The 144179-nt window shown below is 44.3% G+C and overlaps 1 protein-coding gene across 1 annotated transcript; it reads left to right on the forward strand.

Moving 5' to 3' along the window:
- The first annotated feature begins 617 nt into the window (after positions 1–617).
- Positions 618–97315, forward strand: DCT (dopachrome tautomerase). Its single transcript, XM_077297169.1, has 8 exons — positions 618–1272; positions 5905–6204; positions 8368–8468; positions 57312–57478; positions 77745–77924; positions 92204–92339; positions 95605–95806; positions 97018–97315. Exons 1-8 carry the CDS (start codon positions 978–980, stop codon positions 97197–97199), a joined length of 1563 nt encoding a protein of 520 aa, XP_077153284.1. The 5' UTR covers positions 618–977; the 3' UTR covers positions 97200–97315.
- The last annotated feature ends 46864 nt before the right edge of the window (positions 97316–144179 follow it).

The following is a 144179-nucleotide window of genomic DNA, read 5'->3' on the forward strand; positions in this document are numbered from 1 at the left end:
TGTATTTTCACTGTGCAATCAGTGTTTTACAGTTCCAGCAAAGTGGACAAGAGTCTCATGCCCACTGTGCTTTTTCTTTACTAAGCATGCATTGACCTGTTATGTGGTTTTTTAAATCTGCAACACATCAATTTCTTTTGCAGGTTTTATGTGCGGATTTCCCCCATAGAATTGCATTAGATGCAAAAATCTAAAAATAAAAAAATATATACATTTTTAGTGTGTTTCTGCTGTGGAAAATGCCAAATGACTATATAAAGTTTTGCCAAAACCCAAGTACCAGGGAGTATCAAAAGTAAAGCAGGTTTAAAACGTGACATTCCAAAAAGACAAAAACCGCAGCATCAAAACACAATAAAAATGTATGTAAAAAAAACACACAAAAACACAATGGAAAAAAAAATTTAAAATAATCTAATTTACCAAATAGATGCAGAAATATACCCCAAACTCCCCAAATACACATGGTGTGTAAAAGAGCCTCCATCACATTTGGTAACTAAAACTGCATGAGCATCAGCTAAAATCACATGTGCATTCCTTGCCTATAGGTCTGTCATATGCCCTGCACATGAACGCTGCTTGTAGCTATAATCCCCCCTCCCCATATGGAGAGCAATAGAAAATCTGGGGCAGCTGAGGCTTTCTTGTGAATGAACAAAGGCTTGGGAAAGTGTTCTCCATCACTGTATAAAAGCCTGCCTGGCCAATTCCTCAGGATCACGTGGAGAAGGATTAGAGGCTGTGCGTGAATAGTTCTGACACATGAAGAAAGTTCTTAAGTGAGCTGTGTGTCATGGGCAGGCTGGTGTGATCATCATTAATAGTGCTATTAGTAGATACACAGGCAGTAAATAGCTGGGCCATTAATTAGAGGCGTTAACAAAGACGTCCTCCCAGCAGATGACAACTCCTGAGATCTGCTTAGTATATGTGTAGTGGGGATTGCTGCCTCCAGTACTACTACCCCGGCCAACATGGCTCACTCTAGTACATGTCTGTGGGCTCTGCTGCTTCCAGTGTCCTGCATACTGGTGGTTCATGCTCAGTTCCCCAGGGCTTGTACCACTGTAGAGGCTATAGTCAGTAAACGCTGCTGCCCTTTGCTGGGTTCGGATCCAGGCAATGTGTGTGGGGTTCTGCAGGGTCGGGGTCGCTGCGCACCTGTAGTCGTAGACGAGCATCCGTGGAGTGGTCCATACGTATTACGCAATGTGGATGATCGGGAGCGCTGGCCGCTAAAGTTCTACAACGCCACGTGCCAGTGTACAGGTAAGTGCCACCGATCATCTGTGTATAGTGTGCTGTGAACTCTTGAGAAGGACGTGTGGATGTTTATTGCAGTCACCATGACCTACCAAAGTGGGGTGGTGTAAAGCTTCCAGATTGCATTGTAAAAACGGTTATTCATGTTCTTGTCACTGTAAAGATCTGGTAGTATATCAATTAATCTCATTGTTTACAGTACACGCCTCCCACATAAGTTATCTTATGGATCCATGGTAAAATCCTTTTAGTTTCAGTAAAACTGGGCTGTTAGAAAAGCAATATACTGATGGCTAAAAGTGTGCGTCTTGTAATATTGTAGGGGTGTTGCATACATCATAGTGAATTTAAGAGAAAATAAAAACAAGTGTCTAAAAAGGTGCTGTGGATATAGTGATTTTAAAAATCCACAATTCTAATTATTCGTCCAAATGAAGCCTACGTAGAGTTTCCGTATTTGCTAGCAAGATGCTCCAAATCTGTTCCAGTGAGCCGCTGTTATAAACTTGTCACTTCTGCAGATAGCCCGGACTAGGTTTACACTGTAACTACCGGGGCACAGTCAGATGGCCATGTAAACTAACCCAAAAGCCTCGTAGGCAAATATAAAGCTGTTGAGTAACCTGTGGCCAGTCTATGGAATCCCAGTCCATGCTCTGGTCATGATACATGAATGTCTGAGTTCAGCCTTGTACATCATTAGTATATTTGGACCATTGGCTTTATTTTCATTATTATGTGAGTGTTGGATGGGATAACTGATCACCATGTCATGATAAAACAAATGATTTAGGATGTCCAGTGTACTGCAATTTGCTGTTCCCGCAATTTGGATGGTCCTCATATGCTGTCTAAGGGCTCATTTCCACTTGCGAGAAACACGTCCGTGTCTCGCATGTGGAAACCAATCTCTGGCGCCGGCACTCCAGAGCGGAGCATGCGGCTGCATAGGAACACATGGAGCTGCACAGCTCCGCTCCAGAGTGCCAGCACCAGAGCTTGGTTTCCACATGCGAGACACGGACGTGTTTCTCGCAAGTGGAAATGAGCCCTAAGAAAGGTAATAGCCCCCTATGGCTAAGATTAGCCATAAGGCTATGTGCACACTTTGAGGATTTTGCTGCGGATCTGCAGCTGCAGGTCCACAGCAGCTTTCCATGCGTTTACAGTACAATGTAAACCTATGGAAACTGTAATCCGCAGTGCCCATGCGGCAGAAAAAACCGCGCAGAAACGCTGCGGGTTACATTCCGCAGCATGTCAATTCTTTGTGCGGATTCTCCAGCGGTTTACACCTGCTCCCACAATAGGAATCCGCAGGTGTAATCCACACAAATTCCGCATAAAAACCGCGGTAAATCCGCAGGTAAAACGCAGTGCCTTTTACCTGCGGATTTGTGAAATCCACTGCGGAAAAATCCGCAGCCCTCAAAAAATACGTGTGCACATACCCTAAAGGATTAGCCCCCTATGTTTTACCTTTTTACGGGTATCTTGAATATTCCTTTATTTAAAAGATTATTCTTAAAATGTATTAGATTTTTTTTTTTTTCTCTCATTCTGTAAATGAGGAATGCCTTGAGACTGCTGGGACCACAGCCATCTCAAAATCGGGTCTTTGAAGCTCTGTTCCTTAATGCAGCAGAGGTGCACATGCTTAGCCTCTGCTCCATTAACTTAGCACAATGACTAGGGGATTTTTTTTTTCTTTTCTGTGAATAACCCTTTGAAGCTGTAAATGATGGTATGGCAGGATTAGAATTAGTGATGACTGACAGGGTTGCCCAGAACAGAGATAGATAGATAGATAGATAGATAACAAAAAGCAGCACCAAAAGAAAACAAAGGGTGCAAAAAATCCTTCCAGGTATATACCAAACCTCATGCTATAATCCAGAAAAATGAAGGCAGCACTCCAATAGAAAAAATAAAGGTGGTTTATTGGCCCATGTGCGACGTTTCAGTCCAGGATGTGGACCTTTCTCAAGCTGCCTTCATTTTTCTGGATTATAGATAGCTAGATAGATCTGAAGAAACTTATACAAATTATGACTTTATCATATTTTTAGTGACTGTAGATGTCTTCGTATCAGATTTATGGGCTGTACACATGGATCACTTAGTCATAATTTAACATTAACATGATTAACATCCCTTCGAGCATTGAGGCGGTGTCCACCTCACGTTTGGGTAATACAGGCTGCAAACTTATTGTAATATTTCTGTGGGAAGTATGAGCCAGAAGTGTATTTCACAGGATTAAATGTGTGCATATGTATACTGATTTGTAATTCTAAACCCTTACAAACTGCAATCAAGTATGATAATAATATTTGAATGGAGAACGGAATACGTCTTTACTGTATTCAGACAGCAGAACTCTACTTCAGTATTTAGAAGTTAACATGCAGAAAAGCTGCAATGGTTTCATGATACTTTTTGCTGTTTGCTCAGCTCCTTGTGCTGGCTTACATATGCTGACCCAAACTATGGATCAAAATGCCATAGGACAGTTCTGTATAGCCATTACTACAGATGGACTGTAGCTGCTTTCTTGCGTAGTTTGGCAATGGCTGCATTAGTGGCCACTTATTGCATTGTTTTGCCTTCATGTTCATAAAGTTGTCACAAATCCACCACAGAACCGCTGCAGATGGACTCGCCCTGAAAAATAACGTTTTGCAGGGTCTCTCTGCATGTAGATGCCAATGTAAAAACTCCATACCTAATACATGCTGCCTTAAAGCATTAGTTGTAGTGGGTTTTATTTCACCATACACCTTCATGTAATCGGGCTGTAGCCTGGCATGAAATAGCATGAACCCATGTATTAAATCGGTCTAAAATGTCTTAGTACTGGTAAAATATCCCGCCTTGTGAGCCTTCAGTCATTGTACAGAGGGGATGTTGTAAATCAATCTAATGGGTGATTTTAAAGGGCAATGCTACACTAGTTAGTCTGTACCATAAAGAATTATAATTTGATGTCACGTTAGCCAGAAAAATCAATGTACCATAAATACTTTTATGCCCCCCAAAAACAATTGGCCAATAAAGATAATGCTCGTAGAAGAGATTTGTCTTTTTGGGTGTAAAAGTATTTGCATATACATGGGACTGAATTTTTCCACAACAAGTGCATTTCATGTGGGCTGAATTCAGATATGTATAGATCTTGGTCTGAGTATGGACTGTGACTTCACGTCTGACTGCGTTTCTTCTGACCCCAACCGATCCTCATAGGCATAGACGAGACTGTTATTGTAGCTTGGGAGATCCATCATGGCTCCTGCTACGGATGTTTGTACATGGACCATGAAATATGGCTGTCTGAATTCAACCTTCGTTCACTAATGGTACTAAATATGCAACAAGCTATTTTACCCCCATTGTATTTCTACATTTAGGTGGCTCCAAAAAATGCATTAGTTAGGGAATCTAACATTGTGGAGGTGTCTTGCTACATACCTTTATTCCCATATGTCTGTATGAGATGTATTGCCTTTTGACCATGTGGAGGGAATTGGCCAAGGTTAATTAACAACTTGACTCCATAGTAAAAAAATATTGAAATGCATTTTAGTAGTCACTTGTATTTTCCTCCCAGCCTCAGCAGCGATGTACATTGGACGGATGGCACAATGTGCTACCACAAACTGTTCTCAACAGATGCCTCATTAATGAAATACTCCCTGGTCATGTCCTTATTGCCAGTGCGGTCTTCAGTTGTCGTTAGTCATGACTGAGTTTAACAAAGCATTGAAGTCTTTACATTGAGGCTCACAGATATGTACACGAGCATGAAATATATTAAAGGGAACCTGTCAGATTAGTAATGCTGTGGTCAGTATGTTGGAGTAGGAGACGCTGGAGAACTTGATGAATCTTTTCCCACAGACGCATTTCTCAGAACTAGTTCTGTATCCATTGAAATCCCTGCTCATTCTGGGTTTAGCAGTTCTCTGGGTAGTCCTCATGAGTGACATGTCTCTCAGAATGCATATTTATAAAGGGATGTCTGTCAGTCAGATAGACCTGCCTCCTGAACTGCTAAGCCCAGAATAAACAGGGATTTCAGGTAACTACAACCAATTTTTTGCATGAGGCAGAGCTTTGTGTTGGTGGTATTGGTCATGTTGTACATCTTGCATGATATCGGTGCTCGGCACTGCCAGTACTTATGTCATTTGCTTTGCTTCTATACTTGCAACTCCTGTTCTTGCTTCTTTGTACATATGTAGAACATGTTTCTGGTAGATCACTTTGTGCTTAATGTATCCGGTTCCGTCTTAAGGACCTGCTTCCATAGATGTAATACTTAATTGCAGTGAATTTTGTTTTGTATCTATTTTTTTTTTTTTTCTCCATTGAAGGGTAACTCAAAGTATAAAATTTTTTGTGTCCTACATTTACCCTAGCAGCTTTGAGGAATTCATGAGTTTTACACCACTGTGTAATGTAACACTAATGTATTGGTGACTATATAGTATATTTGTTAGGAGGTGACTAAATTATTGGGCTATTCTCTCTTGACTCCTCCATAAACATGCAGCTGCAGAGTACAGTTTTGCAACCTATTATGCTAATGAAATTGTGTTTTTCTTGATTAAAATAACTTTAATTTTGTTCCATTATTAGGAAACTTTGCAGGATACCATTGTGGAGAATGTCAATTTGGCTGGATAGGACCCAACTGTGATCAAAAGAAGCCACCAGTTGTTCGGAAAAATATTCATTCCCTAACGCCTCAGGAAAGAGCCCAGTTCCTAGATGCTCTAGATCGTGCCAAGAATGCCATTCATCCGGACTACGTAATTGCTACCCAGCATTGGCTTGGACTTCTTGGCCCAAATGGAACTGACCCACAAGTGGTTAACACCAGCATCTACAATTTCTTTGTCTGGTTACATTACTATTCTGTCAGAGACACACTGCTAGGTTTGTTAATCTCATTTTATGTCTTTGTTCAAATTAGAATAAACTCAGTCAACTTCATTCCATCACTTCAGCTTCACTGTATTACGTTACCGTCTGCAGGGCACAGATGGTCATACATATTAGTTGGGTTGCTTAACTACTTCTGGACTGTCCAAAGACTTTAAATGTCTGTGCAGTCCATACTTCAGTCCTGATGTTCCAAATGTCAATGCAGAGTGAGCATCTTGCAAGGGGTTGGGGGAGCTGACTATCAGACACAGCCAGACTCCTCTGAGAAGGTGGGCTCAACTTATCATGCCTGGCATCTTAAAGGAAATGCTTATCAATATGTGGCATATAGCATTCGTTTCCAATGGCCTATCTTATTGGACCACTTTGGTAGAATGGATACATCTCTGTTGTGACCTTTAGAAGATTTGACAAACACTTAATCAAAGCTGGCATTTTGTGCCCTAGTTTTACAGAAGAGTCTACTGTGATGAGATGCACCCAACGCATTACAAAGCACGTGCCTATTAACAAATTTGGTGCATCTTTTAGTTGCATGTCACTACCTCATGATGTATACTAAATCTTCCCATTTTAAAGGGGTTGTCCACTACCTGAACAAAACCTTTTTGAAATGGAGGTAGTACCCCTTGTTAAATTACAATAATTTCTCCTGGGGCTTGCATGACATTGGCTTCATGGTTCATGTGAAATTTCTATGTGCACGAAGTGAGTGTTATTTTGATATTACAAGGGGGAAATGTTTATTTTAAAGATGGTTGTGAAGTTAATGTACAACCCACTTAATGTGCGCCATTAATGTGGGAAAAATTATGATGATTTGTTAGGTCGTGGTTAGCTATGCCCCTTCCACTAAGCTCCACATGCTTGGTGGTAAAATGCCTAAAAGCTACATTTTTGCACAACTAAGCTTTCCATTTAAAACAGTTTTATGCTAAATTTCTGACAAACTGGCCCCATAGTTCTCCTTTTGTTGTAAATCTGGGAAGAATTGAGAATAGTTATTCTAATTTTAAGCTTAATAATCACATTTTCATAATGCAGAGATGTCACTTATGGCTTACTTGCATGAATTTACTGTATTCTGTAAGTATATATTGATTTTAATAACCACTTATAGTTTTTTGGAATTACAAAAAAATGCACTTTTTTTTTCTTCTGATTTTTGGCATTTGTTTGCCAGATTCAAGCAGCGCTGATGAAATGAGGCGCTGAGGCTAGATCATGACTATGCCCACCACATCAATTTAATTAAAATTGACAACATTTCTTGCACCAAAAAATGCTATTTCCGTCCCTGACTGGAGTAGCACTACTGGTGGGGCGCACGCCACAGTGAAGATGCACGGAATTCATTAAGTTGCATGCATCTTTAATGAATTTAGCATATCATTCTCCAGTGAGCCCATTATTAAGGCCATGTGCACACGTTCAGGATTTTTAGCGTTTTTTTCGCTATAAAAACGCGAAAAAAACGCTAACATATGCCTCCTATTATTTACAGTGTATTCCGCATTTTTTGTGCAAATGTTGCGATTTTTTCCGCGAAAAAATCGCATCGCAGAAAAAAAAGCAACATGTTCATTAGACTGGTTTCTGCAATGTCAGTCTTGATCATAATCTACCATGTTTTCTACATTTCATATGATAAATGGCTATTGTATTGGAGTCCCCTATAACAGAGGCAAGTTCTCCATGGTTTCCCACTTAGTGTATGGTTCATGTGTGATACTACAATTATCATAATTAAATTTTTGATAAATACTGTTGCCTAATTTACCATGGTCTTATATATTTAATTTTATGAATCCTTTTCATAGTTTCGTACATCTTCCAAACATAATGCACCTAAAGATCAATATCTTATTCTGTTCAACAATCTATGGGCCATTAAAATGCAGCAGACCTAGAACTGAACCCTGCGGCATCATTAGTCTGCTTTACTAGGCTAATCATAAGCGGTTCTATCAAATTACTAAACTGACATCTAATTAATCAATTGATTGTCCCAAAGAAAACGTGTCTCCATACTCATTTATCCTTGTACAAAACCTCTGGTGCTGCGATACAATTACTCAGTATTGTATGCTTTATATTTTCCAACTTAAGTTTGGTTTTAAAATTGTATTCTGTATTTTTTATTTTGTCCTTCAGGGCCAGGACGTCCATTTAAAGCTATTGACTTATCTCATAAAGGACCTGCCTTTGTCACATGGCACCGATACCACCTGCTGTTACTGGAGAGAGATTTACAGGTAACTTCACTGAGTGCATAAAGTATTAACCCATTGTGACAGCCAAATGTGACCTTAATTAAGAAGAACCATTTACCCTCCCCTCTCCTCCCCACAAAGCTGATATGTCCGTTTGTCGTAATATCCTCTTTAAAGCATTCGTGTTCTTGCACCAAATTTTTCATGTTGAACTATACATGCAAGCACTGTAATGGTGGCTGCAGAGATGAATACTTTTTGCCTTTTTTTTATTTGAAGTGGGTGACTCGTCAGGTGCCAAATGGCTTGATTGTTAATTAGTGATGAGCGAGTAGTAAGGCTATGTGCACACGTTGCGGATTTACTGCGGATCCGCAGTGTTTTTTTCCACTCAAACGCTGCAGATCCGCAAAGTGATTTACAGTACAATGTAAATCAATAGGAAAAAAAATGCTGTGCTAATAGTGCGGAAAACGCAGCGGATTGAAAAAAGGAGCATGTCAATTCTTTTGTGCAGATCTCCAGCATTTCTGCACCCATTCCATTATAGAAATCCGCAGGGGTAAAAACGCATGAAATCTGCACTGAATCTGCAGGAAAAACACAAAATCTGCAAGAAAAATGCATCAAATCTGCACCTGAGTTATCTGCCAGAAGATGCAGATTTTGTGCAGAAAATTCTGCACCCAAATCTGCAACGTGTGCACATACCCTAAGCTGCTCGAGTACTCAGTACTCGAATCAAGCAGAATGGACACTCTGACCTGCTCAACTCGAGTTCCAAGTAGAGATGGGCGGATCCAGACAGTAAAGTTCAGCGTCTACTGTTTGGGCATGGACATTGAACACTGACTTCACCAGGAGGTCCTTGTTAATGTTTGTTGCACTATCATGTGCATGACAGCATGGCAAATGCTGCTTATGATCGGCAGTAAAATCATCACCACCAGTCAGACAGATGTGGTTCCCATGCTTTCAAAAAACAGCGTGAGTGGGCAGCTGTGATTGGAGGTATAGATTTTATCTCCAGTCACTGGCGTCGGCTGATGGGAGTATTCATCAGCCTGCACTGTAAATAAATAATTAAAAAAACAAAACAAAAAAAACTGCGTGATTTCCCTCATATTTTTCACAACCAGCAAGGCAAAATTCACAGCTGGGTGCTGCAAGCCAGAGGTCAGCTTAAGCAAGGCTGGTTATCAAGAATAGAGGGGTCCCCAATTCGAGATGGGGATATATATATAAATTTGGAGTGGGGTCCCTTCCCATTTTTGACCAGCCAATCTAAACTATGCAGCTGGGGGCTGGTATTTTCAGGCTGGTAAGAGGCCATGGATATTGGAGGGGCCACCCAGCCTAAAAATAGCAGCCCGGCAAAGGCACATCTATTAGATGCGCAAATTCTTGCGCTTTGCCCAGCTCTTCTCACTGTAGTAGTGGGCAAGTGGAGTTCATATTTGTTGGGTTGCTGTCACCTTTTGTATTGTCCATCGATTGCAAGCCCATGGATTAGTAATGGAGAATCGTCTATAAGACACCTATCCATTATTAATCCTATAGTTGTATGGTAAATAAAGACACAGCCAGAATAAAGTCCTTTATTTGAAATCAAATTAAAACATACTTTTCCATTTGTATTTAAAAACAACAAAACGCCCATTCCAACGAAGCCCTTGTCTTCTGAAACAAATATAGAAAACAATATCCCTCACCTGTCCGTCATTCTGTCCCACGCCATAAACCATGTCTGGGGGATAAAGTTTTCAAACTGGATGGTGCCAAGATGCGACCGTCCAGGCTGAGAACCACTGGAGAATAAGCTGCTGCGATCTCAGCCTCAGTAACTACCAGTGATGTCATTGAGGTTACTGCAGATCACTGAGGCTGCAGTGACCTGAGAACACTGCTAGCACCTTGAGAAAAAAATCTCACATTGCAGCGGCGATTTCAGAGAAATTCTCCCAGCCAAATGCCAAAATTGGCACATCTAATAGATGGGCTGGTGGAGGCCAATATCCATGGCCCCTTATCAGCCCCCTGCTGTCTGCTTTACCAAGGCTGGTTATCAAAAATTGGAGTGGAGACCCCTCTATCCTTGATAACCAACCTTGCTGAGGGCTTTTTAATCTTATTTACAGCGTGGGTGCCGGCTGATGACTATTCCCATCAGCCACTCCTGCTCTCACTCTTATTAGCGGCAGCAGGCAATGGCGGAAGGGAGCAGTAGTCGCATCAGCTAATACCATTGATCGGATGTAAACTTTATACCTCCGATCACAGCTGCCTGCTCAGGCTGTCATGACAACGTGGGAACCGCTGCTGTCTGACTGGTGGTAAAATCACCAATCAGATGCTGTGTTTGCTGCGCTGTCATGTACATGATAATGTGGCAGGCAGTGGATGTTTGGGCCTCACATTCAAGTGAATGAGGTCTGGGTATTGTTCTGGTACCCAATCCTTTTGTAACTGTTCTGCCGGACCCAAACATCTAGTACTGAGCATAATGCAAGTCAATGAAGGACTCGAGCGTTTTTCCATGAGACCTGCACTCAATGGCTGGGTAGGTGGACGATGAGAGAGATCTTAGTCTAGAGCGAGCTCATTTCATTCGAATCAGCTGAGCTGCGCTGATGCTGCCCTGCTGGGAGAGCAAGGACTCCTCTGTCAGCTGGGCTCTTTGTGCGTTGAAGAGCTCTGGCGGTGAGGTCTCTGTGCCGATCTGTCAGAAGAAGCTCATGTGAAACATCTGAGCCGCACTGAAGCTATGAATATCTCTATCTTGCATTTTACAAAATTCTCTCCCCCCCCCCCCCCCTTCAAAGTATTTAATGAAACCTGTTAACACTTAAGGCACTTCATTAATTAATGCAAAGTGGATTGAAAAATTGAAAATTTTTTGCCACCCTAAATATATTAATTTATCCCCAAATTTGTCAACTTTACAAGGGGTAGTAGGATAAAACTTTGCTCAACTTTTCCTGAACGTGGGAATATCCTGTATATGGGCAAAAACACAGGGATCAGAAGGGAAGAAGTGCTGTTTGATTTTTTTGGAGTGCAAATTTGGTTGGAATAGATTGCAGTTGCCATGTCATGTTTTCAGAGTGCCAAAGAAGATTAAACCGTGTCTGAACATGCACGTATTCACTGCTGTCTGTAGCCTGAGGATGCGGATGGCGATGTCATCTAGAAGCAGATGGGCGAGAGCATGGTGCCAGGACTGGTATAGCCGGAGGGCTGCATGTGGCCTGCGGGTTGCATTGTGCCCAGGACTGCCTTAAGCTATTAATTCAAGGTGTTTGGTTATTTATTTAGTTTTTTTAAACCGTTCCAGAACTTTATAACATTGGGACATGAAAACTACTTTATTTTTTCCAGTAAAATTTTGTTTTGGCCCTAATTTTCTTATTTTCACAAGTGGTAATAGAAGAATGGAACCCCAAAACTTATTATCCAATTTCTAATTAATACAGCAATACCCCATGTGTGGTTGTACAGTACTGTTAGAGCACACTACAAGGAAGGAGCACAATTATTCTCCCTCTGGAGCCAGATCAGCATTTATTGCACTCATTCCGGCTCACAAGTGCTCCTATTTTGGAAACTAACAAACTTTAGGAGTGAAGAGTCTTTAAAGAATTTAATAACACTGGGCTGTGAAAATAAAAATAAATTTTTCGTTTCTAAAATGTCTTTTTCACTTTCACAAGGGCACAGAAACCTGAAGTAATAGGTTTTTGACAATTTTGAGAGACAATTGCCTCTCCCGACTGGTTCAGTACCCAACAAGAAGGGGGACACTGCTAGACCTAATATTAACCAACAGGCCAGACCGCATATCAAATATAAGGGTTGGGGGTCACTTGGGTAATAGTGATCACAAAATAAGTTTTAACCCCTTCACCCCCGGAGCTTTTTCCGTTTTCGTTTTTCGCTCCCCTCCTTCCCAGAGCCATAACTTTTTTATTTTTCCGTCAATTTGGCCGTGTGAGGGCTTATTTTTTGCGGGACGAGTTGTACTTTTGAACGACATCATTGGTTTTAGCATGTCGTGTACTAGAAAACGGGAAAAAAATTCCAAGTGCAGTGAAATTGCAAAAAAAGTGCAATCCCACACTTGTTTTTTGCTTGGCTTTTTTGCTAGGTTCACTAAATGCTAAAACTGACCTGCCATTATGATTCTCCAGGTCACTACAAGTTCATAGACACCTAACATGACTAGGTTATTTTTCACCTAAGTGGTGAAAAAAAATTCCAAACTTTGCAAAAAACAAAACAAAATTGCGCCATTTTCCGATACTCGTAGCGTCTCCATTTTTCGTGATCTGGGGTCAGGTGAGGGCTTATTTTTTGCGTGCCGAGCTGGCGTTTTTAATGATAGCATTTTGGTGTAGATACGTTCTTTTGATCGCCCGTTATTGCATTGTAATGCAATGTCGTGGCGACCAAAAAAACGTAAATCTGGCGTTTCGAATTTTTTTCTCATTACGCCATTTAGCGATCAGGTTAATGCTTTTTTTTTATTGATCGGGCGATTCTGAACGCGGCGATACCAAATATGTGTAGGTTGGGGGTTTTTTTTATTGATTTATTTTGATTGGGGCGAAAGGGGGGTGATTTAAACTTTTATATTTTTTTTATTTTTTTCACATTTTTAAAACTTTTTTTTTTTACTTTTGCCATGCTTCTATAGCCTCCATGGGAGGCTAGAAGCAGGCACAGCCCGATCGGCTCTGCTATGCAGCAGTGATCATAAGATCGCTGCTACACAGCAGATTTGCAGGTGTGCTGTGAGCGCCGACCACAGGGGGGCGCTCACAGCCACCGGCAATCAGTAACCATAGAGGTCTCAAGGACCTCTATGGTTACCTTCCTGACTCATCGCCGACCCCCGATCATGTGACGGGGGTCGGCGATGCGCTCATATCCGGCCGCACGGCCGGATGCGGTAGTTAAATGCCGCTGTCTGCGTTTGACAGCGGCATTTAACTAGTTAATAGCGGCGGGTGATCGCGATTTCACCCGCCGCTATTGCGCGCACATGTCAGCTGTAAAAAACAGCTGACATGTCGCGACTTTGATGTGCGCTCACCGCCGGAGCACACATCAAAGCGGGGGTCCCGACATGTGACGTACTATACCGTCACATGTCGGGAAGGGGTTAATGTATCCTTTAAGTTGTGTAGTAGAGGGGTTACAAGGACACTAAACTTCAGGAAGGCAAATTTCCAACGGAGTGGAGAGGATCTTAGTGCAATAAACTGGGACGATATCCTGAGGCATAAAAATACACACAGAAAATGGGAGACGTTTATTAGCATCCTGGATAGGACCTGTGCACAGTATATACCGTATGGGAATAAACATACTAGAAATAGGAAGAAACCAATATGGCTAAATAGAGCTGTAAGGGGCGCAATAAGTGACAAAAAGAAAGCATTTAGAGAATTAAAGGAAGTAGGTAGTGAGGAGGCATTAAATAAATACAAAAAATTAAATTAAATTCTTTAAAAAGCAAATCAAGGCAGCAAAGATTGAGACAGAGAGACTCATTGCCAGAGAGAGTAAAAATAATCAAAAAATATTCTTTAACTACATAAATAGTAAGAAACTAAAAAATGATAGTGTTGGCCCCCTTAAAAATTGTCTGGGTGAAATGGTAGATGAGGAGAAGGCCAATATGCTAAATTACTTTTTTTTTTTTTTTTAACAGTATTTACAAAACAAAATCCCATGGCAGACAATATGATCAGTGATGAAAAAATCCCCATTAAATGTCACCTGCTTAACCCAGCAGGAAGTACGTCGGCGTCTAAAAATCACAAAAATTGACAAATCTCCGGGCCCGGATGGGATACACCCCCTGAGTACTACAGGAATTAAGTACAGTCCTTGATAGACCATTATTTTTAATCTTTAAAGACTCCATAATAACAGGGTCTGTACCACAGGACTGGCGTATAGCAAATGTGGTGCCAATATTCAAAAAGGGGACAAAAACTGAACTCGGAAATTATAGGCCAGTAAGCTTAACCTCTACTGTGGGTAAAATCCTGGAGGGCATTCTAACGGATGCTATACTGGAGTATCTGAAGAGGAATAACCTCATGACCCAATATCAGCATGGGTTTACTAGGGACCATTCCTGTCAGACTAATCTGATCAGTTTAACCCCTTTCCGACCTGTGACCCCACGTAGGCGTCATGAAAGTCGGTGCCAATCCAACCTGTGACGCCTATGTGGCGTCATGGAGGGATCGCGTCCTGCAGATCGAGTGAAAGGGTTAACTCCAATTTCACCCGATCTGCAGGGACAGGGGGAGTGGCTTCACCCCCTCGAGGCTACGATCGCTCTGATTGGCTGTTTCACTTTCAACAGCCAATCAGAGCGATTTGTAATATTTCACCTATGAAAATGGTGAAATATTACAATCCAGCCATGGCCGATGCTGCAATATCATCGGCCATGGCTGGAAACCCTGATCTGCCCCCTCCCCACCGCCATCGATCGCCTCCCCAGTCCTCCGTCCTGTGCTCCGCTCCCCTCCGTCCGCCTGTCCGCTCCCCTCCATACGCCTGTCCGCTCCCCCATCCTCCTGTCCACTCCCCCCGTGCTCCGATTCCCCCCTCATACTTACCGAGCCTCCCAGTGTCCGTCCGTCTGCTCCATGGGCGCCGCCATCTTCCAAAATGGCGGGCGCATGCGCAGTGCGCCCTCCGAATCGGCCAGCAGATTCGTTCTAGGTACATTTTGATCACTGTAATAGGTTTTATCACAGCGATCAAAATAAAAAAAAATAGTAAGTGGACACTCCCATAGGTAGGGACAATAAAGAAAATATATTTACTTTTATTTTTACACTAGGGTTAGGGTTAGAACTAGGGTTAGGGCTAGAATTAGGGTTAGAATTAGGGTATGTGCACACGCTGCGGATTTCACTGCGGAACCGCAGCGTTTCCACAGCTGCGGGTCCGCAGCGGTTTCCCATACACTGTGTTCCAAATTATTATGCAAATTTGTTTTAAGTGTGATAAAGATTTAATTGCTTTGTTTTTCAAATAAACTCGTGGATGGTATTGTGTCTCAGGGCTCAATGGATCACTGAAATCTATCTTAAACACATGGGATAATTAGTTTTCCAGGTGATCCTAATTAAAGGAAAACTACTTAAAAATTATGTTCCACATTATTAAGCAGGTCACAGTTTTCAAGTAACATGGGAAAGAAAAAGGATCTCTTGCTGCTGAAAAGCATCAAATAGTGCAATGCCTTGGTGAAGGGATGAAAACATTAGAAATTTCCCGAAAACTTAAGCGTGATCATCGTACTGTTAAGAGATTTGTGGCTGCATCTGAGCACAAATGTTTGTGCTGATAAAGGCATAATGAGGAAGATTTCTGCCAGGCAAGTTCATCGGATTAAGAGAGCAGCTGCTAAAAAGCCATTACAAAGCAGCAAACAGATATTTGAAGCTGCTGGTGCCTCTGGAGTCCCTCGAACCTCAAGGTGTAGGCTCCTTCAAAGGCTTGCTGTGGTGCATAAACCTACTATTCAGCCACCCTTAAACGGTGTTCACAAGCAGAAATGGTTGCATTGGGCCCACACATATATGAAGACTAATTTCCAAACATTCTTGTTTACTGATAAGTGTTGAGCAACCCTGGATGGTCCAAATAGATGGAGTAGTGGATGGTTGGTGTATGGCCACCATGTCCCAACAAGGCTGCAACAACAGCAAGGAGGTGGAGGAGTCATGTTTTGGTCCAAAATCATGGAGAAACAGCTGGTAGGGCCCTTTAAGGTTCCTGAAGGTGTGAAAATGACCTCTGCAAAGTTTATAGAGTTTCTGACTGACCACTTTCCTCCATGGTATAAAAAGCAGAAATGTGCCTTCAGGAGCAAAATCATCTTCATGCTGACAATGCACCATCTCATGCTGCAAAGAAAACCTCTCAGTCATTGGCTGCTATGGGCATAAAAGGAGATAAACTCATGGTGTGACCACCATCTTCCTCTGACCTCAACCCTATAGATAACCTTTGGAGTATCATCAAGCAAAAGATCTATGAGGGTGGGAGGCAGTTCACATCAAAGCAGCAGCTCTGGGAGGCTATTCTGACTTCATGCAAAGAAATACAAGCAGAAACTCAATGGATGCAGGAATTGTGAAGGTGATATCAAAGAAGGGTTCCTATGTTAACATGTAACTTGGCCTGTTAGGATGTTTTGGAGTTAAATAGCTTTTTTGTTCAGTGAATGTGACCTCCTAATATTGCAAATTCCACAAATGAGCATTTTCAGTTCTTTAAAACATATCAAATATTTAGAAATTCTACTGTGCCTAATAATTTGGAACACTGCATTTTAAGTTTTTATTCATTTTGGAGATTACACTGTTATCATTGGGAGGTTTCTTCAATAAAATTCGATGTATTCTCTAACGGGTGATGACTTTATTAGACTGACTGTCATTTGCACCGACCACTTAGGAAAATCAGAGAAAAATGTCATTTGCATAATAATTTGGAACATAGTGTAAGTTTACAGTACAATGTAAACCTATGGGAGATGAAATCCGCAGTGCACATGCTGCGGAAAAAACCTGCGCGGAAACGCAGCGGTTTATATTCCACAGCATGTCAATTCTTTGTGCGGATTCCACTGCGGGTTTACACCTGCTCCAATAGAAAACTGCAGGTGTAAACCGCACTAGAAACCACGATAAATCCACAGTAAACCGCAGCGGTCTTGCACTGCGGATTTATCAATTCTGCTGCGGAAAATTCCGCAATGGAATCCGCAGCGTGGGCACATACCCTAAGGCTATGTGCACACGGTACAGATTTGGCTGCGGATCCGCGGCGGATTGGCTACTGCAGATTCGTAGCAGTTTTCCATCAGGTTTACAGCACCATGTAAACCTATGGAAAACCAAATCCGCTGTGCCCATGGTGCGGAAAATACAGCGTGGAAACGCTGCATTGTGTTTTCCGCAGCATGTCAATTCTTTGTGCGGATTCTGCAGCGTTTTACACCTGTTCCTCAACAGGAATCCACAGGTGAAATCCGCACAAAAAAAGCTGGAAATCCGCAGGTAAAATGCACTGCATTTTACCTGTGGATTTTGCAAAAATGGTGCAGAAAAATCTCACACGAATCCGCAACGTGGGCACATAGCCTTAGGGTTAGGGTTGGAATTAGAGTTAGGGTTGGAAATAGGGTTAAGATTAGGCTTGTGGTTAGGGTTATGGTTTGGGTTAGGGGTTGTGGTTAGGGGTGTGTTGGGGTTAGAGTTGTGATTAGGGTTATGGCTAGAGTTGGGATTAGGGTTAGGGGTGTGTTGGAGTTAGAGTTGAGGGGTTTCCATTGTTTAGGCACATCAGGGGTCTCCAAACGCAACACGCACCACCATTGATTCCAGCCAATCTTTCGTTCAAAAAGTCAAATGGTGCTCCCTCCCTTCCGAGCCCTGATGTGCGCCCATGCAGTAGTTTACCCCCAGCTATGGGGTACCAGCATACTCAGGACAAACTAGGCAACAACTATTGGGGTCCAATTTCTCCTGTTACCCTTGCGAAAATAAAAAATTACTTGCTAAAACATAATTTTTGAGGAAAGAAAAATGATGATTTATTTTCACGGCTCTGCGTTATAAACGTCTGTGAAGCACTTGGGGGTTCAAAGTGCTCACCGCACATCTAGATTAGTTCCTTGGGAGGTCTAGTTTCCAAAATGGGGTCACTTGTGGGGGAGCTCCAATGTTTAGGCACACAGGGGCTCTCCAAACGCGACATGGTGTCCGCTAATGATTGGAGCCAATTTTTCATTGAAAAAGTCAAATGGCGCTCCTTCCCTTCCGAGCCCTGTTGTGCGCCCAAACAGTGGTTCCCCCCCATATGGGGTATTGGCGTACTCAGGACATATTGTACAATAACTTTTGCATTCCAGTTTCTCTTTTTACCCTTGGGAAAATAAAAAAATTGTTGCTAAAAGATCATTTTTGTTACTAAAAAGTTAAATGTTCATTTTTTTTTCCTTCCATGTTGCTTCTGCTGCTGTGAAGCACCTGAAGGGTTAATAAACTTTTTCAATGTGGTTTTGAGTACCTTGAGGGGTGCAATTTTTTAGAATGGTGTCACTTTTGGGTATTTTCAGCCATATAGACCCTTCAAACTGACTTCAAATGTGAGGTGGTCCCTAAAAAAAAAAAAAAAAAAAAAAAAAAAAAAAATGGTGTTGTAAAAATGAGAAATCGCTGGTCAAATTTTAACTCTTATAACCTCCTAGCAAAAAAAATTGTTTCCAAAATTGTGCTGATGTAAAGTAGACATGTGGGTAATGTTATTTATTAACTATTTTGTCACATAACTCTCTCGTTTAACAGAATAAAAATTAAAAATTTGAAAATTGCGAAATTTTCACATTTTTCGCGAAATTTCCATTTTTTTTTTCACAAATAAATGCAAAAATGATCGACCTAAATTTACCATGAACATGAAGCCCAATATGTCATGAAAAAACAATCTCAGAACCGCTAGGATCCGATGAAGCGTTCCTGAGTTACCTCATAAAGGGACACTGGTCAGAATTGCAAAAAACGGCCAGGTCATTAAGGTCAAAATAGGCTGGGTCATGAAGGGGTTAAATTAAGAGGTAAGTTTCAGACTGGACCAAGGGAACACAGTGGACCTAGTGTATATGGACTTTTCAAAAGCTTTTGATACAGTGCCACACAAAAGGTTGATACATAAAATGAGAATAATGGGGATAAGGGAAAATATGTGAAAGTAGGTTAAGAACTGGCTCAGGGATAGGAAACAAAGGGTGGTTATTAATGGAGCGCACTCGGACTGGGTCAAAGTTAACAATGGGGTACCACAGGGGTCAGTATTAGGCCTCCTTCTATTTAACATATTTATTAATGACCTTGTAGGGGGCATTCAGAGTAGAATTTCAATATTTGCAGATGACACTGAACTCTGCAGGGTAATCAATACAGGGGAGGACAATTTTATATTACATGATTTATGTAAACTAGAAGCTTGGGCTGATAAATGGCAAATGAGCTTTAATGGGGATAAATGTAAGGTCATGCACTTGGGAAGAAGAAATAAGATGTACAATTATGTGCTTAATTGTAAAACACTGGGCAAACAGTCAATGAAAAAGAACTGGGTGGATGACAAACTCGCATTTAGTGGCCAGTGTCAGGAAGCTGCTGCAAAGGCAAATAAAATAATGGGATGCATTAAGAGGCATAGATGCTCATGAGGAGAACATAATCTTACCTTTATTCAAGTCACTAGTGCAACCACACTTAGAATACTGTGTACAGTTCTGGTCTCCGGTGTACAAGAAATACATAGCTGAACTAGAGCGGGTGCAGAGAAGAACAACCAAGGTTATTAGAGGACTGGAGGGGTCTGCAATACGAAGACAGGTTATTACACTTGGGGTAATTTAGTTTGTAATAAGAACCCCTTAGGCTTTGTTTTTTTCCAATGTATAAATACATGAGGACAGTACAAAGACTAGTGATGAGCGAACGTGCTCGCCACTACACGGTACTCGCCCGAGTATCACAATGCACAGTGTACTCAGCGACCACCAGGTATTTCCGGGATTATTTGGCGGGAGCTTGGGTCTCCTCCTTTTTTTTTAATTTTGGTGCTTTTTGAGCACCAATCAACATGCAGGAATTTTCCGCCATGCACTGTAATACCGCAGCCATCTTTGTTGTGGTATTACAGTGATTGGCTGGCTGCACAGTGTCATCAGGTCTGTAAGAGACCTGGCGCCGCCCGGCTCGCCACATTCTGCTCCGGACTTGGCTAGTGTAGGGAGAGCTGCTGCTGAGAGAGGGTCAGAATCTTACTTTTATTAGTTGGTGTGGGTCTACTAGTGTTCAATCCGCAAATCCTGGTAAACTAACAGTCCTTTTTAGGGCTAATTCTGGGGTACATAGATTTCAGCGCTAGGTAGGCAGGGGAGTCTATGTGCGTATATCCACATCAGTGCAAGGCCTGCAGGCACTGTATGTGAGTATATAGATCTCACTGCATACCTCGAAAAGCTCCATTATTGTCTGCTGCTGCGTACTATCTATATATCTATATATATCTCAAAGAAGCTTTATTGGCAGGACCAAATAAGCATCAGTTTTGCCAAAGCACAAGTACAGTAGGGACTGTGGGGATAATGGGTAGGGACTGCGGGGACGATGGATGGGGACTGTGGGAATGATGGATGGGGTGCAGGGTGGGGGTAAGGAAGTCCATGGCATATCATGGCTGTCTCTCGCAGTCTATGGCACGTGCTTACATACTGCGCTGCTATCTCCACCGCACTCTCTTCTTTCCCCAGCAGGATATATGTTTTCTCTTCCTCCTTCATGGTGCTGAAATCCGGGAAGAGATCGGAGTCTCCTGAAGTGAGTGTCCCTCACTGCTGAGTATTTGGGGCAGTGTAGCAGGAAGTGGTTCTCATCCTCCAGGGCCTCGAGGTCACAGTGTACGCACAGTCTGTCCTCCCTGGGCTTGTAGCTCTGTCTGTGCCGGCCGACATCGATGACCAGACTGTGGGCACTGAGTCTATACCGGCTCAGGATCTGGCGGTCTCTGGGGTCCGAGAGTTTCTCAAGATATGGAGCCAGTCTGTAGTCTCTCTGTAGACTCTGGTATGTAGCATGGCTTTATGGTGATGGAAGCTTGGGTTGCTACTCTGTAGGTGAGAAAAATAGCAAAGGGACAGATCGCCCCAAAATCTCTCTTGTTCAAATGGCCAATAGCATAGAGAAAACAAAAATATAAAAGATAACTTTTATTATAACCTTTTAAAAACTACCTCATAAAATCTAGTCCAAGTGCAAAATTCCCTAACACTTGGCCATATCTGTCCATATGGACCAAACAACATAGGAATCCTGAAACCACAAGATCCTATTTGGTATATTTGTGACAAGTTCCAATTTCAAATCACATTAAGATTAGATGTCAAAATCATGTGTTTTTGTTAGACTGTGTAGAAAGAAGAATCCTTTTTGTCATGTACGACATACAGGTTACACAATCACAGTCTCTATGTGGACTAGCTTATTTGGGTAGGTCCACATATACCCATAATATTTTGCAAAGCAAATAAGTTGGAAAGATCTCACCCATTAGTAGCTCTGGTGCTGATCATTCATTCTTCCCCTCCAAATAATCGCTCTGCAAGCTGGGAGAGATGAGGTCCTCTTACCCTATTTTGCCCTGTATAGGCTATTGCGGCCCTGACCCCAAATTGCTCCCGCCCTTACAAGGGCAGTCCACAGCTGACCCTTTTAAACAAAAGCCCTAACCATCCCTGTACGTCCCGACGCGTTTCGTCAGTGTATAGACTCTTCAGGGGACCTCACACTACGTTAGGCTGCATAACTAACTACCAGAAAAAACAGCGGTCTTTCCTCTTTAGTTCATGGGCTTAGCGTGGTCATAGCACGCCGCCCACCCCGTTCACTTAAATAACGGTCTCATCCTAATTGGTCAGACAATCAATAATGATGAAACCTCCAATCATAATGACTTACCCATTAGTCATTCCGCCGCTTCCACACGCCATGAGTGCTCCTCCACGTGTGACAACAAGATAGCCGCTATACTTCCGGTTCACAACCTGTACGCTGCCATACTAGCGTTACTGACTCACCATGGTTACCATTCTGCCGCTTACAAACGCGCCTCTGTGTGGCAGAAGCATGATAGTGTTTCCGGTACACACCCCGGAAACTCTCATACTGCCATCGCAGAATCCCCATGGTTACCATTCTCCGTAAGCATATAACTCAAATACCGCTACCACATCTTCTGGTTTCAATTCCGGATGTTCGTTCTGGAACGCAACTTGCGCTCCGCACTAATATCTATCACGGCCATTAAAAATGACATCACATTGCCGATTCTTTATCTACGGGGATCATTCAAATGGCGGGGAATTACGTATACAGGAAAAAAGGTTATCTAAGAGGTATAACTGTACCAGAACTGAGATGATGGCGATTCGTGAGCAGGACAGCCACATTGTGATTAAACCCTCGGATAAGGGTGGCAATGTGGTTGTCCTGGATACAGTGGATTATCAAAAGATGTATGAGGCTCTGCTGAGTGATCGAAACAGTTATGAAATTATGAGTAATAACCCAACCACTGAGTATATTGCTGAATTGAAATGTATTTTGGATGAAGGAATGGTTAATGGAGTTATTAACAAGGTGGAATATGATTTTTTGATGCCTAAGAATACAGTTATGGCTACGTTTTACTGCCTACCAAAATTGCATAAAGGGGTCTCCCCACTTAAAGGGAGACCCATTGTATCAGGCATAGATAATCTGACCCAAAATATAGGTATTTATTTGGATCGAGTATTGAAGCCCTTTGCCCTCTCCAATCGTTTGTACAAGATACGCCTGATCTTCTTCATAGACTGGAGGACCTTACAGTGGATCCTGAGGTAAAACTTGGGAGTGCAGATGTAGAGGCCCTCTACAGCTCAATACCCCATGACAAAGGGTTAGAAGCAATTAGACACTTCTTGAGTACTAGAGGATGCCAGTTCCGGCTGCATAACGAGTTTGTGCTAAAACTGAGGTTCTGTTTAACAACTTTTTCCTCTTTGATCAAAGGATATACAACCAGCTCAGGGGCACTGCGATGGGGTGCCCTTGTGCCCCCACGTATGCAAATCTGTTCCTGGGCTTGTGGAAGGAGTCTTATGTCTTTGGCAGCGAGATGGAAAATATCGGACGGATTGATTGTTGGATAAGATATATAGAGGACATTCTGGTAATTTGGGGTGATTCAGTGGAAAAATTTACATAGTTTGTGAATGCCCTTAATAGGAACGATCTGGGTCTATTTTTTTACGTCTGTAATTGATCCATCCTCGCTGCCTTTCCTCGATATCCTGATAACCAAAAACGAGGGCACACTGATTACGTGCACATATAAGAAACCCACGGCAACAAACTCGCTGTTAAGGTGGGAAAGTAGTCATCCTACACATTTGAAAAGAGGAATACCCAAGAGTCAGTACCTCAGGATCTGGAGGAACTGCTCTACTGATGAAGCATTTGAGAAACGGGCACAAACTACGGAGTAAGTTTCTGGAGAGAGGCTACCCTCCGGATGTTCTTAAACGTGCATACAAGGAAGTGAAATACAAAAAGAGATCAGAATTGTTGAGACCGGCTCCCAGAATGAAGGATGAGGGACATATGAGATTGATTACCACGTTTGATAACGGAGCACATGAAGTACGAAAGATCTTGACCAAAAATTGGTCTATCTTATTAATGGACCCTGATATCAGTAAAGACCTAACGGAGTGGCCACTAATTACATACAGGAGAGGCCGCTCATTGAAAGACAGATTTGTGAAAAGTCATTTTAAGCGCCCTGTAGCTGAAACATGGTTAACAAACAACACGAAAGGGTGCTTCAAATGTGGTCACTGTGTGGCTTGTTCCCACATTGACACAGGTGCTGGTTTTACAAGTAATGTCACGGGTAAGCAGTACACAATTAAGGAATTTATTAATTGTAGTAGCAAGGGAGTCATCTACAAGGCGACATGTGTCTGTGGGAAAGAGTATATTGGAAAAACAATCAGGGAGTTTAAACAAAGAATCGGTGCGCACATGGGGGACATCATTCACAAAAGAGAGACCCCGATTGCTCGACATATCAACATCTGTCATGGGGGCAATACAAGTTCCATAAAATGTATGGGTATTGATAAGGTGGCAACCTTTGAGAGGCGGTAACTGGGACAAAAAAAATTGCAAAATGAAACCAGATGGATCTTCCACCTAAATACAGTAGCTCCAAGGGGGCTCAATGAACAACTGAATTATAGTTGCTTCATCTAGAGTTCATTTAGTGAGGGTCAGGCTTGTAATACCCTATAGCCATGAGACTGTCAAGACTAGAATTTGTGAACTAAAACTACCTGGCCGTGCAAATTTTGAAAAGTACACCCATTTATGAAAAACTATACTGGTGGAGTATAACACCTTCTTATCTTTGGATTGAATTTGATTTTTTTCGGCCATTGATGGGTCTAACAGCATAGTCCGATGAATCATCCTTAATAAGATCCTTTCCATTTTACAACTGGGAGTTTGTGGTGTATAACTCCGCTTTATATAGATATTTAGATTAAATGTATACGTAATTCCCCGCCGTTTGAATGATCCCCGTAGATAAAGAATCGGCAATGTGATGTCATTTTTAATGGCCGTGATGGATATTAGTGTGGAGCGCAAGTTGCGTTCCAGAACGAACATCCGGAATTGAAACCGGAAGATGTGGTAGCGGTATTTGAGTTATATGCTTACGGAGAATGGTAACCATGGGGATTCTGCGATGGCAGTATGAGAGTTTCCGGGGTGTGTACCGGAAACACTATCATGCTTCTGCCACACATAGAGGCGCGTTTATAAGCGGCAGAATGGTAACCATGGTGAGTCAGTAACGCTAGTATGGCAGCGTACAGGTTGTGAACCGGAAGTATAGCGGCCATCTTGTTGTCACACGTGGAGGAGCACTCATGGCGTGTGGAAGCGGCGGAACGACTAATGGGTGAGTCATTATGATTGGAGGTTTCATCATTACTGATTGTCTGACCAATTAGGATGAGACCGTTATTTAAGTGAACGGGGAGGGCGGCGTGCTATGACCACGCTAAGCCCATGAACTAAAGAGGAAAGACCGCTGTTTTTTCTGGTAGTTAGTTATGCAGCCTAACGTAGTGTGAGGTCCCCTGAAGAGTCTATACACTGACGAAACGCGTCGGGACGTACAGGGATGGTTAGGGCTTTTGTTTAAAAGGGTCAGCTGTGGACTGCCCTTGTAAGGGCGGGAGCAATTTGGGGTCAGGGCCGCAATAGCCTATACAGGGCAAAATAGGGTAAGAGGACCTCATCTCTCCCAGCTTGCAGAGCGATTATTTGGAGGGGAAGAATGAATGATCGGCACCAGAGCTACTAATGGGTGAGATCTTTCCAACTTATTTGCTTTGCAAAATATTATGGGTATATGTGGACCTACCCAAATAAGCTAGTCCACATAGAGACTGTGATTGTGTAACCTGTATGTCGTACATGACAAAAAGGATTCTTCTTTCTACACAGTCTAACAAAAACACATGATTTTGACATCTAATCTTAATGTGATTTGAAATTGGAACTTGTCACAAATATACCAAATAGGATCTTGTGGTTTCAGGATTCCTATGTTGTTTGGTCCATATGGACAGATATGGCCAAGTGTTAGGGAATTTTGCACTTGGACTAGATTTTATGAGGTAGTTTTTAAAAGGTTATAATAAAAGTTATCTTTTATATTTTTGTTTTCTCTATGCTATTGGCTACTCTGTAGGTGAGCCTGGAAGGACAGCACCCTCTTCAGGACTGCTAGGTGCAGTGGCAATCTGCCCATCTCGGCAGGCATTGTTGGTGGTGCTCCGATGGACCTGGAGAAGGTGTTTACAGAATTCCAGGTGGAATATTTCTGTTGGACTGAAAACCCACTTTGACCAGTCTGGGTATGTGTGAGGGCCCCAGACTTCACTGCCGTATAGGAGGATTGGGGTGATTATAGCATCAAAGATTTTTAGCCAGACCCTCACTGGTGGCTTCAGATGGTAGAGCTTCCTTCGGATGGCATAGAAGGTTTTGCAGGCCTTGTCCTTCAGTGTCTCTATGGCTTGTTTGAAGCTCCCTGACTGGTGAATTTCCAGGCCCAGGTAGGTATATTTGTCCGTTTCTGTAAGAGCGCAGTTGTTTAGCATGAATGGAAGGTGCTGGTTCAGTCTTGGCTTTCTCTTCTGGAACACCATGATGTTGGTTTTCTTTGCATTGATCGGTAGTGCCCACGTGGAGATGAATTTCTCCAGGATTTTCAGGTTTTCTTGGAGACTTTTCTCAGTTGGTGACAGCAGCAATAGGTCATCTGCATACAGCAAGAATTTCACCTGGGCATCATGGAGTGTGAGACCTGGTGCCATGGAAGATTCCAGAGTGGTGGCCAGCTCATTGATGTAGATATTGAAGAGCATTGGGCTTAGGGTGCAGCCCTGTCTGACTCCGTGGCTCTGCTGGAAATCAGTCGTTCTTCTACCGTTCACACTCACACTGCAGCAGTTCTCTGTGTAGGAGCTTTTGATGACATCGTAGGTCTTTCCTCCTATTCCGCTCTCCAGCAGTTTCAGTAACAGGCCCGGGTGCCACACTGAGTCAAAAGCCTTTCTGAAATCCACAAAACAAGCGTACATCTTCCCGTGCTTTGTGTTGTGGACGTGGCTCTGAATGAGGCTGTGCAGGGTGTAGATTTGGTTGGTAGTGCGATGGTTTGGCATGAACCCCGCTTGGCTTTTGCTGAGGACGTTATGCTCGGTGAGGAAATTAAGGATCCTTTTGTTCAGGATGGGATTGAACAGTTTCCCCAGGTTGCTGCTGACACATACTGTATTCCTCTGTAGTTGTCAGGGTCGTACCTGTCCCCTCTCTTGTGAATGGGTGAGATGAGGCTTTGATTCCAGGTATGAGGAAAGTAGCCAACACTCAGCACAATATTGAATAATTTGACCATTGCTGCCTTTATTTCTGGTGGGCTGTATTTCAGCATTTCTGGTGGGATTCCATCTGGGCCACTGGCTTTTCTACACCTTATGGAAGATATTCTCTCTGTAACTTCCTGAAGTGTGATTTGTGTATCCAGTGGGTTTTGGAAATGTTTGACTTTTTCCTCCATAGCTTTTAGTTTTTCCGTTATGTTTTTGTGTTCTTGGTTTAGTTCATTCCTTCGGGATGTCTTTGTAGAGGTCTCTGAAGTACTGAAGCCAGATATTGCCATTTTGGATATGGATGTTGATTTTCTTGTTTTTTGTGCCCATGTGGTTCCATAGTTCCCAGAAGGAGTTGTCTTGGAGGGAGTCTTCCAGTTAAGTTTGGTGGAGATGTAATTCTGCTTCTTCCTCTTGAGGGTGGTTTTGTATTGCCTTTGTATGGTGTCATAGGCAACCCTCAGACCCGAATGGTTGGGGTCTCTGTGTTTCTTGTTTGAGGCTGCTCTCAGGATCTTCCGTATGGCTTTACATTCTCTGTCAAACCAACCGTTGGTCTGTTTTTTTTCTTTTGGCCTTTTATAGTTGACTTTTTTAAGGTCGGACAGTTCGGCCATGGTGTAGAATATATCATGGAGGTCTTTTGTAGCTTGGGTTCACTCCTTCTGGGTTAGGCTTGTACTCGTAGTTGTAGAAGTGGTGGAGCATCTCCTGTATTCTGGGTCTGCTGGGAGCCTCTTGATATTTTATTGCTGACGTCTTGGACCATTTATAGGATGGAGGCAGGTTGAAGAGGCCGCTCTGCTGAGGCTTTTGTGCCGATGGTTTCTCTGTAGATTTTATGTACAGAAGAAGTTGGCTGTGATCTGACTATGAAGCTGCCGATATTTTCCATGTCCATATCTGTAATGGTGTAATCTACTACACTCCTTCCTACATGGGAGTCTAATGTATATGTTCCTAGGGAGTCTCCCTTGGTACGGCCATTAAGAATATGAAGTCCTAAACTTCTACATAGGTTCTGGATCTTTTTGCCACCTTTGTTGACTTTACTGTCGTAGCTGTTTCTCTCCATGTGTATTGAGTCATGGCTGTCAGCCTCTGCTCCAAGAATGTAGATGTTTCCATCCATGGTCAGTCTTTTTCTCTTCCAGTTCTTGTGTTGAGGTCACAGATGATGAGCACTTTGCCCAGGGCCTGAAAATGGGCGGCTTCTCCTTGTAAGATCTCAAAGCTCTCTGGATTGAAGTACGGTGACTCTGGTGGTATATAGATGGTGCCGACATAGAAATCAGACTGAGAGGTGAGGATGGAGCTGCTGATTCTAAACCATATGTGGCTGTCTCCTCTTTTCACTGGTTTGATGTACTGGTGGAGCTCTTCTTTATGCCAGATCAATATTCCTCCTGAGCAGCGGCCCTGTTTAATGTTCTTATTTTTCAGGGCAGGGACACAGATTTCCCTGTATTCAATGGGCACCAGGGAATCAGATTTTCCTGTATTCAATGGGCACCAGGGAATCATTTTCGGCCCAGGTCCATGTTTCCACGAGAATCTGAATGTCTATATTTCTCTATCCCCATGATGGCACCACGGAGAGAGGGGTCCGCCCCCAGGGACAGGAAACCTACAGGTGAAAAAGGGCGTACCTCTCTCCCGCATCAGTTGGTTTCCTGTCCCTGACGGGGAACCTACAGCACGTACCTGAAGGATTCTTTGTGGATTCCAGGGGCTGGTGCAGTCGACTTTCTAACAGGGCGCGCCCTGTTACGGCTGGATCAAGCGGTTTTTTCCCCTTTTTTCTCCCTTTCCTGAAGCACCACCACAGAGGTCGGCGGGCCTCATGGGTGAGTGGGGGAAGGCAGTGAAAGGATCAAGTCTGCCTTCCTCGGAAAAAAAAAAAAAAGGGGGGGGGGTATGAAAGAGCAGGTGACGGCGGTCACCAAAGGACTCTGCATAGTAATATGGAGGTAGCGGCGGCTATGCTTCCATAAAAAGCCCAAGTAAGAATGGGGGGACACCCGTGGGCAAAGACACCGGAGTCGGGCAGGCGTCGGCAGCGGAGCGCTGGTAGGCGCTTACCGGCGCCATTTACCGCAAAAACGCCGACAACGGAGCGCTAGTGCGCGCGCGCCAGCTCATTCATTTCCTCATGTGAGGCCGACGAACCAGAGAACCGGAAGTTGGGCGGGCGCATGCGCAGACCGTCACTTCCGGTTTCGCTGGCACAAATACAATAAAAGATGCCAGCAAACGAAATAGTGTGGCAAATTCAAACTCCAAGTGCACCAGACAGTGCGGAGGCCACTATGAGCGAAAACGAGCAGCAGATTATGCAGGAAGCTGTCCAGCGATCTCCTGAGCAGGCACAAGTGCAGCGGCGTCTGCACATACAGCAGCAGCGCAAAGGAAACTCTTCCTCGGTACAGCGCAGCAGCAGCGGACGGTCAGAGTCTCAACGCAGCCGAGGGTCTGCAAAAACCATACGGCCGGCGACTGTTCCAGCGGATACAGTCCCCAGGCCTGAGACGGTATCTCTGATCCACACGGGGTGAGTGATCTACGTGAAAGTGCTGAGTTTAATATGGGGTTACTCTTTCTTGTTCTAGGGGAGGAAAAGTACAGGCAAAACTAAGCACAAGGAGTGTGCCATATGTTCAGACGAGCTGCCTTCCTCCTGGGAGAAGAGACTATGCAGCGTTTGTATAAAAAAGACGATTCAGGAGGAAACCCCATCATTTGCCTCAGAATTAAAGTCATTAATAAAAAACCAGGTGGAAAGTGCCATTAGAGACATTAAAACCACAAAGAAAAAACATAAAAAAAAGACCTGAGCCTGAGTCTAGTGCGGACGAGTCAGAAAGTGAGTTATCCGACTCAAATGATTCGTCAGCCTCTGACACCTCTTCAGTATCCTCTGAGGGGGGGCGCAGTTGCTTCCCTATCGAGGAAACAGACGCTTTAGTGAAAGCAGTCAGAGCAACAATGGGGCTAGTAGATGAGCGACCTAAAAGAACAGCGCAGGACATAATGTTCAGCGGTCTGGAACAAAAAAGAAAAAGAGCATTTCCAGTAAATGAGAAGATCCACTCTCTAATTAAAAGAGAATGGAAAAAACCAGACAAAAAAGCTCTCCTGACCCCCAAAAGAAAGTACCCGTTTGATGACCCAGCCTGCTCGTCCTGGAGTAAGGCACCAAAGTTAGATGTGGCCATAGCAAAGGCCTCAAAAAAGTTTGCCCTACCATTCGAGGACATGGGTACCTTAAAAGACCCGATGGACAAAAAAGCCGAAGTTTTCTTAAACTCCTGGGAGGCGGCAGGAGGCGGGCTTAAACCAGCTGTCGCGGCCACCTGCACGGCCCGCGCGCTAATGGTGTGGCTCGAGAACTTGGATTCCCAATTAAAGCAGAAAGTCTCAAGAGACACAATTCAAAAATCAGTGTCCGTAATGAAAGGTGCAGCAGCCTTTTTGGCGGATGCATCGGTAGATTCTGCCAGACTAGCAGCCAGAGCTGCCGCCTTCTCAAACGCCGCAAGACGTGCTCTGTGGCTAAAATGTTGGCCAGGGGACCTTCAAACAAAAACGAGACTGTGTTCAATACCCTGTGAGGGTGAATTCTTGTTCGGCGCAACGCTAGATGATATCCTCGAGAAAGCCGAGGACAAGAAAAAGTCTTTCCCTGGTTTCCCCAACCAGTCTTACAGACGTTCCTTTCGGAATAAAAAATTTATGCGGAGAAAACCTCCGAAAGGGAACAAAGAAACATGGGAGGACAAAAGAAACAAAACCAGAGGGTTCCTATTCAACAAACCTACACCCGATAATAAAAAAACTCAATGAAGGTGTCCCCCAGGTTGGCGGGAGACTGACCGGGTTTCTTCCAGCCTGGGAAAAAATTTCAAGCAGTCCCTGGATACTAGGCATAGTACGAGAGGGGCTCAAGCTAAAATTCCGCATTCCCCCCCCAACAACCTCTTCATGGTAACACCGCAGAGACAGTCTCAAGAACAGTCGGCTCTTCAGGAAGAAATTCTAGGCCTAGTCCAGAAGGGAGTCTTACAGGAAGTCCCACACCAGGAAAGAGGCATGGGCTTCTACTCTCCCCTCTTCCTCCGAAAGAAGCCAGACGGATCGTACAGGACGATAATAAATCTCAAAAAATTAAACAGTTTTCTCGAGATCCCACACTTCAAAATGGAGACAATAAAATCTTGCGTAAAAATACTCTTTCCCAGGTGTTTCATGACTGTTCTAGATCTACGAGATGCTTATTATCATGTACCGATCCACAAGGATCATCAAAAGTACCTCCGGCTAGCAGTAAATATCCAGGGGGAGGTGAAACCTTATCAGTTTCGGGCCCTCCCATTTGGGTTAGCTATCGCACCCCGGGTATTTACGAAAATAATGTCGGAAGTGATGGCTCATATACGGGAACAGAATATCCTGATAGTTCCCTACTTGGACGACCTCCTTGTAGCAGGGACATCATTCCATCACTGCAAACAGCAGTTGGATTTGGTCATGACTTCTCTGTCAAGCCTAGGTTGGCTGTTGAACCTTACCAAATCCAAAGTAGTCCCATCTCAGGTACAGGAGTACTTAGGGATAGTCCTCGACTCAACCACACAACTGTGCTACCTTCCTCAGGGGAAGGTTCAAAAAATGACACAGGCTGCGGTGCAGTTGTCAACATCCCCAGTCACCACGCTCAGGAGAGCCATGTCCCTGCTGGGCTCCATGACAGCCTGTATCCCGGCCGTACAGTGGGCACAATGCCATTCCCGGGACTTACAATGGGAGACTTTAAGTTCAAACCTGTGTCTGGGAGGAAATTTAGACGGGCAGTTAAGTATATCACCGACTACGATACACTCCCTACAGTGGTGGGCGGACCCGATAAATTTTACCAAGGGGGTTCCTTGGGCACTGCCGACAGAAAAAATCCTAACGACGGATGCAAGCCCCTGGGGGTGGGGGGCTCATGTAGACGGTCAGGTGGCACAAGGAAACTGGAGCAAAAATCAAGAGCTAACCTCATCAAACATGAAAGAACTGCTAGCGGTAAAACTCGCCCTAACACACTTTCTAAAACTCCTCCGCTCCCACCACGTAAAAGTCTTCTCAGACAATCAGGTAGTGGTGGCATACCTAAACCACCAAGGGGGTACCAGGTCGCAAACACTGATGGAAGAAACACGATCCATCTTTTACATTGCAGAACACAATCTGAAGTCCCTAACAGCCCTTTACATAAAGGGTTCAGAAAACCAGACCGCAGACTTCCTCAGCAGAACACGCTTGAAACAGGGGGAGTGGGAGCTGAAACAGTCGGTGTTCAACCAAATAGTGAAGCGTTGGGGAGAGCCAGAAATAGACCTATTCGCGGACTATCAGAACCGGAAAGTGAGAAAGTTCTGCTCAATCGATCCCCGGGGAGGGCCAGTAGCTCTGGACGCTCTTACAGTCCCCTGGAACTATCGTCTCTCCTACGCGTTCCCTCCAATATCCCTCATTCCCCTAGTCTTGAGGAAAATTCGGGAGGAGGGGGCAACAGTGATAATAATAGCTCCATTCTGGCCTCGCAGAATATGGTTTTCTTGGCTGAGAAAGATGTCCATAGACAGGCCGTGGGTTCTACCAGACACGCAAAATCTGTTATCCCAGGGCCCAGTGTGTCACCCCAGTGTAAAAAGCCTACCTATGACAGCTTGGCTTTTGAAAGGAAGCTATTAAGCAACAAAGGGTTTTCATCCAATCTGGTGTCCACATTACTACAGAGTAGGAAACTCGTAACCACCAAAATATATGGCAAAGTGTGGAAAAAATTCATGTCTGTATCGGGGGCTGACCCAGGGGGGAAAATCCCAATAGATAAAATTCTCGAGTTCCTGCAAAAGGGTTTGGAAAAAGGGCTAGCTACAAGTACTCTAAAGGTTCAGGTAGCAGCCTTGGGAGCGCTGTATAATTATGATCTAGCCAGAAACCGATGGATCGTGAGATTCATCAAAGCCGCGGGTAGATCAAGACCTGTTCCTTTGCATAATGCCCCTCCATGGGATCTAAACCTTGTTCTAAATGCACTAACCAAATCCCCTTTTGAACCCCTGGCAGACGCACCCCTAAAGATTCTATCTTTAAAAACAACACTCCTAGTGGCCCTAACCTCAGCCCGTCGCGTTAGTGACATACAAGCATTGTCCGCGTGTCCTCCCTTCACTCAAATTCTCGAGGACCGAGTCATTCTAAAAACAGACCCGGCTTACCTCCCAAAAATCGCATCACAATTTCACAGGACACAAGAGATCTCCCTGCCCTCATTCTGTCCCAACCCCAAGAATGAGGGAGAAATGACACTACATACCCTTGATGTTAGAAGGTGCCTACTCCAATACTTGTCAGCCACTAGGGAGTGCAGGAAGGATAGGGCTCTGTTTGTCTGCTTCCAGGGTCCGCGGAAGGGACAGAAAGCGTCAAAAGCTACGCTAGCGAGGTGGATAAGAGATGCCATCGCCCTATCCTACTCATCCAGCGGGGCGGCCATCCCGGAGAATATAAAAGCGCACTCGACCAGAGCAGTAGCATCATCCTGGGCGGAAAGAGCTGGCGCTTCAATACAACAGATATGTAGAGCGGCCACTTGGTCTTCCCAGTCTACATTTTTCAAACACTACCGCTTAGACTTGACCTCCTCTGATCTCACCTTTGGTCGAAGGGTTCTAGAGGCAATGGTCCCTCCCTAAAAAATTACAATCTATGCAAATCTCTCCGTGGTGCCATCATGGGGATAGAGAAAATTGTAGTTACTTACCGATAACGGTATTTCTCTGATCCCATGATGGCACCCGTATATTCCCTCCCTTTTCACACACAGGTGTGCACACTATAATGTATAGTTAGTTACCTTTAGTCACGGTGCCTCTGTTAAGTTAAAATTGTTAAGCTCAATTTGTGTAAATATTAGTTTGCAGCTGAAGTTCTGTATAAGGCTCTGTTAACCAACTGATGCGGGAGAGAGGTACGCCCTTTTTCACCTGTAGGTTTCCTGTCCCTGGGGGCGGACCCCTCTCTCCGTGGTGCCATCATGGGATCAGAGAAATACCGTTATCGGTAAGTAACTACAATTTTTTCAGTCTTTGTATAAAATCTGGGTCATTTGTTTGACATCCAAACACCGAGGTGTTCAGGCCTTGGATGATCCAGCTGCTAATTTTAAGTGAAGTCATATTTATTTATTTATTTTTTATTTTTTTATATCACTTGTGTGTGTATACTTTGTAATGAGTGTGGCTGTGTAGGACACACCAGATCTCTGACTGGTTTAGTAATGTTCTATCCAGTCACATTAGTTTCCTGCACAATATGTTGAGCGAAGTCCTGATCTCCTCCATGTCTCTGCTCTGTATCTCTGCTCTGGATGCCTCTGTTTTGTATGTCTGTGTGAGATCGTTGGTGGTCTCCTCCATGGTGGTCTTCTCCTCTGATGGTCAGATTTTGGGTGAGGGTGTTTGTTTCCAGCTTCCTTAGATATAGTTTTGGTTTCATGCCTTTTCATTGTTTTACATGAGATTGTGGTTGGTGTTGGATTCGGGCCTAGGGTCCCTGTTCAGTACAATGTCCTTCAGCTCTTTGGCCAGAAGGCTGACCCCTAGTTAATTCAGGTGTTTGCTGTCATGGAGGTGATGGTGATTTATGGAGGGGTGTTGTGCCTGAATCACTCCTGGCACAGATTTCATTCTTGCGGTAAGGTCCGTGTTGATGATCTGGATGGTGTGGCTGGATATATCCTTTCTTGGGAGCAGAGAAGACAGAATGATTTTGCTGTCAGGGAATTTTAGTTGTGCTGTCCTTGCTAGTTGGGTCAGTTGTCCTGAGATCTGCTGGTGCTGCTCTGGCAGATTGTTTGTGCCGCTGTGTATAATGATATGGTTTGGGTTGGTAAACCGTGGATTATTGATGACTGACTGTCACCTGCTCAATAGTTGCACAGCTGATTTTATTGACCCTTTTTCCTGGGAATAGCCGCCGGGTATTTAGGTATTTCCCATTTGAGTCCATTATGAGGACGGTATCAGGACTTTGTAACGTTGTGGATGGGTGATGTGGCTGCTGATGGGGGTCTGTGCTGGAGATTGTGCTGATTAGGGTTGAGCGACTTTCATTTTTTTTAAGATCGAGTCGGGTTTTGCGAAACCCGACTTTGTCCAAAGTCGAGTGCAGTCGGCCGATTATCGCTAAAAGTCGGGGATCGACCGAAACACGAAACCCAATGCAAGTCAATGGGGAAGCATAGTCGGCAGTGAGTGGAGGCCAGGAAAACACCTACAGTGCCCATTTTAATGCCAAAAACATCCATTCTTGTTTCTGAAGCTTGTCAATCTTAATTAACTTTATAATAATAGTTGGGCATTGGAAATTGGGGGTCATTTGGCAAAAGTTGTGGGGGGTAGGGCTGGTTCAAGGTTTTAGTGGTCCCAGGAAACGTGGACTACGTCACGGCGGTGGAGCAGTGAGAGGTAAGTATTTCAACTTTGCAAGTGCTGTGATCCTGAGCAAGCAGGGAGGCCCACTCGTTCGCACTGGCACAGGGCCCCTCAAAGTACAGCGGTGTGTTTGCATGGTGGGGGCGCCTCCCACCAGCAGCGACACTTTTGCGTACTCTGAGGGGCCCTGTGCCAGTGACGTCGCCAACGAGTATGCCCCCCACCTGATGAAGGAACCTGCACTTTCATCTGCACCTTCCTCTTTGTCCCTGTGTAAGGTGGTATAACATGCGGGAAGGGGAACCTTACTTTCAGCAGGGTCAGATTCTGGCTGTGTAGAGTGCAAGGGGAATGTAGTGGTCTAGGTCAATGTACCAGCAGACTCATCTAGCAGTGGCTGGGCAATGGGCAGGATGAGGAGGAAACACAGATATAGGGCCAAAGAATAAAGTAGGCTAAATGCAGTTCAAAATTGGTAACAGGACTAAACAGGCGGCATTGCTTTGTTCAGTGGAGTAGCAAACCCAGGAGCAGCAGACACTGTTTTAAGGGCCCAACCACACTAGTAGGCCAAATGCAGTTTAATATCTGCTACTATAGGCCAAAAGCCTAAAGACTGAAGCTCAGCTTTATACAGTCGAGGACAACACCAGGGAGCGGCAGACACCGTTAGTAGGCCCTAACCACCAATTTTTTTAAAAAACAGCACTTAATGAGAGCCAGAAGGTTGAAGCTCAGATTTAGACAGTGGAGGACAATTTGAATTAGGGACTGCAGACAGACTTAGTAGGCTGTCCCCTGTGGACCATGCATCCACCACATTAACCCATTGCACCGTAATGGACACGTAACCTTTGGTGGCCATGCCTACAGGTCCATGCGTCTGTTGTCAGGTGCACCTTTGTACACAGATTGCCAGAGTGCATGGACAATGCGGTCTTTTACATACTGGTGGAGGGCTGGGATGGCTTTTCTTGCAAAAGAAGTGTCGACTGGGTAGCTCCTAGCGTGGGACAGCGTAGTCCATCATGGCTTTTTTAATATTACATAAAATAAAGAAATAGGCTCTATGCACTTTAAAATAGGTTCCAGGGGTACACGGGCAGCATTGGTGTGGTCAGCGGAGGAGGAGGATTGCAAGGAGGGACCGCAGACAGGCTTAATAGGCCTAAAATAACTAAAAATAGGCTCAAGGCACTTAGAGTTATCTCGTAGGGGTACACAGGCAGCATTGTTGTGGTCAGCGGAGGACGATTGCAAGGAGTGTCTGACACAGACAGTACTCACAAAAAATAAATCAAAAAATAAATAGATAATGTCTCGCACAAAAAACAAAAAAAAAAAAGTGTGGCATACTTAGGTACAGGGGTGGGCTCATCTGCTGAGTTTCTGACATAGTAATTTGGCAGTAAGTATTGGCTAGTGCCAATATAGGACACTGACCCAGACTACTTTAACTAGCATCATAGATGTCAACAAATTGGTATTGTCAGTGCCAGGCATTGAATGATGTCAGCGCATAGACTAAACATTGGTGGAGCTGTGAGAGATAATTTTGCACGTGGTAGAGCACAGTTTGAGATGGGGGGGGGGGGGGGGTGAACTCTCTTGTGGCCGGCAGTACCGTCCCAGGGCCCCTCATGTTACAACGGTGTGTCTGACGTTGAGTGCGCGCCACCACCGCCAGAGACACTTTATTGTACTATGAGGGACCCAGTGGCTGTGCCGTCGACCAAAAGCGGGCACACCCACCTCTTCAGACAAACGGCACTGTAACGGGTGCTTGCGCCAAGTGGCGAGACCACGGCCCCGTGGGGGGAGTTTTCCCATTGAGGGAGGTGTAAACATGTCGTATGCTGGACAAACAGCTGCTGCAAATTAACAGATTGGAACACTCAGTAAGACCAGTCCACAAGCAAGACCTTTTTATAGGAAAGCTAGGTGTCAGCCGGGAAAGGTGGGGCAAAATAATTTGAAATCCAGGAGTGGTTCATTTTAATGAAGGTTAGATCATCCACATTTTGGGTAGCCAGACGAGTCCTTTTTTCGGTTAATATTGAACCAGCAGCACTGAATACTCTTTCTGATAGCACACTAGCTGCTGGGCAAGCAAGCTCCTGCAATGCATATTCTGCCAATTCAGGCCAGGTATGTAATTTGGATGCCCAGTAATCAAATGGGAATGACAGTTGAGGGAGAACATCGATAAGTGATGAAAAATAGTTAGTAACCATACTGGACAAATGTTGTCTCCTGTCACTTTGAATAGATGCTGCAGTACCTGTCCTGTCTGCGGTCATTGCGAAATCACTCCACAACCTGGTCAGAAAACCCCTCTGTCCAACGCCACTTCTGATCTGTGCACCCCTAACACCTCTGCCATGTAGCCCCCTGCAGCTTGTGTGAGAACCATCACCGGTGCTGGGAATGCCTGAATCAAACGGTCTACAAGAGTAGCTTGTTTGGTTGCTAATATTTGTTCGAGGTTCTCATGTGGCATAATATTTTGCAATTTGCCTTTTATAGCGAGGGTCAAGGATGCAGGCCAACCAGTAATCGTCATCGGTCATCATTTTAATAATGCGTGGGTCCCTTTTGAGGATACGTAAGGCATAATCCGCCATGTGGGCCAAAGTTCCAGTTGTCAAATCTGCGGTTGTGCTGGTTTGAGGGGCAGTTACAGGCAAATCTACGTCACTTGTCTCCCTTAAAAAAACAGAACCCGGCCTTGCAACGCCACTAATTTCTGTTGGCCCAGGAGAAGCTTCCTCATTAAAAAAGTACTCATCCCCATCATCCTCCTCGTCCTCCTCTTCGCCCGCTACCGCGTCCTCTACACGGCCCTGACCAGACAATGGCTGACTGTCATCAAGGCTTTCCTCTTCCTCGGCTGCAGACGCCTGCTCCTTTATGTGCGTCAAACTTTGCATCAGCAGACGCATTAGGGGGATGCTCATGCTTATTATGGCGTTGTCTGCACTAACCAGCCGTGTGCATTCCTCAAAACACTGAAGGACTTGACACAGGTCTTGTAGCTTCGACCACTGCACACCTGACAACTCCATGTCTGCCATCCAACTGCCTGCCCGTGTATGTGTATCCTCCCACAAAAACATAACAGCACGCCTCTGTTCGCACAGTCTCTGAAGCATGTGCAGTGTGGAGTTCCACCTTGTTGCAACGTCGATGATTAGGCGATGCTGGGGAAGGTTCAAAGACCGCTGATAGTTCTGCATACGGCTGGAGTGTACGGGCGAACGGCGGATATGTGAGCAAAGTCTGCGCACTTTGAGGAGCAGGTCGGGTAACCCCGGATAACTTTTCAGGAAGCACTGCACCACCAGGTTTAAGGTGTGAGCCAGGCAAGGAATGTGTTTCAGTTGGGAAAGGGCTATGGCAGCCATGAAATTCCTTCCGTTATCACTCACTACCTTGCCTGCCTCAAGATGTACAGTGCCCTGCCCAGCCATGACTGAGTTTCTTTCTGCAAGAACTCGGACAGAACTTCCGCGGTGTGTCTGTTGTCGCCCAAACACTTCATTGCCAATACAGCATGCTGATGCTTGCCACTAGCTGTCCCATAATGGCACACCTGGTGTGCAACAGTGGCAGCTGCGGATGGAGTGTATGTGTGACTGCGGTCTGTTTACGAGCTCTCGCTTCTGCAGGAGGAAGAGGAGGAGGGTGGGCGAACGCCTACAGCCAACTCTTTCCTTGACCGTGGGCTAGGCAGAACTGTCCCAATATTGCTGTCCCCTGTGGACCCTGCATCTACCACATTCACCCAGTGTGCCGTGATGGACACGTAACATCCCTGGCCATGCCTACTGGTCCATGCATCTGTTGACAGGTGCACCTTTGTAGTCACAGACTGCCTGAGTGCACGGACGATGCGGTCTTTAACATGCTGTTGGAGGGCTGGGATGGCTTTTCTAGAAAAGAAGTGCCGACTGGGTAGCTCGTAGCGTGGTACAGCGTAGTCCATCAGCGCTTTGAAAGCTTTGTTTTCAACTAACCGGTAGGGCATCATCTCCAATGAGGTTAGTCTAGCAATGTGGGCGTTCAAACCCTGTGTACGCGGATGCGAGGATGAGTACTTCCTTTTCCTAACAAGAGTCTCATGTAGGGTGAGCTGGACTGGAGAGCTGGAGATCGTGGAACTAGTGGTGGTGCCGGTGGACATGGCAGACTGAGAGAGGGTTGGAGATGGTATTCTTGCCGGTGCCCTACATGCAGTGTTTCCTACTACGAACCTGGTGATTCCCTGACTGCTTTGGCCTGGAGACAAAAGCTGCACAGATACTGCAGGTGTTGCGGGAAATGGTGGGGTTACAGTGAGGGAAGGGATGTAGCGTTGCTGACTAGCTTCATTGGCCGAGGGTGCTGCAACCTTTAGGCACGTTTGGTAATTAGTCCAGGCTTGCAAATGCATGGTGGATAAATGTCTATGTATGCAACTTGTATTTAGACTTTTAAGATTCTGACCTCTGCTTAAGGTAGTTGAACATTTTTGACAGATGACTTTGCGCTGATCATTTGGATGTTGTTTAAAAAAAATGCCAGAGTGCACTCATTCTACTATCGGATACCTTTTCAGGCATTGCAGACTGAGCTTCTTTAACCGGATGGCCACGCTGTCCTCTAACTGGTTTTGGTTTTGCCAAGCGTTTTTGGCCAGATACGAGCCCGGCAGATGGAACCTGTTGTGATGTTGATGCCTGCTGCGGCTCCTACTCATCCGCTTCAGAACTACTGCCGCCTGCACCCTGTTCCCCCAATGGCTGCCAATCGGGGTCAACAACTGGGTCATCTATGACCTCCTCTTCTATGTCGTGTGCAACTTCGTCTGTGTCACCGTGTAAGCCGGTGGTATTGCGTTCGTGACTGGGCACCATAGTCTCCGCTGGGTTTGATTCTGTCTCAGTACACTGCGAGGGCAATGTTCTGGTCTGAGTCAAAGGACCAGCATAGTAATCTGGCTGTGGCTGTGCATCTGTGCACGCCATGTCCGATTCAACTTCTAATGGGCATAGCCAGTTAACTGTTTCACTGTCTAACCCAGGAACGGAATGTGTAAAGAGCTCCATGGAGTAACCAGTTGTCGACTGACGCATCCTTCACTGTTGTTCTGGGTGAAGGACACAAGGAAGTGACTTGTTCCTGACCGGGAGCATCCACTGATGATGCACTGCTCTGACATTTGGCACTTTACGAGGAGGAGGTGAAAGAGCTAGAGGCAGAGTCAGCAATGAAAGCCAATACTTGTTCCTCCTGCTCTGGCTTCAAAAGTGGTTTTCCTACTCCCAGAAAAGGGAGCGTTCGAGGCCTTGTGTAGCCAGACGACGAACCTGGCTCAACAACTCGAGACTTGGGTGCTGTACTGCTTTTACCACGACCACCTGATGCTCCACCACCACTACCATCATTACCAGCTGAAAATGAGCGCCCACGGCCACAACCTCTTCCACTAGACTTCCTCATTGTTTGCAAAACGTAACCAAAGTAACGGTATTTGTTACTGTAAAACAACTTATAAGGTGAACTCAAACTTCTGTAGGATTTATGTATACCTTTATAGGTGCCTGACACTGAAAGGAAAATTAGGCCCAATGTTACACACTAGGTTTTCTGTGCCCCAATAATTTGAGACAGATGGCACACACAGGACCGGCACTCAAGCAGAAATGCCAATCTTAATCTCCCACTATTTATTTTTTTACAGGGAGAATTTAAAAAAAAAAAAAAAAAAAAATGGCCCAGTATTACACACTGGTTTTCGGTGGCACACAATGAGACAGATGCCACACACAGCACTGGCACAGAGGCAGACTTGCCAATCTTTATCTCCCTGCAGTAATCTCAGAAAAGTATGGCAGGCAGCTATAAAAAGGACTGCTGCACACAAGTGTGGACAAACAAACAAGATAACTGTGCAGAAAGGAAGGAACAGGATTTGTGCTTTGAAAAAAGCAGTTGGTTTGCACAGCAGCGTATACACACAGCAACGCAGCTATCAGGGAGCCTTCTAGGGCAGCCCAATGAGCTACAGCGCTGAGGAAAAAAAAATGTAGCTTCCACTGTCCCTGCAAACAAAAGGTGGTGTTGGACAGTGGAAATCGCTACAGCACAAGCGGTTTGGGGGTGAATGTACCCTCAAAACACTATGCCTGCTTCTGACGAAGCGGCACCTCTCCCTACGCTCAGATCAGCCGCAGTAAGATGGCGGTCGGCGGGAACGCCCCTTTATAGCCCCTGTGACGTGGCAGAAAGCAAGCCAATCACTGCAATGCCCTTCTCTAAGATGGTGGGGACTGAGATCTATGTCATCACGCTGCCCACACTCTGCGTGCACCTTCATTGGCTGAGAAATGGCGCTTTTAGCGTCATTGAAACGCGACTTTGGCGCGAAAGTCGCGTACCGCATGGCCGACCCCACACAGGGATCGGGTCGGGTTTCATGAGACGCCGACTTTGCCAAAAGTCGGCGACTTATGAAAATGAACGATCCGTTTCGCTCAACCCTAGTGCTGATGGCACGTTCTCTTCTCTCTGCTATGGGTCTTATTTCTGTCTCCCTTTTATTAGACTCGGGTTCCTCCATATTGAGGTTATTAGGCCTGTCAGCCTTCTGGCCAGTGGAGGTCATGTGCTCTGCATTCCTCGTTTCCATGGCCTCCTCCTGGCTCAGATGTCCAGGAGTTGGTGTCTGTAACTTTTCTATCTCCTGCCTGTCTGGCATTTTCTTGCTGCAGTTCACACATTACTACTCTTATATCCTGCAGAGTGGTCCTGTATTCACATTTCAGTTTGTTTATCTCATTAATTGCTGGGTCATTAGCATTTCTGTCACCAGTTTTTCTCAGATATTCTTCCTTAAATTGTACAAAGTCTCTTTCTAGTTGAGATAGACAGTCTCTGAGGGTCTGGGGTGAGGGGTGTGAAGCATTGGGGTGAGGGGTGTGAAGCATTGGGGGCAGTGGTGTCTCTGGAGGTCTCTGTAGTGGTGGGGACATCAGAGGTGGCTGTAGGGGTGCAGACACCAGCGGTGGCTGGGGTTTCTTGTACTTTGTGAGTTTGGGCCTGGAGTTTTAATATCAGGGAATCTGTCTTCAAATTGCTCCAGATTGTCCTCAGTCCCTTGTACCAGGACGGTGCCATTTGTTATACAGAGTGATGGTAAGTGAGCTGCACTCGTCATCTTCATGGTTTCTGACTTTGATCTGTCGACCATTATTGATATCAGACTTGGTTGTGTATTTATAATGAACGCCCTCCCTTTAGCAAATGCAAAGGGGGTCGCATGATAACACAGCCTCGCTCTCCCCCTCTTTTTCTCCCAGTTTCTGGGCATTTGTTTTTATTAAATGAGATTCATTCAAAGCCCTATGGTTGGTAAAGGGTTAATTTATGGTAAGCTGTGCTATAAAAAGCACGAGCAGGTTCTGTCTGGTTTGCCTTCCCGCACTTTTCCGTTATTTTGATTGGTTCAGACAATAAGTGCGGGAAGAATTTCCTCTATAAAAATCAGCTGTTTCAACAGACTGTCACCAGTCAGCTGATGAAGATCGAAGATAACAGATGGATCCTCTCCTACAACAGCTGATCCAGCAGGCGGAGTCGGAGGGCGGCACGGAGTGGTTGAGGAGTTGCCTGTCTATGGGACCGGCTATAAAACCTACCTCCATTAGCGAGGTCCCGGCTTCTCCTTCTCCTCAGTCGCCGCCTTCCACTCAGCCTCCAGCAGTGTCTCAAGCACCGGCGAGAACAAGCCGCAGCTCCGGGCGAAATCAGACGGCAAGAACAGTGTACTCGCCGGCGCTTCCATCTTCCCGGGTCTCGGAGCGCTCTCAAGATCAGCGCGTCAGTAAGCGGAAGTCGACGCGCCGGAAGTCCCGGACCCCAACGCGAGAGCTCCATCAAGAACAGCTGTTCCCTCAGCTGTTAATGCCGGATGCCGCCGACGAGCCCAGTACGTCAAGGATGGAAGACCCGGAAGCCGTTTCCTCGCCGGCGGGGAATTTTGAAGCTCCATCTAACCGCGGCAGCCGTACAAGCGCTACAGCGGTCATGGGAGCATGGGACGCACCAGCGCTCATCAACGCCGGCACGGTTATCCCCGGCGCTACATCGACACCTGCTGCAGCCGCCAGATCTTGGATCTCCGCACCTGCGCCTCTCGCCCTAGATGAGAGGCTTTCTATCCACCGCTCGCATTCGCCTGCAAGATCAGGCTTGAGTGCCTTCATACCAGTCGCAGAGGACCCAGGACGTCATGGAACTGGTGAGGCTTTAAATGTCCCATTGTCTGTCCACACACATAGTATTAAGGATCTAGTCAGGGAAGCGTTAGCAGATTATTTAGGCAACGAGATTTTTCCTGCTATGCCTAGACCTGCTCCTAGCGATGCTATGTCTGGCAGCTCGGGCCCAATTTTAAAACCCGGCTTGCCAGAAGTGCTCTTAAAAGAATCGCTTACATGCGAAATCTCTCCTTTTGGGTTTTCATTTGAGCCCAAGTGTGAAGGAGCAGATTTGGAGCAGATCTTTTGTTGATATTTTTTCTTTATTACCTTCTGGTAGGGATCAGCAGAATAGGTATGAGAAAAAAGATGACCCAGATAAGAAGAAACCCAATACAGTAAAATCTTTTAATAACTGGGTACAGGCTTTCTCTATCTATTCTGCTGTTCTCGGCGAGAAGTATCCTAATCTCTGCTCTGGACTGTTCCAGCATTTGGACTCTATCTTGGAGGCATACCGTAATTTTGGGGGTATGGCCTGGTTGCTTTATGATGAAGCATTCCGTCAAAAGCTGTCAATGTTTCCCAATTTGTCATGGGGAACGAAGGACGTGGGGTTGTGGATTAACCTCATGCTACCTCAGAGGTTCCCATCATCCCGTCAAAGTGCCGCTCCTTTAGTTAAAAAGGGACTATGCTTTGCATTCAATGAATCTAATTGTAAATGGGCCAATAATTGTCGGTTTAGGCATGAATGCTCCTTTTGTGGGGGCGTTCACCCTATGCACAAATGCTTCAAGAAACAAATGCAAGTTAGCCAACACGGAAACGGTAAAGAGTCATTTTCAAAAAGCAGTGACTCCAGTGAGGCTGGAAAACATGGCCCCATGGCTAAAAATGTATCCAGATCAGGTGACTAGTTCCCTTCTATTTAATGGTTTTATGGACGGATTTTTTTGTGCCCCCTTTCTCTGGTGTTGGTTGTCAGTTAGTTCCTAACCTCCCATCCGCTCTTGAATTCCCACAGATTGTCAGTGAGAAAATCATTAAAGAGCTAGATGCGGGTAGAGTGTCGGGTCCTTTTGATACCCCTCCATTTGAGAATTTTAGAATCTCTCCTTTAGGTATAATTCCAAAAAAGGATGTTGGGTCGTATAGACTTATCCATCACCTGTCTTATCCTAGGGGAGCTTCATTGAATGATGAGGTGGTTGATTATAATTGTTCAGTTCAGTACACTTCTTTTGATGTGGCTTTAGATTTGTTACGGAAATTTGGTCATAATGCCCTTATGGCAAAGTCTGATATAAAATCAGCATTTAGGCTTTTGCCAGTTAATCCTGATGGATTCAGTTCTCTCGGTTTTTCATTTCAGGATAAATTTTTCTTTGATAGATGCCTCCCGATGGGTTTCTCACTTTCATGTTTCTACTTTGAGTGTTTTTCTACTTTTTCTTCAGTGGGTTGTTGAACTAGATTTTGAAGGTCGTGGTATATTACATTATTTAGATGATTTTTTATTTATTGGTCTGGTGGATTCAGCTATTTGTTTTTCTTTGCTTGACAAATTTTTATCAATTTGCAATCATTTTGGCGTTCCTGTTGCTGGAGAAAAAACAGTACTACCTTGTACATCTCTTGAATTTTTAGGTATTTTGATAGATTCTAAAATATGTCTTGCTACTTGCCTGATGATAAATTATCAAAGTTACGGGCGGCTATATCCCATTGTTTGTCTAGGGATAAGGGAACTTTGAAAGAACTGCAGTCCTTGCTAGGTCTTTTAAACTTTGCTTTAAGAATTATTCCTATTGGCAGGGTTTTCTCCAGGAGGTTGTATGAAGCCACCGCTGGATATTCATCTTCGCATTGTCACATACGGCTTGGTAAGGATTTAAAGGACGATTTGAGAGTCTGGTTAAAATTTCTGTCCAGTTTTAATGGGAGAACCGTTTGGCAATCATCATTTGTTTCAGCTGATGATTTAGCATTGTCTTTTTGCGCTAATAGTCAGATTGGTTTTTGCGTGTCATTTGCTTCCCTTTGGGCTTGTGAGGAATGGCCAGCGGCATGGCACGAGCTTAGAGTCATAAGTAACCAGACTGTTTTGGAGTTATTATCTTTATTTTTATGCTTACAACTGTGGGGTGACTTCCTTAGGAATAAGAGAATTCAGTTTCTTTCTAACAATCAAGGTTTAGTGTTTGCGGTGAATACCCTATTATCAAAAAACAAATGGGCTGCGAAGATCATTAGACATATGGTTTTTATCTGTCTGGATTATAACATCTGGATAAAAGCGTCCTTCTCTAATGCGAGCAATAATAATGCTGCGATTATTTGTCACCGCCAGCTTTCAATGCACCAGAAAGGATCCCCAGTGGTGGACGGAAACAGAGCAATATGCCCACATTGGATCTGGAATATAATACAGGATTGATTTCACACTTCATAGCTAAGTCTTTAGCTGATAGAACATGGGCTGAATACTCGGCCGCATGGAATTTGTGGATTAATTTTTGTATGGCTAAGAACCATCCTCATACCGTTTGCAATGTAGGAATGGCGCTGAGTTTCTTGGAACATTTAGCGTTAAGGGGTTTGTCTCATTCAGCACTATCAAAAAAATGTCGCGGGTGTTTCCTTTTTTTCTTAAATTTTCAGGTGCTAAGCCGATGTCAGAGATATTTCACGTCAAGCAATTTTTAAAAGGCTTTAAAAAGACTCATTTTAAACATGATGAACGACGACCTATTTCTTTTCAGCTGCTTAAAGACCTTTGTTCCTGCCTGCCTGCAGTTTGTGCTAATGGCTTTGAATCTTGTCTTTTCTCCACAGCATTCTCTCTCGCCTTCTTCGCAGCCTTAAGGGTTGGCGAGCTAGTATCCCAAAAGAAGTCCGTTCCTTCTGGTCTGTTTTTTCAGGACGTTAAGCTTTTTGATTCCCACGTCATATTATTTATAAAAAGATCAAAAACAGACCAATTAGGAAGGGGCTCTTCTTTAAAATTGAATGCTATCTCCGATGGCGTTATTTGCCCTGGCTCCAATATGAGAAAATGGATGTTAAGGCCTAAATCCAATGGCCCATTTTTTTATTCACCCAGACGGTAATCCAGCTACAGTTTACCAGTTTAATTTTATTCTCAAAAAATGCTTAAAAAAATTGAATTTGCCAGATTTAAAAATATCTTCTCATTCTTTCCGTATTGGAGCTGCAACTGAGGCCGCTAGGTTAGGCCTCCAGGATAGTAAGATAAAAAGTATCGGCAGATGGGAATCCAATAGATTCAAGTTATATATTCGTCCTGAGTTATATCCATCTTAACTCTTGATTCATTTTACAGGTATTTTATCGGTCTGGATCATCGGACATTCTTTTGTGTTTTGGGCTGAAAAACGAGCCAGAGTGAGATCGTATACTGAAAACCTTTCCTTTAATTCTTCTTTCCTTCAAATTTTTTGGTTTAGCAGGCGTGGAATGCAGTGGAAGAATTTAATCGATGATTTAAGACACCTAAAAAAAATATGGCCTAATCCAGACTTAATTATTTTGCATTTAGGAGGTAACGACTTAGGAAAAGTTAGCACGCTGAACTTGTTATCCTTTATGAGAAGGGATATACTGTATTTTCCGGCGTATAAGACGACTGGGTGTATAAGACGACCCCCCAACTTTTCCAGTTAAAATGTAAAATCTTCTTAAAAGTCGGGGGTCTTCTTATAAACCGTGTCGTCTTATAGGGCTGGTGAATTTTGTGCCTTTTGGGGGGGGGGGGGGGGGAGTGGGCCTGATGACGACGAGGGGGCGTCTCACAGGAAAGTGAGTATCCCCCATTACCTCATTGTATCACTGCAGCGTGGGGTCTCTGCTGGGAGCGGCGGCGGCAGCTGTGCTGTGGGGCAGCGGCTCCTCTTCAGTGTGGGGCCTCTGTGCTGCTGGGCGGCGGCGGCGGCTTATCTTCAGGCAGTCGGGGCTCCTCCGGTATCTCCTTAAAGCCCGGAGGCCCTGCCGGCAACTCCATCGGTGCAATGCAGTGGCCTCCGGGAACATGGCCGCTGCTCAGATTCAGATCTCGTCCCGAGATCTCGGGAGACGAGATCTAAATCTGAGCAGCGGCCATTTTCCCGGAGACAGCTCCATTGCTGCTATGCGGTGACCTCCGGGAAAATGGCCGCTGGGGGCGGCGCATGCTCAGATTCAGATCTGAATCTGAGCAGCGGCCATGTTCCCGGAGGCCACTGCATTGCACCGATGGAGTTGCCGGCAGGGCCTCCGGGCTTTAAGGAGATACCGGAGGAGCCCCGACTGCCTGAAGATAAGCCGCCGCCGCCGCCCAGCAGCACAGAGGCCCCACACTGAAGAAGAGGAGCCGCTGCCCCACAGCACAGCCGCCGCCGCTCCCAGCAGAGACCCCACGCTGCAGTGATACAATGAGGTAATGGGGGATACTCACTTTCCTGTGAGACGCCCCCTCGTCGTCATCAGGCCCACTCCCCCCCCCCCCCCACCCACCATATACACCCGGCAAGGCAATACCCGGCGTATAAGACGACCCCCGACTTTTAAGAAGATTTTCAGGGGTTAAAAAGTCGTCTTATACGCCGGAAAATACGGTATCCATTTTGAAAACAGAATTCTTTAATACAGTTTTAGTATTTTCAGAAATTATTCCAAGGTTTTTATGGTTCGGTAGTGACATGCGATTTTTGGAGAAGATCCGTAAGCGAGTGAACAGGAATATGGAAAAATTTATGTCATTAACCGAGTGCTTTTCTTTCAGGCATTCAGATCTGGAAGAAGTTATTCCAGGCATGTATAGAAGGGATTTGGTTCACCTATCCGATGTTGGCCTGGATATCCTAAACTTGGATTTCCAGACAATTATCGAAGAGTGGCTCTGGCGTTTTGGGGGGGGGGGGGGGCTCGCCTTTGAAAGGCTAGGCGTTTGGGAAAATCGCCCGTTGATTTCGGGTGGATTTGGCTATGTGATTGGAGTTAAGTATGTGAATTTAGTATTCGATGGTTTAATATTCATCTTTGGTTTAAAAATACATTTATGGTAACTCAAAATAAACGCCACGGCCATTTCTTCCAACCAAAACTCTGGTGTCATGTGTTTTTTATTGGGGCATTTTATTGGGGCTTGTGTTACCATGTTTGCACAGGGCGGGTTGCCAGGCCAGGAGATGTTCTGTGAAGAATAACACATTGGTTTTTCTTTTATCTTCCTCACTAGATGTAAAGTCAGCATAGAGGGTCTCTGGGTTTTCTCTAATTGTGGCAGTTTTTATGAATTTCTTTGATTGAATGCTCTTCTGCCCTTCTGGCCCCCTGTTGGCTTGTGTCCCCAGCTCTCTATCTGCATTTACATTGATCTGTTTCTTTTGTTCCAAATTAAAATTTTTCATTTTTATAATTTTAATCCTTATTTCTGATAGTTTTAAGTTCTGGCAAGACTGAGTGTGATGAGGTTGAGGATGGTCCTACCTGAGGGTGTTGTCCTCTGGATGACAGACCTGGTGCTGCCTGCTGTCTGTCCGCCAGGAGATTCTTGTTTTGTCCTTTAAAACTTATTTTTCCTCCTTTTTCATAAATATCTTTAGTCCGGCTCAGTCCAGCTCACTTCTGTAATCCACAGGGATGAATTTTTCCAAGTTATGTCCTAAAGTTTCCTCATTACAAGGTATAAAGTGATGAAAGTTCAGGAGCTCATGTTCAGTGCTGCTTACTCCTATATATCTCTATATCTCCATATCTCTATGATTTCTTTTTTTTTGCACCTTGTACCTGCTAATTTTATTAGAAAGAAATCCATAGCTCCCTTTTTTCTACACTTATTTGCTTGGTCACACTGCAGACAACATCCAGGTCCGTTCAATACTAGAGTGTGAAAATCTAACAATTTAAAAATGTTTTTGTCCCAAGCATCAGATGTGAGTGCGCAGAAAATTCTTGCGTTTTTTTTGTTTTTTTTTGGTACTATATTATATGCTATATAAAAAGCATATACCAAGTGGGAGGAATAGGGCTAAGCAACAGCACATGTGAAAAAGACTTGGGTATACTAATAGATCATAAACTGAATATGAGTCAACAGTGTGATGCAGCAGCAAAAAGGCAAATGCAATTCTGGGATGTATTAACAGAAGCATACAGTCTAGATCACATGAAGTTATTATAGCCCTCTACTCCTCTTTGGTCAGACCTCATCTGGAATATGGTGTCCAGTTTTGGGCACCACATTTTAAGACATCAGAAAGCTGGAGCAAGTTCAGAGAAGAGTTACCAGAATGGTGACCATGTCCTATGAGGAACGTTTACAGGATTTGGGAATGTTTAGCTTGCAAAAAAGAACACAGAGAGGAGACTTAATAGCTGTCTACAAATACTGTATCTCAAGGGCTGTCACATTGTAGAAGGATCATCTTTATTTTCATTTGCACAAGGAAAGACTAGAAGCAATGGGATGAAACCGAATGGGAAGAGATTGGATATTAGAAAAAACTTTGACAGTTGGGGTGATCAATGAGTGGAACAGGCTGCACGAGAGGTGGGGAGTTCTCCTTCCATGGACATTTTCAAACAGAGGCTGGACAGACATCTGTCTGGGATGATTTAGTGAATCCTGCTTTGAGGGGGTTTTACCAGATGACCCAGGAGGTCCCTTCCAACTCTACTATTCTATGATTTAGCTACAGTTCTTATATTTCACTGTGATTTGTGCGCCACACGCATCGTATATCATTGCGCTAAATATTTTTCAATTTTAGTACTCCAATATTTTTTTTTTTTTAGTGTCATAGCCTACTTATTGACACAATTTTGGTGGGCCAAAAAAAATCAAGGCCACATTTTTATCAGTCTATCTCCATCTGATGCCTGGTCTCTGTGGTGTCCAAATCCTTGCTTTGCAGGCATACATTGCATTTTTTATTGTCGGCTAGCCTTGGGCTATACAGTATTTTGTGGTTAAATTTTTTTTTTTAAATATACAGGCCACATGTTGAAACAGTTTGTTATCTCAGTCATACACCTGGTCTATCTGTGGTCTCCAAATACTTGCTTTTAACTAATATTACAGGCACGAGCTGCGATAAACCACTCGCTCGTGCCTGTAATCCCCCGGGTGCTGAAAGGAAAGCTAGATCTGTACTTACATTGAGTCGCGGTGAGGCGCCCTCTGGTGGATGTTCTCATGAACTGCAGCCTGGGAACTTTTTCCCACGCTCCAGGTCATATGAGGACATCCACCAGGGGGCGCATCACCGCGACTGAAGGAAATGTAGGTCAATGACCTACATTTCATTCATTCGCCGGGGAATTACAGGCACGAGCGAGTGCATTAGCAGGGCTCGTGCCTGTAAAATAATTAACCCCTTCAGATGGATTACATCGTGGGAAGTGATCTGACATCAGAAGGTATGTATCTTGTGCGTTTATTATTTTGCCAAGCGAGGGCCTGGAAATGGATTGCGAGAGCAATAAATTATTATAACAACCGCTGTGTTTATTTCATTAAAATACTTTTAAATCATGTGTGTGTTTTTTAACCCTTTCAAACAATTGGATTAATAATGGATAGGTGTCATAATTGACGCCTCTCCATTATTAATCTGGCTTAATGTCACCTTACAATAGCAAGGTGGCATTAACCCTTCATTACCCCATATCCCACCGCTACAGGGAGTGGGAAGAGAGTGGCCAAGTGCCAGAATAGGCGCATCTTCCAGATGTGCCTTTTCTGGGGTGGCTGGGGGCAGATGTTTTTAGCCACGGGGGGGCCAATAACCATGGACCCTCTCCTGGCTATTAATATCTGCCGTCAGTCACTGGCTTTACCACTCTGGCGGAGAAAATTGCGCGGGAGCCCACGCCAATTTTTTCCGCCATTTAACCCTTTATTTTAGCAGCTACAGCGCTGAAATTTTGCACATACACACTACTAACATTAGTAGTGTGGAATATGCAAAAAAAAAAAGGGGATATGAGATGGTTTACTGTATGTAACCGTGTCTCATATCCTGTCGGGTTTGTGCAGGAGAAATGAAAAGCCGGCAATTGAATTACCGACTTTTCACTAACACCGCTGCGTATTTCTCGCAAGTCACACTGCTGGTCCGTGTGGAATCCGTATTTTTCTCGCCCCCATAGACTTTCATTGGCGATTTTTTTTTTGCGCAATACGCTGACAAACGCAGCATGCTGCGATTTTGTACGGCCGTAGAAAGCCGTATAATACTGAACCGTAATATACGGCTAATAGGAGCAGCCCCATTGAGAATAATTGTGCCGTATGTTATGCGAGTTTTACGGACGTAGTTTCTGCGCTCTTACGTCCGTAAAACTCGCATGTGTGACCCCGGCCTAAAGCTGCTGTTTAAAAACTGCTTTATGGTAGTATTGGATTTGAAGGACGCCTATTACCATATCCCTATTTATGCAGGTCACCAACGATACCTGAGGGTGGCGGTAAGGTTGGATGGGGTAATCAGACACTTCCAGTATAGGGCCCTCCCCTTTGGTATATCGGTCGCCCCTCGAGTGTTTACCAAAGTTATGGCGGAAGTTATGGCACACCTGCATGAGTCCAACATTCTAATAATCCCCTACCTGGACGATCTCCTTATCATAGGTAAAACGGCGGATCACTGTCTGGAACAGTTACATAAAGTGATGTCTGCTCTGGAGCGTCTGGGGTGGATGCTAAATGTTAAATCACGCTTACAGCCCATGACGGTGCAGCGATTTTTAGGCCTGACCCTGGATTCCCAGGTTCAGGAATGCCATTTGCCTCAAGAGAAAATTGATCGCCTGCACCTTCAGGTGCTGAATGCCTCTAAAAACCCCACCATGTCCCTTAGAAGAGCCATGTCTCTGTTGGGCTCTCTCTCGTCCTGTATTCCAGCGGTCCGATGGGCCCAGTATCATACGAGGATACTTCAGGGTGAGGTGCTGTTACAACAAAAAAGGTTGGGGGGGATGTCTGGAGAGCCTGATGACCCTATCCCAAGACGCTATTATGTCCCTCGGATGGTGGCTAGACCAAGAGAACCTGTCCACAGGGGTCCCCTGGGAATATAATGTAACTCGTATAGTCACCTCGGACGCTAGCCCTTCTGGGTGGGGGGCTCACATGGGGGATACGTTGGTCCAGGGGCTTTGGGATCAGGATCAGATAGAAATGTCTTCCAACCTAAAGGAGTTAACGGCTGTGGAACAGGCAGTTAAATCACTCCTTGTCTATCTACAGGGCCACCACGTGCGGGTATTCTCGGACAATCGGGTCGCCGTGGCATACATAAATCGCCAAGGCGGGACTCATTCCAAATCCCTAATGTGCGTAGCAGATCGTCTATTCCATCTAGCAAAGCAACATCTTCTCTCATTAATGGCTCTTCACATAAGAGGGGCAGAAAACACTACGGCGGATTTCTTAAGCCGCAACACATTGAGGCAGGGAGAGTGGTCCCTGAACGACTCCATCTTCAACCTCATCGTGGAAAGATGGGGTCAACCAGAGGTAGACCTGTTTGCCACAAAAGAAAACAGGAAAGTGGCACAATTCTGCTCTCTCAACCCCAGAGAAAATCCTCTGTCAGTAGACGCCCTCCTCATAGACTGGAACTTCAGGCTAGCCTACGCCTTTCCTCCCCTGTCTCTACTTCCTCTGGTGGTGAGGAAAATCAGGAAGGACAAAGCCACAGTGATAATAATTGCCCCCTTCTGGCCCAGAAGAACGTGGTTTCCATGCCTGAGGGCTATGTCGATATCCGACCCATGGGTCTTGCCAGACATCCCGGATCTCCTATCCCAGGGCCCAGTCTACCATCCTCGGGCGGTTGGCCTTCATCTGACAGCGTGGATTTTGAGCGGGCGCTGTTAAAGGATAGGGGGTTCTCTCCGGGCCTCATTAACACTCTGCTGAAGAGCAGAAAAATAATCACCACAAAGATTTGTTAGGATCTGGAAGAAGTTCCTTCAAAACTCGGGGGTAATAGCTGGTCAGTCAATACCAATAGACCAGATTTTAGAATTCTTACAGAAGGGGTTGAATATGGGGTTATCCCCAAATACACTTAAAGTGCAGGTATCAGCCTTAGGGGCCCTCTTTGGCTGCAACATTGCTGAGAATCACTGGGTCAGCAGATTCATCAGAGCGACAAAACGGTCTAGGCCAATGGTGAAGAATAGGGTCATGCCATGGGACCTGAACCTAGTCCTCTCAGCCATGACAGAGGCTTCATTTGAGCCAATTGCATCAGCCTCTATTAAAAATGTATCCCTTAAAGTAGCCTTCCTGGTGGCCCTAACATCGGCGCGTAGGATAGGCGACATCCAAGCATTATCCAGGGTTCCCCCTTACATGCAGCTTAGGGATGATAGAGTGATACTATCCCCTGATCCAGCATATCTTCCTAAAGTAGTGTCCAGGTTCCACAGAACACAGGAAATAGTTCTTCCATCTTTCCTCCCCAATCCTACTAACGATAAGGAAAGGAAGCTATACACTTTAGATGTAAAAAGATGTATCCTGGAATATCTGGCAGTAACTGATCCCTGGAAGATAGGACACGAATAGGGCGTTATCTATCAGGGTAGTAGGAAGGGTCACAGGGCATCAAAATCTACTTTAGCTAGATGGATCAGGGAGGCTATCTCGCTGGCATACATCTCAAAGGGCAAGCCGGCGCCTGAAGATCTGAAAGCACATTCCACTAGAGCTATGGCGGCTTCGTGGGCTGAAAGATTGGAGGTGTCGATTGACCAAATTTGTAAGGCTGCTACTTGGTCTTCCCTAAACACATTCTATAACCACTATAGATTGAACTTGGGTGCCTCTTCTGACCTCTCTTTTGGTGTAAGGGTGCTGCAAGCTGTAGTCCCTCCCTAGTTAGTTACTCTCTGTAATTCTCTCCGTAGTGCTGTCATGGACGACCGATAAAGTCTTAGTTACTCACCGGTTAACTGTGTTTTTCGGAGTCCATGACAGCACCTGTACATACCCTCCCGTCTTCTTAAGTTCTGGGTGTACACCTCTTCCTTTATTTATATAATTCACGTGTAATGAATAGTTAGTTATTTGTATCATTGTTTATTATGTATGCTATTAACCTTGGTGGTCCTCTTGTGCTCTGTAAACCAACTGATGCGTGGGAGAGGTGCCGCCCTTATGTATCTGTAGGTTTCCTGTTCCTGAAGGGCGGATCCCCTCTCTCCGTAGTGCTGTCATGGACTCCGAAAAACACCGTTAACCGGTGAGTAACTAAGACTATCTCCACCATCTCCAGTCTGTTGGCCATAGAAATACTGCCTTTCTGCTTGGTGGATACAGGCTGTTTCTGCAAGCTGATGTACCAGTTGCCCAGTCACCATTACTTCTCTAGGAAGGCTGTTCCTGCGCTACACCAGCATGTTGCAGATATCACCAGTTCCTTGAAAAAATCTATTTGATCACTCTGTTTGTAATGACTCTATATAATGAGTTTCACTTTTTGTATTGAAGAACTGAAGTAAACTAACTTTTTGAGGATGATCTAATTTTGTAAGAAGCACTTGTACTTTTGGTAAAGCAGGTGATGGTTTGAGTTGAGCATAGACACCCAAAATGGAGTGTGACTTAGATGGGAGGGCAAAACTTGAGCAAAGGGTTCGGTTACACTGTCTTTGCAGTGTCTGTTTGACATATGTGCCTGAGGCTTTCACAGAACATATGGCAAACATGTCTATAGGCCTCCAGTCCCCAAATGGCAACTAAGAGTCCTTTTGAGCTCTAACAAGCTAGTGTACATTATTTTTCTCAGCTGCTTCTATAAGTATACTTGGTTTCTACTTCCACACTTACTTTGTATTACTTTTATAGTACAGCAGTCTATGGGTGACATATGGTACTGTAGTACTATACTATAGCATACTTGGGAAGCAACCATTGGACATATTCCATGTAATACTCCAATGTACAGTATGTCTCCAATGCATGCAAAATAAGCACTATCTGTTGCCTAATGAACTTGTCATGGGTATGGCTCAGAGGCATAGCTAGGGTTTTGGTTCAGGGATGGTGAAGCTTCTGAGTGGGCCCCCTAAGTAGACAGCCTTGGTTACAATTTGGTGATACACCCTAATAATGGATGCAAGAGAACCTCAGCAGATGCTGTTGCTGAAAATAATCTCTATATAAAGACCAATATTGATATTATCACCATATGGTCAGTGGTAGATACCAGTCCTACGGAACATATGTGATTACAGCACAGATATAGATGGTGACTTACAGCTGATGTTCTTTCTGATGGAATCGTTCGCTTTTCACGTCTTTTCCATCTGGCCCAGACCGACATGACAACTTCTCCGTTTGGGACTCGGTTGCAGATATTACAACAGACATTTCATGTCTCATTTTCAGCGCTGTCCCCAATGGGACTATTCCCAACCTGCACAAATGCCTTATCCTGATGACACCTCAATGCTGAGCCACTGCTGCCGTATGTATCCCTATTACTGCACCTAGAGTGTGTGTGTGTGTGTGTGTGTGTGTGTGTGTGGTTCTCTGTGCCCTCTAAATTCTAAAGCAACCCTCTAGAATATAGTAATGATGCAAATTCCCTAGACAACAGTGCCCACATTTTGCCCCTAGAAAGTAATAATGCCCTGTGTGTGCCCCTTTAAGTCAAAGTAACCTGAGTTCCACTATAACAATAAGTGTCCACTTTACATTGAATAGTGTCCCAAGTCCCTCCCCCTGTAGGGCTTTCCTATGCACAATATGATGCTCTTATACACCATATAATGCCCCCTCATTTTATTTATATACTGACCTTAGTATCTCCAAAACTGTATGATGGCCCCCCTCACTATAATCTCCATACTGTATGATGGCCCCCTAGATAGACTCCATATAGTATAATGCACCAGATGGTCCTCAATATAGTATAATGCACCCCCATAGGCAGACTCTATATAATGCACCCCCTGTAGGCACACTGTTGTGTAATGCAGCCCCCCAATAGGCAGACTCTCTATAGTATAATGCAACCCCACAAAAATAAATACAATACTCCCCTCTTCTCCTCATTCCTCTGCTGCTCCGAGCACCGGCACATCAACGGACAGCGGGTGCTAAGTAGCGACATCATCACGACTCCTGTCAATGTCTGCATTAGGGATGTCAGACGCTGAAAGGGGAATGAAGGGAGAAGGAGCGTGACGATCCTTCTGTCATCAATGCTGTCAGCTGTATCGGAATCTAGAGAACTTGCGATGACAGGTGGGCCCACTGCTGGCGCCGTGCACCCCCACCTGCTTAGGGGACCTATTGCGGCCAGGTGGCAGTGCAGGGAGATTGGTTCTCTCTGCTCAGCTGCAGAATGTAACTGTATCGGTGTGCGCCAACCGATGTTGCCAAAGGCTACTCAACATGTCGGCTGTCAATTTGGACCGTGATCCACAAGTTCAGTATCCCTTGTCTATGGAAATTTCTTTGAGATTGTTTCTATTGCTTGTAGTACTTCTTTTTTTTTTTCATAATTACTTCTGTATTTTTTTTTCTTTGCAGAGACTAATTGGCAACGACTCATTTGCTTTACCGTACTGGAACTTTGCTACTGGCAGAAATGAGTGTGATGTGTGCACAGATGAATTATTCGGTGCCCCTAGAGTGGATGATCCCTCTTTAATCAGTGCCGGTTCCAGATTCTCTAACTGGGGAATTGTGTGTAACAGGTAATTTTGATTTGTGTGTTTAGTAATATGATGTACATCAATCATGTACAACCATTTGGAAATCTCTTTGCAACATTTTAATAAGCTGCTGACAAGTTTGTATACAGATGTAGCCATGGAATAACCCCTTTCTGACAAAGGCCGTAATAATCCATCCCCTGTACCCTGGGCGTATTTGACCATGGATGGAATATTACGTCATTTTTTTAAAAAAAAATGAGACTGCTACCGAAGTCGCTGTGACCGCATTAAAATTCCAGCACTATCTTACCTCAGGGTAGATGGTGCCATCATCCTTGGGGTGTTGCCGCCCTCCCACAATCACGATCGCTGTGATTGGCTGTTCAATTCTGAACAGCCAATCGCAGCATTTCTCAGAGTTTCAGGCGGTCAAATTGAATGAAACACTGATGTCCCAGCCTACAATTGGTGCTCCAGGAGCACCGATCCTAGACTGGTGCCTGGCAACGGCAGGCATCGCCTGAACCTATTCTGATTGGCGCGATCGATTGCGCCATTCACAGGGCACAGCCGCGGCGTGACCGTGCTGTGTCCTTCCTAGGATTGGAGCTGTAAGAGCACTGATCCTAGGCTGGTGCCTGGCACCGCCAGGCGTGGCCTGGACCCGCTGTTTGGTGCAATCAATTGCATCGACTGCATCAATCACAGGGCACAGCTGCGGTGTGACCTGCCTAGGATCAGAGCTGTGAGAGCTCCGATCCTAGGTTGTTGCCTGGCAATGCCAGCGTCACCAGGGCCAGCTCTGATTGGTGTGATCGATGTCCTCATTGATCGCACCAATGACGGGGCATATCAGCGGTATGACATCACAGTAGATGAGGATTTCTTTTTACCCACCCCCATCCTCTTTTGCGCCACCTCCATGCGCACATCCAGCAGCTGCCATGTGTTGATTGGTGACGCAGTTCACTCATCAGAGCTCGTACCTGATGTTTTACACTTTTTCTTTTCACTTACTTTTTTTTTCCCCCTGGTTGCTGCTTTTTGTTTTTAGCTTTATCTTTTCGCGCAAAAAAAAAAAATAAAAAAAAATAAGTGTGTGTGTGTGTGTATGTATGTATGTATATATGTATATATATATATATATATATATATATATATATATATATATATATATATATATATATATATATATATATATATATACAGACCAAAAGTTTGCACACCTTCTCATTTAAAGGTTTTTCTGTATTTTCAGGACTATGAAAATTGTAAATTCACACTGAAGGCATCAAAACTATGGAATTATATACTTAAAAAAGTGTGAAACAACTAAAAATATGTCTTATATTCTAGGTTCTTCAAAGTAGCCACCTTTTGCTTTGATGACTGCTTTGCACACTCTTGGCATTCTCTTGATGAGCTTCAAGAGGTAGTCACCGGAAATGGTTTTCACTTCACAGGTGTGCCCTGTCAGGTTTAATAAGTGGGATTTCTTGCCTTATAAATGGGGTTGGGACCATCAGTTGTATTGTTCAGAAGTCTGGTGGATACACAGCTGATAGTCCTACTGAATAGACTGTTAGCTGCTGTTTTCTTGCCATAATGCAAATTCTAAGTAAAGAAAAATGAGTGGCCATCATTACTTTAAGAAATGAAGGTCAGTCAGTCTGAAAAATTGGGAAAACTTTGAAAGTGTCCCCAAGTGCAGTTGCAAAAACCATCAAGCGCTACAAAGAAACTGGCTCACATGAGGACCGCCCCAGGAAAGGAAGACCAAGAGTCACTTCTGCTTCTGAGGATAAGTTCATCCGAGTCAACCTGCGATTTCTGAGGCTGGTAACAGCAGCTCAGATTAGAGACCAGGTCAATGCCACAGAGTTCTAGCAGCAGACACATCTGTACAACAACTGTTAAGAGGAGACTTTGTGCAGCAGGCCTTCATGGTAAAATAGCTGCTAGGAAACCACTGCTAAGGACAGGCAACAAGCTGATGTGACTTGTTTGGGCTAAAGAACACAAGGAATGGACATTAGACCAGTGGAAATCTGTGCTTTGGTCTGATGAGTCCAAATTTAAGATCTTTGGTTCCAACCACCGTGTCTTTGTGCGACTCAGAAAAGGTGAACGGATGGACTCTACATGCCTGGTTCCCACTGTGAAGCATGGAGGAGGAGGTGTGATGGTGTGGGGGTGCTTTGCTGGTGACACTGTTGGGGATTTATTCAAAATTGGAGGCATACTGAACCAGCATGGCTACCACAGCATCTTGCAGCGGCATGCTATTCCATCAGGTTTGCATTCAGTTGGACCATTACTTATTTTTCAACAGGACAATGACCCCAAACACACCTCCAGGCTGTGTAAGGGCTATTTGACCAAGAAAGTGAGTGATGGGGTGCTACGCCAGATGATCTGGCCTCCACAGCCACCAGACCTGAACCCAATCGAGATGGTTTGGGGTGAGCTGGACCGCAGAGTGGTGGAAAAGTGTGGAACTGAAAATATGTCTTACATTCTAGGTTCTTCAAAGTAGCCACCTTTTGCTTTGACTGTTTTGCACACTCTTGGCATTCTCTTGATTAGCTTCAAGAGGTAATCACCGGAAATCGTCTTCCAACAATCCTGCAGGAGTTCCCAGAGATGCTTAGCACATGTTGGTCCTTTTGCCTTCACTCCGAGGTCCAGCTCACCCCAAACCATCTCGATTGGGTTCTTGTCTGGTGACTGTGGAGGCTAGGTCATCTGACGTAGTGTCATGTCGGACGCTGTTCAGGCCAGGTCGTCCGACAGACAGCGGTAATTCCGCTTTTGACCACTATTTGCTCATTGGCGACTGCTAGATTTTATCTAGCTGTTCCGGGGTTAATTTACTTAATCCTTGGATTGGAAGCTGGGCCATGCCCACTGCCTTTAAATAGTTCTCCTGATCTTTGGGCGTCGCCGATTATAGCTTCTGTCTTGTGCGTTGTTATCTCGGTCTGGTGAGGAGAGCTGGTGGTTGGAGATTCGTTGCTGGTGGTGTATTTTCCTTTGTCTTATTTACACCTTCCTATATTTGTATTTATTTTGCCCTGCACATTTACAGTGTATTCCTGAGTGACTGCGGCGTGGTGTATATTTTCCTTTATCCTTGTCCATGCTAACTGTGGGTATTGGGGAATAACATCTTCACTGGGTGGTGGGCGGAGGTTTCAGCCTAGGGCTGAGCTCAGGAGACAGGGTGAGGTTCGAGGCCTGGACATGCACACCTTCAGTGTAAACTCCAGGTAGAGGGTCAGTGTTGTGAATTTACCTTTTGGCTCCCTCTAGTGGCTACTAGTGATTTGACTCTGGGTATGTCATTCATTCCTTGTATGCTCACCTGGGTCGTTAGGTCAGGGGTGTTGCTATATAAGCTCCCTGGACCTTCAGTTCAATGCCTGGCAACGTTGATATCAGAGCTAATCTGTAGTGCTCTTGTCTACTGATCCTGGTTCCTGCTTGATTAAGCTAAGTCTGCTTTCTTGCTTTTTGCTATTTGTTTTGGTTTTCATTTTTGTCCAGCTTGTATATTATCTGTTTCCTGACCTTGCTGGAAGCTCTGGGGTGGCTGGTGTTCTCCCCCCGGGCCGTTAGACGGTTCGGGGGTTCTTGAATTTCCAGCGTGGATTTTGATAGGGTTTTTGTTGACCATATAAGTTATCTTACTACATTCTGCTATTAGTAAGTGGGCCTCTCTTTGCTAAAATCTAGTTCATCTCTGTGTTTGTAATTTCCTCTTACCTCACCGTTATTATTTGTGGGGGGCTACTATCCTACTTTTGGGGTCTATTCTCTGGAGGCAAGAGAGGTCTTTGTTTTCCTCTTCTAGGGGTAGTTAGTCCTCCGGCTGGCACGAGACATCTAGCGACCAACGTAGGCATGTTCCCCGGCTACTGCTAGTGTTGGCGTTAGGAGTAGATATATGGTCAACCCAGTTACCACTGCCCTATGAGCTGGATTTTTGTACGTCGCAGACTTACTTGTTTCTCTGAGACCCTCGCCATTGGGGTCATAACAGGTCAGTCAGGATTTCCCTAGTCTGAGGGAAACTGCAGGGGCCCGGGTTATTAGCTCTCGCTCACCTAGTCTCTCCCTGACATTATAATCGGTGTTGTGAATTCTGCTCTTGGGCTCCCTCCGGTGGTTGTAAGTGGTAGCGCTGCTGTCTCTGAGTCACAGCATTTGTCAGGTGTGTTCACTTTTTGCAAATCTGACTGGGCTGTTTAGTCTTGCTTCACCCTTTAGTCAGTGCCAGTTGTCCATTGTTCCTGGAGGATTCACATCTCTGCCTGGTCTCTCCTGCTTGCAGTTCTTTTCAACAAAGATAAGTTCTGGCCTTGATTTTTTGCTGTCCACATGCTGTGGCCTTATTGTTCAGTTCTTTTCCTTGTTTTTTTGTCTTGTCCAGCTTGGTCTGTATAAGGATTTGTTTAGCCAAGCTGGTATCTCTGGAGATGCAGATATACCCTCCATATCTTTAGTTAGCTGTGGAGTTTTTGTATTTTCTGTGGTGGATATTTTCTAGTGTTTTAATACTGACCGCATAGTACTCTGTCCTATCCTTTCTATTTAGCTAGAAGTGGCCTCCTTTGCTAAATTCTGATTTCAGTCTGTGTATGTTTTTTTCCTCTCCTCTCACAGTCAATATTTGTGGGGGGCTGCCTATCATTTGGGAATTTTCTCTGAGGCAAGATAGAAAAGTTCTATCTTTAGGGGTAATTAGTCGTCCGGCTGTGTCGAGATGTCCAGGGAGCGCTAGGTACATTCCACAGCTACTTCTAGTTGCGGTGTTAGGTTCAGGGTCTGCGGTCAGTACAGGTACCACCTTCTCCAGAGTACGTCTCATGCTGCTCTTAGGCCACCAGATCATAACAAATCGGCCCAACAACACAAAAAAAAAAAAAAAAAAAGGGGGGTTCTTTTCTTTTTTGTGTTTTGTCATGGATCCCATGACTTCCATAACCCGCCAGTTGGAGGCGCTGTCCCTACAGGTCACCGAGTTAAGGGGGGGCAGTACAACAGGGACTAGCAGTGTCTAATGTGCAAGCTGGAGCGACAGGAAGAGTTGCTGAGCCTAAATTTCCTTTGCCTGAAAAATTTGCTGGGGAACGCAGTAAATTTGTTTTTTCGTGAAGCTGGCAAACTATATTTCCGTATGCGCCCGATATCTTCAGGTAATGAGGATCAGCGTGTGGGCCTGGTGTTGTCTTTGTTAAGTGGGGATCCCCAAGCATGGGCGTTTTCTTTGCCATCTGATTCTGCTGCATTTGACTCTGTGGAGAGTTTTTTTTTCCTGTCTTGGGAAAATCTACGATGAACCTGACAAAATGGCTCTAGCAGAATATAAGATACGCTCTATTCGCCAGGGGGAGCGAGTTGCAGATGATTACTGTTCTGAATTTCGTCGCTGGGCGATCGATACACAATGGAATGATCCAGCATTGCGGAGTCAGTTTATACATGGGATTTCTGGAAGGGTTAAAAAAGCCCTTCTGATGTACGAGACTCCTGCTTCTCTAGATTCCGCCATGAGTCTGGTTGTCCACATTGATCGCCGTTTGCGTCAGGGGGAGCATGAGACACCGCCTATGGGAGAGGGTTTAGGTTCACGTGAGGTTGCTGCATGTGAGCCCACGAAGCCTATGCAAATCGCAGGGGTGTCACATGTGAAGCGTCCAGTCCCTGAGCTCAGTAAGCAGGGAGCCTGTTTTTACTGTGGTAAAACGGGTCATTTTATTAACATCTGTCCTCTACTGCCTAAGAAAAACGCAATGGTGGAAAACTTCTAAGCTCAGAGGGTGTGGAGGAGACCAGTCTGAGCTTATGTATATCCTCCATGGTGGTTTCTCAGTGCATGCTCCCTGCTAAGGTTTTTGTTGCTGGCAGTAAGCTGCCAATTACTGTTTTTGTGGATAGTGGTTCAGCCACAAATCTCATTGATGAGGAGTTTGCACACACAGCAGGTTTTAGGATTGAAAAACTGTCTCATCCTATCCGCGTGGTCACAATCAATGCTGCTCCTCTCTCTCAGGGGGAGATTACTGAATTTGTGGCTGAGGTGAAACTCCACATTGGAGTTCTACATTCCGAGCGGGTTACATGTAAGGTGCTCAGGAATCTTCCTGCTCAGGTGGTTTTGGGTTTTCCTTGGTTGTCTATGCACAACCCGGTAATTGACTGGAAAACTCAGGACATAATTCGGTGGAGCGAGTTCTGCCAGGAGAATTGCCTGGCCACATGTGTGGCTGCGGTGACTTCAAGTGTTCCGGAGTCACTTCAGGATTTTGTGGATGTGTTCTCTGAGAAGGGTTGTTCAGAGTTGCCGCCACATCGTCCTTATGACTGTTCTATCAGGTTTAAACCAGGGGCCAAATTGCCTAAAGCAAGGATGTTTAATATCTCCGGTCCGGAGAGACAAGCGTTAAAAGATTACATTGCTGAAGGCTTGAGCAAAGGGCACATCAGGCCGTCATCCTCGCCGTTGGCAGCAGGGTTCTTCTTCATGAAGAAGAAAGATGGCGGATTACGCCCGTGTTTGGATTTCAGGGAGTTGAACCAGATTACAGTTTGTGATCCATACCCTATGCCTCTGATACCAGATTTGTTCAACCAGTTGGCAGGTGCTAAGTGATTTACCAAGCTTGACCTCAGGGGGGCGTACAACCTCATAAGAGTCCGTCAAGGTGATGGAAGACTGCTTTTAATACCCCTGAGGGTCATTTTGAAAATTTGGTGATGCCGTTTGGGTTGACTAACGCACCTGCAGTGTTCCAACATTTCATCAATGATGTGTTCTCGCATGTTTTGGGGAAATTCGTTATCGTGTATCTAGATGACATTCTCATATATTCTTGAGACCGTGATACTCATTTAGACCATGTCAGGCAGGTGTTACAGCTTCTCAGAGAGAATAAGCTGTATGCTAAACTTGAAAAATGTGTATTTTCTGTTCAAGAGTTGCCTTTCTTGGGTTATATTGTGTCTGCTTCTGGTTTTAAAATGGACGCCGCTAAGGTGCAGGCGGTGCTGCGTTGGGAACGTCCTGATAACCTGAAAGCATTTCAGCGGTTCCTTGGGTTTTCTAACTACTATAGGAAATTTATCAAGGATTTTTCCATCATTGCTAAACCGCTAACTGACGTGACTAAAAAGGGTGTACCAATTTCTCCATTTGGCCTGAGGCTGCTGTGCGCGCATTTGAATTTCTTAAGAACAGTTTTGTTTCAGCCCCCATTCTTGTGCAGCCAGACGTATCAAAACCCTTTGTTGTGGAAGTCGATGTGTCTGAGGTTGGTGTGGGGGCGGTACTATCTCAAGGCTCATCTTTGAGTAGTTTACATCCGTGCGCCTATTTCTCCAAGAAACTGTCGTCCACCGAACGTAACTACGATATCGGCAACAGGGAGTTGTTGGCAATTAAGTTGGCCTTTGAGGAATGGTGACACTTCTTGGAGGGGTCGGTACATCAGGTAACTGTTATTACCGATCATAAGAATCTGCTGTATTTGGAGTCTGCCAAGTGTCTGTCCCCCAGGCAGGCTCGCTGGGCATTGTTTTTCACGTGGTTCAATTTTGAGGTCACTTACAGACCGGGGTCTAAAAACACTAAGGCGGATGCTCTGTCCAGGTGTTTTCCGGGGGGAGAACCTCGAAGATCCAGTTCCCATCCTCCAAAAGGGTGTTGTGGTTTCGGCTCTCACTACCGAGATTGAGGCTGAGATTGCCGAGGCTCAGGAGGAGGTACCATCTTAGCTTCCCGTCAACAAATCTTTTGTACCGCTTCATCTCCGCCTAAAGCATCATGATGCTGTCCTGGCTGGTCACCCAGGGGTTAGAGGTACCTTGGAGTTGGTGTCACGTCGTTTTTGGTGGCCCAAGATCCGATAGGACGTGGTCTCATACGTGTCAGCTTGTACCACATGCGCTAGGGCTAAGACACCTCGCTCCCGTCCTGTTGGCACACTACTTCCTCTTGAGGTACCTAGAAAGCCATGGACGGAAATCTCCATGGATTTCATCACTGATTTGCCCTCATCAGCTGGAAACACGGTCATCTTGGTGATTGTTGATCGGTTTTCTAAAATGTCGCACTTTGTGTCGTTGCCTAACGCTAAGACTCTGGCCCAAGTATTTGTGCAGGAGGTGGTCAGACTTCATGGGGTTCCATCTGACATCGTGTCTGATAGGGGGTCTCAGTTTGTGGCAAAATTTTGGAGAGCGTTTTGCTCACGGCTGGGAATCAAGTTCTCATTCTTCGGCGTTTCATCCTCAGTCAAATGGTCAGACTGAGCGTATGAACCAAAATTTGGAACAGTACTTACGCTGCTGTCTCTGATAACCAGGAGGAATGGTCTACATTTCTTCCTTTGGCTGAGTTTGCCATCAATAATCACCACCAGGAGTCGTCTGGTGTTATGATCCTAGTGGCAAGGATCGCAGGTTGGACTAGCTAAGTAACTGAACAGACTACTAGCTCTGGGGAAGTGGTAACTAGATTGACCGCAACCTGATCCTATCCGCAAACAACTATAGGCAGCCGTGGAACGTTACCTAAAAATCCTAGACGTCTCGTCACGGCCTGAGAAACTGACTATTCCTGGAGGGAAAGTAAGTCCTCACTTGCCTCAGTGGAAGACTCCAAAGATATAGAATAGCCCCCCACAAATATTAACGGTGAGTTAAGGGGAAAGCACAAACGCAGAGATGAAATCAGATTTAGCAGATGAGGCCCTCTAATACTAGATAGCAGAAAATAGGAAGGAAACTGTGCGGTCAATAAAAAAACCTATTCAAAATATCCACGCAGAGATTGCTCGAGCCCCCGCACCAACTAACGGTGCGGGGGAAGCAACTCCGTACCCCAGAGCTTACCAGCAAAAAGAAATCACATGTTAGCAAGCTGGACTAGACTGATCATACACAGAAATCATATTGCAGGCAGATGAGCAAAAAATATTCAAACAGAACTTAGCTTATCCTGAAGAGGCAGAAAACGAGATAATCAGTAGTAATCAGAATAGCACTGAATACATTGACAGCCGGCAACAAGTGGAAGTGAAGCAGGGCTAAATAGGAGCCTCCCTGGTGAATAACGAGGCAGCTGATCCAGCAGACCCGCAGGATAATAAACCAAACCACCAGGGGGAGCCAAAAAACCAAAGTCACACAATACCATCTGTGACCACAAGAGGGAGCCTGAAAACTGAGTTCACAACAGTCTGGGGAGTCTCCGTTTTTGTGTTTACGGGCTACATCCTCAATATTGTACCTTGAGTCAGAGGGGCTCTTCCGGTGTTCCGGAGGAGGACCAGTTAGGAACACAATTGTCATCAGTTTGGAGGAGGGTTAAACAGCGCCTGTTGAGTGTGGGTGCTAGGTACAAACGTGTGGCTGACAGTAGGCGTGTGCCAGGTCCGGACCTGAGTGTGGATGACTGGGTGTGGTTATCCACAAAAAACATAAGACTCAAAATACCATCCCTTAAATTGGGTCCACGGTTTATTGGTCCATTTAGGGTCACCGCCGTCATTAACCCAGTAGCGTACCGATTGGAGCTCCCTACGGTGTATAAGATACACAACGTGTTCCACAGGTCTCTTCTAAAGAAGGTGGTGGGTTCTGTGGACGCGGCGCCTATGCCACCTCCAGTCTTGGTGGATGGTAATTTGGAGTTTCAAGTCTCCAAGGTGGTTGACTTTCGTGTAGTGCGTCGCACTTTACAGTACTTGGCACATTGGCGTGGTTATGGCCCTGAGGAGAGGTCCTGGGTACCAGCCTCGGACGTTCATGCTGACCGGCTGGTCAGGTTGTTTCCCCCGCCGTCATCCGGACAAGCCGGGTCCTATTAGCCGTGAGGGCCCTGGGGTCCCTCGTAGAAGGCGGGGTACTGTCATGTCGGACGCTGTTCAGACCAGGTCGACCGACAGACAGCAGTAATTCCACTTTTGACCACTATTTGCTCATTGGCGTCTGCTAGATTTTATCTAGCTGTTCCGGGGTTAATTTACCTAATCCTTGGATTGGAAGCTGGGCCATGCCCACTGCCTTTAAATAGTTCTCCTGATCTTTGGGCGTCGCCGATTATAGCTTCTGTCTTGTGCGTTGTTATCTCGGTCTGGTGAGGAGAGCTGGTGGTTGGAGATTCGTGTCTGGTGGTGTATTTTCCTTAGTCTTATTTACACCTTCCTATATTTGTATTTATTTTGCCCTGCACATTTATAGTGTATTCCTGAGTGACTGCGGCGTGGTGTATATTTTCCTTTATCCTTGTCTGTGCTAACTGTGGGTATTGGGGAATAACATCTTCACTGGGTGGTGGGCGAAGGTTTCAGCCTAGGGCTGAGCTCAGGAGACAGGGCGAGGTTCGAGGCCTGGACATGCACACCATCAGTGTAAACTCCAGGTAGAGGGTCATAATATATATATAATATATTATTATACGGAGGATATCTGTAGTAATCATGAGAGAGTTATATGGAGATATTCTGTCTTGATGATTTGTAATAGGATAACATATATTGGGATATGTATTAAATGGACAGAGTACCAATTAGCATAAGGGGTTGTCTATTTTTAATACCTTATAATTCACTTATTCTAGCACTTAGCACTTTATATACACTATTTGCAACACAGCACTTCTAGACCGTTGTTGTTATGGTCTTTCTATGAGTATACCATGGGTTGGTTTTATCATCACTTTTTTATGCCTTTTTTTTAATAAAAAAAAAATATTCTTATATTTGGGGTCACGGATATTTTCTATGTGTGCCCTTAGTTATCCCTGTCGGATGCACTTTGATCTCATCGCACTTTGAATATTTCAATGAACTCAATGCACTTTATATTTATTAATTACACACGGTTGCCTATGACACAGCACTCCTATGTTGCTGTAGATTAGGTTAAATAAGTATTAGCATCAGAACTAGGGGTTACGGTTTTCTAACTCACTTGCAATGGACTATATAGGATTATCCTTGTCCCATATATTTTGGTCACTTCATATTATATATATCTCAATGCACTCTATATTTATTTTTTTGTTTATCTATCGGCAATTTTTATTTGGTCCAGCACACTAAAACTATAAAGACACCAAAAAGGCTTCTTTCTATGGCTGTTATTAGTATTAATTTTTTCTGGTTCGGTGATTATCCCCCGCATATTTTTGTCTCTTTCCATAACCTAGATACCGAAAATACTCCTTTTTATGTGGCCGATATTAGTATCAAGATTTTCCAGTTCGGTTATTTTCCCCTTATATTTATGTCTCTCTAGTGGAGCGCATGCGCAGTACATCCCTAGTCCCGGCACTCTGTGATGCGCTCAATAGTTGGATACGCTTGCGGGTCACGCAGCGTTCCAGCGAGCGCAGTCACAGTAGTACCCTTATATCCAGGAAGGGGATGGAAACGCTATGCGCCAGCAAGCTTGATTGACATCCGGCATCTCTCCTCCCACCTTGACGCTTCATTTAACGATTGGCCGCACGCTTCCTAAAATAGCCATCCTTCCTCTCGCTGGGTCACGCCCCCGGAAGAAGCTTATGGGTGAAACGCGCGTCAGGGCGCACGTGGAAAGACCGGTGGGCTTTTGATCGGTATAGCTGACCCCTTTTTGGATATTCCCTTATTGTAAGTATATTGCCGTATATCCGGATTATCCCCTCTATAGTCTTTTGGCACAAGTTGTGGGATATGTGATTCTATGTATGCTTAATGGATATAAGGGATACTGGCTACATGCGGTGTTTAGCATATGATGGGATGGTTACAGCCCCTCACTATATACTATTGTTATAATAAATATCGTATTTATGTGGTGACTATTCTCTATTTCTCCACAAGGGTCAGCTATAAATATGGTTATGTATTGCAGATAAATTTATAATCTCTAGCCTATCTGTTCTATTCCATTTGTCTGGGCACTTTGTTTATTTTATTTTGGGTTTTGTATATTGTTGTATTTTATAGATACTTAATAAAGAGTTAACTTTTTTAAATTTATGTATGGGTCTCTTCATGCGGCAAAGTATATATAAGTCCGCAAAATGTTTTGATGTTCAGTGAAAGTGCCATTATTGAGATATTAAGAGGACTAATTTGGTATTCAGGCAGGATTTCCCTAGTCTGAGGGAAACTGCAGGGGCCCGGGTTATTAGCTCTCACACATCTAGTCTCTCCCTGACACGTAGCACCCCACCACTCTCCTTCTTGGTTAAATAGCCCTTACACAGCCTGGAGGTGTGTTTTGGGTTATTGTCCTGTTGAAAAATAAATGATGGTCCAACTAAAAGCAAACCAGATGGAATAGCATGCCGCTGCAAGATGCTGTGGTAGCCATGCTGATTGAGGATGATTTCAATTTTGAATAAATCCCCAACAGTGTCACCAGCAAAGCACCCCCACACCATCACACCTCCTCCTCCATGCTTCACAGTGGGAACCAGACATGTAGAGTCAATCTGTTCACCTTTTATGCGTCGCACAAAGACACGGTGATTGGAAACAAAGATCTCAAATTTGGACTCGTGAGACCAAAGCACAGATTTCCACTGGTCTAATGTCCATTCATTGTGTTCTTTAACCCAAACAAGTCTCTTCTGCTTGTTGTCTGTCCTTAGCAGTGGTTTCCTAGCAGCTATTTTACCATGAAGGCCTGCTGCACAAAGTCTCCTCTTAACAGTTGTTGTAGAGATGAGTCTGATGCTAGAACTCTGTGTGGCATTGACCTGGTCTCTAATCTGAGCTGCTGTTAACCTGCGATTTCTGAGGCTGGTGACTCGGATGAACTTATCCTCAGAAGCAGAGGTGAATCTTGGTCTTCCTTTCCTGGGGCGGTCCTCATGTGAGCCAGTTTCTTTGTAGCGCTTGATGGTTTTTGTAACTGCACTTGGGGACACTTTCAAAGTTTTCCCAATTTTTCGGACTGACTGACCTTCATTTCTTAACGTAATGGTCACTCATTATTCTTTACTTAGCTGCTTTTTTCTTGCCATAATACAAATTCTAACAGTCTATTCAGTAGGACTGTGGTGTGGTATATCGTGGCACAGCTGTGGTGGTGCACAAAGAGTGTTCCCAAACCAGAAGTTATATGAAAAAAACTTTGGCACTCAACTTGCAATGATATGAAAGTTTTTAATGGCAGCCACTTGTACAAACGTGTCGGTCAGAGACTTTGACCTTCTTCAGTGTACTTGGTCCCTGAGACACTATTAGTGTGTGGCTGGAGGTCAGGATAAGGTCACATATAAGGATCCCAGATGTGCAGGCTAATCAATACAGTTGAGAGGATGTGTATCCCTTCAGGAGTGGTATCCTGTATGTAAGTGAACCACAATGTTCACACAGGACTGTGGATCCCAGAAATTGGACCTAAACTCAGAATCCCTATATCGGGGAAGGCAGAGGTGTGGATCCAGAACGCGGTGTCCACCGCTGGTTCTAAGGATCCACAGTCCTGTGTGAACATTGTGGTTCACTTACATACAGGATACCACTCCTGAAGGGATACACATCCTCTCAACTATATTGATTAGCCTGCACATCTGGGATTCTTATATGTGACCTTATCCTGACCTCCAGCCACACACTAATAGTGTCTCAGGGACCAAGTACACTGAAGAAGGTCAAAGTCTCTGACCGAAACGTTTGTACAAGTGGCTGCCATTAAAAACTTTCATATCATTGCAAGTTGAGTGCCAAAGTTTTTTTCATATTCAGTAGGACTATCAGCTGTGTATTCACCAGACTTCTGCTCAACACAACTGATGGTTCCAACCCCATTTATAAGGCAAGAAATCCCACTTATTAAACCTGACAGGGCACACCTGTGAAGTGAAAACCATTTCCGGTGAATACCTCTTGAAGCTCATCAAGAGAATGCCAAGAGTGTACAAAGCAGTCAACAAAGCAAGAGGTGGCTACTTTGAAGTACCTAGAATATAAGACATATTTTTAGTTGTTTCACACTTTTTTGTTAAGTATATAATTCCACATGTGTTAATTCATAGTTTTGATGCCTTCAGTGTGAATTTACAATTTTCATAGTCATAAAAATACAGAAAAATCTTTAAATGAGAAGGTGTCCAAACTTTTGGTCTGTACTGTATGTATGTATGTATGTATATGTATCTCTATCTCTCGTATGAACCACTGATTCCTGATTTTGTGGCACAATAAGGAATGAAGTTTGACACCACCAACCTCACAGAACTAGACTTTTTCAAAGTCTCTTTCTCTGAGGAGTTTGTTAACCTCATGGTGGGCCAAACTAATTTGTATGCTCTATTTTTGGCACAAAACCCAGGTACATCATGTTCGAACTGGTCTCCTGTAGACATAGTTGAAATGATGCAGTTTTGGGGCCTGGTCCATCACACGGGGATCCTGAAGAAGCCAGAACTTTGGCAATATTGGAGTGTTGATGTTTTATACAACACTCCAGTGTTACGAATGGTCATGGCCCGGACACTTTTTGAGGCCATCCACAAATTCCTGCATTATAACGATAATGCACAGTGTCCTCCCCGAGATGACTTCAACTTTGACCGTCTGTTTAAAGTTCTGCCTTCATCGAACACTTCAACAAAGTTTGCTGTGTTCGTGCCTCAAAGGGACATCTGCATGGGTGATTCCTTAATTCATTTCAAGGGGAGGCTCAAATTCCTTTAGTACAAGGACGAGGGATGTTTTTCTTGACCACCATGCACGGTGATGGCAGTACCCTCGGCACTGTACGAGGTACCTCTGCACAGGGCTGCAAACTGGACTGTGTACTGGGGTACAGCAAAAACATGGGGGGCATTGATCTCTCTGATCAACTCCTCCAGCTGTACAGTGCTTTGAGAAAGGCCAAGGTGTGGTACAAGAAGCTGGCCGTGCACATCATACAGATGGCAATGCTCAATGCTTTCCTGCTGTCACAATGTGCAGGACAGACCGATATGTTGTACCTTCAGTTCCAGGAGGTAATCAATAAGGCCTTAATCTTTGGAGATCATGATGGAGAGGGCCCCAGTACTTCCAGAACTGAAGGTGCTCATATCATACTAGGTCAACATTTCTCATGGGAGGTCCCTCAGACTGTAAAAAAAAAAAAGTTGCAGAAGAGGTGCTGAGTGTGTTACAAAGGGGAATACACATGGACACCATTTATCAATGTGACACCTGTCCCAAGAAACCTTGCCTGTGTATGAAAGAATGCTTCAGACTGTAGTACACCTCCATGCACTACTGAATTTATGTCTGACTTACACAACTGACGTATGACAACCTGACAAACACTACACAACTCGTGTATACCACTACATTATAAAATTTACATACAGAGGATACGGAAAGTATTCATACCCCTTTTTTAATCTTTCACTATTTTTTTAATTGACCAAATGGCTGCAATGAAATAAAGTTCACTTTTTTCTCATTAATGTACACTCTGCACCCATCTTGACGGGAAAAAAAACAGAATTGTAGAAATGTTTGAAAATTTATTTAAAGAAAAACTAAAATATCACATGGTCATAAGTATTCAGACCCTATGCTTAGTATTGAGTAGAAGCACCCTTTTGAGTTAGTATACCCATGAGTCTTCTTGGGAATGATGCAACAAGTTTTTCACACCTGGATTTGGGCATACTCTGCCATTCTTCCTTGCAGATCCTCTCTAGTTCTGTCAGGTTGGGGTGAACGTTGGTGGACAGCTATTTTCAGGTCTCTCCAGAGATGCTCAATTGGGTTTAAGTTAGGGCTCTGGCTAGGCCAGTCAAGAATGGTCAGAGTTATTCAGAACCCACTCCTTTGTTGTTTTATCTGTTTGCTTAGGATCATTGTCTTGTTGGAATCTGAACTTTCAGCCAAGTCTGAGGTCCAGAGCACTCTAGAAGAGGTATTCATCCAGGATATCTCTGTACTTAGCCGCATTCATGTTTCCTTCAATGGCAACCAGTCCACCTGTCACTGCAGCTGAAAAACACCCCCATAGCATGATGATGCTGCCACCACCATGATTCAGTGTTGGGATTGTATTGGGCAGGTGATGACCAGGGCCTGGTTTTCTACACACATCCCGCTTAGGATTGCCACCAAAATGGTCTATCTTCATCTCATCAGACCAGATAATCTTATTTCTCATGGTCTGGGAGTCCTTCATGTGTTTTTTAGCAAACTCTATGCAGGCATTTAAATGTCTTGCACTGAGGAGAGGCTACTCTGCATAAAGGCCCAACTGGTGGAGGCCTGCAGTGATAGTTGACTTTGTGGAACTTTCTCCCATCTCCCTACTGCGTCTCTGGAGCTCAGCCACAGTAATCTTGGAGTTCTCCTTTACCTCTCACCAAGGCTCTTCTCCCATGATTGCTCAGTTTGGCTGCACGGACAGGTCTAAGAAGACTTCTGATGGTCCCAAACTTCTTCCATTTAAGGAAGGCCACTGTGCTCTTTAGAACCTTGAGTACTTCAGACATTCTTTTGTAACCATGGCCAAATCTGTGCCTTGCCACAATTTTGTCTCTGATCTCCTTGGCCAGTTCCTTTGACCTCATGATTCTAATTTGGTCTGACGTGCATTATGAGCTGTGAGGTCTTGTATAGACCGGTGTGTGCCTTTCCAAATCAAGTCCTATCAGTTTAATTAAACACAGCTGGACTCCAATGAATGAGTAGAACAATCTCAATAGGATCACAAGGAAATGGACAACATGTGACTTAAATATGAGTGTTTGAGCAAAGGGTCTGAATACTTATGACTATGTGATATTTGTTTTTCTTAAATATGTGTTATGACCTGGTGGTTACGGCGTGGTACTGAGATGACCTGGTGGGTAAAACAAATAATGTACTAGCTCTGAGGAGGTGGTAACTTTACTGACCGCAATCCCTACTCCTAACACCAACACTAGAAATAGCCGTGGAGCGTTCCAATCTCTGCCTAGATGCCTCTTCACAGCCTAAGAACTAGCTACCCCTGAAGATGGAAACGGAAAACTATCACGCCTCAGAGAAACCCCCAAAGGAAAGATCACTCACCGTCAATATTTGTGGGGGGCTAAGAGGGAAATGACAAACTCAGAAATGAAACTAGATTTTAGCAAAGGAGGCCACTACTATCTAAATAGACAGAGAAAGAAGAGGCTACTGTGCGGTCAGTATAAAAACTAAATGTCCACGCAGAGTTTACAAAAATAACCTCCACACCGACTCACGGTGTGGAGGGGCAAATCTGCAACCCCAGAGCTTCCAACTAGCCGGAATATTTCATGATGACAAGCTGGACAAAAGAGACATAACTTAAACTGAACAAAAGGTCATAGGCAGGGAAACACCCAAAAACTAGCAGAGCTTATCTTAAGCTGAAATGGACTGGCCAACAGAGAACTTCCAGGAAAGGACTGAATCCACAGGGAGGAACATTGACAGCTGGCATCCACTACAGCCCAAAGCCCAGTTAAATAACCAGGCCAGGGAACCGATTAGTGAAAGCAGCTGCTAAGTTCCACTTGAAACCACCAGAGGGAGCCCAAGCGCAGAACTCCCAAAAATACCATTTGCAACCACAGGATGGAGCCCAAGAACGGAACTCACAACAAATATGCAAAAATGTCAACATTGTGCAGAGTGTACATTAACGTGAACAAAATGAACTTTTTTGAATTTACCAAATGGCTGCAATGAAACAGTGAAAAATGTAAAGGGGTCTAAATACTTTCCGTACCCACTGTACCAGGAAACAGTAGATTAGTTCCAAAAAGGGGGCACTTTTTGGGCATTGCCACTGTATAGGCACATCTAGATAAGTTCCTTAAGGGGTCTAGTTTCCAAAATGGGGTCACTTGTGGGGGGGTTCTACTGTTTAGGCACATCAGGTGATCTGCAACAGCGACATGACGCCCAAAGACCATTCCATCAAAGTCTGAATTTCAAAACATCACTGCTTCTCTTCCAAGCCCCTATGTGTGTCCAGAAAGTAGGTTTCTCCCACATATGGGGTATCGGCGTACTCGGGGCAAATTGAACAAGGAATTTTGGGGTCCAATATCTCCTATTACCCTCGTGAAAATAAAAAATTGGGGGCTAAAAAATCATTTTTGTGGGATAAATGATTTTTTTTAGTTTCAATGCTCTACATTATAAACTTTAGTGAAACACTTGGGGGTTCAAAGTGCTCACCACATGTCTAGAGAAGTTCCTTAGGTGGTCTAGTTTCCAAAATGGGGTCACTTGGGGTTTTCCACTGTTTAGGCACATCAGGAACTCTCCAAACGCGACATGGTGTCATATCTCAGTTCCAGGCAATTTTGCATTGAAAAAGTCAAACTGCACTCCTCTTCCGAGCTCTGCCGTGCGCCTAAACGGTGTTTTCTTCCCCCCCCCCCCCCCCCCGTGTACTGGGTATCGGCATGTTTAGGAGAAATTGCATTATAAATTTTGGGGTTAATTTTTCCTGTTACCCTTGTGAAAATAAAAAAGTCTAAAGTTACATTTTAGTGAGGAAAAAAAAGTTAAATGTTCATAATTTTTATTTTTTACTTTTTCCTTTCACTTTCCATTAATTCCTGTGAAGCGCCTGAAGGATTAATAAACTTCTTGAATGCGGTTTTGCTCAGCTTGAGGGGTGCAGTTTTTAGAAAGGTGTCACTTTAGTATTTTCTGCCATAAACGTTCCTCAAAGAGACTTCAAATGTGAGGTGGTCCTTAAAAAAATAAAATAAAAAAATAAATTAAAAAAAATAAATAAAAATGGTTTTGCAAATTTTGTTGTAAAAATGAGAAATCGCTGGTCCAACTTTTAACCCTTATAACTTCCTAACTAAAAATAAGTGTTTCCAAAATTGTGCTGATGTAAAGTAGACATGTGGGAAATGTTATATATGAACTATTTTGTGTGATATATTTCTCTGATTTTAAGGGCATAAAAATTCAAAGTTTGAAAATTGCTAAATTTTCCAAATTTCCGTTTTTACACAAATACACACAAATTATAACGAATTTTTTTTACGTGAAGTACAATGTCACGAAAAAACATCTCCGAATCGCCAAGATCTGTTAACTCTGGAACGCTTAATCTCATAAAGGGACAGTGGTCAGAATTCTAAAAAATGGCCTGGTCATTAACGTGCAAACCACCCTCAGGAGTAAAGGGGTTAAAGAATGTTGATAATACGGTTATGGCACAGAATATTGTAATCTGACACCTAATTTTAGATTACGCAGTGGCTTATGTAATGTTAATTTATCATAGTCCATTTAAGTGAGAACTTTGAGAAGTTATCAAGATGCGATGTTACATGCAGGGGCGGACATATCACCTGCATCAGAGCTCGCCGCCACCAGCAATGACTTCAGCTGGATGTGCACTTAAATACATGCCACCAGCCAATCAAAGGCCGGCAGCTTCTGACTCCCACAAATGCTGTAGAAGAGGACCCTGTGTGGTGTAGGAGCATGGAGGAGTGAGAGCATTGCTTGCTTTTTAATGTATTACAAAACAGGGCTCATAGCGGGATGTGGGACACATTGTAGCTGGATGGCGGACATATATACCATGTTTGGGCACGTTATCCCTGGAAGGGGACTATTATACCAAGAAGGCCAGGTTGGGGACCTTATCCTAGGAAGGGGGACATTATTACTGGAACAAGCCTCCCTTATTACATATCATCCTTCTCTAGTTATGAATGGGGAGGTCCCTTATTTTTATAGCATCCTGTTATTTACAAAGCTGTCCTATTGCATAGTATCATGTCTTGTTTATATATAGCACCTTTCCTTACATGGCGTATTCTCATTATTTTTGTTAGTCACAGCACCCTACCTTTTACATAGTCCATAGTATTGCTAGATATAAATTGACTGCTGATGGAGCAGCATCTGACTAGACCAGTCCATCTGCCTCCTCCATCAAAAAAGTACCTTTTCCATCAGCAGTCATTGTATTCTACATCTAACAAGAGAATGATCTGAAATAACAGGGTACTATAGCAAGAGAATCCGATATGTAAGGGACGGTTCTGTACGGTTCTGCGGGAGGGCACTGTTTAATAAGGGACAGCAATATACTTAATGAGTAGACTGTATAATATATTATATTGTTACTTTATAATTTTTATTTTTTTTTCTCTTGGCTGTCATGAAAGGAGGGGGCCCAAACTCCTTTCTTGCATAGGGGCCTCAAGTTGTCAGTGTCCACCTTTTGGTTAAATATATAGTTGAATTTGTCTAAATGTGTAGACTGGTTCCTACTAATGCAAAACTGACCCTTTCTGCATTTTAATTTTTAGCTTGGATGACTATAATCAGCGAGTTACCTTGTGTAATGGAACTAATGAAGGCTTTCTACGACGAAGTCCAATTGACCGATCTGGTGGGCGGTTGCCAACTGTGGATGATGTACAGAAATGTCTCTCACTACAGGAGTTTGACAATCCACCTTATTTCATAAACTCTACATTTAGTTTCAGGTATTGATGGAAACTTTTTCTGTGCAAAAATTTGAAGTGCTTTGTGGTTTTCACAATGTATGTGTAGTCAATCAATGAACCCTTGATTACATGTATTTCTGCTTTATGATCTGGCTTTTGAGAACCTTAATTGCACTTCTTTTAATTTGAAAAGATATTCAACAGTGGCCGTAAAGAGAAGATTGGGGTCAATCTATAAATAATGGGCACTCGTTATTAGGAGCTTCATATTTGCTGTGAAATTGGGTGCAAAACCTTTTGCTTGCCAGCACCACTACCACCAGCCTGAGCAATTGATAAGACAGACTGTATGTGAAGTTTACACCAGATTGTAACCTCACTCATCTGCTTGAACCACCAGAAATCCAGGTTTGTCAAAAAAGAGAGCTATCCTTTACTACATTGACTCCAAAACATGCAGCTGCCTTCCCTCCCCCCCCCCCCCCACTCCCCAAAACCTTTTATGCTTGTTGCTAGAGAGGGGTTTGGTTTGACTTTATTTTGATAACTTGCATCTACACAATGCTTACATGGGGAATTTTGACCAAACACTGGGCCAACAGAAATAATATTGGTTTTGTCACATTTCCAAAGCTCAAAAAACAAAAACAAAAAAATTTAAAGGCACACTTTCGATTTATTATAGAGCATTCTAAATACGTCCCATTTGCATAAATGGAGCTTGTAAAAAAAAAAAAAAAAAATTAATGTACACCCTGCAGAATCTACTTTAGGCTTCTTTACACTTCAGTTGTTTGGCGTCAGTCACTTTCGACAGTGACGGATCCGTCACAATTGTTGAGAAAACGGTTCTAACGGATCCGTTTTTTTGACGGATCCGTTACTTGGGGGTTGTCTAGGAAAAGTATCTACTTTTTGGAGCTTGTGCAATTGAAAAAGCAGATTGGGGCAACGGATCTGCCGAAATGACGGTCGCGACGGATCCGTCGCCCATATGCGGCCATTCTATGGAATGGTGGACGCGACGGATCCGCCGTGAACCGCCATTTTGGCATTGACAAACGTTTCAATGTCCGTCTATGTCTAGACAACGTCCGCCAAATTTCGACGGATCCGTCGCATGGCGGATGGAACGGACGACCATCCGTCACAATCCGTCGCTAATGCAAGTCTATGGGAAAATAGCGGATCCGCCAAAAAAAATGACGGATCCGTTATTTGAGGAAAATGGCGGTTTTGGACTGACGCCAAACAACTGAAGTGTGAAAGAGGCCTTAGGCTTTTTTCACATTTCCGTCTTCTGGGGGCCGTCGCAATCTGTAGTTATGGCAAAAAAACGGATCCTGCAAATGTGCCCCCAGGATCTGTTTTTTTGCCATTGACTTGAACTAACGACGGATTGCGACGGATGGACACACGTCGCATCCGTCGTGCTTTTGCGGTCCATCAAGACGAAAAAACGTTCAATATAACGTTTTTTCGCCCGTCGAATCCGCCGGTTCCGACCGCGCATGCGCAGCCGGAACTCCGCCCCCTCCTCCCCGGAACTCACAATGGGCAGCGGATGCATCGTAAGACTGCATCCGCTGCCCACGTTGTGCACAATATCCGTCGGTACATCAGGGCCGACTGTTTGTGATGGCCCCATACTGACGGAAATGTGAAAGAAGCCTTAGCCAGATTTATGGAACAAATTGTTTGTTACAAAATATACACCAATCCATTAGCTATGTGAAAGTCTTTATATATATATATATATATATATATATATATATATATATATATATATATATATATATATATATATATATATATATATATATATATATATATATATATATATATATATATATATATATATATATATATATACATATATATATATATATACATATATATACACACTCACCGGCCACTTTATTAGGTACACCATGCTAGTAACGGGTTGGACCCCCTTTTGCCTTCAGAACTGCCTCAATTCTTCGTGGCATAGATTCAACAAGGTGCTGGAAGCATTCCTCAGAGATTTTGGTCCATATTGACATGGCATCACACAGTTGCCGCAGATTTGTCGGCTGCACATCCCAAAGATGCTCCATACAAGGCAGGATGGATCCATGCTTTCATGTTGTTTACGCCAAATTCTGACCCTACCATCCGAATGTCGCAGCAGAAATCGAGACTCATCAGACCAAGCAACGTTTTTCCAATCTTCTACTGTCCAATTTCGATGAGCTTGTACAAATTGTAGCCTCAGTTTCCTGTTCTTAGCTGAAAGGAGTGGTACCCGGTGTGGTCTTCTGCTGCTGTAGCCCATCTGCCTCAAAGTTCGACGCACTGTGCGTTCAGAGATGCTCTTAGGCCTACCTTGGTTGTAACGGGTGGCGATTTGAGTCACTGTTGCCTTTCTATCAGCTCGAACCAGTCTGCCCATTCTCCTCTGACCTCTGGCATCAACAAGGCATTTCCGCCCACAGAACTGCCGCTCACTGGATTTTTTTTCTTTTTCGGACCATTCTCTGTAAATCCTAGAGATGGTTGTGCGTGAAAATCCCAGTAGATCAGCAGTTTCTGAAATACTCAGACCAGCCCTTCTGGCACCAACAACCATGCCACGTTCAAAGGCACTCAAATCACCTTTCTTCCCCATACTGATGCTCGGTTTGAACTGCAGGAGATTGTCTTGACCATGTCTACATGCCTAAATGCACTGAGTTGCCGCCATGTGATTGGCTGATTAGAAATTAAGTGTTAACAAGAAGTTGGACAGGTGTACCTAATAAAGTGGCCAGTGAGTGTGTGTGTGTGTGTATATATATATATATATATATATTTATTCAGTCGCCATGACAGCACAACGAGAGAGGGGATCCGCCCTTCAGGGACAGGAAACCTCAGGCATAAAAAGGGCGGCACCTCACTCCCCCGCCAGTTGGTTTCCTGTCCCTGACGGGGAACCTCTTCAGGCAGACCCTATGAAGAGGGTTGAAGATTTAAAGAAGAGATCCCACGTCTGACAGACCGATGCAGGTAGCGGGGGTCCCCTACCTCGGTCTAATCAGGTTGTGGAAGCACCACACGGCAGGGGCACTGTCTGTGTCGGTGACAGCAGAGAGAAGCGGCCTCTGGGGGTAGCCGACTTCTATTGTGGGCCGCATGTACCTGGTGAGTATTGGGGCTGCTTTCCTGGGGTCGTGCCTGCCGGTGCCTCAGGGGATCTGTGCGCTATTCCACGGGCGCGCTGTCTACTCCGGGCGGTACTGGCGTCTCCTCGCGCGTGTCGGCCGGCGTTGCTGCAGTCACAGCCGGAAGTGACGTTTCCGGATGTTGCGACGGGCGGCACGGCTTGATGACGCGACGGGGCATGCGCAGTAGTGCCGTCCCCGAGTAATGGCGGCGCCCTGTCGTCCAGATGGCGCCGGATCTCAGGGGCGTTGCGGGGGGGCCCTGGGGAGCGTGCCCTATTTGCACTTAGTGCAATTCGCACCACCTGGATTCCCTGCTGTCCCCCATCAGGGGGTGGTACCGTGGGGGTTTATTAAGGAGCTCGTGTGAGCTGCAAGCTGCTCCTGATTCTTCATTTCTGCAATGGATTCGTCGGACGGAGCATCGCGGCAGCAGCAGCAGCAGCAGCAGCAGCAGCAGCAGCAGCAGCAGCATGAATTGGAAGAGCCTCAGGTCAGCTCCCAGCAGCGGTCTAGTGGCAGTAGTCGCGCTGGTGGAGCTAGATCGGCTCAGAGATCATCAAAGTCCTCAGGCCGTAAGGAACCTCCGGCTGATAAGGACCCCCCAATTACGGTACCATTCGCTACAGGGACGGGTAAGTGAGCTACGTGAAAGTATGCCTTCTGATTGCTGTCCCTCCTTGTATTCCCTCTCTCCTTATTAGGGGAGAAAATGTACCTCCAAATCCAAGCATAGGGAGTGCGCCATATGTACGGAACCACTTCCAGAGGGACATAAAAAGAAGCTGTGCAAATCCTGCATACAGCATCTATTGGAGGAGGAGGCCCCTGACCTAACATCTACTCTTAGGGACCTGGTTAGACAGGAGGTCAGAGATTCCATGAATTCCAGCTCTCAAAAAAAGGTCACCAAAAGAAGGAAAGAAATTTCATCCCCAGTGTCAGATGTGGATTCTGAGTCAGGCGGTGTGAGCTCGGATTCACTTCCGTCTTCATCATCCTCTGAAGGAATAGAGTCCAGCCGAGCCTGTCTGTCGCTAGATAGGGTTAATCATCTAGTGAAAGCTGTTAACAACACCATGGGGATTGAGGAAACTCAGTATGAAAGTTCTATTCAGGACATCATGTTTAAAGGCATAGACCGTAAATCCAAAAGGTTTTTTCCGGTAGTAGAAAAAATCAAGTCACTGATTACGAAGGAGTGGAAAAAGCCCGAAAGGAAGGGGTCACTACCACCAGCTTTCAAAAGAAGGTATCCTTTTGAGGAAGAGGCTTCGTCTTCTTGGGACAAGGTCCCAAAATTAGATGCTGCGGTGGCCAAGGCGTGCAAAAAATCGTCTCTCCCATTTGAGGATTTAGGCAACTTGAAAGACCCGCTTGATAGGAAAGCTGATGTGTTCCTTAAAGGAGCTTGGGAGACATCTGCGGGATCTCTGAGACCAGCAATTGCGGCCACCTGCACGGCCCGGTCGTTGATGGTGTGGCTAGGCCACCTGGAAGACCAACTTAAAGATAAAACTCCTAGAAGTGAGATCCTGTCATCTATGTCCATAATTCAGGATGCGGCAGCCTTCCTTTCCGATGCATCAGCGGATTCCGTCAGGCTGGCCGCAAGATCCTCAGCCTTATCCAATGCAGCCCGCAGAGCACTCTGGATAAAATGTTGGCCAGGAGATTTGCAGGCCAGGTCAAAATTATGTGGCATCCCCTGTGAGGGGGTTCATTTGTTTGGTCCAGTGCTAGATGAGCTGCTTGAGAAGGCTGGTGACAGTAAAAAACGATTCCCTTTTTTGGGAAGACCCTTTTACAGGAAGGATTACACCAGAGGATGGTCTTATCGCCGAAGATCCGAGAGGGAGCCGAATAGAGATTCGACCAGATATTACAACAGCAGACGAAGAGGTAGAGGTTATATGTTTAACTCCTCTCGAGACTCCAATAAACCTCAATGACTGGCGGACCAGGTGGGTGGTAGGCTTCTAGCCTTCTATCCAGCCTGGTTGAAGATCACCAATAGTCCATGGATCCTCAGTATCATCAAAGAGGGCTTAGAGTTGCAGTTCCATCAGATGCCTCAGGACAAATTCAAATTAACTCCTATCCGTTCTTCTTCCGCAGAACAATTGGCTTTGGAGTCAGAAGTCCATGATCTCCAAAAAAAGGGGGTTCTGATTAAGGTACCCACAGAGGAACGAGGTAAGGGGTTTTACTCCCCTTTATTCCTGATTAAAAAGCCAGATGGGTCGTATCGCACCATCATCAACCTTAAAGGCCTGAATGAATTCTTGCTGATCCCATCCTTTAAAATGGAATCTGTGAAAACAGCAATAAAGCTACTTTTTCACAATTGCTTTATGGTCGTCTTAGATCTGAAAGACGCCTATTACCATGTCCCAATACATGTAAATCATCAGCGCTTTCTCAGGGTGGCGGTTTCTCTTGCCGGCACGGTACAGCACTTTCAGTATCGAGCACTCCCTTTTGGTGTTGCAGTTGCACCCCGGGTTTTCACTAAGATCATGGTAGAGGTTATGGCACACCTTCACGAACAAAACATACTAATAATTCCATACTTAGATGACTTGTTAATTGTGGGACGTTCAGAGTCACACTGTAAAGACCAGTTGGGAAAAGTGATAACAGCATTACATAGCTTAGGATGGGTTATTAATCTCAAAAAATCGCGTCTTCAGCCCGTAACATCACAGGAGTTTTTGGGTCTTATTGTGGACTCGGTTCAGCAGGAATGTCGCCTGCCGGACTCGAAAGTCCACAGTATTCACCGACTGGTCACCAGAGCAATTAATAATCCTGTAATCTCCTTAAGGGGGGCGATGTCACTTTTGGGTTCTCTTACTTCGTGTTTTCCGGCAGTACTCTGGGCACAATTTCACACTAGGACTCTGCAGTGGGATGTGCTACATAATTTTCGTCGGCTGGGCGCTAGCCTAGATAACAAATTTTCTCTATCGGTTGAGGCCACTGATTCACTAGTTTGGTGGACACACATTCCAAATCTTCGTCGAGGAGTACCCTGGTCAAATCGGGTCACGCGAGTAGTGACAACTGATGCTAGCCCCACGGGTTGGGGGGCTCACTGGGAAGATAATTGCGTGCAGGGATTGTGGTCCCAGCCTGAGCGAGCGTCATCCTCCAATCTAAAAGAATTGTTGGCGGTAGAACGTGCCTTAAACGAGTTTCTTATACCTCTACAGGGTAGACATGTCAGACTACTCTCTGACAACCAAGTGACCGTTGCCTATATTAACCACCAGGGAGGTACGCGGTCTAGATCATTAATGGATGTTGCAAATCGTATCTTTCAGATGGCCGAGAATCACCTGCTCTCCCTTACAGCGCTCCACATAAAGGGAAAACTAAATACCAGGGCCGATTATTTAAGCCGCAACGAGCTCAAACAAGGGGACTGGTCTCTGAAACCGGCTGTCTTCAATCAGATCGTACAGTTATGGGGATGTCCGGAAATAGATCTCTTTGCCAATCGTGGAAACAGAAAACTACATCACTTCTGTTCCCTAAGTCCAGGGGACAACCCATACGCAGTCGATGCTCTCTCAATCTCCTGGAACTTCAGGCTCGCCTATGCTTTTCCCCCTCTAAATCTGATTCCTTTAGTTCTGAGGAAAATTCGGGAAGACAGGGCCCGAGTGATTCTGATAGCCCCGTTCTGGCCCAGAAGATCGTGGTTCCCATGGCTGAGAAACATGTCCATTTCCCAGCCATGGATCCTACCAGAGATACCAGACCTTCTCTCCCAGGGTCCAGTCCTACACCCACGAGTAACCAACTTACACCTAACAGCGTGGAATTTGAGAGGTCACTTCTGAAGGGGAAGGGATTCTCTAAAAATCTTATCAATACACTGCTAAAAAGTAGGAAAGCCTCCACGACTAACATCTATGTCAGGGTCTGGAGAAGATTCCTTTCAAGTTCGGGGGCACAAATTGATCAAAAACCTAATATTACGCAAATTTTAGAATTTTTACAAAGGGGCCTAGAGATGGGTTTAGCCACCAGTACCCTCAGAGTTCAGGTTTCAGCCCTGGGGGCGCTATATAATACTGACTTAGCCAATAATCACTGGATATCTAGATTCTTCAAAGCTGTTACCAGATCCAGACCAGTTATTAAACAAAGAATAGTCCCATGGGACCTAAATCTCGTGCTCTCAGCTCTAACACAAGCCCCGTTCGAACCTATTGATACTGTTCCAATCAAAATCCTGTCGGTCAAAACAGCCCTCTTAGTTGCCCTCACGTCTGCAAGAAGGGTTAGTGACCTACAAGCATTGTCGAGACAGCCTCCATATATGCAGTTTAGGGAAGATAGAGTGATTATGAGACCTGACCCCCTTTATCTTCCAAAGGTTGCCTCAAAATTTAATAGATCCCAAGAGGTGGTCCTACCTTCTTTCTGTTCTAATCCCTCTAATGATAAGGAACATCGGTTTCATTGTTTAGACGTACGTAGGTGTCTTCTCAGATACATTTCAGTAACAGACACCTGGAAAAAAGATCACTCCTTATTTGTATCCTACCAGGGAGTTAGGAAAGGGCTTAGAGTATCGAAAAATACACTATCCAGATGGATTAGGGAGGCGATATCTCTTGCTTATACCGCAGGTGGCGTGGAAATTCCGGAAGGTATAAAGGCTCATTCCACTCGAGCGGTAGCCACATCCTGGGCTGAGAGAGCTGACGTGTCGATTGAAGACATTTGTAAGGCGGCCACATGGTCTTCTCCATCCACCTTTCTTAAGCACTATAGATTAGATCTAGGTGACTCCTCCGACCTCACATTCGGGAGAAGGGTGCTGGAGGCAGTAGTCCCTCCCTAGTCACTTTTTAACTTCTCTGAAAGTCTCTCGTTGTGCTGTCATGGCGACTGAATAAATACGTACGCTACTTACCTGGTAGCAGTGTTTTTTCAGGAGCCATGACAGCACCCTTATATTCCCTACCCTTTTCTTTATTGGGATCGACACTTCCTATAGTAATTCCTAAGTTTTCTCACTGGGTGAATTGTACCATATTTAATATTGTTGTGTATTACTAACCTAAAAGGTCCGCTTGTACTCTGTAAACCAACTGGCGGGGGAGTGAGGTGCCGCCCTTTTTATGCCTGAGGTTTCCTGTCCCTGAAGGGCGGATCCCCTCTCTCGTTGTGCTGTCATGGCTCCTGAAAAAACACTGCTACCAGGTAAGTAGCGTACGTATATCTCTATCTATATATCTCTATATCTCTATATATATCTATCACTGTAAAAGTCAGAGGGATGGTAAAACCTAGGATTTACCGGTCAATCTGGACATTCACCGAGGCTGTCGGTAAAAGCTGAAAATGAAAAGTAAAATTGGACTTTTACCGGTGAAGTCTTGGTAAATTGGTTAACATTTCTCAACAGCGTTAGTAAAAGTCAAATATCTGGTGTGAAGATGGAACATCTGACTTTAACCAAGCACAGTTGGTAAATGTGCACACTTACCACGACTTCTTGGTAAATGTAGCTGAGAAGGGTGTAATAAAAAGTGTAAGCCACCGCGGGCGAGGAAATGGAGGACAGTGGGAAAGGTGTCTGATTAGGCAGATACGGCGAGGAAATGGAGGACACAGTGTTCAAAGTTTTTATAAATGTAATAAGAGTAAATGGGGAAAATATGGTAATAATAATGAACAAAATCTGCTACCCTGTAAGGTATCTGCTACCCTGTAACGTATGTACGTTCTATATATACAGATGTCAATCCTGACTATCCTATGATTATTGTTCCGATCATACAAAAAGTGCCCACTTCCCGCTAACATACAACCACTAACCCCACACTAAAATATGCAAATGAGAACGTCCTATGAATCTTAGGGTATCAGCGTTCCGCAGCACCCTCTCACAAAAAGTTACAAGAAGTACACACGCTGCCGGTGTAGTAGTGTATAAATTGTCCTGTACTTGGCTTCCTGTAGAGCGCAGAGTCCAAAGTCTATCCAAGGGCCCCTTGCAAGGTGGACGCTAACACCGCTCACACGATTTACCGTTGCCGCGCCAATGTGGTAGAACCAGAAGATATGCAGATAAGCTCTGAGCCGGAGTTGCTGGGTGCCATGAACGGTCTGTTCCACCCGAGCACCGTAGTCTCTGATCAGGGGAATCGGAAGACAGCGCATTCCGAGAAAAGGCTGGAAGGTAACAGCGCAACAGCCCTGTCTGGGCTCAGTCTAGTCAGCACAGCACCAGTCCTCTCACTCTCCCTAAAATAGCTCCTGCCTCAAGTCCTAGTTTCCTGGGGTTCTCTTCTTAGATTGCTGCCCAATTACTGCCTGAAGAAAATCACTAACTCATCAATGACAGTGTTAGACCAGTATATGGTGCTGTTGTACAGTCTTTCACACAATGCTGAGTAACCCTATTACAAAAGAACATTGGATTCTTGCCAAGCAGTGTGGGTAAATGGGCGTACTTCCTGTTTGTCCTCATGCTGGACGACTGCCTGAGTGTTTTGCAAGCTGCACATACTGCTCAAAGCTGCATAGCCGACTGCCTGTCAAAGCTGCACAGGCACTAGCTGATTGTCAGATCATGAGTGAGGAAATGAAAGATCGTTTTTCGGAGCTCTTGAATGGAGAAAAAGCGAGATAATAATTTTTATCTCACGGACAATAAATACGAGAATATATTGAAAGAAGTGAAGGAGGTTAAGGTGGCGGTACCTAAACAGAGTATTCACTACAGGTGTTTGAAGAGGTACGACATCATGACCGTCGGAAATGATGAAAAGTTAATTGCACCAATCTCGTGTGAAAAAGAGAACGTGTTGCATTACGTTTGGTGTGCAGAACTCTTTAGTGTCATTCATAATGCGCACATCAGTACCGGCCACGAAGGGCGGACCAGGATCCTAAAGGAGGTGAACCGTAATTTCAAAGATGTCACAACGGAGTCAATAGTTATTTATCTGCGACTCTGCCAGCCATGCCAGAAAAAACAGAAGATTACCAAAAAAGGCCTTGTTGTGAAACCCATCCTACACAGTGAAATGAATTCTCGTGCTCGTCGATCTCATTGACATGCAATCCAATTGTGATAATGATTTCAAGTTCATATTCGTCTATCAAGACCACGTCACTAAATTTGTTCTTCTACGTGCTTTATGCACTAAAACAGCAGAAGAGGTTGCGTACCACCTCCTTGACATTTTTTCCACTTTTGGTGCCCTGTGTATTCTGCATTCTGATAATGGGAGGGAATTTTGTAACAAGGTCATACAGAATTTGTGCGCGGTGTGGCCTGATATGAAAATAGTGCATGGTAAACCAAGACACAGCCAGTCCCAAGGCTCCATGGAAAGAGCAAATCAAGACATTGAAAACATGTTGTCAATGTGGATGGAAACAAATAAGACACCCAAGTGGTCTGAGGGCCTTCGCTTTGTACAAGCAATGAAAAATAGAGCATACCATGAGGGAATAAAATGCTCACCCTATGAAGCTATGTTCGGAGTACCAATGCAGATGGGAGTAGCTACCTCCAAAATTCCTAGTGATGGGATCAGAAATCTGTCTTCAGAAGAAGATCTTGAAAAAATGTTTGTTGGTTTGCAAGAGGAACCTAGTGATCCGACATCACCAACAGAAGCCGAAGGGTCAGATGAATCTAACTTTCATCACACATCAGCACCGACAGCAGCAGAAGCTTCGGATGAATCCAACTGTCATCAGCTGTTCACAACGGAAGGAGAAGGTTTGGACTTATCCAACCATCCGCACACCTTAACAGCATATGAAACTCCACCAATTTTGCCATCCAAGAATAATGAAGACCTAAAAGAAAAAAGTGTCGAGTCAAAGCCTTCTAAGAAAGATGGAGAACTTCATTATGATCAGCAACCTGACGTTTTGATTTCGCATACAATCAATAGAAGAATTGGTGCGGTCAGAAGAGTTCAAAAAGCTGCAAGAGAAGGTCTTGAAATACAGGCCAAGAAAATGTTGAAATATTCCAGTCAAAAATTACCCGAACCTAACATTGGACAGAACATCAGAATCAGAATTCCAGACGTCGACTGTTCAAAAATGGACCCTAAGTCGATCATTGCGATTATTTATAAAAAAAGATGACTTCTACCAAGTGGGGACTACCGCTGGGATCCTAAATGCATTATATTATCGCAATCAGTTCACCATCTCAGGAAAATTTCATAGGATTGCAGGATGTGAAAAAAGTTCAGATCAGCCTTCGCATGGCGGTTTCCCAACAATCGTTGGTGGGAGGTCAGGGATTGAAGAAATGCAACTGTTTAAAGAAGTGCCTAAACAAGAAATGTGTTTGTAGGCTGGCAAAAATGAAGTGCCATTCAAAGTGTCACAATTCCCAACTGTGTTGCAACAAATAGTTCCTCTTTTGTGTTTGTTGTATGTCTTTTTCATTGAGATGAAAAATTAAGTGCAGTTTAACAGGTCACAATTAGAGTTGAGTGGATAGCTGGATATCCGTCTATCCGTACGGATAAGACCGAGATCCGAGTGGATCCGGATTTTATCCGTGTCCCATATAAGTCTATGGGACAACTATCCATGTGCAGGGACATCCCTCCTGCATCACCAGTGATGCGGGAGAGACTCCCTACACGCCGGTGGGCGTCCCTGCCGTCACCAGTGATGCTGGGGACTCGGCCGGGGCATACCTGAGCGAGGAGATCCTTGCTGCGTCACTGCAGTAGGAACTCCCCGCCCACTAGGGTCATCCCGCACTCTGGCCGGACCCCCCTTCTCCGCCACTTAAAGAGCACTACTTACCGGAGGCTACCAGAGGCTTCCCAGGTCTTGTCGGCCGGCCGCATCCTCCTTCTTCCGGGTCACATGACTGCATATACCACCACGAAAGTGACAGGTGCATAAGTCATGTGACACGAGTTGTCACATGACTTATGCATGCGTCACTTGCGTGGTGACGTATGCAGTCATGTGACCCGGAAGGAGAACGCGAACGACGCGACCTGGGAAACCTCCGGTAAGTAGCAATTTAGCTTTATACCTGTCTGCCCTGCACACTCGCAACATCCATGCCTTCCGATGATGCATGAAACATGCATTATCGGAAGGCACGGATATATCCGACAGATATCGGGATTATCTGTATCCGTACAGCCCGTTATCCGCTGGGATAACTGGTCTGGATGGATCTATCTGCTTATTCCTAGTCACAATTACAGAATTACATAGTTTTGAAGTTGCGTTATTCTTGTATTTGCGTTAATTTATCATTTTTGAGAAGTATTTTGCAACATAAATGTTTTCTATTTGCATTTTCCTATTTGTCTTTGTTCATTTGCATTTGCATTTTGAAGAATAAAAATATTTCTAACGATTAAGGCCTTCATCAGAGTCGGAAATTGTGTTTAGTTAACTTTTTTACCACCATCATCTGCTGGTCAGAGTCAGAATTCTGTGACTCAAAGTTACATTTACCTGCATGTGTTGGTAAAAGTAAAGATTTACCAAATCGCCCAGGTAAAAGTCCAAAATCGTTTGTTTATATGGAATACATCTGACTTTTACCAACGCTGTTGAGAAATGTTAACATTTACCAAGACTTCACCGGTAAAAGTCCAATTTTACTTTTCATTTTGAGCTTTCACCGACAGCCTCGGTGAATGTCCAGATTGACCGGAAAATCCTAGATTTTACCATCCTTCTGGCTTTTACAGAGAAAAAAAAAAAAAAAAAAAAATATATATATATAACGTGTGTGTGTGTATATGTATGTGTGTGTGTATGTGTGTGTGTATATATATATATATATATATATATATATATATATATATATATATATATATATATATATATATATATATATATATATATATATATATATAGACACAGACACGTTATATATATATATATATTTTTATTTTTTTTTTAGCAAAAGTACTTTAAAATGCTTTAAACTTTGACGCTGCTCAGACATTTTAGATTTTCTGTAATAAGAATTTGTAAGCACTATCTAAAGGAATTGATTAGTTATGACATAGCGGGGTCTAGAATGCGCCTAGGGCCCTCGGCATGTTTGGTAAAAACCAGCTGCCACGAACAACAAGACTGGACTCTGGGCAGGGAAGCGATAATTAAATTTCACTTTCAAACCTTAAAATCCATTGTGGTCCAATGAAATGTATAGAATGATAATGCTGCTGGCGTCATTGCTTCAAGAGCTACTACACATAGACTTATCCAAGCCACTAATGACCAATCGGCCATGCCAGAAGTGTCTTACCTGGGCCAAGGAAAAAAGAACTGGACTAGTTGTCCAAGGTGTTTTTAGATGAATGTAAATTTTGCATTTCATTTGGAAATCAAGGTCCCAGAGTCTGGAGGAAAAGTGGAGAGGCACACAATCCAAGCTGCTTGAGGTCTAGTGTGAAGTTTCCACAATCAGTGATGGTTTGGGGAGCCATGTCATCTGCTGTTGTAGGTCCAATGTGTTTTATCAAGACCAAAGTCAACACTGCCATCTACCAGGACATTTTAGAGAACTTCACTTCATGCATCTCTGTGATGACAAGCTTTTAGGAGATGGAAATTTCACTGTCCAGCAGGAATTGGCACTTGTCCACACTGCCAAAAGTACCAATACCTGGTTTTAAAACCACAGTATCACGGTACTTGATTGGGCAGCAAACTCGACTGACCTTAATTCCATAGAGCATCTATGGGATGTTGTCAAGAGGAAGATGAGACACCAGACCCAACAATGCAGATGAGCTGAAGTCTATCAAAGAAACCTGGGCTTCCATAACTCCTCAGCAGTGTCAGTCTGATCGCCTCCATGCCATGCTGCATTGATGCAAATTGACCAAGTATTGAGTGCATTTACTGAACATGCATTTCAGTAGGCCAACATTTCTGACTTTAAAATTGGTTTTCAAGCTTGTGTATTATAATCTACTGAGATGATGCCTTTTGTAATGACTCTATGTAATGAGTTTCACTTTTTGTATTGAAGAACTGACATTGACTTTTTGATATTCTAATTTTGTGAGAAGCACCTGTACATCAACCCACTGGTTACATATTGGAAAGTAGTCAAAACACATGTAATTTTTTTTTTTTCACATATAGGAATGCACTTGAAGGTTTTGATGAACCCGATGGAGAATTTGACCCCCCTATAATGAACCTACATAACTTGGTGCATGACTTCTTAAATGGGACCAGTGCACTTCCTCATTCTGCTGCCAATGATCCTATCTTTGTGGTATGTCTTTAATTTTTGTTTTAAACTGTGTGTTTTTATCCAATTCAAATGCAAAAAGACTGTAATTATTAATTACCTGTTTGACCAATGGTTTTAAATATATACAGAGTATTATGATCAGCTTTTTCATCTTTTACTTCAGTATATCACCTCTTAGTGAAGGGTTGTTCTTGTATTGATGCATAAACAGTGGGGGCTGGCTCAGCTTTTGTAATTGGCAATTAATCATACTGATTATTTAGTCTGTACACAGATAACATGTGGGGCCACCCATTTTTAATAAAATTGATTAGTGACTTTGTTTGTGTTTTTTTTTTTTTTTTTTCCCCATCTAATTTGTAAATGGCTTGTAAACAAAGTCTAGGTGAGAACCGTTATGCAAATGTGAAACTCCAAATTATTTCAATAATTTTTGCAGTTAAGAAATGGGAACAGTCAAGTATGAAACCATTTATTCTGGCAGCTTTAATCAGACCTATTTGTAGAAAAATTAGATCAGTAGGAAATCCAACCTCTGGGATCCACATCTATCTTGATGTTGGGTTTTGTGATTTCTAGTCTGGTAACCAGTGCAGTACATGCACTAGTGCATATATGTGAAGTCTGTCTCCAAGTTCCTGTGATATACAAGATGACTTCACTTAAATTCTTTTTGTGGCAGATCTGATTTCCCCCCTCCCCCAGCTCCACCTTCCGTGTCCTTCTATACATCCTCCAATGACATTGATTCTATTTTCTGCCCATGACAACCAAACAGCTTTCACTTTGTATTTTGCTCTTGCATTAAAACATTTGGTGGGACTGCTTACAATATGCAGCAATAACTTAACAAAAACTATTTCTTAACTGGATACTGATGATTTCTACTTTATGTAAGTGAGCAGTGATATAGTAATTGAGACTGGCTGACTGAAGACAAACCGCATCACACACGAGACTCTGGTGTGCATACGCTTCACACAGGATAGTACATCGTGACTTTGTTGTGCATGAGGGGTGTAGCAAAGCCAGGTAGGCTAAGGTTAAATGCTAATGCTACCGGTCTTGATTAGGTGCACCTGGATAGCAATGACTAGAACCAGGCCATGTGTTTACTGGTCAGTCAGCTGGGGTAAGTGGAGCAGAGTGGGTTTTGTTGAAGCGAGACAAGCCAGAATCTCTCTGAAAAGAGAATGCACAGACTGTGTGCGCCAAACTGCAGGTACCACTGGTTGCTATGGATGTTGTGTTACTAAACCGAGACTAGCTCATCCGTGTCAGAGTTGCAAGGGTCTGTGTTAAGTGTCAAAGCAAGGTTAGGGATTTGGTTCTGGTACTGTACAATCAGTGAAAATGGGAAGAAAACTGACTTGGTGTTCCAAGTGTCTGCCGGAGACTGTGAACCCCCAGGTTCATATCAATGACAAATCACTAGCAACCATTAGATATGAGCAAGGGCATCAAAGTTATGGGAATTTTAGTTTGCATTAGGGGATCCATATTCGAGGGGAAGAAGGTATCAAGAAAGCTGACAACCCTGACATGGTACATCACTAGAACAGGTATACACAGAAGCCTTTATATTATTGTTTAATAATGGCCCATGCTGCCCTATAAAAGACATTTTTTCAGGAAATATATACAATTTTTTATTATATATTCACGGTTGTGTGTGAGGGTTTTTTTTTTCCCCTTCCCGATTTCCTATTCTGAAACCTTTTTAGTGTGACAAACATGCAAAAGATCACCAAACAAATTTTAAATATTGGACAAAGAGCGCAAACACAATGCAGTTTTTAAATGAAGGTCTTTATTAAGGGGAAAAAAATCTAAACCTACAGGACCCTGTGTGGAAAAAGTGAATGTCCTCTAAATCTAATAACTGCTTGGGGCCCCCCTTGGCAGCAACAACTGCAATGAGTCTGGAGGAATTTTGGCTCACTCCTCTTTGCAGAATGGTTGTAATTCAGCCACACTGAAGGATTTCTGAGCATGAACCGCCTTTTAAGGTCATGCTACAACATTTAAATTGGATTAAGGTCAGGACATTGATGGGCAGCTTCATAGTCTTTTTGTTTTTTTTCTTGAGCCATTGAGGTGGACTTGTTGCCGTGTTTTGGACCATTGTCCTGCTGCAGAACCCAAGTGTGCTTCAGCTTGAGGTCATGAACATTCTCCTTTAGGATTTTTTTTGGTAGACAGCAGAATTCATGGTTTCATTTACCATAGCAAGTCTTCCAGGTCCTGAAGCAGCAAAACTGCCCCAGAGCATCACACTACAACCACCATATTTTACTGTTGGTATCATGTTCCTTGTCTGCAATGTTGTTACTTTTATGCCAGATGTAACAGGACTTGCACCTTCCAAAAAGTTCAAGTTTTGTCTCATCAGTCCAAAGACAATTCTTCCAAAAGACTTGGGGTATCATCAAGATGTTTTCTGGCAAATCTGAGGCGAGCCTTTATTAGTGCAGTGTTTTTTGTCTTGGAACTCTGCCATACAGGCCATTTTTGCCCAGTCTTTCTTAAGGTGGAATCATGAACTCTGACCTTAATTGAGGCCTGCAGTTCTTTGGATGTTGTTGTTGTGTCTTTTGTGACCTCTTGGATGAGTAGTCGCTGTGATAATTGGGGTAATTTTGGTCAGCTGTCCACTCCTGGGAAGTTTCACCACTCTTCCATGTTTTGCCATTTGTAGATAATGGCTGACACTGTGGTTAGATTGAGCCCCAAAGCTTTAGAAATGGCTTTAGAACCTTTCCCAGACTGATAAATCTCAATTACTTTGTTTCTCATTTTTTCCAGGATTTCTTTGGCTTGTGGCATGATGTTTAGCTTCTGAGTATACTTTGGTCTACTTCACTGTCAGGCAGGTCCTATTTAAGGGATTTCTTGATTGAGAACAGGTGTGGCAGTATTCGGGCCTGGGTGTGGCTAGGGAATTTTAACTCTGCTTTCCCAAAGATGTGATAAACTAATTTGCTTTAAGGGGGATGGCATGCAATCTTCTTTTTTTTTTTTTTTTTTTTTTTTTTTTTACACACAGAGCCCTGTAGGTTTGGATTTCTTTTTCATTTAAAAACTGAATTTTGTGTTCTTTGCCCAATATTTAAATTTGTTTGGTCTGAAACATTTAAGTGTGATAAACATGCAAAAGAATAGGAAATCAGGACAAGAGTAAACACTTTTCACACAACTGCATCTCCTAAACTGTTTTTAGCTATTTAAAAACTAAAATAATCTTGAGCACTAAGCTTTGCTTAACCTGTATTTTCTAATTCTTTAGGTACTGCATAGCTTTACTGATGCAATCTTTGATGAATGGATGAAACGATTTCAGCCCTCTGATGCAGTTTGGCCTCAGGAACTTGCACCGATAGGACACAATCGCTTATTTAATATGGTGCCATTCTTTCCTGCAATAACAAATGACCAACTCTTTATGTCCGCTGATCAGCTTGGGTATACATATTCTATTGACTTGCCAGGTAAGCCTTATCACTACTTACAAACTAGGTAGAAGGTATCATATTCTGTTTGGCTCTAATGAACAGTAAAGGGGTGTTTATAAAGAGAGATTTCAATAAAGTGGACTTTTATGGCACATCGATTGTCCACCATTTCCAAGTTAAGAATGGTGAGATGTCCGCTGCTTTATTTCAATCTTAAGATTTTATAAATGGGAAAGTTCAGGGAATACACCAGACTTTTTTCCAGTGTATGCAGTGCACATAGGTGCAAACTAAAATATCAACAGCTACTTACATAAATGGCCTAACCTATTTACTTGGTCCATCTCCCCAAGAAGTGAATGAGGAAATGCTTGACAGCCTCCTTAACAAGGAGGGAACATGGCTGCACCAAAAAAAGCATGAACCGCACCTCCAAAAGTCATACGTTTGATCTAAAGCTACTAGGCTAAAATATATGGAACTGAACATGAGGTTCTTAGTTTAACATTCTGATCAGACTGTATGAAGCCCACTGCCAGTCACAGCAAACCTCATAGTGGGTCCTATTGCCCTAGCGGAGCCGACCACTGCCACAGTGGCAATGCACAGGCAGGGCAGATAGTCCTGTGTCTTCAGACTACGCCGCCCCACCAGCACAAAACCACAGCAACAATGGCCGCCACACAGCACCAATCCCAAATGAAAGGCGTTCCCATTGCCCCCGCTGAGCGGAGCCGCACGCCGCGGCATACCTTGGTGCCTATATTTTCGTACCAAGTAGCGCAGAGATATTGAGGCAATTTATCTTGCTAAAATATGCCCTGAAATCAAATAACCCATGGACATTATGAGCCATATATGCATGGTGGAAATGCACAATCACTGTATGGAGCGAGCTCAGTCTACCCATACAACACAGGCTGCATCATGTAGGTGACACCTGAGACCAACTACGATGATCAATGCTGGTTCTTTTGCTGCTGCTGTCAATCGTGACAGCAGCGTTTCAGAGGTTGGGTGGTGGGGGCACACTTTCACCAAAAAGCAGAGACTTTCTATATAATTCATTCCAGTTTGTGTGCAATCTTGAGAAGGAACTGTGCGCTCATATATCCTCAGCTGAAGGCTGCACGGGTCTTTGGTGGCTTCAGATGGGACCACCCATTGATCAGAATAGGAAATAACTAGTATTAACACTGGAAATAAACATCTGACCCCAATAATCTTTTTCTGTTTCTCCCTCTCAGCCTCTGATCCAGACAGTCGTGCAGTTGCCGTCGTGCTTGCATCAACTGTTGGTGGAATACTTATTGCCATGCTTGTCCTCTTGGTGTTACTTATTCTTTTCGTACACAGAAAACAGCGACAAGGCTTTGAACCACTAATGAATGCAAGATTTAGCAGTACCAAGTATACAGAAGATGCGTAATAGTTTGTAGTCTTGACATGCAATATATTTTCTATCTTTTTACTGTATCTACTTCGACTTTGTGGTAAAATGCCTTGGTGTATGAGGTAAAGTGGAATAAACCTTTATTAAAATACTGTTACTTGTGAAGTTTTTCCATATAGGGACACAAGTGATGCAGATAATGCTAGAGCATATCCTCAACTTGCAGAAAAGCAACAAAATAATCCGCAACATTATATTTGCAAAGTATGATTGCATTTTTTTTTCTTTATTCCCCTTTGACTTCAAAATGGGAAGAAAATGTGCAACATGGTTGACATGCTGAAGACTTTAAAATCTGCACTTCGTGTCGTTTTCTTTGGAAAGTCGCATCTAGAATACATTTGAAACCACAAATCCAATTTGCCAGCTAATGTAAAGACTTTTGGATTTTACCAGCACAAGTTTGCAAGCAAAATATGCAGCAATTCCATCCAATTTGTTTATAATTAGGCTAGAGACCCTTCTGCCCCATCCATTCCTGCATGTGTTCCTTTTTGTTACAACAGCTAGTGTAAAGCTCTAGCTGTTGCATCTTGATCCAGGCAGCAGCTTGTTGGACAGACTGAAAAGGAAGCTGGCAGGAGCCTTCACAAGCTTTCATCTCTGCTTGGCATGACTTTTTCCACACTGCTTGAATGTGACTGTACTGCAGGAAGTACAGGATTGTATGTGTTTGTAAGGGGTAACATCTCTCTTTAGATGGTCAACTGCACTGGTACTCACAAATTATCTTCAAATAGATACTTAAAAATGACTATTTGGATACAGGATACCAATGTGCCCCAGGAATGAACAAACCCCCTATGTAATGATACCTCTAGTATACATACAAAAATTTAGGCTTACAGTAAAGGATGATGGATAATCAAATTTAAGTATTCCTTATTATTATTACTATTACTATTATTATTATTACTATTATTATTTTATACAGCACCATTGATTCCATGGTTCTGTACATGAGAAGGGGTTACTCACAAATGACAGATTTCGCTTACAGTAAGCAAACTATAAAATGACACTGGTACAGAGGGGCGAGGAGTGGACCCTGCCCTTGTGGGCTTACATTCTATAGGATATTGGGGAAGGAGATAGTAGATTGGGGGGTTGCAGCAGCTCTAGTGTTGGTGAGGCGGTAGCTCCGGTAGTGGTGAGGCAGTGGGATCATTGCAGGCTGTAAGCTTTCTTGAAGAGGTGGGTTTCCATATTTATCCCTTAGCTATATTAGGGCTGTATAGTTCATCTTTCCGGGAATAAGGAAAAAATGTTTTAATGTATATCAATATCATCAAAAGTTAATTTATTTCACTTCCTCAGTACAAAAAGTGAAACTCGTATATTATATATGGTCATTACAGAGTGATCTATTTAAAGTGTTTATTTCTGTTAATGTTAATGATTCTGGCTTGCGGGCAATGAAAACCCAAGTCATTATCTCAGTTAATTAGAATACTTTATAACCCCAGCTTGAAAAATGATTTTGAAACCCGAAATGTTGGCCTACTGAAATGTATGTTCAGTAAATGCACTCAATACTTGGACAGGGCTCCTTTTGCATCTATTGCTGCATCAATGTGACGTGGCATGAAGGCGCCATCAGCCTGTGGCACTGCTTAGATGTTATGGAAGCCCAGGTTGCTTTGATAGCAGCCTTCAGTTTGTCTGCATTGTTGGGTCTGGTGTCTCATCTTCCTCTTGACAATACCCCATAGATTCTCTATGGGATTAAGATCAGGCGAGTTTGCTGGCCAATAGTGTTGAGCATTCCGATGCTGCAAGTATCGGGTATCGGCCGATACTTGCTGTATCGGAATTCCGATACCGGGATTCCGATACTCTTGTGGTATCGGGTATCGGGTATCGGAACAACATTAATGTTAAAATGTGTAAAATAGAGAATTAAAATAAAAAATATCGCTATACTCACCTGTCCGACGCAGCCGGGACCTCAGCGCAGGAACCGGCAGCGTTGTTTGTTTAAAATTCCCGCTTTTACATGGTTACGCGAAGTCCCGGCTTGTGATTGGTCAGGGCGGCCATGTTGCCGGGCCGCGGACCAATCACAGCAAGCCGTGACGAAAATACGTCACGGCTTGCTGTGATTGGTCCGCGGCCCGGCAACATGGCCGCCATTAACCAATCACAAGCCATGACGTCACGGGAGGCTGGAAACGCGCTCATTTTAAAAAGGGCGCGTGTCCAGCCTCCCGTGACGTCACGGCTTGTGATTGGTTGCGTCGCGGTCAACCAATCACAAGCCGGGAGGCTGGACACGCGCCCATTTCAAAATGAGCGCGTCCAGCCTCCCGGCTTGTGATTGGTTGATCGCGGCGCAACCAATCACAAGCCGTGACGTCACGGGAGGCTGGACACGCGCCCATTTCAAAATGAGCGCGTCCAGCCTCCCGGCTTGTGATTGGTTGATCGCGGCGCAACCAATCACAAGCCGTGACGTCACGGGAGGCTGGACACGCGCCCATTTTAAAATGAGCGCGTGTCCAGCCTCCCGTGACGTCCCGGCTTGTGATTGGTCAGGGCGGCCATATTGCCGGGACGCGGACCAATCACAGCAAGCCGTGACGTAATTTCGTCACGGCTTGCTGTGATTGGTCCGCGTCCCGGCAACATGGCCGACCTGACCAATCACAAGCCGGGAATTCACGTAACCAAGTAATAGCGCGATTTTTAAACAAACAACGCTGCCGGTTCCCTCGCTGAAGTCCCGGCTGCGTCGGACAGGTGAGTATAGCGATCTTTTTTATTTTAATTCTTTCTTTTACACATTTATATGGTTCCCAGGGCCTGAAGGAGAGTTTCCTCTCCTTCAGACCCTGGGAACCATCAGGGATACCGTCCGATACATGAGTCCCATTGACTTGTATTGGTATCGGGTATCGGTATCGGATTGGATTCCGATACTGTGACGGTATCGGCCGATACTTTCCGATACCGATACTTTCAAGTATCGGACGGTATCGCTCAACACTACTGGCCAATCAAGCACAGTGATACTGGTGTGTTTTTTTTTTTTAATTTTAACCAGGTATTGTTACTTTTGGCAGTGTGGACAGGGGCCAACTCCTGCTGGAGAATGACATTTCCATATCCAATAAGCTTATTGGCAGAGGGAAGCATAAAGTGCTCTAAAATTTCCAGATAGACGGCTGCACTGACTTTGCCCTCGATAAAACACAGTGGGCCTATACCAGCAGATTACATGGCTCCCCAAACCATCACTGATTGTGGAAACTTCACACTAGACCTCAAGCAGCTTGGATTGTGTGCATCTCCACTCTTCCTTCAGACTCTGGGACCTTTCATTTTCAAATGAAATGCAAAATTTACTTTCATCTGAAAACACCTTGGACCACTGAGCAACAGACCAGTTCTTTTTCTCCTTAGCCCAGGTAAGATGCTTCTGGAATTGTCTATTGGTCATGAGTGTCTTGACACAAGGAATGCAACACTTGTAACCCATGTCCTGGATATGTCTGTGTGTGGTGGCTTTTTAACAACAATCCTTTCAAATCTGCAGTTATCCCAGTTGCTTGTGCACCTTTTTCTACCAACTTTCCACTAGTATGCTTGGCTACAGCACACTGTGAGCAGCCAGCTTCTTTAGCAATTGCCTTTTGTGGCTTACCCTCCTTGTGGAGTGTCAATGACTACTTTCTGAACACCTGTCAAGTCAGTAGTCTTTCCCATAATTGTGGAACCTACTGAAACAGACTAAGGGACATTTTTAAACTTTTAGGAAGAATTTGCAGGTGTTTTTTAATTATTAGTGATGAGCAAATACATACGGCACTATTTGTTACTCTCACGAATAGCACGGTGATCGGGCTATTTGTGTCATGTTGGACGCTATTCACACTAGGGCATCCGACAGACACCGGTAATTCCACATTCGTCCACTATACGCTCATTGGCGCTGGCTAGATTTTATCCAGGTTGTCCGGGGTTAATCTAGCTGGTAATCTGGTTGGAGGCTGGGTCACGCCCGTGGCCTTTAAATAGTCATTCTGGACTTTGGGCGTCGCCGATTATAGCTTGTGCCTGGTGATCTCGGTCTGGAGTGGTGGTCTAGGAGAAGAAATATCGTATCTGGTGGTGTATTATCCATTGTCATATTTCTCCTTCCTATATTTGTGTTTGTTTTGCCCTGTGCACATTATAGTGTTTTCCTGTGTCTGCGGCATGGTGCATTTTTTAGTTTTCCCTGTCTGTGCTTTCTGTGGAGGTTGGTGTGTGGTCTAATCACTGGGTGGCGGGTGGAGGTTTCAGCATAGGGCTGAAACAGGAGTCGGGGTCAGGCCTGGCAGCCCAGACAAGCACACCATCAGTGTAAATTCTGGGAGAGGGACAGACAGGGTTTTCCCTAGTCTGAGGGATATCGCAGGGGCCCGGGTAATCAGCTGTAGTCTACCCAGTACCCCCGTGACAATTTGCTACTCGGTGATTAATTTGCTATTTGCCTTGGTATATTTGAATAATCTGCATTATTTGCAGCCAATGAACATGCTGTGCTTGCTTGCCAATCACAGTAATGCTGGCTCCATCTTTGGTGTGACATTACTGTGATTGGCTGGCCTTACAACTTCATAGGGGATGTTGCCTGCATGCGCCATCTTGCACACATTGCAGTCTGTGTGAGCATAAGGAGAGTGAAACTGCATATAGGGAGAGTTTGTGATTCCAAAAAGCTCATTTAAGAGCTAATGAGGGTGAAAATTAGTTCTTTGTTAGGTGGAGATGGTGTAGTGAGAGATTTAATGCGAGGGAAGAGTGAAAGGCGGGGCACCTGGGTGTTATCATTGCAAGTACATGCTGCAGATCTCTGCTAGTTTGCATTGTTGTATAGTTTAGGAACAGACTGTGGGATTAGGCAGGGTTTCATCCACTACTACCTTAATATACAAAGCAGCTCTTTTTGAAGCCAATTAATATTAGTTAGCACAAGCATATACTAAACCTTTTTTTTCCAGGACGTCCCTCCTGACAACACCATGGATGTCCTCCTCCTTACAGGGACATGAAAGCTCACGAGCGGTTAAAAGGTCTCACCCCACCCCACTTCCATCAGTGTTTTTCCTGTCCCTGCATGGAGGGACACACGAGAGAAGCAGCAGCTTACCAGGCTCAGGGGAATTGGGCAGCTTGTCCAAGAACCTTCCCCCTGTCAAGTGACCCAGGGCCGAAACTCCCTGGTGGGGAGTCCCTCTGCCCCAAAGATCAGTCGAACAGACATGCTCCTGGGTGAGCCTCTCCTCCCGGTTTGAGGCTCTCGACTCGGATGTCGGCAGGCTTCTTCTGGAAGTTGCGCTCCGGAAAGATATCACACTCCCGTGACGTCCCCTGCGACATCTGTACGACCAAGATTGTAAGGGAGGAACAGCCTTCCCTTTTGTCGGAAAAGAGGTCCCTCATCCAGGAGGAAGTACAGGCCTCTATATCTATATCTAGCCTCTCTCGTTTGCAGCCTCCCAGTCCGGGTCCATGTTCTAAGAAGCCTAGGTGGGAAATGGAGTAAATCCCAACCCCTGGAATCTGACCAGGAGGAAAAGGATGAAATTTTGATGGAGAGTCAGGAATGGGGCAGAAGATACCTGTTTTCTGCTGAGGACACAGACTAGTTGGTGATCTGGAAGACATAAGGGTCTTGGAGGAAATTCTCGAGATTGACGTGCCAGTGGCCAAGGTGGCTAAAAAACCCTCTATCCCATTCGTGGACTCTTCAAGCCTAAGAGACCCAATGGACCGGAAGGCCGACATTCTTCTAAGACGGGCTTGGGAGTCATCCACGGCCTTAATAAGAACTAATATAGCCGAGACATCAGGGGCTAGATCAATGTTCCTATGGTTGGGACAATTAGAGGATCAGCTATCCAACAAGACCCCGAGAGAGGACATCCTGGCCTCCCTCCTATTAATGAAATCTGCTACTGCGTTTCTGGCTAATACATCAGCCGAATCAGTTAGATTCGCAGCAAGGAATAGCTTGCTGTCCAATGTCGCCCGCAGAGCTATTTGGCTGAAGTCTTGGTCTGAAGATAACGCCTCCAAGATCAAGTTATGCTCAATTCCCTTTTCTGGGTCAAGGGTTTTCTGGCCAGCATTGGATAACATCCTAGAGCTGACTTCTGACTAAAAAAAAAAAAAAAATGAGGTTCCCAGAGGATAGGTTTAAACAGAATCGGTCCTTTTGGAGACGAGGCCCCGCCAGGAAACAACCTGAATATAGGAGTCAGGGAAAGGCCAGTAAGCGATCATACAGCAGTTCATATGGGAGAGGAGGAAAGCGTAAAAGCTCCCTGTTTGGTTCAGGTTTGCGCCATAGGAGACATTAACACCATTCCAATAGGGAGGAGTCTCAGGCACTTTGCACTAAATTGGCACCAGGTTACCCAAAGCCAATGGGTCCTCAGGACTATTGCAGGAGGGTACTCAATAGAGTTTACCTCCCCTCCTGCAGAAAGATATATTGCTCCCACTACAGTGTTTCCGCAGGATCCGCTATGTTAGCGACTTGGAATAACTGGCCTGCTCAGAAGTGTTAATCCTAGTTCCCTCAGCAGAGGTGGGCAAGGGCCACTACTCATCCCTGTTCTCCATAATAAAACCTTCAGGAGATGCCAATACTATAATAAACCTAAAACCGTTTAAACCTCTGGGTCAAATACAAGAGGTTCAGGATGGAGTCAATAAGATCCGTCCACTTCCTAGACAAAGATGCATTGATGTGCACTCTTGACCTGGAAAGTGCCTACTACCAGGTCCCTATCCACCCAGCGTGCCAAAAGTTCTTAAGATTCGCTGTAAATCTGTCTAATTGAACCTGCCACTTCCAGTTTCAGTGCCTTCCCCTTGGCCTGGCCTCAGCTCCCTGAGTTTTCACAAAATTGATGGCAGAGATGAAACCAGGGGGTCGTATAGTACCATACCTGGACGACTTCCTCTTGGTGGCAAGATCGGTGGAAGAACTGATCCGGCACAGATCTGACCATCTCTAAGTTGGAATTCCTCAGTTGGTCGATAAACACTCAAAACTCAGACTTAATACCAGAGACCAGGAAGGTGTTTCTGGGGGGTACTGCTGGATTCCAGGTGCAGAACATCCTTTTTACCAGCAGAGAAGCAGGAGTCCATACAGAGCAGAGTCAAAGACCTGTTAAGAGACCGCGTCTCCATCAGATCAACCATGAAGGATTTGGCCTTATGACTGCTTGCGTCTGAGTGCAATTCCACTCAAGAAGTCTGCAGAGAGACATCCTGTCCATCTGGGATCGGCAGCAATCCTCTCTCGATGACGATGAGATGATGCCCTTATCCCCAGCAACAAGAAGATCACTATGTTGGTGGACTTAACCCAGAAGTCTACAGGTGGGCATACAGTAGATTGCCTCCCCATGCGTAGTAATTGCCACGGATGCCAGCGAATGGGGATGGGGAGCTCCTCTAAAGGGAAGAATCCTTTAAGGCAGTTGGCCAGAAGAGATTTGTCGCAAGTCATCCAACTACAGAGAACTCTACGCCGCATGGGAAGCTTGGGCAGAATCAAGAACATTTGAGGAAACGGCATGTCAAAATCCTCTGACAACATGACTGTCTTCTTCTTACGACACCAAGGGGGACCCAGACATCGAGCACTCCAGGATCTAGCAGGGAGAATCTTCTCCTGGGCAGAGGAGACGGTCCTTTCAATAATTACATTGGAACGTAAACTGTGGCCAGCATTCGAGGAATCGCATCTCTCCTGTGACTTTTGATGGGGGTGGGGGGGAAGGAGGACCAGATTGAGGGTTCAGAGCCCCAGGCTCTTGGCTACTGAGGCTGTGGAAGACTTTGTGGTCTTTGTAAGCCCTGCGGATGACTGCAACATAACGTAAATGCAGCCTCAATTTTTTTTTGGGGGTGGGGGGAAGTTGCCTTAATGTCCATGCCTTACCATCCAAACCCACATTTTGGAGGAGATCACGTCCTAATTCTCCTGTTTCTGCAACAAGTACCTAGTGTATGTATATGATGGTGGCCCGATTGAAACGCATCAGGTATTCTAGAATATGCATGTCCACGTAGTATATTGCACAGCCCACGTAGTATATTGCCCAGCCACGTAGTATGTAGTATATTGGCCAGTGACGTAAAATAAAAAATAAACATATATTCAACTTCCGAAGTGCCGTTGAAGTCCTGGCGCCTGTGTACGGTGCACGCGGGAGCTTCCGGTCCCAGGGTTGGTATGAACGCAGGCCCTGTGACGTCGCGGTCACATGACCGGGACGTCATGGCAGGTCCTTCTCGCATAGCATCCTTGGCACTGGAACCTGCCGCTTGCACTGCCGAGGGCACCGCGCCACGTCGGAGGGTGAGAATAACCTTTTTTTTTTTTATTATTATTTGTAACTGATCTTTTTACTATTGATGCTGCATAGGCATGTATGTATGTGTATATATTCTATTGTGTTGCCCTTCTCACGGTCTCATTAAGAGTGTATCTGGGACCCTGATGTAGATTTTTGGGTCTGCGCTTGGATATCGTTAATAATATGCTCCACACACTTCTTCAGATTTCAGCCTTACACAGAATAATATGTGTAATGAAATATCTTTTATTCATTCATTCATTCATTCATTCATTCATTCATATATATTATACATACAAAAAGCAGCACCAAAGGGAAAAAAAAGGTGCAAAAAATCCACCTGAGGGCCCTTCCCAATCTCAGGTTTGATGGCACCTGCTGGCCCTCTGAAAATGTCAAGCGAGGGCTGCATAATGACATTGAGGTGGTGGTCAAGGCCAAGATTGAAATGCGCATATTTTAGCTGGCATTGTAAAGTGATGAGGAATGTGTATAGCTAACAATTTGGAATAAGGGGGACCTTCCAAATGTAGAAGTGAGAGCCCTCACAAATGTAAAAGGAAAAACTAAAGCCAAAACGCTCCATGTGAACATATGCTAAAGTAGAGGTATAATTTTTTTTATATTTGTATTTTTTGTTATATACATGTAATGATGAAGAAAAAAATGTTTCTTAGCATTTTTCCCTTAAATGCCTGAGATCAGCGAACAATGTAAAAAATATTCAAGTGCCATAGTAGGTCTAAGAAAAAATATGGGAAAAAATCTGTCATATTGTGCATCAAAAAACAAGCCCTCATATGACTGTTAGCAGAAAAAAAGTAACAACTCTCAGAATATAGTGACGCAACAACATTAAAATATTATTTAGGGTGCAAAAGTAGCAAAGCTTAAAAAAACAAAACAAAAAAGTTACATAAAGCTGATGTAACTGTAATCATACTGACTTAATGAATGAAGAGGTCATCAACTGTTGTTTTTTACTGTACAACTTTACCTAAAACTCAACTTCTTTAATACGAAGATATGCGCTTCTCTGCAGAGAATAGAATAAAGTGGACTGACTGATTTTTTTTTTTTTGGGAGGCAGAATGAACAAATAAACAGTTCAACAATTGCTTTTATTTTTATGCCATTCATTGTACAGCATACGTGATAAGACAGTTTTATTCTTCACGTCAGTACACCTACCGCAGTACCAGATTTATACACCTTTTTTTTATTTATTTTTTTTTGTTTTCGTGGCTGGGAGTATGCATGGCGCATGCTTGCAATCAAATAACCACTGTTCTCAGCGCTGACCCCAGAGAATCATCAAAGCCCATAATGCTAATATGATTAAAGGGGTTGTCTGGTTTATACTATAAGTCTGTTGTCACTCTAATATTCTAACAAAATAAAGGAAGTTTGAAAATTGATACTGACAAAGTAGTAACATCAGAAATGTTGTTTAATAACTAATTTGTATGATATTTTTTGTCAAATTTATTTTTGCTATTTTTTTAAATTAAAATATGGACCTAATTTCTCCATTAATATAAAGTACAATGTGTCACAATAAGCAATCTTACAACCACTGGAATATGTTGAAGCGTTCCAGAGTTATCCCTACATAGTGACACTGGTCAGATTTAAAAAAGTGTTTGGTTAAGGTCTAGATTGTCTCAGTCACTAAGGGGTTACATGCAAATTGCCTCTTCAGAGAAAAAGAGGACTTGAACTCTATAGCGCCACCTGTTGGTAGTAGCGATCCTACAAGTCGCAATCAACCCTTTAACAAGTCTTGAAAATATGACTTGCGATAAATAGCCAAATCAGTATCTCAATTCGCAGACACGGTGTTTCGGACTGTTGGCCCTCGTCAGTGCGAAGCATGAGAACTGATTTGGCTAGGTGATTACATATGTTTTCCTTAAATACATATTTTGCTTTTTCTTGCAGTGAATTTCTGGACTATATAACCAAATGTACTGTTCCAGTGAGATTTAATATCCTTCAAGAATTTTTATTTTCTCATAATATAAATACCTGTACACTTGTATTACTTGCTTACATGTGTACAAAAAAAAACAGCAATATGTTTATTTTAATTATGATCCTATTAATTGTATTTTTACACTGCTTGACTATAACTAGGCTAGTAATGTTTTACAGGATGAAATAATTAGATGACACAGTGGTGTTTCTATACAAAGACAAACAAGTGTTGCGTGTGAGAATACCTGCATCTTTTTGGAGTCTCCAATGCAGACCCATATTTGCCACCAGGCACTGTAGTTCTGGTGCATAGAGTGGTGGGTTGCGAGGGCTGGTGCCAGGATTTAACCCCTTTTCAATGAATGACTGACATAGCACTTCATCAGTGGGTGTCAGTTCCCGCATCATGACATGACATGCTATGTCACTGTATATAAACGTGTGGTGACATTTCCATGCCAACAGTTGTCATTGACAGCTGACTGGCACAAGAAGAGGTGTGGGGACCCATGTAATCGCTTCCCACAATCAAATGGCTGTGATCGTCCGGTCAGTCTGACTGACCGATCATAGCCTTATCCTTCAGGAGGTGCTGAAATATAAGCTCTGTAAGTGGGAAAAATAGGAAAGTTACAGCTCTCATCATAGAGTGATGCAAAACAATATTTTTTCAATAAAATTGTTAGTGTGAAGTGACAAAACCTAAAATGATAAATGTGGCATCGTTGTAAACTAACTGACTCAAAGAATAAAGCTGCCTTCTCCATTTTACCACCGCATGAATGACATAAAATAAAGGACCCAAAAAACAATTGCTGAATTGTTGGTTTTTGTTCATTATGCCTCTGAAAAATTGTAATGGAAAGCAACCAAAAAAATGTTTTGTACCCTAAAATGGTAGCTGAGTTGAGCGTTTAACCCAGGGTTTCCATGAAAATCTCTGAAATCTGTGATTCAGATGGAACCCCTAACTGGAGATTCCCTATAATGAGGCAGATGGAGGTACTATGGACTGTTGGAGCTAAGATTCTGCTACACCTGTTTATTTTAGGCTTGCATAAAAGCGCGGTCAGCCAGAGTTTTGTGCACTTCTGAAAAGCCGGATAACGCTGAACAGAAGCCACACAGAGTCTAGAGTAACTCTGCCATATTAGTGGATTGATCCCTCTGGGGTTTCATCCAAATCATGTATTTTGTAGATTTAAATGGAAACCCTGATGTAAGTGTTCAGCGTAGAGCAAAGGATAAATATGAACTGATCCAAAAAATTTTCTACCCCAAAATGCAACCCATAAAAGCTTCTACTGACCCCACAAACAAATAAGTCTCCACTTTTGTCATCTATTAACAGAAATATAGAAGATGTTCACAAAGGCTCTGGAAAGTTACGTGGCTCCCAAATGCCCTACCCTCCTGAGCCCCACAGTGTGCCTAAATTGCAAATAGCATCCACATCTTTGGCATTACTGTAGCAAGGAGAGCCCACTTAATGTACAGTGTGCGTGTCTCCAGAAGCATGACATTATAATAGATGAATGTGGATAAAATCTGCGCTGCTGTGACAAATAATGAATCCAGATATAGTTGTAAGGTGTTTCGGTGGTTTATTCAACGCGTTTCGAAGCTCATGGCTTCTTCTTCAGGAAGTTTCCACACAAAGATACGCGTTGAATAAACCACCGAAACACCTTACAACTATATCTGGATTCATTATTTGTCACAGCAGCGCAGATTTTATCCACATTCATCTATTATAACGTCTCTAAGAGGTCGCAGCGCCGACCTGTGGATCTGCAGCAGCTGACAAATTACACGCCTTTACTTTGCACCATCAGGTGAGCAGTTCTCTCATAATTCTTTAAGAGCAGTCCTGAGGATAAGACCCTATATGCGCTTTTTTGTCTTCTATTCTTCTATACCAGAAGCATGACATGACATGGCATGCATGGCATGGCACAATGTCCAGGCACTACAATGGCAAATTTGTATTTTCACTTAACAACATCCAATGCTGCTTGTTTCTGGAAAACACCCATGGAAGCAAAATCATCACTGCACCTAAAGATAAATTCTCAGAGAGGTGTAATCTCCAAATTGAGTGGGGATTCTGCTTTTCTTGCATTTAGGGTCTCTGTTTACGGAGTTTGCAATCTATTCTACGAAAATTTGTTCTCCAAGCGCCAAATAGCTCTCCTTCCGTCCTGAGTTTTGCTGTGTGGACAAAAAAATACTGTGCAGCCACATATGGTGTATTGCCTCCTTCAACAGATGCACCTCCCACTGGGGACAGCTTGTCATTTCCTCTGAGCACACATGAGCCAATACATGCTGCTGTGTCTCAGCACAACGACCAGCAAGTTACCTGGATTGTTACACATGCTGACTGCTGGGTGGTCACCCTGCTGGATCCCTGCTGCAAGCAAATGCACTCCTTATTAGCAGGAGGAAGCGTTTTGGTTATGCCTCTGTAGCACTTCACTTGGGGTTAGTAAGTTAGACACTTAAAAACTACAACTGACCCTGCTGGTTCCTGTACAGATTAGATATTCTGAAACCACTGTCCCTAGTGGTGCCTGTGGGAACAGAGATAGCCCTAACCTCAGAACTAGGAGATGGCAACTCGCACCTACACTCCCTAAACAACCGTTGAGTTGCTTCACATTCCTCCTAAAGAAACTGAGGGCAGAATGTGTAACTGCAAAAGGAGAAGTATGCTGAACAAAGGAAAGCTCTGAGTGATAAAGTAAATAACAAAATATCAAAACAAAGAATAAAGTCATGACTTTTGGATATGGGATGGACCCAACTCCTTCTTAAAACCACCATAACTACTGTAAACCTAGGTACTAAAATTAATACACAAAACACATTACTTTGGTTGTCAAAATGGCCACAGCTTTTATTCAAATCACAGGATTAAATAATCACAGTAGGAGTCAGGTGGAGTGCTAGTACATTGGGATTCACAAGTACTGCGATATCCCCATCTGTCTGACATACAGCACCAGGACAGACAGCCATAAAGGGGCGGCACGCACTGGCTTGCCATTCAAGCAGAGCCAGTAAACTTTCAGGGCACCAATGACCCTATTATCCTCACTCCTGTGCTTAACCACTGTGCCCGCCCCTGATTGATGTTACCATTACAACGTCCTTGAGGCTGGCCACCAAAGCCGAGCCTCCTCACCACCATGCGGTTTTGCATCCTCTATTAGTTAAAATGAGTCCACCTTAACTTGTCTGCAACTTCCACCTGACTCCTAAACCACAAAGCCGTGACGGGTTAAATATTCCAAGTCTCATTTGACACCTTTTTTTTTTTTTTTTATAAATAATTAAATCATTTTTGTGAACTTAAAAACTAGAAGTCCCTGCAAAAGCATTAATGGGACTAAACTTGGCAAACCCCCGACTCACAAAGAGTCATCCTACAGCGCTCAGGAGAGGAAAAACCCCCTGTGGAGGAAACCTCCAGGGAACCATGGCTGAAGGATTGCCCTTCCCTTGGACTTAGAAGGTTACCACAAATAATAACTCTTTATAGCCAATATACAATTGAACATGGTACAAGATATACAATGACAAATTCAAAAATACAATAAAACATTTATCATTATACAAGCAATAATTAAAAAGTTTAAGGACAAAGATTATAAACAGGGCGGGAGGGCGGGTAATGTTTCCTCCTGTCCATCCTGTGAGAGAGAGAGGGAGAGCCAGAGTTGCCTCCCCTATATAAGCCCCACCCTCCTCACAGTAATACACCAGGCACAAACATCTAAACTTCCTCTTAAAGCAACAACACTCTTGTTTAAAATCTACACCGCAATAGAAACAAAAGCTGCAGGAGTTCTCGGTCCACCCATCCCCAAGTCATGTCCACCTCCATCTAGTCTCCGGTGGTTTCTTGACTTTTGGATATGGGATGGACCCAACTCCTTCTTAAAACCACCATAACTACTGTAAACCTAGGTACTAAAATTAATACACAAAACACATTACTTTGGTTGTCAAAATGGCCACAGCTTTTATTCAAATCACAGGATTAAATAATCACAGTAGGAGTCAGGTGGAGTGCTAGTACATTGGGATTCACAAGTACTGCGATATCCCCATCTGTCTGACATACAGCACCAGGACAGACAGCCATAAAGGGGCGGCACGCACTGGCTTGCCATTCAAGCAGAGCCAGTAAACTTTCAGGGCACCAATGACCCTATTATCCTCACTCCTGTGCTTAACCACTGTGCCCGCCCCTGATTGATGTTACCATTACAACGTCCTTGAGGCTGGCCACCAAAGCCGAGCCTCCTCACCACCATGAGGTTTTGCATCCTCTATTAGTTAAAATGAGTCCACCTTAACTTGTCTGCAACTTCCACCTGACTCCTAAACCGCCACCAGCGAGGCCATTTGACACCTTGAATGGACTCGACCCCCATCACCCATGCCTAATAAAGTCATCAACGAGTTCTGCATGCTATGGAAAGACTGTGCATATAAGTAACAAAATTCCAGGACTACAGATTAATTTTAACAATGCAACTACCAAGTTATGATCACTAATACGGTAACTACAGCAAAATAACAGCCGCTAAACATCCTGCAATGTGGATCCTATAATGGGTAATGCAGAAACTAAACCATAATAAAGGGGTAGCCACAGTCTGACTACCTGTATAATGACATCTGTCATGCCTCAAAAACTATTATACCGCATGTATTGTAGCCAGCTCTAATAACTCACTAATTCACAGATTTTAGTTCTAGAAACCACCATTACATACAGTTGCTGGGCTGTGTAGTAACCAATTCTTAAACCCACTTACTATTACTACCCAAAAATGGATGAGTGTATATAAATAGAAAGATATTATAAACAAGGAGAAATTAAAAGCCATACACAATATAATATCAACATTATAACCGATCATTAAATAATTTAAACAATTTCTGTAATATTTGGACATAGTAAATGAAATAAGCCTATAGCAGAAAATTCTACAAAGGCATTATTAATAACCTTGCCACGCCATTGTTAATTGCTTTACAGGCATTTGATAACAAATACCATTAACCCTCTCCAACTGGGACAAAGGCATTGGGAATAGGCACATCGCCCTTCGTGTTAATGCGCTTGATTTCTTCACCCTTAGCCGCTCCCACTGGCTCAAGGGCATCGAGATGCACTTTATTACTTTTCCCTTAGTCACTCCCACTGACTCCAGGGCACCCATATTAGGTACATTGCTCTTCAGTTTAATTCCCCAGATTACTGCATTGTCCAGAGGACAACCTTGAAAGAAACAAGAGTTGGTCAATATAAACAGTCAAAATCTGCGCCTCAGCATTCTCAAGTCACATGAAAAAAGAGAGCGTCCTTGAAGCTAACGATTGTATTGAAATGCATGCCTTTTTTTTAAGCTATAGTTCCTAGCTCATAGGACCCAATTTAATTTGTAGGCATGTAGAATATGATTGCCATGTCCACAGGGACTTTACCCTAACTGGATCTTGTAGGATATAAATGCTTCTGGAGACCAGGGGGCCATACCATGATGGTCACTCCTCCACACCAGGGGGCCATACCAAAGATGGCTACCCCTCCATACCAGGGGGTCATACTATGATGTACACCCCTCCATCCAGGGGCCATACCCGAGATGTTTACTACTCCACACAAAGGGTCATACTATGATGAATACCCCCCTAAACAGAGGGTCCATACCTGAGATGGTTACCCCTACTGACCAAATCATAATTAGCCTCAAGGACCCACTAAAAAAGAAACAAATAAGTGCTTTTTTTTTTTTTTTTTTAATACCTTTATTAAAAACAAACATACAATAACCCAACAAAGCATAAATAACCTTAGCTTGCTGGGAGGAGTCCTTGAAGCTCATAAGATCTGGCGATTACCAAACATAAAGTGAACATAAAATGTACCAACAATTACTCCCAGCCGTTACCCCACCAGCTCGGGAGCACCATAACCACAGGGTTCCAATGTTCACTTGCACTTCCTGAGGATCCGACAAACCCTTGCCGAAACTCCCCTCCACATTTCACCAGATCCAGAACCATATTTAATACCAAACGGAAGAATCCATATCCCAATGGATCCCCCAGACCAATTTGCAACCAACTTCAAGGACCCCCCCCAACTGCCCGGCTCCAGGTAATCCACTCAGTCTGTGCTATCCACCATTTTAGGTAATATAAAATTAAGCACTCGGTGGGTATACACCATTCCTGCAAATATATGAAGGGGACAATATAAGAATTAAAACAGCAGGCAATAAAACATCAAAGCATACAGAACATTAACATGCTGGGAGGAGTCCTTGAAGCTCATAAGATCTGGTGATTACCAAACAAAAAGTGAACATAAAATGTACCAAGAATTACTCCCAGCCGTTACCCCACCAGCTCGGGAGCACCACAACCACAGGGTTCCAATGTTCACTTGAACTTCCTGAGGATTCAGCAAACCCTTGCTGAAAATCCCCTCTACCATTCACCAGATCAAGAACCAAATTAAATTCCAAAAAGAGGAATCCATATCCCAATGGATCCCCCAGACCAATTTATAACCAACTTCAAGGACCCCCCCAACTGCACAAGGTGTGGGATAAGTGAAGATGAAAACACCATGTAAGTTTACAACCAAGGTATATTACAGGTTGATACTGGAAAATGTCCCATCATAAGGTCAGATAAATTCGATGATGGGCAATGCTGTGTTATATGCTGTAACAATAAAGAAGCCGCCTGCTCCTCTACAGCAGTTACAGACAGGCTCTCTAAACACCAGGTGCACATATATCGTAAGAAAATACAATATGTAGGTCTAGTATAAGCTGCCTGCAGCCATAAGTGTATGTGCAGAAAACTGCAAGGTCTGTGTCCCCAGTCAGTCACACCACCTACATACAATAGACAGGGCTGAAAACTGGGCCCATGATGTGTTCGCCAGAGCAAGGTGCAGCATCACACTAGGAGTGCCCACTCACTGCCCGCAATGTGCTGAGTTACTAGTGCCCACTCACTGCCCGCCATGTGCTGAGTTATTAGTGCCCACTCACTGCCTCCGCCATGTGCTGAGCTATGTCCACTCACTGCCCGCCATATGCTGCGTTATTAGTGCCCCACTCACCACCACGCCATGTGCTGAATTACTCCCCGAATATTTATTGACACCTGATAATATATATATAGTAAGGCTCCAGGTAATGCACTCAAGCTTGTGCTATCCACCATCTTAGATATATAGAAAAAGGGGGGTGGATATATCAGGCAGGACAGCATGCAACATAATAGGAGTAAAGGCTGCCATATCTCCAGAAATAAAGCACGGATTTGGAAGTCATGCACAGATTATATGTGCAGCAAGGAAAATAACCTGGAGACCCGGGATCTAACATGCACTCAAAGTCTGTATACATGAAAAGCATGCTGCACAGAGATGGAGCCTTTACTCATATATCACATATATATAGTGAGAGTAACCTGTTATGCTGGATCTGTACACCCAGCACCATCAGACTGTACTGTACAGAGATAAGGTCACATACAGGTCACCACACTCCATAAATGGGAAGAGGGGGAATCAGAACACAGCAGCATGCAATGCACAGACATGAAGTGCAGCCTCTTACCCTCATATATATACGGTATATATATACACACCATCCCATTACTGCTCCCTCTCACCAGTGACTAGTCCCTGTAACTGCCCAGTTCCGCGCTAGCAATAGCAGACACTGTATGTGTCAATGCTCTGACCCATCATACAGATGCTCAAAACTCATGAAGACTCTGTATAATACAGCAGAAATGTGATACAACAGCCATGTCTGTAAGGAGGTCACACAGGAGCTGTCTCTGCAGTGTGTGAGGCAGCTTGTAACAGACCCATGAAGGAACATGGCAGCTACATGAATCTCTGAGGTAATATTGCTCCCAAATAAGATGTAAGAGCTGAGACTACACTAATACATGATTAATATGGAGTAGTATATCAGCCATGTCTGCAGGGAGGTACACATGAGGGAACTTGGAGACTGCATGAATTTCTGAGGTAAAATTGATTCCATATATGATGTAGGAGCTGATACTACACTAATACATGATGTGTGAGGTGAATGTGCTCCTATCAGCTATAATGTGAGGTGATAACCCCAGGATTATACTCCCTGAATCTGCAGACATGTTTCCTCCTGTCCATCCTGTGAGAGAGAGAGGGAGAGCCAGAGTTGCCTCCCCTATATAAGCCCCACCCTCCTCACAGTAATACACCAGGCACAAACATCTAAACTTCCTCTTAAAGCAACAACACTCTTGTTTAAAATCTACACCGCAATAGAAACAAAAGCTGCAGGAGTTCTCGGTCCACCCATCCCCAAGTCATGTCCACCTCCATCTAGTCTCCGGTGGTTTCTTTACTGTTAACAAAAATACAGCCTACTAAATATAAGCAGAAAATAGATGCAAAGTGTAGCACAGAAACAACAAAACTAAAATCCTTAGCTCAAAGCTCACAGACCGGCTTCAAACATCAACACAATGTCAGAACATCTAAATGAATCTATCACTAGCAGGAAGTGTCCGCTGGGGGACAGAATATTAAACTGCACCCAAAAGGTGATGGGATGACAAATGAAAACACCTGTGTTGAGCTAGACAGACTGCAGCCAGAAAACAGAACCCAAGCACCCCGAGAAAAATGTGTGTTTCCTGATCACAAAACATAAGCTTAACCCCTTTCTGTCATCGGACGTACTATTCCGTCCATGTGGGGTGGGCCCTAATTCCCAAGGACGGAATAGTACGTCCAGCGCGATCGGCCGCGCTCACGGGGGGAGTGCGGCCGATCGCGGCCGGGTGTCAGCTGACTATCGCAGCTGACATCCGGCACTATGTGCCAGGAGCGGTCACGGACCGCCCCCGGCACATTAACCCCCAGCACACTGCGATCAAAGATGATCACAGTGTGCCGGCGGTATAGGGAAGCATCGCGCAGGGAGGGGGCTCCCTGCGGGCTTCCCTGAGACGATCAGTACAAGGCGATGTGCTCACCTTGTACCGAGCGTCTCCTCCCTGCAGTCCCCAGATCCAAAATAGCCACGGGGCTGCATCCGGGTCCTGCAGGGAGGTGGCTTCACAGCGCCTGCTCAGAGCAGGCGCCGGGAAGCCTCCCTGCTGTGCTGTGTGCTGTCACTTTACTGTGATGTCCCCCCCCCCGGGGCAAAGTAAAAATGTAAAAAAAAAAAATTACATGTGTAAAAAAAAAAAAAAAAAAAATTCTTAATAATAATAATACAAAAATATTGTTCCAATAAATACATTCCTTTAGCTAAATAAAAATAAAAAAACAATAAAAGTACACATATTTACTATCGCCGTGTCCGTAACGACCCGACTTATAAAACTGTTCCACTAGTTAACCCCTTCAGTGATCACCGTAAAAAAAAAAAAAAACGAGGCAAGAAACAACGCTTTATTATCATACTGCCGAACAAAAAGTGGAATAACATGCGATCAAAAGGACAGAAATAAATAACCATGGTACCCTTGAAAACGTCATCTTGTCCTGCAAAAAATGAGCCACCACACAGCATCATCAGCGAAAAAATAAAAGTTATAGTCCTCAGAATAAAGCAATGCAAATATAATTATTTTTTCTATAAAATAGTTTTTATCGTATAAAAGCACCAAAACATAAAAAAATGATATAAATGAGGTATCGCTGTAATCGTACTGACCCGAAGAATAAAACTGCTTTATCCATTTTACCAAACACAGAACGGTATAAGCGCCCCTCCAAAAGAAATTCATGAATAGCTGGTTTTTGGTCATTCTGCCTCACAAAAATCAGAATAAAAAGTGATCAAAAAATGTAACGTGCCCGAAAATGTTACCAATAAAAACGTCAACTCATCCCGCAAAAAACAAGACCTCACATGACTCTGTGGACCAAAATATGGAAAAATTATAGCACTCAAAATGTGGTAACGGAAAAAACATTTTTTGCAATAAAAAGCGTCTTTTAGTGTGTGACGGCTGCCAATCATAAAAATCCGCTAAAAAACCCGCTATAAATAGTAAATCAAACCCCCCCTTCATCACCCCCTTAGTTACGAAAAATTAAAAAATTTAAAAAATGTATTTATTTCCATTTTCCCATTAGGGTTAGGGCTAGGGTTAGGGTTAGGGCTAGGGTTAGGGTTGGGGGCTAGGGTTAGGGCTACAGTTAGGGTTAGGGTTGGGGCCAAAGTTAGGGTTGGGGTTAAAGTTAGGGTTAGGGTTTGGATTACATTTACAGTTGGGAATAGGGTTGGGATTAGGGTTAGGGGTGTGGTTAGGGTTACAGTTGAGATTAGAGTTAGGGGTGTGTTTGGATTAGGGTTTCAGTTATAATTGGGGGGTTTCCACTGTTTAGGCACATCAGTGGCTCTCCAAATGCGACATTGCGTCCGATCTCAATTCCAGCCAATTCTGCGTTGAAAAAGTAAAACAGTGCTCCTTCCCTTCAGAGCTCTCCCGTGCGCACAAACAGGGGTTTACCCCAACATATGGGGTATCAGCGTACTCAGGACACATTGGACAACAACTTTTGGGGTCCAATTTCTCCTGTTACTCTTGGGAAAATACAAAACTTGGGGCTAAAAAATTATTTTTGTGTAAAAAAAAAAAATATTTTTTATTTTCACGGCTCTGCATTATAAACTGTAGTGAAACACTTGGGGGTTCAAAGTTCTCACAACACATCTAGATAAATTCCTTGGGGGTCTAGTTTCCAATATGGGGTCACTAATGGGGGTTTCTAAGGTTTAGGTACATTAGGGGCTCTGCAAATGCAACATGACGCCTGCAGACCATTCCATCTAAGTCTGCATTCCAAATGGCGCTCCTTCCCTTCCGAGCTCTCCCATGCACCAAAACAGTGGTTCCCCCCCACATATGGGGTATCAGCGTACTTAGGACAAATTGGACAACAACTTTTGGGGTCCAATTTCTCCTGTTACTCTTGAAAAAATACAAAACTGGGGGCTAAAAATAATTTTTGTGGGAAAAAAAAGAATTTTTATTTTCACGGCTCTGCGTTATAAACTGTAGTAAAACACTTGGGGGTTCAAAGCTCTCACAACACATCTAGATGAGTTCCTTAGGGGGTCTACTTTCTAAAATGGTGTCACTTGTGGGGGGTTTCAATGTTTAGGCACATCAGGGGCTCTCCAAACACAACATGGCGTCCCATCTCAATTCCAGTCAATTTTGCATTGAAAAGTCAAACGGCGCACCTTCCCTTCCGAGCTCTCCCTTGCGTTCAAACAGTGGTTTACCCCCACATATGGGGTATCAGCGTACTCAGGACAAATTGTACAACAACTTTTGGAGTCCAATTTCTTCTCTTACCCTTGGGAAAATAAAAAATTGGGGGCGAAAAGATCATTTTTGTGAAAAAATATGATTTTTTATTTTTACGGCTCTGCATTATAAACTTCTGTGAATCACTTAATGGGACAAAGTGCTCACCACACAGCTAGATAAGTTCCTTAGGGGGTCTACTTTCCAAAATGGTGTCACTTGTGGGGGGTTTCAATGTTTAGTCACATCAGGGGCTCTCCAAACGCAACATGGCGTCCCATCTCAATTCCAGTCAATTTTGCATTGAAAAGTCAAATGGCGCTCCTTCGCTTCTGAGCTCTGCCATGCGCCCAAACAGTGGTTTACCCCCACATATGGAGTATCGGCGTACTCAGGACAAATTGTACAACAACTTTTGGGGTCCATTTTCTCCTGTTACCCTTTGTAAAATAGAACAAATTGGAGCTGAAGTAAATTGTTTGTGTAAAAAAGTAAAATGTTCATTTTTATTTAAACATTCCAAAAATTCCTGTGAAACACCTAAAGGGTTAATAAACTTCTTGAATGTGGTTTTGAGCACCTTGAGGGGTGCAGTTTTTAGAATGGTGTCACACTTGGGTATTTTCCATCATATAGACCCCTCAAAATGACTTCAAATGAGATGTGGTCCCTAAAAAAAATGGTGTTGTAAAAATGAGAAATTGCTGGTCAATAACCCTTATAACTCCCTAACAAAAAAAAGTGGGTTCCAAAATTGTGCTGATGTAAAGTAGACATGTGGGAAATGTTACTTATTAAGTATTTTGTGTGACATATCTCTGTGATTTAATTGTATAAAAATTCAAAGTTGGAAAATTGTGAAATTTCCGTTTTTTCACAAATAAACGCAGGTAATATCAAAGAAATGTTACCACTGTAATGAAGTACAATATGTCACGAGAAAACAGTGTCAGAATCACCGGGATCCGTTGAAGCGTTCCAGAGTTATAACCTCATAAAGGGACAGTCGTCAGAATTGTAAAAATTGGCCCGGTCATTAACGTGCAAACAACCCTTGGGGGTAAAGGGGTTAAGGGATCAAATCCATGAGCATGAACATTAAAACTACGTGGTGGAAGAGTATGTGTCCACTAGGGTTGAGCGAAACGGGTCGATCATTTTCAAAAGTCGCCGACTTTTGGCTAAGTCGGCGTCTCATGAAACCCGATCCGACCCCTGTGCTTGTCGGCCATGCGGTACGCGACTTTCGCGCCAAAGTCGCGTTTCAATGACGCGAAAAGCGCCATTTCTCAGCCAATGAAGGTGAACGCAGAGTGTGGGCAGCGTGATGACATAGATCCTGGTCCCCACCATCTTAGAGAAGGGCATTGCAGTGATTGGCTTGCTGTCTGCGGCGTCACAGGGGCTATAAAGGGGCGTTCCCGCCGACCGCCATCTTACTGCTGCTGATCTGAGCTTAGGGACAGGTTGCTGCCGCTTCATCAGAAGCAGGGAGAGCGTTAGGCAGGGTCCACTAACCACCAAACCGCTTGTGCTGCAGCGATTTCCACTGTCCAACACCACCTTCGGTGTGCAGGAACAGTGGAAGCTATTTTTTTTTTTTTTTCCCCTCAGCGCTGTAGCTCATTGGGCTGCCCTAGAAGGCTCCGTGATAGCTGTATTGCTGTGTGTACGCCACTGTGGAAACCAACTGCTTTTTTCAAAGCACATATCCTCTTGTTCCTTCCTTTCTGCACAGCTATCTTTTTTGTTTGTCCACACTTTTTATTTAATTTGTGCATCAGTCCACTCCTATTGCTGCCTGCCATACCTGGCTTACATTACTGCAGGGAGATAGTAATTGTAGGACAGTTTTTTTTTTTTTTTTGTTTTTTTTTTGTGGGAGATTAAGATTGGCATTTCTGCTACAGTGCCATCCCTGTGTGTGCCATCTCTCACTGAGTGGGCCATAGAAAGCCTATTTATTTTTTCCGTGATTTGTGTTCTAAAATCTACCTCAACACAGAAACACTACATCAATCAGTGGGAGAAAAATATTGGCCTCAGTCAGGGCTTGTGTGCCACTGCTGTGTGTGCGCTATCTCTCATTCAGTGGGCTATAGCAAGCCTATATTTTTTTTTTTTTTTTTTTTTTAATATTATTTGGTTTCAAAAGTCTCCCTGAAAAAAAAAAAAAACCTAAAAAAACAGTGGGAGAGTAATATTGCCCTTTCAGCTTGTGTGCCAGTCTTGACTCCTGGGTGTGCCACCTCTCTCCCTCTCATTCAGTGGGCCATAGAAAGCCTATTTATTTTTTTTTTTAAATATTATTGGGTTTCTAAAGTCTCCCTGAAAAAAACAAAAAATACATAAAAAAACAGTGGGAGAGTAATATTGCCCTTTCAGCTTGTGTGCCAGTCTTGACTCCTGGGTGTGCCACCTCTCTCCCTCTCATTCAGTGGGCCATAGAAAGCCTTTTTTTTTTTTGGTTTTTTTAATATTATTTGGTTTCTAAAGTCTCCCTGAAAAAAACAAAAAAAACATAAAAAACAGTGGGAGAGTAATATTGCCCTTTCAGCTTGTGCGCCAGTCTTGACTCCTGGTTGTGCCACCTCTCTCTCTCTAATTGTGGGCCATAGAAAGCCTTTTTTTTTTTTTAAAATATTATTGGGTTTCTAAAGTCTCCCTGAAAAAACAAAAAATACATAAAAAAACAGTGGGAGAGTAATATTGCCCTTTCAGCTTGTGTGCCAGTCTTGACTCCTGGGTGTGCCACCTCTCTCCCTTTCATTCAGTGGGCCATAGAAAGCCTATTTATTTTTTCCGTGATTTGTGTTCTAAATTCTACCTCAACACAAAAACACTACATCAATCAGTGGGAGAAAAATATTGGCCTCAGTCAGGGCTTGTGTGCCACTGCTGTGTGTGCTATCTCTCATTCAGTGGGCTATAGCAAGCCTATTTTTTTTTTTTTTTTTTTTTTTTTTTAATATTATTTGGTTTCTAAAGTCTCCCTGAAAAAAAAAAAAAACCTAAAAAAACAGTGGGAGAGTAATATTGCCCTTTCAGCTTGTGTGCCAGTCTTGACTCCTGGGTGTGCCACCTCTCTCCCTCTCATTCAGTGGGCCATAGAAAGCCTATTTATTTTTTTTTTTAAATATTATTGGGTTTCTAAAGTCTCCCTGAAAAAACAAAAAATACATAAAAAAACAGTGGGAGAGTAATATTGCCCTTTCAGCTTGTGTGCCAGTCTTGACTCCTGGGTGTGCCACCTCTCTCCCTTTCATTCAGTGGGCCATAGAAAGCCTATTTTTTTTTTTTTTAATATTATTTGGTTTCTAATTCTCCCTGAAAAAAAAAAAAAAACCTAAAAAAACAGTGGGAGAGTAATATTGCCCTTTCAGCTTGTGTGCCAGTCTTGACTCCTGGGTGTGCCACCTCTCTCCCTCTCATTCAGTGGGCCATAGAAAGCCTATTTATTTTTTTTTTTAAATATTATTGGGTTTCTAAAGTCTCCCTGAAAAAACAAAAAATACATAAAAAAACAGTGGGAGAGTAATATTGCCCTTTCAGCTTGTGTGCCAGTCTTGACTCCTGGGTGTGCCACCTCTCTCCCTTTCATTCAGTGGGCCATAGAAAGCCTATTTTTTTTTTTTTTTTAATATTATTTGGTTTCTAATTCTCCCTGAAAAAAAAAAAAAAACCTAAAAAAACAGTGGGAGAGTAATATTGCCCTTTCAGCTTGTGTGCCAGTCTTGACTCCTGGGTGTGTCACCTCTCTCCCTCTCATTCAGTGGGCCATAGAAAGCCTATTTATTTTTTTTTTTAAATATTATTGGGTTTCTAAAGTCTCCCTGAAAAAACAAAAAATACATAAAAAAACAGTGGGAGAGTAATATTGCCCTTTCAGCTTGTGTGCCAGTCTTGACTCCTGGGTGTGTCACCTCTCTCCCTCTCATTCAGTGGGCCATAGAAAGCCTATTTATTTTTTTTTTTAAATATTATTGGGTTTCTAAAGTCTCCCTGAAAAAACAAAAAATACATAAAAAAACAGTGGGAGAGTAATATTGCCCTTTCAGCTTGTGTGCCAGTCTTGACTCCTGGGTGTGCCACCTCTCTCCCTCTCATTCAGTGGGCCATAGAAAGCCTTTTTTTTTTTTGGTTTTTTTAATATTATTTGGTTTCTAAAGTCTCCCTGAAAAAAACAAAAAAAACATAAAAAACAGTGGGAGAGTAATATTGCCCTTTCAGCTTGTGCGCCAGTCTTGACTCCTGGTTGTGCCACCTCTCTCTCTCTAATTGTGGGCCATAGAAAGCCTTTTTTTTTTTTTTTTTTAATATTATTTGGTTTCTAAAGTCTCCCTGAGAAAAAAAAATAAATAAATTAGGTGGGAGATTAATATTGACATTAGTGCTTGAGTGACAGTCCTGCGTGTGTGTCATCTCTGTGATTTTGTGCCACAGAAAACAGAGTGTGTAACATTGTGCCTGATTTTCCTTGTGGTCTCACCAACCTGTTAAGGGATATTGAAATCATACTGAAGTTATAGCTCACCGTGTAAGTTGTTTGATAGCAACAAATAAAGTTACTTTGGTTAAGATTTTAAAACAATGAGGAAGTCTGGTGCAAGAGGTCGTCGTGGGCGTTCATTGTCAGCTGGTAATGATGGTAGTGGTAGTGGAGCATCAGGTGGTCGTGGGGATAAAAATATTCCACCTAAGTCTGGAGCTGTGGAGCCAGTTTCGTCGTCAGGCTACACAAGGCCTCGAACGCTCTCTTTTCTGGGAGTAGGAAAACCGCTTTTAAAGGCGGAGCAGCAACAGCAAGTTTTGGCTTACATTGCAGACTCAGCCTCTAGCTCTTTTGCCTCCTCTTCCGAAACTGGTAAATGTAAAAGCAGCGCGTCGCTTGTGGATGTTCACGGTCAGGGACAAGTCGCTTCCTTGTCCTCCTCAGCAAAAACTACAACAAGAGAGAAGGATGCAGCAGGCGACACAACGGGTCACTCCATGGAGCTCTTTACACATACCGTCCCTGGCTTAGAAAGTGAAACATTTAACAGGCCATGCCCATTACAAGTATATTCTGACATGGAGTGCACTGATGCACAGCCACAGCCAGAGTACTATGCTGCTCCTTTGACTCAGACCACCACATTGCCCTCTCAGGGTACAGATCCACAATCAGACCCTGATGAGACTATGTTGCCCCGCCACGAACGCTATACCACCGACCGACACAGTGACACAGACGAAGTTGCACACGAGCTCGAAGAGGAGGTAATAGATGACCCAGTTATTGACCCCGATTGGCAGCCATTGGGGGAACAGGGTGCAGGCGGCAGTAGTTCAGAAGCGGAGGTGGAGGAGGGGCCGCAGCAGGCATCAACATCGCAACAGGTTCCATCTGCCGGGCCCGTATCTGGACCAAAACGCGTGTCAAAGCCAAAACCTGTTGGAGCACAGCGTTGCCATCCGGTTAAAGCTCAGTCTGCAATCCCTGAAAAGGGATCAGAGTCTAGGAAGAGTGCAGTCTGGCATTTTTTTAAACAACATCCAACTGATCAGCGCAAAGTCATCTGTCAAAAATGTTCAACTAGCTTAAGCAGAGGTCAGAATCTGAAAAGTCTAAATACTAGTTGCATGCATAGACACTTAACCACCATGCATTCTCAAGCCTGGACTAACTACCAAACGTCCCTCAAGGTTGTAGCACCCTCGGCCAATGAAGCTAGTCAGCAACGCAACATCCCTTCCGTCACTGTAAGGCCACCATTTTCCGCACCACCGGCAGTATCTGTGCAGGTTTCTTTGCCAGCCAAAAGCAGTCAGGGTCAGGGAATCACCAGTTTTGTAGGAGGAAATATTGCATGTAGGGCACCGGCGGAAACAATACCGTCTCCAACCGTCTCTCAGTCTGCCATGTCCACCGGCACACCCGAAAGTTCCACGATCTACAGCTCTCCAGTCCAGCTCACCCTACATGAGACTCTGGTTAGAAAAAGGAAGTACTTATCCTCGCATCCGCGTACACAGGGTTTTAACGCCCACATAGCTAGACTAATCTCGTTAGAGATGATGCCCTACCGGTTAGTTGAAAGCGAAGCTTTCAAAGCCCTGATGGAGTACGCTGAACCACGATACGAGCTACCCAGTCGACACTTTTTTTCCAGAAAAGCCATCCCAGCCCTGCACCAGCATGTTAAACAGCGCATCGTCCATGCACTCAGGCAATCTGTGAGTACAAAGGTGCACCTGACTACAGATGCATGGACCAGTAGGCATGGCCAGGGACGTTATGTGTCCATCACGGCACACTGGGTGAATGTGGTGGATGCAGGGTCCACAGGCGACATCAATTTAGGGACAGTTGTGCCTAGCCCACGGTCTAGGAAACAGTTGGCTGTAGGCGTTCGCACCCCCTCCTCCTCCTCCTCGTCCTCCTGCAGAAGCTACAGCTCTTCCACAGAACGCAGTCGGCCAACCACTCCATCGGCAGATGACACTGTTGCACACCAGTTGTCCCATTATGGGCCAGCTACTGCCAAGCGTCAGCAGGCTGTATTGGCTATGAAGTGTTTGGGCGACAACAGACACACCGCGGAAGTTCTGTCCGAGTTCTTGCAACAAGAAACGCAGTCGTGGCTGGGCACAGTAGATCTTGAGGCAGGCAAGGTAGTGAGTGATAACGGAAGGAATTTCATGGCTGCCATCTCCCTTTCCCAACTGAAACACATTCCTTGCCTGGCTCACACCTTAAACCTGGTGGTGCAGTGCTTATTGAAAACTTATCCTGGGTTCTCCGACCTGCTCCTCAAAGTGCGTGCACTTTGCTCACATATCCGACGTTCGCCTGTACACGCCAGCCGTATGCAGACCTATCAGCGGTCTTTGAACCTTCCCCAGCATCGCCTAATCATAGACGTTGCAACAAGGTGGAACTCAACACTGCACATGCTTCAGAGACTGTGCGAACAGAGGCGTGCTGTTATTTATTTGTGGGAGGATACACGGGCAGGCAGTAGGATGGCAGACATGGAGTTGTCAGGTGTGCAGTGGTCGAAGATACAAGACATGTGTCAAGTCCTTCAGTGTTTTGAGGAATGCACACGGCTGGTTAGTGCAGACAACGCCGTAATAAGCATGAGCATCCCCCTAATGCGTCTGCTGATGCAAAGTTTGACGCACATAAAGGAGCAGGCGTCTGCACCAGAGGAAGAGGGAAGCCTTGATGACAGTCAGCCATTGTCTGGTCAGGGCAGTGTACAGGACGAGGTAGCGGGCGAAGAGGAGGTGGAGGACGAGGAGGATGATGGGGATGAGTATATTTTTAATGCGGAAACTTTCACGGGGGCACAGGAAATTGGTTGCGTGTCACGGCCGGGTTCTGGTTTTTTGAGGGACACAAGTGACGTAGATTTGCCTGCAACTGCCCCTCAACCAATCACAACCGGAGATTTGACAAGTGGAACTTTGGCCCACATGGCGGATTATGCCTTACGTATCCTACAAAGGGACACACGCATTACGAAAATGATGAACGATGACGATTACTGGTTGGCCTGCCTCCTTGATCCACGCTATAAAGGCAAATTGCAAAATATTATGCCACATGAGAACTTGGAACTAATATTAGCAACCAAACAATCAACTCTTGTTGACCGTTTGCTTCAGGCATTCCCAGCACACAGCGCACGTGATCGTTCTCACACGAGCTCCAGGGGGCAGCAGACTAGGAGTGTTAGGGGTGCACACATCAGAAGTGGCGTTGGACAGAGGGGTTTTCTGACCAGGTTGTGGAGTGATTTTGCTATGACCGCAGACAGGACAGGTACTGCTGCATCAATTGAAAGTGACAGGAGACAACATTTGTCCAGTATGGTTACTAACTATTTTTCATCCCTTATCGATGTTCTCCCTCAACCGTCATTCCCATTTGATTACTGGGCCTCCAAATTAGACACCTGGCCAGAATTGGCAGAATATGCATTGCAGGAGCTTGCTTGCCCGGCAGCAAGTGTCCTATCAGAAAGAGTATTCAGTGCTGCAGGGTCAATATTAACCGAAAAAAGGACTCGTCTGGCTACCCAAAATGTTGACGATCTAACATTCATTAAAATGAACCACAACTGGATTTCAAAATCTTTTGCCCCACCTTGCCCGGCCGACACCTAGCTTTCCTATGAAAAGCTCTTGCCTGTGAATTACTTTTCTAATGTCTAATTTGCTGCTGCAGATTGTACAGCATACGACATGTTTACACCTCCCTAAATGGCCAAACTCCCCACACGGGGCCGTGGTATCGCGACTTGGCGCAAGCACCCGTGAGACTGCTGTTTGTCTGAAGAGGTGGGTGTGCTCGCTTTTGGTTGACGGCATTGCTACTGGGTCCCTCATAGTACAATGTAGTGTCTCTGGCGGTGGTGGTGCGCACCCAACGTCAGACACACCGTTGTAACATGAGTGGCCCTGGGGCGGTCCCGCCGGCCTCAAGAGAGTTCCCCCCTACCCCAGCTCAAACTGGGCTCTACTACGTGCAAAATTATGTCGCACAGCTCCACCAATCTTTAGTCTATTCGCTGACATCATTCAATGTCTGGCACTGACAATACAAATTTGTAGACATCTATGATGCAACTTAAAGTAGTCTGTGTCTGTGTCCTATATTGGCACCATTAAATAGTTACTGCCAAATTACTATGTCAGAAACACAGCAGATGAGCCCACCCCTGTACCTAAGTATGCCATCTTTTTTTTTGTTTTGGTTGTTTTGCGAGACATTAACATCTATTTATATTTTGGGAGTACTGGGACAGACACTCCTTGCACTACTCCTCCACTCAGCACCAAGCTGCCTGCCCGTGTATCCATGTAACCGCTGTAAAACTGCCATGAGCCTATTGTTTGTTATTTTAGGCCTTTGATAGCCTGTCTGCGGTCCCTACTCCTCCACTGACCACCAAGCTGCCTGCCCGTGTATCCATGTAACCGCTGTAAAACTGCCATGAGCCTATTGTTTGTTATTTTAGGCCTTTGAAGCCTTTCTGCGCTCCCTCCTTCCACTAGTCCTCCACTGACCAGACCACTGCTGCCCGTGTACCCCTGGAACCAATTTTAAAGTGCCTACAGCCAGCCCATTTTATTGTGTTAGGCCTTCGAAGCCTGTCTGCGGTCCCTCCTTCCACTAGGCCTCCACTGACCAGACCACTGCTGCCCGTGTACCCCTGGAACCAATTTTAAAGTGCCTACAGCCAGCCCATTTTATTGTGTTAGGCCTTCGAAGCCTGTCTGCGGTCCATACTTCCACTAGTCCTCCACTGACCAGACCACTGCTGCCCGTGTACCCCTGGAACCAATTTTAAAGTGCCTACAGCCAGCCCATTTTATTGTGTTAGGCCTTCGAAGCCTGTCTGCGGTCCATACTTCCACTAGTCCTCCACTGACCAGACCACTGCTGCCCGTGTACCCCTGGAACCAATTTTAAAGTGCCTACAGCCAGCCCATTTTATTGTGTTAGGCCTTCGAAGCCTGTCTGCGGTCCATACTTCCACTAGTCCTCCACTGACCAGACCACTGCTGCCCGTGTACCCCTGGAACCAATTTTAAAGTGCCTACAGCCAGCCCATTTTATTGTGTTAGGCCTTCGAAGCCTGTCTGCGGTCCATACTTCCACTAGGCCTCCACTGACCAGACCACTGCTGCCCGTGTACCCCTGGAACCAATTTTAAAGTGCCTACAGCCAGCCCATTTTATTGTGTTAGGCCTTCGAAGCCTGTCTGCGGTCCCTCCTTCCACTAGGCCTCCACTGACCAGACCACTGCTGCCCGTGTACCCCTGGAACCAATTTTAAAGTGCCTACAGCCAGCCCATTTTATTGTGTTAGGCCTTCGAAGCCTGTCTGCGGTCCATACTTCCACTAGGCCTCCACTGACCAGACCACTGCTGCCCGTGTACCCCTGGAACCAATTTTAAAGTGCCTACAGCCAGCCCATTTTATTGTGTTAGGCCTTCGAAGCCTGTCTGCGGTCCCTCCTTCCACTAGGCCTCCACTGACCAGACCACTGCTGCCCGTGTACCCCTGGAACCAATTTTAAAGTGCCTACAGCCAGCCCATTTTATTGTGTTAGGCCTTCGAAGCCTGTCTGCGGTCCATACTTCCACTAGTCCTCCACTGACCAGACCACTGCTGCCCGTGTACCCCTGGAACCAATTTTAAAGTGCCTACAGCCAGCCCATTTTATTGTGTTAGGCCTTCGAAGCCTGTCTGCGGTCCATACTTCCACTAGGCCTCCACTGACCAGACCACTGCTGCCCGTGTACCCCTGGAACCAATTTTAAAGTGCCTACAGCCAGCCCATTTTATTGTGTTAGGCCTTCGAAGCCTGTCTGCGGTCCCTCCTTCCACTAGGCCTCCACTGACCAGACCACTGCTGCCCGTGTACCCCTGGAACCAATTTTAAAGTGCCTACAGCCAGCCCATTTTATTGTGTTAGGCCTTCGAAGCCTGTCTGCGGTCCATACTTCCACTAGTCCTCCACTGACCAGACCACTGCTGCCCGTGTACCCCTGGAACCAATTTTAAAGTGCCTACAGCCAGCCCATTTTATTGTGTTAGGCCTTCGAAGCCTGTCTGCGGTCCATACTTCCACTAGGCCTCCACTGACCAGACCACTGCTGCCCGTGTACCCCTGGAACCAATTTTAAAGTGCCTACAGCCAGCCCATTTTATTGTGTTAGGCCTTCGAAGCCTGTCTGCGGTCCATACTTCCACTAGTCCTCCACTGACCAGACCACTGCTGCCCGTGTACCCCTGGAACCAATTTTAAAGTGCCTACAGCCAGCCCATTTTATTGTGTTAGGCCTTCGAAGCCTGTCTGCGGTCCATACTTCCACTAGGCCTCCACTGACCAGACCACTGCTGCCCGTGTACCCCTGGAACCAATTTTAAAGTGCCTACAGCCAGCCCATTTTATTGTGTTAGGCCTTCGAAGCCTGTCTGCGGTCCCTCCTTCCACTAGGCCTCCACTGACCAGACCACTGCTGCCCGTGTACCCCTGGAACCAATTTTAAAGTGCCTACAGCCAGCCCATTTTATTGTGTTAGGCCTTCGAAGCCTGTCTGCGGTCCATACTTCCACTAGTCCTCCACTGACCAGACCACTGCTGCCCGTGTACCCCTGGAACCAATTTTAAAGTGCCTACAGCCAGCCCATTTTATTGTGTTAGGCCTTCGAAGCCTGTCTGCGGTCCATACTTCCACTAGGCCTCCACTGACCAGACCACTGCTGCCCGTGTACCCCTGGAACCAATTTTAAAGTGCCTACAGCCAGCCCATTTTATTGTGTTAGGCCTTCGAAGCCTGTCTGCGGTCCATACTTCCACTAGTCCTCCACTGACCAGACCACTGCTGCCCGTGTACCCCTGGAACCAATTTTAAAGTGCCTACAGCCAGCCCATTTTATTGTGTTAGGCCTTCGAAGCCTGTCTGCGGTCCATACTTCCACTAGGCCTCCACTGACCAGACCACTGCTGCCCGTGTACCCCTGGAACCAATTTTAAAGTGCCTACAGCCAGCCCATTTTATTGTGTTAGGCCTTCGAAGCCTGTCTGCGGTCCCTCCTTCCACTAGGCCTCCACTGACCAGACCACTGCTGCCCGTGTACCCCTGGAACCAATTTTAAAGTGCCTACAGCCAGCCCATTTTATTGTGTTAGGCCTTCGAAGCCTGTCTGCGGTCCATACTTCCACTAGTCCTCCACTGACCAGACCACTGCTGCCCGTGTACCCCTGGAACCAATTTTAAAGTGCCTACAGCCAGCCCATTTTATTGTGTTAGGCCTTCGAAGCCTGTCTGCGGTCCATACTTCCACTAGGCCTCCACTGACCAGACCACTGCTGCCCGTGTACCCCTGGAACCAATTTTAAAGTGCCTACAGCCAGCCCATTTTATTGTGTTAGGCCTTCGAAGCCTGTCTGCGGTCCCTCCTTCCACTAGGCCTCCACTGACCAGACCACTGCTGCCCGTGTACCCCTGGAACCAATTTTAAAGTGCCTACAGCCAGCCCATTTTATTGTGTTAGGCCTTCGAAGCCTGTCTGCGGTCCATACTTCCACTAGGCCTCCACTGACCAGACCACTGCTGCCCGTGTACCCCTGGAACCAATTTTAAAGTGCCTACAGCCAGCCCATTTTATTGTGTTAGGCCTTCGAAGCCTGTCTGCGGTCCATACTTCCACTAGGCCTCCACTGACCAGACCACTGCTGCCCGTGTACCCCTGGAACCAATTTTAAAGTGCCTACAGCCAGCCCATTTTATTGTGTTAGGCCTTCGAAGCCTGTCTGCGGTCCATACTTCCACTAGGCCTCCACTGACCAGACCACTGCTGCCCGTGTACCCCTGGAACCAATTTTAAAGTGCCTACAGCCAGCCCATTTTATTGTGTTAGGCCTTCGAAGCCTGTCTGCGGTCCATACTTCCACTAGGCCTCCACTGACCAGACCACTGCTGCCCGTGTACCCCTGGAACCAATTTTAAAGTGCCTACAGCCAGCCCATTTTATTGTGTTAGGCCTTCGAAGCCTGTCTGCGGTCCATACTTTAAATACTCCTCCACTCACCACCAAGCTGCCTGCCCGTGTATCCATGTAACCGCTGTAAAACTGCCATGAGCCTATTGTTTGTTATGTTAGGCCTTTGATAGCCTGTCTGCGGTCCTTACTTTAAATACTCCTCCACTCACCACCTAGCTGCCTGTGTATCCATGTAACCGATGTAAAACTGCCATGACTGCCTACTGTTTGTTATTTTAGGCCTTTGATAGCCTGTCTGCGGCCCCTACTTGCAATACTCCTCCACTGACCACAATGCTGCCTGGAGTGCCTGCCTGTGTATCCATGTAACCGATGTAAAACTGCCATGACTGCCTACTGTTTGTTATTTTAGGCCTTTGATAGCCTGTCTGCGGCCCCTACTTGCAATACTCCTCCACTGAGCACAATGCTGCCTGGAGTGCCTGCCTGTGTATCCATGTAACCGATGTAAAACTGCCATGACTGCCTACTGTTTGTTATTTTAGGCCTTTGATAGCCTGTCTGCAGCCCCTACTTGCAATACTCCTCCACTGACCACACCAATGCTGCCCGTGTACCCCTGGAACCTATTTAAAAGTTCATAGAGCCTAGTTATATATTTTATTTACTATTAATAAGGCCATGATGGACTACGCTGTACCACGCTACAAGCTAACCAGTCGACACTTCTTTTGCGAGAAAAGCCATCCCAACCCTCCACCAGCATGTAGAAGACCGCATTGTCCATGCACTCTGGCAATCTGTGAGTACAAAGGTGCACCTGACAACAGACGCATGGACCTGTAGGCATGGCCACGGAAGATTACGTGTCCATTACGGCGCAATGGGTTAATGTGGTGGATGCATGGTCCACAGGGGACAGCCTACTAAGTCTGTCTGCAGTCCCTAATTCAAATTGTCCTCCACTGTCTAAATCGGAACTTCCACCTTCTGGCTTTCGGCCTATAGTATCAGAAATTAAACTGCATTTGGCCTTCAACTTTGGTTAGGGCCTACTAACGGCTTCTGCCCCTCCCTGGTGTTGCCCTCAACTAAATAAAGCTGAGCTTCAACCTTCCGGCTCTCATTATGTGGTTTTAAAAAAAAAAATGGTGGTTAGGGCCTACTAACGGCTTCTGCCCCTCCCTGGTGTTGCCCTCAACTAAATAAAGCTGAGCTTCAACCTTCCGGCTCTCATTATGTGGTTTTAAAAAAAAAAATGGTGGTTAGGGCCTACTAACGGCTTCTGCCCCTCCCTGGTGTTGTCCTCAACTAAATAAAGCTGAGCTTCAACCTTCCGGCTCTCATTATGTGGTTTTAAAAAAAAAAATGGTGGTTAGGGCCTACTAACGGCTTCTGCCCCTCCCTGGTGTTGTCCTCAACTAAATAAAGCTGAGCTTCAACCTTCCGGCTCTCATTATGTGGTTTTAAAAAAAAAAATGGTGGTTAGGGCCTACTAACGGCTTCTGCCCCTCCCTGGTGTTGTCCTCAACTAAATAAAGCTGAGCTTCAACCTTCCGGCTCTCATTAAGTGGTTTTAAAAAAAAAATGGTGGTTAGGGCCTACTAACGGCTTCTGCCCCTCCCTGGTGTTGTCCTCAACTAAATAAAGCTGAGCTTCAACCTTCCGGCTCTCATTATGTGGTTTTAAAAAAAAAAATGGTGGTTAGGGCCTACTAACGGCTTCTGCCCCTCCCTGGTGTTGTCCTCAACTAAATAAAGCTGAGCTTCAACCTTCCGGCTCTCATTATGTGGTTTTAAAAAAAAAAATGGTGGTTAGGGCCTACTAACGGCTTCTGCCCCTCCCTGGTGTTGTCCTCAACTAAATAAAGCTGAGCTTCAACCTTCCGGCTCTCATTAAGTGGTTTTAAAAAAAAAATGGTGGTTAGGGCCTACTAACGGCTTCTGCCCCTCCCTGGTGTTGTCCTCAACTAAATAAAGCTGAGCTTCAACCTTCCGGCTCTCATTATGTGGTTTTAAAAAAAAAAATGGTGGTTAGGGCCTACTAACGGCTTCTGCCCCTCCCTGGTGTTGTCCTCAACTAAATAAAGCTGAGCTTCAACCTTCCGGCTCTCATTATGTGGTTTTAAAAAAAAAAATGGTGGTTAGGGCCTACTAACGGCTTCTGCCCCTCCCTGGTGTTGTCCTCAACTAAATAAAGCTGAGCTTCAACCTTCCGGCTCTCATTATGTGGTTTTAAAAAAAAAAAAAATGGTGGTTAGGGCCTACTAACGGCTTCTGCCCCTCCCTGGTGTTGTCCTCAACTAAATAAAGCTGAGCTTCAACCTTCCGGCTCTCATTATGTGGTTTTAAAAAAAAAAATGGTGGTTAGGGCCTACTAACGGCTTCTGCCCCTCCCTGGTGTTGTCCTCAACTAAATAAAGCTGAGCTTCAACCTTCCGGCTCTCATTATGTGGTTTTAAAAAAAAAAATGGTGGTTAGGGCCTACTAACGGCTTCTGCCCCTCCCTGGTGTTGTCCTCAACTAAATAAAGCTGAGCTTCAACCTTCCGGCTCTCATTAAGTGGTTTTAAAAAAAAAATGGTGGTTAGGGCCTACTAACGGCTTCTGCCCCTCCCTGGTGTTGTCCTCAACTAAATAAAGCTGAGCTTCAACCTTCCGGCTCTCATTATGTGGTTTTAAAAAAAAAAATGGTGGTTAGGGCCTACTAACGGCTTCTGCCCCTCCCTGGTGTTGTCCTCAACTAAATAAAGCTGAGCTTCAACCTTCCGGCTCTCATTATGTGGTTTTAAAAAAAAAAATGGTGGTTAGGGCCTACTAACGGCTTCTGCCCCTCCCTGGTGTTGTCCTCAACTAAATAAAGCTGAGCTTCAACCTTCCGGCTCTCATTAAGTGGTTTTAAAAAAAAAATGGTGGTTAGGGCCTACTAACGGCTTCTGCCCCTCCCTGGTGTTGTCCTCAACTAAATAAAGCTGAGCTTCAACCTTCCGGCTCTCATTATGTGGTTTTAAAAAAAAAAATGGTGGTTAGGGCCTACTAACGGCTTCTGCCCCTCCCTGGTGTTGTCCTCAACTAAATAAAGCTGAGCTTCAACCTTCCGGCTCTCATTATGTGGTTTTAAAAAAAAAAATGGTGGTTAGGGCCTACTAACGGCTTCTGCCCCTCCCTGGTGTTGTCCTCAACTAAATAAAGCTGAGCTTCAACCTTCCGGCTCTCATTATGTGGTTTTAAAAAAAAAAAAAATGGTGGTTAGGGCCTACTAACGGCTTCTGCCCCTCCCTGGTGTTGTCCTCAACTAAATAAAGCTGAGCTTCAACCTTCCGGCTCTCATTATGTGGTTTTAAAAAAAAAAATGGTGGTTAGGGCCTACTAACGGCTTCTGCCCCTCCCTGGTGTTGTCCTCAACTAAATAAAGCTGAGCTTCAACCTTCCGGCTCTCATTATGTGGTTTTAAAAAAAAAAATGGTGGTTAGGGCCTACTAACGGCTTCTGCCCCTCCCTGGTGTTGTCCTCAACTAAATAAAGCTGAGCTTCAACCTTCCGGCTCTCATTATGTGGTTTTAAAAAAAAAAAAAATGGTGGTTAGGGCCTACTAACGGCTTCTGCCCCTCCCTGGTGTTGTCCTCAACTAAATAAAGCTGAGCTTCAACCTTCCGGCTCTCATTAAGTGGTTTTAAAAAAAAAATGGTGGTTAGGGCCTACTAACGGCTTCTGCCCCTCCCTGGTGTTGTCCTCAACTAAATAAAGCTGAGCTTCAACCTTCCGGCTCTCATTATGTGGTTTTAAAAAAAAAATGGTGGTTAGGGCCTACTAACGGCTTCTGCCCCTCCCTGGTGTTGTCCTCAACTAAATAAAGCTGAGCTTCAACCTTCCGGCTCTCATTATGTGGTTTTAAAAAAAAAAATGGTGGTTAGGGCCTACTAACGGCTTCTGCCCCTCCCTGGTGTTGTCCTCAACTAAATAAAGCTGAGCTTCAACCTTCCGGCTCTCATTATGTGGTTTTAAAAAAAAAAAAAATGGTGGTTAGGGCCTACTAACGGCTTCTGCCCCTCCCTGGTGTTGTCCTCAACTAAATAAAGCTGAGCTTCAACCTTCCGGCTCTCATTAAGTGGTTTTAAAAAAAAAATGGTGGTTAGGGCCTACTAACGGCTTCTGCCCCTCCCTGGTGTTGTCCTCAACTAAATAAAGCTGAGCTTCAACCTTCCGGCTCTCATTATGTGGTTTTAAAAAAAAAATGGTGGTTAGGGCCTACTAACGGCTTCTGCCCCTCCCTGGTGTTGTCCTCAACTAAATAAAGCTGAGCTTCAACCTTCCGGCTCTCATTAAGTGGTTTTAAAAAAAAAAAAAATGGTGGTTAGGGCCTACTAACGGCTTCTGCCCCTCCCTGGTGTTGCCCTCAACTAAATAAAGCTGAGCTTCAACCTTCTGCTCCAAATTACCATTTTAAAAAATGCAATAGGCTTTTCCGGCCTACTAAAGGTGTCTGCCCCTCCCTGGTGTTGTCCTCAACTGAACAAAGCTGAGCTTCCACATTCTGGCTTTCGCCCTATACTATCAGATATTAAACTGCATTTGGCCTACTAGTGTGGTTAGGCCCTTGAAACAGTGTCTGCTGCTCTTGGGTTTGCTACTCCACTGAACAAAGCAATGCCGCCTGTTTAGTCCTGTTACCAATTTTGAACTGCATGTAGCCTACTTTATTCTTTGGCCCTATATCTGTTTCCTCCTCATCCTGCCCATTGCCCAGCCACTGCTAAATGAGTCTGCTGGTACATTGACCTAGACCACTACATTCCCCTTGTACTCTACACAGCCAGAATCTGTCCCTGCTGAAAGTAAGGTTCCCCTTCCCGCATGTTATACCACCTTACACAGGGACAAAGAGGAAGGTGCAGATGAAAGTGCAGGTTCCTTCATCAGGTGGGGGGGCATACTCGTTGGCGACGTCACTGGCACAGGGCCCCTCAGAGTACGCAAAAGTGTCGCTGCTGGTGGGAGGCGCCCCCGCCATGCAAACACACCGCCGTACTTTGAGGGGCCCTGTGCCAGTGGCAATGCGAACGAGTGGGCCCCCCCTGCTTGCTCAGGATCACAGCACTTGCAACTTTTAAATACTTACCTTTCCCTGCAACACCGCCGTGACGTAGTCCGCATTTCCTGGGCCCACGAAAAACTTGAGCCAGCCCTACTCCCCCCACAACTTTCCCCCAATTCCCTATGCCCAACTATTATTATACAGTTAATTAAGATTGGCAAGCTTCAGAAACAAGAATGGATGTTTTTGGCATTAAAATGGGCACTGTAGGTGTTTTCCTGGCCTCCACTCACTGCCGACTATGCTTCCCCATTGACTTGCATTGGGTTTCGTGTTTCGGTCGATCCCCGACTTTTAGCGATAATCGGCCGACTGCACTCGACTCGACTCTGGACAAAATCGGGTTTCCCAAAACCCTACTCGATCTTAAAAAAATGAAAGTCGCTCAACCCTAGTGTCCACATTTCTCCACATACTGAGTAATGAGTCAGAGCCATTTAACTTCTAGGTCTTCAAATTGGACACATGGAATGAGCTTGTCTTGTCTGCCTTGGAGGTGTGCACCTCTTCATGAATTAGGACTTCAGCACCCCAACACATCAAGATAGGCGTGAACAACACTATATATATATATATATATATATATATATATATATATATATATATATATATTTACTGTATAATATATATGTATATACAGTATATATACACAAAAGTATAATCCATATAAAGACATACAAGTTTACAAAATGCAAAGACCATAGGCTTTAATAGAACCACAATGAGACTGTACTAAATATTTATTTATAAATCGATCACTACTACTTTATATAGTTTATAAAAATCAATTAAGTATACCTAAAATCATGGTTCATTCTGTGAAAAACACAGGCAAAAAAATATGTGCAAACGGTTTCTCCAGGTCCCACAAAATAGCTAGCTAAAGTCTAATAAATTACATCCTATGGACCTTACAGAATATAAAGAGATTTTTACAAAGGAATGACAATCTGTTAAAATAGCTAGATTATCACAGTGAAAGAAAAACGTGAAATCTGACTTCCCTTAAAAAATTGGAGCAACTAAAAAGCTTGAAACTAATTTACATTTTACACACCTCATCACTAACTGAATGCACCAAAGTGCAGAGAATCTTGAGAGCACTGAGAAGCTCTTTCAGGCCAATTTTATTGCAACATGATGGTGGTTTGCATTATGTAATCATTTTTTCATTAAATCTAAGCTAACAACAATTAAACATCTTTAAATAGTGATTGACAATACTCCAAAGGAAATTGCAAGTGTAAATGTGATATTTAACACATCGATGAACTTTGAAACATATGAGATATTGTAAGAGAGTTTGTAAGAGAGTGTGGAAGTATAAAAAAATCTATCTTGCAAACGATCTAAGCAAGTTTGATTGCGATACTCCTGACAACCTTTAGAAAAGTCAATGTCTGGGATGTAGAATGCCGAATGTATAGACAAAATAAGAAACAGAATATTCAAGATGCCAAAACAGATATCTCTTGATTTGATCCATATACAAGTAATGGTAAAAAAATAAGATTTTTCAGTTGTTTAACCAAAACTGCATTTTTTAGAACTGGGAAATACACAGACATCTCAAAATTAAATGAATTAATCAATCAATCAATCAGCGGTTTCAGCATAAACACAGCATAGCAGAACTGAACTATGCCTCATTACAAACATTAGCAGCATCTGTTATCCTCTCCTAGTGCTGGCAGCTGCAGAGCTGTGCCTCATTATAAACAACACAGTACAGCAGAGTTGAACGTTGTCCCATTGCGAACACTTTTGCATTGATGTCAGCTCTGCTTGTGCTGCCCCTCCTCCCACACTGGCTGCCTATGAGATGGAACTGGAACCCTAAGAGAGGACACCAGCAGTGCAAATGTCTTAGTACAACAGAAGTGAACTTTGTCTCATTACAGTGTTAGCTCTTCTCACTGCAGAGCTGGATGTTGAACTACAAAATGATGACAAAAAAATAGGTTTACAACCACATAGCAACAGAAATGTGTTAAGAAGACACAACTTTCATACATGAGAGGCATTCCCTGGTATTCCGTATAGCCAGTAACTTCAAACTCAATGTATATATAGCAGTGATGAGGAATACAATATACACTGCTGAAAAAAATAAAGGGATCACTTAAACAACAGAATACACTGTGTGCAGAATTATTAGGCAAGTTGTATTTTAGAGGATTATTTTTAATATTGATCAACAACTATGTTCTCAATCAACCCAAAATACTCATAAATATCAAAGCTTAATATTTTTGGAAGTTGGAGTGTTTTTTTTTTTTAGATTTGGCTATCTTAGGAGGATATCTGTTTGTGCAGGTAACTATTACTGTGCAGAACTATTAGGCAACTTAATAAAAAAACAAATATATTCCCATCTCAATTGTTTATTTTCACCAGGTAAACCAATATAACTGCACAAAATTTAGAAATAAACATTTCTGACATGCAAAAACAAAACCCCAAATAATTAGTGACCAACATAGCCACCTTTCTTCATGATGACACTCAACAGCCTTCCATCCATAGATTCTGTCAGTTGCTTGATATGTTTACGATCAACATTGCGTGCAGCAGCCACCACAGCCTCCCAGACACTGTTCCAAGAGGTGTACTGTTTTCCCTCCCTGTAGATCTCACATTTTATGAGGGACCACAGGTTCTCTATGGGGTTCAGATCAGGTGAACAAGGGGGCCATGTCATTATTTTTTCTTCTTTGAGACCTTTACTGGCCTGCCATGCTGTAGAGTAGTTGGAGGCATGTGATGGAGCATTGTCCTGCATGCAAATCATGTTTTTCTTGAACGATACCAACTTCTTCCTGTACCACTGCTTGAAGAAGTTGTCTTCCAGAAACTGGCAGTAGGTCTGGGAGTTGAGCTTCACTCCATCCTCAACCCGAAAAGGTCCCACAAGTTAATCTTTGATGATACCAGCCCATACCAGTACCCCACCTCCACCTTGCTGGCATCTGAGTCGGAGTGAAGCTCTCTGCCCTTTACTGATCCAGCCTCTGGCCCATCCATCTGGCCCATCAAGAGTCACTCTTATTTCATCAGTCCATAAAACCTTTGAAAAATCAGTCTTAAGATATTTCTTGGCCCAGTCTTGACGTTTTATCTTATATTTCTTGTTCAAAGGTGGTCGTTTTTCAGCCTTCCTTACCTTGGCCATGTCCCTGAGTATCGCACACCTTGTGCTTTTTGTTACTCCAGTAACGTTGCAGCTCTGAAATAGAGCAAAACTGGTGGCAAATGGGATCTTGGAAGCTTCACGCTTGATTTTCCTCAATTCATGGACAGTTATTTTGTGCCCTTTTTGCCCAACATACTTCTTGCGACCCTGTTGGCTATTTGCCATGAAACGCTTGATTGATCGGTGATCACGCTTCAAAAGCTTGGCAATTTCAAGGCTGCTGCATCCCTCTGCAAGACATCTCACAATTTTGGACTTTTCAGAGCCCGTCAAATCTCTCTTCTGACCCATTTTGCCAAAGGAAAGGAAGTTGCCGAATAATTAAGCACACCTTATATAGGGTTTTGATGTCATTAGACAACACCCCTCCACATTACAGAGATGCACATCACCTGATTTGCTTAATTGGTAGTTGGCTCTCAAGCCTGAACAGCATGGAGTAGGACAACATGTAAAAAAAGTATCATGTGATCAAAATACAACTTGCCTAATAATTCTGCACACAGTGTATAAATCCAAGTAAATCAAACTTCTGTGAAATCAAACTGTCCACTTAGGAAGCAACACTGTTTGACAATCAATTTCACATGCTGTTGTGCAAATGGAATAGACAACAGATGGAAATTATTGGCAATTATCAAGACACACTCAATAAACGAGTGGTTCTGCAGGTGGGGACCACAGACCACATCTCAGTACCAATGCTTTCTGGCTGATGTTTTGGTCACTTTTGAATGTTGGTTGTTCTTTCACACTCGTGGTAGCAAGTGACGGACTCTACAACCCACACAAGTGGCTCAGGTAGTGCAGCTCATCCAGGATGGCATAGCAATGCGAGCTGTGGCAAGAAGGTTTACCGTTTCTGTCAGTGTAGTGTTCAGAGGCTGGAGGCTCTACCAGGAGACAGGCCAGTACACCAGGAGTCGTGGAGGGGGCCGTAGGAAGGCAACAACCCAGCAACAGGACCGCTACCTCAGCCTTTGTGCAAGGAGGAACAGGAGGAGCACTGCCAGAGCCCGGCAAAATGACTTCCAGGAGGCCACAAATGTTCATGTGTCTGCACAAACGATATCCACAGATGGGGGGTTGTGTTCACAGCCCTACACCGTGCAGGACGCTTGGCATTTGCCACAGAACACCAGGATTGGCAAATTCACCACTGGCGCCCTGTGCTCTTCACAGATGATAGGTTCACACTGAGCACATGTGACAGACGTGACAGAGTCTGGAGACGCCATGGAGAGCGATCTGCTGCCTGCAACATCTTTCAGCATGACCGGTTTGGCAGTAGGTCAGTAATGGCCCTCCATGTGCTTGCCAGAGGTAGCCTGACTGGCATTAGGTATCAAAATGAGAACCTCAGACCCCTTGTGAGACCATATGCGGTTGGCCCTGGGTTCCTCCTAATGCAGGACAATGCCAGACCTCATGTGGCTGGAGTGTGTCAGCAGTTCCTGCAAGATGAAGGCATTGAAGCTATGGACTGGCCCGCCCATTCCCCAGACCTGAATCCGATTGAACACATCTGGGACATCATGCCTCGCACCATCCACCAATGTCGTGTTGCACCACAGACTGTCCAGGAGTTGGCGGATGCTTTAGTCCCGGTCTGGGAGGAGATCTGAACCACAAATTGTATCTAAAAATGTTCAAATTTATGGGAAATGGAAAATTTCAAACAAATTCAACTCTAACTTAATTCTCCACAGTTCAATCCACTCATCTCTATTCCCTGATGAGGAATGTTCTCATGTTTACAATGCCAGAATTGTAATTCTGTCATCAAAGATGGAAGGATTTATTGTCCTGCCCATCATAGAGGATGCTGCCCATTATTTTTTATTTATGAGACAAAGAATGTGGTATATTTATTACAGTGCCTATGTGGCAATATATAGGTAGATTAGAATGATTGCGTTCAACTCAACAAGCATTGTTCAGCGAAAAGGTTATAGAGTGAAAAAATCTAAAAAGAAAAAGAGATTATTGGTCCTGATTCATTTTGCATGCCAGTTTAAGGACGGCACCACTGCAGTAAGATATGCCTAACTTAAAAGACACTGAAAAAGACTTTGCACTCAAGTTGATGAACAGTGACATAGAGTTCCTTTCATTATTGCAATCATATAGTTGAATATTTTCGGTCTTGTATTCAGACCATCATCAGAACTGATTGCCGGAGGTTAGAAGGGGAACCTGCATACAGCCGCGTTAGTGCATGCGGCGTCTGAGGCTTTGGAATGGTGCCTTTCTGAAGACAAGACCAAAAACGATTAACTTTATGATTGCAAAAATAAAAGGAACTCTATTTGACCATTCATCAACTTGAGTGCCAAGTGTTTTTCAGTGCTATATATTCATTTCTCTTTAATAGCAAGCACAGTGTTATCAGCAGCAGCCGGCTTCTTGCAGCTGCCCAGTGTTCGAGTGTGCAGGCTACTTACGGCAATGAATATTCACTGAAATCTACTCCCATAGGTGTGGAATGCGATGAATATCCCTACCCTTTATTAGTGGCACATGTGAAAGCCTGGCAGCTGCAGGAACCCGGCAGCTGCGGCTGACACTGGTCTTGCTAAAGAGCAATGAATACTCACTGCACTCTACACACACAGTCCCCGCGTGGAGAACAGTGGGTACTTTGGCAGCTGTCCTCAATGGCTTGTAAGCAGCTCATGATATCCCTGCCATGTGCAGCTTACAAGCATAAAGCTGCTGCTGGCTCAGGAGCAGGAAGCTGCGAAGGTGTGCAGGGAAGGTAAGAATGTCTGTTTTTCTGATAGGGCCATGCATAACAGGATGGGAAAGGTGGCCAATCATACCAGGATAAGGATGGGGAAATGCATACCATGACAAAGATGGGAGCTCTGCATACCAGGATGGTAATGAGGGGTCAATGCACCAGGACGAAGATGGGGTCCCTGCATACCAGTATAGGGATTGGGGCCATGCATACCAGGATAAGGATGGGGTCATGCATACCAGGTTAAGGATGGGGCCATGCATACCAGGACAAGGATGGGGTCATGCATACCAGGATTAGGTTGGGGCCATTTATACCAGAATAAGAATAGGGCCATGCATACCAGGACGGAGATGGGGTCCCTGCATACCACGATGGGGATTGGGGCAATGCATACCAGGACGAACATGGAGGCCCTGCATACCAGTATAAGGATGGGGCCAATCACACGAGGATAAGGATGGGGCCATGCATACCAGGACAGAGATGGGGGCCCTGAATACCAGGATAGAGACAAGGGAGCCATGCATACCATAATGGGGGATATTAAGTATAGAATTGACCACATTTTTTGCTTCAATTTTTTGTCTAATTTCCTCCTCTAATACCTAGGTGCGTCTTATGCTCCAAAACTATGGTAATTGTCTGAATTTTATTATCTGTTCCCATTTTCACCGAATTATTATTTATCTTCCTATTGAAATATAAGCCATATAGTATTATTTGGCACTACTGCATTGCGTACTGCATTTGTGTAATGCGATGATTTTCTTTGCACAGAAATATCTGTAATGTTTTATACTGGGCAATCTTCACAAATAGTCTCGAAAGCTTCAAAGTTACATTCCTTAATAGCATGCATGTCTCACAATGCAGGAAGTTCATAAAACCCACAGTAAATATTTAATTGGCTGTTAAATTATCTACAGTATATCATTATTAGCTCTTATGGTTTGAGTCACCAAGACTTTAGGATTAATTCCACAATTTAACATGCCAGCTTTTTGATCTCTCTTTAAAAAGGAAAGAACTTGTGCCTCTGTTTTGCATCACTGATGGTAAGTACATTATTTGACTCATTGCCACAAAGCATCAGTGATTAAATGCCAGAAAAGTAGGTGCCTGATAGCACAGATTCTCTCCGCTGGAGTGGTTTGTGAGAATAAAAATAGCAAACAGTTGTTAGGACATGAAACTACTATGCTTAATGACATAAACAAAAAAGTGAGCTGGAGTATAAGTTGGTATACATGGAATCATGTTCACACTGTGGCCATTTATCAGACAAAATTAAGGTAGAAACAAAATAAGCATATGCTGTAAGCAAAATTAATAGTACGTATACTGTAAATAATGTAAACAAGGTTTTGATGAAAAAAGCGTAAAAGTCATCCCACCGCGACAAGGTACAAGTGTACCTCTGTGGGGAGAGTCCTATATTATTTATATGTACTATTACTTTTTACTTACAACAGGGTATACGCTCATTATGCTTAATTGCATAACAACTATTCTTGCAGAAAGGTGTTCATCCATTAATTTTCTATAGGTACAGTTCTTTTTCTGATGGACGTGTCACAATGTAAAAGACTTGTAAATATGGCTTTATGGTAAAGAATAGACAACAGCCTCAGATAGATATGGACACACACCCACTAAGTACATGAACAAAAAAGTACACCATGCAATCCTGTAGCAGCAAGGCAGTT

The sequence above is a fragment of the Ranitomeya variabilis genome, chromosome 3 (assembly GCF_051348905.1).
Source record: "Ranitomeya variabilis isolate aRanVar5 chromosome 3, aRanVar5.hap1, whole genome shotgun sequence".
NCBI lineage: Eukaryota > Metazoa > Chordata > Amphibia > Anura > Dendrobatidae > Ranitomeya > Ranitomeya variabilis.

Bases quoted from the DNA above. Each gene is read 5' to 3' on its own strand.
- DCT (XM_077297169.1), top strand. From the start codon at position 978: ATGGCTCACTCTAGTACATGTCTGTGGGCTCTGCTGCTTCCAGTGTCC. The intron at 8,469-57,311 runs GTAACTTCACTG...TTTTCTTTGCAG, and splicing joins TACTGGAGAGAGATTTACAG to AGACTAATTGGCAACGACTC. The intron at 92,340-95,604 runs GTATGTCTTTAA...CTAATTCTTTAG, and splicing joins CCAATGATCCTATCTTTGTG to GTACTGCATAGCTTTACTGA.